This window comes from Meleagris gallopavo, chromosome Z, assembly GCF_905368555.1.
Source record: "Meleagris gallopavo chromosome Z, MGAL_WU_HG_1.1, whole genome shotgun sequence".
Lineage (NCBI taxonomy): Eukaryota > Metazoa > Chordata > Aves > Galliformes > Phasianidae > Meleagris > Meleagris gallopavo.
In genome coordinates this window covers 36,629,235-36,759,892 of record NC_139435.1, presented here as the reverse complement: position 1 = coordinate 36,759,892, position 130,658 = coordinate 36,629,235, and the positions used below count along the sequence as shown (strand labels likewise).

Sequence of the window (130,658 nt, the reverse complement as noted above, 5' to 3'; positions counted from 1 at the left end):
TCCTTCCTTAATTTGCTCAAACCCTAAAGCTGAGGAAGAACCTGTAACTTCCTCCTGCATAGGAAACTTTCTGTTGAATTATTCCAGCTCTACTGTCCTAATGTAATTACCATAACTCTTTTGCAGAATTTTTTACTATAAATATTTGTAAATTAATTATTAATGGAATACTTGTACACTATTACTTTCTAACATTCAAACTGAATTTGGGAAAGGAGCAGAGGGTTGTATTGTTCTTGCTTTCTATTTTTTCCTCTCAGTGCACCCATAGGAATACTGAAAATTTTGCTAATTATTACCACAGATTACATATAACTAGCACAAAACTAATTATTTTTTTTTCTTTTTTTCTCAGTTTATTTAGATGGAACTAAATCCCAAGAAGAGCTTTTATCCTGTGTGTATAATGACATAATACAGGAATTAAAAAGGCTAAGAGACGGAAGTAAGTGATTTTATTGGAAATTGAATTTGCTTATAAAATTCCACGCTAACTAAAGCTTACTACTCTGTATGTAAATGCTGCAAGGATTAGATAGATCTGTTGTCTCCCTGTATAAGCATCTTAAAGGCCTTATATGTATGTGCCTTATACATTTTTACTCTGTCGTAATAGAGTAAGTTATATTTAAGTTCACTGAAATTAGTTTTTGTTAAATAATAGGTGAATTCACTGCTATCTACTAATAAATCTAAAAAAAGAAAAGTAAAATGAGACAAAACATAAATGAAAGATGCATCTTGGTGATGTTAGTTTCAAATATATGGTGATGTCACATGCAAATGCAGAAACGACACAAGTTAAAGGTGTTACTTTTTATTTCAGATCAGCAGGTCACAGCATGATAAAGCAGAATGTCTAAATTTGGTCTGGTACAAATTGAAAGCTCCAGGACTGTGGAACTGGGCAGATGCTTATGTTTATGTCCATAGTTCATACAACCACAAGTGGATTTGTAGCTAAAGTGTTAGCTCTGTAACCCTCAGAGGTTGAGTGCCAACAATGCATTATTCTTTAGAATTCCTTCCATCAGTTGTGCTTTGACTGACCTTTATATGTGATTCAATGTGTATATTCTAAAGAATATTTTTGTACACAATACTAAACTGTGAAGATGCAGTTCTGCTGGATCAGTAAGCATATTTGAAACCTGACCAATGCAATTTGAAATGTTCATAAAATACTTGGGAATTGCAACAATAGAAAACTATTAAATATGTTAGAGGTAATCACTGGAGAACATGGTTAGAGGAACTAGCTATAAGCCGTGACAATAGTAATTATAAGATTCAATGAGCAATCTAACAGCTTATACGATAACTGAATCTGTTACAGGATGTATTGTAACTGAACTTAGAGCTGCTAAAACCTATATAGTATTTCTCAAATAATCTGCATATTTGGACCAGTTCAGAATTTTGAAAAGAAAGATTGTTGGGAAAACGTGGAGGAATAAGATGCCAGAATGCAGATGCATCACCAACAATATTAAGTGCATATAACATGAAAAGATAAAGGATTAGAATGGGGCGAAGTGCAAGACAATAAAAACATGCTTCACGGAAGAGGATGTAAGAAAATATTCCTTGTTAATCTGCCAAACTCAGGATGAAATTTTACTTATGAAATTATCCAGAAAGTGGGTATACTAAATGTATGTTAAAACTTTATTACAGGATTTGTGTTATATACTTAAATGAACTGGGAAAGTAGGAGATCTAATAATCTTCAGTTGCAGGATGAATAAGCCCTTACTTTTTCTGTATGATCTCTTGCAATTTTGTCAGCCGAAATCAAAATCTATCTGCAGACATGAAAAGCAAAGGATGGATTGTGTTACTTATTACAATTTAGCTAATTTGATTGTGGTGATTGAAAGGTATTACTTTACTGTTAGCAGTGTTAAAGCGCCTTAAAAGCCTGAATAAGCAACGCCTTAACGTGAGCAATGTAAATTTGTGTCTAAAGTAAAGAGCTTCCAGATACTACTTGCAATAAAAATACTTCACATTGCTTTTGCTTGAATGCACTGGTGGGCTGTTTGACTTTAAACTGTGCCTCCAAGGTGAGGGAGGGCTGGAGGAGCTCCAGGCGCAGAGCGGCAGCTCTCTGCAGCCTGAAGGAGCTCCACGGAGGAGCAGGCTCTTCCCTGCGGCCCGTGGGAAACACGCAGAGCACATCTCCACATGCAGATACGGAGGAGCCAGCGGTACAGCAGTAGGTGAGGCCTGAAGGAGCCCATCGGTCCAGTGGGGCGAGAGGGCTGGGGGAAGCTGCCGCCCGTACGGAACTGTGCGCTCCTGAAGGATGAAGCCAGGTTGGATCAGCACTCGGAGAGCTGCATCCTGCGAAAGCGCCGCGCGAACGGCTCGGAAGGACGCCGGGCTCCGCCGGCAGCTAAAGCCTCGCGCCCCCGTACGGACGCGGCAGGAGAACGCAGGCACCTGGCAGCGCCGCCGCCTAGTTCCAAGCGCGGAAGCGAGGTGGCGCGAGACACGCCGCGTATGTGCGCCTGCGCTCGCCCGGCCCTGCCTCTCTCCCGCCCGTCCGTCCGTCCGTCCGCGTCTTTGGTGAGGCATGAGCGCGGCTGCGCCCGCCCCTCCCCGGAAGCGGCCGATCGAGCGTGCGTGACTGTTGGCGGCGGCTGCTGGCGCGGGGATGTCGGCCGCGTGCGCCGTTTCCCGTGAGGCGCAGCCAGCGCTGCCGCCCCCGCCCCGCGGCGACAGAGATCCGCCGGCCAAGGCCATGCGCAGGGGACTGCGGCAGGGCCGCGAGGAGGAGCGGGACCCGTGGCCAGCGGAAAGCGGCGGGAGCGGCGATCCGGAGGGGGAGCGGGAGGCCTGGCGGAGCGGCGAGCGAAGGCGGCGGCAGCCGCAGGAGTCGAGGGCGCTGGCGGCGGCGGAGGCCAGGGTGGAGGAGGAAGCGGAGGAGGAGCGGATGGAGAGGGAGCATTTCCGGAGAATCATCAACGCCTTCCGATACTACGGGTAACTGCGATCGCCGCCTCGTGCCGGAGGCCGCCGTCCGCGCGTGCGGCGTTGCCCGCTCCCGGAGCCCCTGGCTCCGTGTGACCGCGCCGTGATGCGGGGCGCCCACCGGGCTCTGTCCTCCCGCCAAGGGAGCACTGCTGCGCGGATAGACGCGCACCGCCCTGTCGGGGTTGGCGGAAATCAATGCGGTGGTGGTAAAGGGCGCTTTGCTAAGGTGGGAAGCTTTCTGACCTCGGTGGAGTATCGGAAACGGTACTGGCGCCTACCAGCCGGGAAGTAAAGAGGGTTGCTTTGGTTACTGTGTTCGGATGAGCTGTTAATAGGCCTTGCGGAGGCCGTTTGTGGTCGTTTTGGCTCTGTGGAAATTTGATGACTCTAGACACGGCGCGGTGCCTTTTTAGGAAAAAGGTAAATAAAGGGGGAAGAAAGGAATTGAATTAATCGATTGAAAGGGCAGTAAGTCCAGTGGAGAAAGGGGGCAGGCTGAAAATGCCCAGCCTGCGGTATTTCAGTAAGCCGTCTCCTGTTACTGTAGACTTGGGAAGTGCATTTGGAATGTACCTGACGCTATCTATTTTATATTTCTCCTCACCTATTATTATGCGCAGAGCCTTTTCTGTCAGCGTAAAACAAGTGTACCCAGTGACTGGATGTGATTCTTCTGTTAAATGGGTGATACCTAAACTTTTCGTTCTGTTTCTTGTTTTTCTGTCTCGGATATTATTTGTATTTTATACAAATACACTTGTTCCTGGGTTTGTTTTGAATCCTTCAATTTCAGTAAACAGGTAATGAGTGAACGTGACTTAAATTTCTAGTATAGAAATTGAAGTAAATTACTTCTGCTTCAGAGTAATGAAGTTTAAGTGGAGTTAATGTATTAATAATTTAAAGTGTTAATAGGAAACACCTATATGAACATGGCAGCGATACATTTTCAGATCATTCCAGATTTAAGGTTGAAGATAAACAGACATAACTTCATATTTCTCTAATTTTGATTTCACTGAATTCTGATTTTTCGAAAAGATTGCAAATCAGCGTCAAAAGGGTATAGCATTACGATTCAAAGAACTTTACTGGCAGAACTTTAAAATATTGATACTGAGCTAAGCAATGATGTCTATAGAGTAGGCACATCCAACCCGTGGGCCACATGCAGCCGTAGATGGATAGTAATGGAGTCTCAAAACATGATAAATTTTTAACATTACTGTGTGATTTTTAGTCATGCTCATGAGTCAACTGCACATAACTTGACCACAGATTGCATAGGTGGCAGTGGAACACTGTAGAGGGGTGAGCAGTGCAATGCTAACATCTCACAAGCTCACCACATGCCATCACTAATTTTTTTGTATATTTATTACTCCATTTGCAGTTGTCATAAATACGTTACCTGAGACTTTTCGAATGGATTGTATAGAATTACAATCAGACTTTCAACTCAAGTAAAAGTGTGATTGTGTCTCTCTACCACACTTTTATAAGCCCTCACTTACCAGAGAGAGAGATCCATTGCTTCACAATCATGCCTTATTTATATTATTGCTTGTGGCGGTACCTTCACTTGCGAACAATTATTTTCAAGGATGAAACACGGGAAGAGTAAAATTTCATCAAAAATCTCTAATGAGTACCTTGAGAGCTCACTGAGCATTGCAGCTACCTCTGTCTGTCTTAATTTCAGCTGGGATGGAATTGCCTTCTTCAGAATGCCTGCTATGAAGCTGTCTTTTGATTCTAGGAGGAAAACAATGTTGGTAACACACAGGTGTTGATGGCTGCCTGCTAAGCACTGTCGTAAAGTGCTGAGGCCATTCTCACAAGGGAATGGAATTAGACAGCTGACTCAAACTGGCCAAAGGACATTCTGTGCCATATAACATCAAGTGGAAGGAGTTTTGAAAGAGGGTGGGAGTACACCTGGCTCTATTCTACTGCTTGGGGGCACTATCTGGGCATCAGTTGGGAGGTGGTGAGTTATTACTTGTCTGACATTAGTTTTGTAACATTTATCTGTGTGTATATATATATATATGTATATAAAATCATAACTATTTTCCTTTTCTCTATCTTAGTAAATAGTTTTATCTCAACCCACAAGTTCTACTTTTTTTTTTTTTTTTTTTTTTTTTTTTTTTTTTTTTTTTTTTTTAATTCTCTCCCCTATTCCATTGGGAAATGAACAACTGTGTGGTACTTAGCCACCTGCCAGGTTGAATCACAACACCATTGAGCCAGGCTAGTGTATTAGTTTCGCAGAAATAAAGCCAAATATCTCACTAGTTTTATCTTTGTTGCTCTTTTTTTCTTTTTGTTTTTTTAAATAAAAATTGTTACTTATGCATTAACTTTACAATATTTTGTGTATGTAGTTCAAGACAATTCCTTTTCACTCAGCATGTTCCAAGCAAGCCAAAAGTTTGGACACCTCATGCTACAGAGGATCAGGATTTTTGTTGTACCATTCTTTAATGCTTCATTCTTCTTAAATATCAGATAAACTCAGTATGTATATTACAATGAACATGCCTTTTTTGATAGTATAGATGTAACACTGGAGATTTTAATAGATCATGTTTCCAGACTGAGGCTGCAATTAAAATTATAGCAGCTGTATCAGTTGTGGACAGCTGAGGCTGGCACAGCTACTTGCTCACGCCCCATGGTGCTTTGAGGAAGATGGTGGGAAAGGTGAAAGTGTGAAAATTCATGGGATGAAGTTTAACAAGTAAAGCAGAAAGTGCACAAGCATATGGAGCAAAACGAATAATTCATTTGTGACTTCTTGTGACTAGACAGATACGTAGCCATTTCCAGGAAAGTAATGATTGATCACAAATGATGGTTGCTGGTGAAGGCAAGCACTGTAACTGTGAATATCTCCCCTTTCTCTTCCTTTCTTCAACTTTTACTGCTGAGCAGAATGTGATCTAGTACAACGTGGCCTTTTGGACAGTTTGGGTCAGCTGCCCTGACTGCATGCCCCCAGTCTGGCTGTCTGGGCAGCATGAGAATGAAAGCCTTGATAGTGCATTAGAAGCAATAGCTAAAACTTTTAGTCAGAAATAAACCATTGTCTAAGCTACAGCAGGGGAGATGAATTCTACCCATTCAAAAGCAGCACAGCACCTTACAAGTTTTCAGCTCTACTACAGTTTGAGGAACAGCAGCGTGGCTTCATGTGAGAAAATAATTTGCTTCTATCCAGAGGGGAAATATCCCTTGCCCTGTCATCACAACCTTTACCTTCTGTGATTGCTATGACTGTGCTCAGTTGGCTTAACTTGCTAAATGGACAAATCAAATAGAACTGTCTTAAGGGGCTCTGTTCAGAGTTAGCAAGTCAAGTCAGTGTTCTGACAGGCTTTGTCAAAAGGTGATGGAACTGTTCATGTGAGGAAAAGGAAAGAACTAAAAAAAAAAAAACCAGCAACAACAACCCTTTGTCTCTTGGCAGTCAGATAACCTTTCTTGTGGAACTTTATTTTTGGTAAAGGGAGGAGTTATGATTAGATTGGTCAATTACATTATCAAATGTGCAGTATTCATACTTGATTAAACATGCTATTGAAATGAAGTAGTTTCGTATCTCAGTTGGAGTGCCTGAACTCCATTGTTTTCTAGCTGCCTTTACTGTTATGGTTCCTTCAGAGGCAATTGATTTTAAGGATCTCTCTTCTTACTCCATATCCTTTTTATGCCAAAAGTTACTACAGCATTTGGTTGCTTCATTCAATGTAAATTGGCTTTGGGAAGCAGTCTGGCTATTTTTGATGAGTTCATATGCTGGTTGCTTATTCAAGTTTGTGGAAGTGCTAAATAACTAACAATTTTACCTAAAAGGTCCTTTTTTTTTTTTCTGGTAAGCGTTTACAACATCTGAAGAGTATTTTTTAAGTTAAAGACATTAATAATTCTGAGTGGTGTAGCCTAGAGGGAATTGCTTGTATGTACTGCAGTTGTTGCTGCTAAGTATCTAAAGATGTTAAACTTCTTCCTTTCTAGAATGAACATGCATGAACGTGTGAACAGAACAGAGAGGCAGTTTAAATCCCTTCCAGCTAATCAACAGAGTCTTCTTCCTCAATTCCTTCCTCACCTTGACAAGATTCGGAAGTGCATTGATCATAATCAAGAAATACTGCAGACCATTGTGAATGACTGCGTTCATATGTTTGAAAACAAAGAATATGGAGAAGATGTATGTTTAAACTGACTTTTTCATCCTCCAGAATCAAATTTCATACGCCTTAGGATTTTTCTATATGTGTTTATTTCCTTTAGGTGTCTGGCTTACTTTTCTTTTGCTCTCTTTTTCTCCTCTACGATTTCTTGTTTGCTTGTGTTTTCTCATTTTCATCTTTCACATCTTGTAGAGCTGACAATTAAACAATGTTAGTCTTTAATGAAAGCTAATTGTGAATCTGGCAAATAACAGTAATTACTTATTTTTAAAAACAAAACAATTAAAAAAACTGCTTGGCTCCAGAGTGGTAGTTTAAAGTTAATATTTCAGTTAACTATATACAGCTCAAATAGCATTGTCTGTCTTTCTGTAGGATTTTATTTTCTTTTTTTTTTGTGGCATCCTGAATCAGTTACAGTTTTAGCTTGGCCAAATATTCTGACTGTTACCATCTGCAAAGCTTTTTCACTGTTGATCTGCTTTTTTGCTGTGACATCTCTATTAAAAAAAAATTGCATTCAAGATTAAAAGTGTGGCAGAGATGAAAACTGAAGTCGTTTTTGATATTTGCAGCTGAGGTATAGTAATAGGCAGTGCTAGTGTGAGCTTCTCAACACTGCCTCATTAGTACATAAAGGGGTCATCTTCTCAGGGTAAACAGTTCACTCTCTGCACTAGTAAAACCCTGGTCCTTTCTTGCATAAGGACTAAAAGTTGAGCTCTGTTTTGTCATACTGCATAGTGCTTTTGGGACATGGAACCTGGGCTCCTAGATGCTGAACTGAGACCACCAAAGTCATATGCTGGCTGAAACTCTCAGTAGGCATTATGGCATGTTATTTGTCTGTTTATGACTTACATTTTGCTACTGAAGACTGAAAATACCTGTGCATTTTTTCATTAATATTTTTATCCTAACTTTAATTAGGGAGGAGGGAAGATTACACCCGCTTCAACGTTTGACATGGATAAATTAAAATCTACTTTGAAGCAATTTGTCAGAGACTGGAGTGAAGAGGGGAAACCTGAGCGAGATTCCTGCTACCAGCCAATAATTAGTGAAATTGTAAAGAACTTTCCAAAAGAAAGATGGTAATGGTGTTTTAAGTCTTACCTCTTGTGTGGGCACATACTGTTGCACAAATCTAGCAAAGTTTTTTATGGATTAATGGAAAGCTTAGATTTAAAAGTATTGAAATTGATGTGGATATGGAATTAATTCAAGAGTTTTAATAGAACGTATTGGAAAAAAAACATAATCTCAAACTTCTTGAATAGTAAGCCAGGATTTTTTTTTTTTCAAGTTGATACAACATGATTTCTTCTAACTTTTGAAATAATAGGCCTGGGGAGACCATTTAAATTCTTTCAGGTGTGCTCAATGAGTTAGTGTTCACAAGTTAATAGGTTTTTGGAGTGTGTATGCTGCAGATAAAAAAAAAACAAAACAAAAAAAACCTTGTGACAGCTTCAGGCATTAATATTTCCCTTAATATTGGAAGGAGAAAGGAAGTAGTCTTGTAACCCCCACTACAATTTTATTACAAATATTTAATTTTAATGTTAGTTTCAGACAGATGTTACAAGGCCTGTGTACAATCAATGAATATACAGATGATATAGTATATCTAGGAGTTTGGCTGATGCAATTATTATACTGGAGTAGGAAAAAAAAGGACACTCATCCTATCCTGGGCTTGCATAATATACTCCAGTGGAGCAGATCTCCAGAAGAAATCCTTCTCTACTGGCAGTCAGCTCTTAAATGGGTCTAGGAGAGGTGGAGCCAGGCTCCACCCTTTCCAGCACCACAGGTGAATTACCTTCACCTGTGCTCCCATGGCTGACTCATTGCTCGCCTCAGGTGATCAATTAGAGGTTCAGGCCATGATTCAGCAGCCCCATACAGCCTGTATTACTAAAAATTGCTTCACATGTCTGGGTAGCTTTGTTACTGCATTGGCTTGTTAAAAAAAACACAAAAATAGTAGTTAGCATAGGTCAATTCTTTTAGGCTGTTGGAATCCTAGAAGAAGTTACTGTTATAGGAAATACACAGTTAATGATTATGCCATGTAGACACAGTAGAAAGTATGTTTCAGTTTACGCTTCATCCTCTTATTTGGAAAAACTGTGAACTCAGTATTCATAAATCTGACTGGCCAGAACTTAGCATTATTATAGATGGCTGTTACAGTGGATTATCCTCTTTCTGAGTGATTGCCAATAATGTACTTATTTCAATTTGTGAATACTTTTCACTGGCCGTTTTTCAGTTTTCACTTAGTGACAGCAGAACGTGGAGCAGAATCTTGTATGGTAAAATGGCAATTTCAGGCAGATTGCTTGGTTTTTCTTTTGCTTTGGGCTAATTTATCTCAATGTAGATGAACCACTGCACATAGTTTATATGAGTGTGAACTTCCTGTAATATGCCTTTGGTGTTAATAGTGTTTTACTTATGAATTAAATATAAGAAGTTACCTTATGTACATTTAGAGCATCTCTATAGGCATAGTCACAGTTCTGAAAGTAATTACTCTAATCTTCAAAATCGCAGGTCACTTTTTTTTCTGTATGTTAGCTTTGCAAGTCAGTTTCTCAGAGTGTGTATGCTGCAGGTAAAAAGCAGTAGAGGTCGCTGTTTTATCAAGTCTTAGGGACTGCAGGTAGAAAGTTTTATCTTGTACCTACTTGACATAAACATAAACAGTCAAGTTGATACTAGGAAACCACATTACTAACAATAAATCTGAAGTTGAATGCTTTTTGTCAAAGAAGTAGGAATTGTGGTGGTGATAGTGGTTGTTGGACATAACTAGTGTGACAGTGCTTCTGTCTTTGTTGTGATAACTCTGAATCCCAGAGTTTTTTTAGAGTGCAGGAATATTGAAATGTCACTGTATAGATGAAGCATGTCTACTGCAAGGTTGAGTTTGAAGTATATTGGATTTAAGAAATTTTATTATGTACATATCTATTTTAAAAGTTTAATTTTGGTGACTTTTGGTGAATTTTGGTGGAGCGGTGGTAGTACTCAGGTAAACAATTAATTGTCCATTTCCCAGTGACCTCAGGCTGTCCTAAGCTGTTATATTCTTTGAGACAAGAAGTAGGGTAGCAAAATTAGCTATTTTTTCCTACGTTACATGGCTTGTAATCTCAACATTGGCAAAAGGTAACTTTCACGGCAGTGCGGGTTGGCTGGAAAGTCTAGCTCATTTTTTTAAAGTTTCGGTGGAGAGCAATTTCAGTTTAAAGAGATGGGTAGAGCCTGAACTGACCATGATGAAATTATACTTACTGTTGTGTTTAGGTTGGATGCATTATATATTTGCTTCTGAGAAGACTGGCTGTGAGTGTTCATGTAGGAAGAGAACCTGTAGATGGAACCTCAAAGTGCAGCTCTGCATTTCTTTGCACTTGCAGTTCCTTTTTACAATGGAGTGTGCTGAAGCGTCCTGAGGTTAGATTCAGTTACTAGAGGAAAAAGTGCATTGTTGGTGCTTGGTAAGGAAGGCAGCTTTGCATCAATGTGTTTTGCATTGAAAAAGATAAAGAAGTACAAGTGTTGTCAGTACAATCCATACTTTATTTTTTAGTAACTTCAACAGAATTGTACATTCAGTTTCTGTTAAGGTCACTTGTATTGAGTACTTGCACTGAAATCATCTGAAAAAGGAATACACTTTTTAAAAACAACCCAAGTATATTTTGTTCCATGCATGCTGGTGTTGTATTGTGGCTGTTATTTGCAAGAGTGACCCTCTCAAGTTCTGCTGATATATGAAGAACAGGAAAGGAAGTAATGAAGTATTCTTTATGCTTGCTGTTCTGGGATGCCGAAGAGATGCAAACAGTGGTTGAAATTAGCTGTAAATTTCAACAAGTGTTTTGTATGAGCCAGTTATCTCATATTTCAGTCTTCTGACAAGACGGTCATGTAAAACTTCAAAAAAGTAAGGTTTTTTTGTGCATATTGCTCCTCTTAAGGAATAATTCCTTGTTTCCACTTAGCACAGAAAATGTTAGTAGGATCAACAAAGCAGTTTGAAGTGAAGTTATGTTAAAGATCTTCCTGAAGAAACAGTAGGCTTCCTGTGTTGATAACTGAATTTTGTAATTTGATTCAGCTTACATAATTGTTCTCCTTTTGATGAAGCTGTCTGAATTTCTTGGACCTGAAAAGAGCCATGATCATTGTTTTCTGTAAGAGAAAACAGTAAAACATTTATTTTTATTTATTGATGGAGTAAGGTTGTTAAAGTTTTTTTTTTAAGGAGAAGCTTAAAGTTGAAAATCTGAGTATACTCCTTTTATTTAATGTGTTCTTTTTGACTGTTACCGTTAGGGACACGAAGATTGAATTTCTTGTTCAAAAGGAACAAGGAAATGATTAACCTTCAAATTAGTTAATGTTATTCCATGGTAAAGAACTATAAGACTTGGTATATATAAGCTTCTGCTCATTAATTTGGCCTTTTGAACCAGCTTTAACTGAAAATTTAAATATATCATTTAGTTCAGCAAATTATTTTCAAGATTCTGTTAGGACATCTGTGTGACAGATGGCAGCAGAGGGGAAGTCAGACAAAACAGCATCTAACACAGAAGTGCATATAAAACAGACGTGTCATTGCATTCCTCCATGCATAAAAAATGGCACCCACTGACATGCACTGACACTTGCTGGATGTTTATGGAGACTAAACTGGATATAAGCACAGTGAGGTGGTAGGTGGTGTGTTTCAACAGCAGCGATAGTGTCATGACAGATGAGTCACATTCTGAATGGCCATGCAGATATTCACAAGTGTGGCATGCACGCTTCTGCTCGTTGCTGATGAATGCATATTTAATACTGTTAACTTTGTTGATAAGCAGTGTTTTGTAAGTCAAAATTTGTTCTATCCAATAGTGTTATTGTGCTTTATTTAAAAAAAAAAAAAAAAAAGTAGAAGCCAATTCCAAGCAATTTAAAGACAGGTGATTTGTCTGTTGGGGGCTTTATCTTGTTCTAGGGTGAATACAGATGCAAACTGTAAACTGAAATTAAACCTTTATAACTAACTCCTTGTAATTAGCTTATTTTTAAGAAAAATGCCTTTTTTGTTTCATTCCTCTCTTTTGCTGTGAAAGTGTCCACGTGATCTAAATATTTTATAGATAATGGTGAACTGTAGGGAACTGAAGACTTAAGGTAGAAGTACATCTCAAGCAATAGTGAACAGATACACCACTAGAAATAACCATCAGGAATGAGAATCTTCTAACTGAATAATCTTTAATTTGAGTTTCTATTTTCAAAAGTTTTGTCTTGAGCATGTAGCTTATCCTTGAATTCATCTCCCTGTTTTTTAAGGAGGAGTTCCTGGCTAGCTTACTTCTGTTTTTCCCTGTAGAAGAGGCAAGGGAAGCTGTTCTTAAGTAATTACAAAGTCGTGACATCCTGTTATTTCAAAATAGCTGTAGGTATAAATGAATGAAAATGACTTTGATTTTCTAGATGGGAGGTTTCAGTAGTTAACATGATTAACCTACAATTCAAATGGCACAGTTAAAACTGCTCTGTCAGTTTGTGTGGCCGTTAGACGAGATAATACTTTTTTCAGTTGTTTGAGTAATAACTTTCTAGAGATGCACTGCTTTTTAGAATTTACATATCTCCCAGGCTCAGCTTCATGATTATGCAGCAGCTTAGTGCCTCTATTGAATCTGTTCTGGCAGTCTGAATTTTTAAGAAGTCAAAGGTTTTGTATTTTGCTTTCCTTCATTGTATACTTGAAAATGCTTAGCGTGGCTTTCTTCATTTGGTTGTATATATGACTTGTTGAAGGTGACATGCAATGAGAGGATGGACTAACATTCTTGATATATGAAATTACAAAGTCTTGTAGAGGGCTGGAAACAGGAAAACTATTTTTTTTTTAATGATGTACCTATTCTGTTTTGTGTGGGAGTGTTTTTCTTTCAGTGAAGGTTCGGTTGCATTGTGATGAAGTATAGCAGTTAAAATGTGTAAATATATATGTATCTTGCCTTGTTGCCTGAAAGAACAGTTCTATTTCTTAGTTGCTCGTCTTGGAATATGAGAGAAGTTGCAAATTTCTCAGTAGCTACACAGTGCTGGTCGTATTCTTATGTTCTTGTGCTGATGTCTAGTTTTGGCAAGTGAAAAGGTAGAGACCTGTGCTGTACTTTGGTTTAGGGAATCCTATGTCACTGAATAGTCACATTTAACACCCACCGTTTGTGAAAGGGTAACTGCTGTAAAGTTTTCACAGTCTGAATTGCTCATTTGCTCATGGAAGTTTGATTTGCTTTGTGTTTCTGATCCCAAAATGCTTGTTTAATTTTCCATGCAGTGTAAGCAAGAAGATTTTTAGAAAATGTAGAAATTATCAGTAGTCATCATTAAAAAAATGGTGAAATATAATCATATTCTTTCTTTCTGAAATTCACTTAAGAAATTATTTTGTTAACTGTAGAAGTTTTCAGAAGAAATGTTTTGTAGTTGTGCACTGTATTCTCAATAAGAGTTTCTTATGTTCTTGCTGATCATTCTCTATGAATTATTTTGACTATCTGGTTAAATGATCTGACCTGAACTGGCTCCATTTGCCTTTAAAAAGTAAAGTCGTATGGGAAATATCTGTAACATCCAAGTATATGGGAAAAAGATTGTTTGGCTGGACCTCTGTAAGCTTTGTTAAGAGGTATCAGATAAACATTTAACTATTATTTTTGTTCTGTTGCAGGGATTTCTCCAAAGTTAATATCCTGGTACCTGGTGCTGGGCTAGGTAGATTGGCGTGGGAAATAGCTATGCTCGGTTATGCTTGCCAAGGAAATGAATGGAGCCTCTTTATGCTCTTTTCTTCTAACTTTGTACTCAACAGGTACATAGCTTATGTTTTACTTCCTGATCAAAACCTACAGGTACAGGGGAGGCGAAGTTATTAATAAAAAAAATTGAATAAATAAAACAGATTTGTAAGTCATAACGCAGCACACAGATAACCATTTGTTAGAATGTTTTGATGCAAATAACGATTGGGATAATTGGGAGAAGCTTATATCTGAGTTTTATGCATTAAGTCATTAAGAATACAGCAGGAAGCATGGGTTTTAAACAATGAAACTTAAAATGCCTAGATTCTATCGCAGATTCCCTATGTAACCTGGAGTAAGTGCTACTGTTTTTATTTTACATCATTTTCTGGAAAAAAAAAAAGGTACACGCCTATTTCACAAGTCATCAAATATGGACTAATTAATTACATGCATGATATTTGATAGTGGTGATAACTGTTAGATTCCATACTGAAATCTTAGGCACAGTTTTTAAATGGAGAATAATACACTGATCCACTTCTTAAGCAAATTTGTCACGAGGTAACATCTAAAATGTTATAGTTTATAGTTCTTCAGTTGCACTAAGGTTATAAATTTGAATGTAACAGATTTCACTGTATAGGCTGCCTTTAAAATGAAATTTTTGTATTTGGTTTTCTTTCACACATAATGGAATTGCTGATTTCATGAAGAACTTTTTAGAGAGGGAAGAAGGCACCAAGTATAACTAACTGTTCTTGTAAAGATTAGGGTGGAAAGATTGGATGTATGAGATTTGGTTTTTGTTGTTTTCATGGTGATTTTGTACCAAGTTCAGAGACTGATTCCCAGTTAACTTCAGATTGAAAAATCAGTTATCTGCCTTTGGTTAAAACACATGAATTATTGACTTGTAATTTGTAGCATTCTGACATTTTTGAGCCCTGATTAGCAACAGTGATTGTCCACAGTGGAGTGTGGTGGTCTTAAATTTGCTTTGGCTTATCTTTCGGAGTAAAAGGGGTGAAAATGCTCTTTCTTTATGGCTGTTGCACGTCTGGCTAAAACAGTAGTGGTAAATGTAATGAAAATAAGAAGTTGCTAGAAATATTTAGTCTTTTTTTACATTATTCTCAAATGACTGTCATCTGACACTGAAGTTGTATCTTACAGTTGAGCTAATGTAATACCTTGCAGCTACTAAAAAGTCGTCACCTTCTCCTTCTCCCTAACTATATAACCTTTCTGTTTCTTAGGTCTTTGGAATTTCTGAAACAATACGAAGTAGCATAAAAGTATTAATTTCCCATTTTGGGAAACATCATTCAGCGGTCATATTGGTTCAAACTTGTGGTGTGTTTTTCACCTTCCTTAAATATGGGATCTTTAAACATTGTTTTCTATTTATAGAAAATATATTTAGCAAAAAGGCATGCATATATTGGTCCTCCTAACTGTATTAGATCTTACACAGTCAAATTGGATATCACTTTGTTTCTGGGAGTTACCAGGTACAGGTTTTGTTATTTGCAGGGAAAAGAATACTGATAACTGCTACACTAACTGAATTCCAGTCATTTCAGCTGATTCCTTTCAGTCAGATCTGATCTTGTCTTGGGTTATCTGTTAGGAAAATTTTATGGAATTTTGAGAATTTTGGTTTTAGTATTAGATGTCTGTTCCTAGTGAGCCTTTGGAAATTTATGTTTACCTTCTCGGCCTTGGAAAAAAAAGCAATGATCAGACTGAACAGAACATAGCAGTTAAGTACAAGTGAAAAGAAAAAAAGAAGTTCAAAAATTTTGCAAGCTAATCTTTGACTTTGGTTTTAATTCATTTCTGGTTTTCATTTGATAAAATTACAAGGATTTTGATGGTGTGTGCTCACAGATTCAATTTGCTTTCTGCCCCTAGCTGACCTTAGTTTATTTTTAGCAGTATAAGGTACTGTCTTGAGTACCAAGTCTACTTCTACAGTGGGCCTATTCTAAAAGTGGCTAAAGTCTTTTGTCTGCAGAGATACCTGCTGATTTTAATGCATGTCAAAAACTTTATTCTTTTAAATTATGACTTTTTTCCACCATGCTTGAAGTTTAATAGTATTATATTTAGAAAATGCATCAAGGCCTAACAACGTTCACTTGTGACTATTAGAAGTAAGGCATAAAATTAAAATGTATTATTGGGAAGTTGTAATCTGAAAATGCACTTGTTCTGGAGTAGTTAAACTCCAGTGGCTTCACGTCTCCTGCTTGATTCTGCTTTTTCTTTTATGTTTAAGGCTCTTACTGCTGGTTTCTTTTGGTTGCATTTAGATGAGTTTAGTCTATAACAGATGACAGAAGTGATCATAGGTGATGAATAGACTCCCTTTTGGTTTTTATTAAGAACAAAGACTGTAAAAAGCATAACCTGTGTCCCTGCTTTTGGAAGGCATCCAAAAGTTCAGGTAAACTAATACAAAATTTTGCACCCAAATGACAACAGAGTGCTTTAAGAAAAGCTTTTAAGTGGAAATAGAGTTCACACTAAATAAAGATTGGCTAATCCTTGGTGTCATGAAAAAATATCTCTGTAGATAAATCTTGACACTTGGTAAAGGCTGCTTAACTCTGCTTATTGCATGTCCATGTGCCTTAGGATGAAAGTAGTTTTTTATTTCTAAATCAGTGGGCAAAAGTAAGATTTGACCTCACCATCTTTTGCAGCACAAGCTTTTCAGACAGACCGTTGTATAGTAAATGTTCTGCCCTTACTTGGAAAGAAATGAAGTGTTTCACAGTTTTAATTGAAGATATAAACTTTATCTAATGTGCTTTTGTCAGAAAGAGGGAAATGTGAAGGTCTGCAGTAGTTTCTTTGCTTGTTTTTTTGTTTGTTTTTTGATTTTTTTTTTTTGAGGGGGGGATGAGGTAAAAACGAAGATTTTTCAAGTGGAACTGTGGACATGGGAATTAGTCTTTTATACTAAATTAATAGTTCCTTCTGAAATTTTTGGGACATCTGTATATAATTTGTGCTGGAAAAAAATACTGAGATGTGTGTCCTCTCTTACAGTTCAGAAAAAAATCTCTTTCTGATCTACTCAGATTTTTTTTTCCTTGCTTTTTTTGAAAATTTCATTCCAGAAAATATTCTTAGTATAGTACAAATCAATTGTGAGCACATGAGAATGCTGAAGTAGTTACCACAAAACATTTGTTGGCAGATTTAGAAACGTTTTGTTTTAAGAAAATGATGCCCCTCTAGTTACAGTTTTTTTTACCGATGTGTTTTCTTTGCTGATTGCACGTATCTGATCATCTCCATACATAATAGATATATAAATAACAGTTAATGTTCTCAGTATACTGCTGCTCATGCAACAGCAGCAGTACTGCAGGGTTTTTTTGTTTTGTTTTGTTTTTACTGATTAAATAACACAGTGAAGGTAAAAATTATTATTTCTAAGGCACTGTTACAGATTTTTTTTTTTAATCTACCAGTGAAGAGTGCATTTTCTATAAGCTGGTGGACTGCCTGCAGTTTACAAGTGTTTCTGTGTGTTCTGTTGGATAGATGTGTCCTCTGTTATCTAAATTTAGTGATGCATGTGTAACATGTCCTTAATAACTGGGCTTCAGTGCAGAGTTCGCTTTTGCTCAGGGGATGAAAACTGCTTCATTTTTTAATTAAATATTGATTTTTCATTTTTTAATCAAATATTGATTTTGCAGGGCTGTGGAAAAAGGTTTTCTTCATATTTTCATGTTGTCTTTATTAGTTTTTAAAATAAGTGTTCTGGTTGGTCATGTTCAGTGCACAAGTTCTGTTTTACGATGACATACTTAGTGTATGCTCATACTTGACATAATTTGAATATTCTAGATGTTGCTAGCTTAAAATGGTATCACAAAACTATTACACTTTGCAAAATTGTTTTTTTTTATTTTATTTAAATGCATCATTTCAGTTAGCATCTGGAAAATGCTTTTATTTTTTTGGGTTTCAAAACCTTACAATTATGGTTCAGAAGCAGGAAAGCCTTGGATGAGAACAGATGAGTCCAAGAAAATTGAAAACAAGAGAATTATTTTTGTAAATAGAAAAAAATGTTGATGCAAAAAGCTTATTTTTACTATGGATACTGAATCACAAATTTCAGTAATTCTGTGCAAGGAATTCTACTCATTGTCAATGGAGAAATCAGAAATAATTGTAAAAAGGAGAAAAAGAGAAAATGAAATGAAGAAAAGGCAGTTACTGTGTGGTTCCAGTTGATGTGTCAGAGTGAATTTGGTAATTTGATCAGCTCATAAATTTTTGGGCATTCTGGATTGTTTTGAGCTAGGTAAGTCCTAAAATAATAACTTTAGCATGAACTTCATTGACAAAAAAAAAATAAATGCATGTTGGAAGTTTGACTCATAGATTTCTAGATAATATGTAAGCAATTAATTGAAACTAAATTGTTCCAATTTCTATATTTTGTAGATGTTCTGAAGTTAACTCATGTAAGCTTTATCCCTGGATTCACCAGTTTAGCAATAATAGAAGATCTGCAGATCAGATACGTCCAATTTATTTTCCTGACGTTGATCCTCACAGTCTTCCTTCTGGTTCAAACTTCTCTATGACGGCAGGGGATTTTCAAGAAATTTACTCTGAGTGCAGTGAGTAAAAGCATCATTTAGACATCCACGTAGTTCAGAGTATTTGTTATGATTGTAATATATAAATATATAAACAGGATAGAACTAATTAAGCAAAAATGTACTACCTGTAGTAAGATTTTGTTTTTCTAAATCAATTTTTAATTTTGATTATTAAGAAGAAAAAAAAAAGATGAGTCCTTTCCTAATGAATATTTGTTACAGTCTTCTGGAATAAGTCAATGTGGAAAAAATAGGGAAAAGTTAACTTGATGGAGAAAAACGATGTTATGAACAACAATAGAAAAAGTCAATTTTCTTAGTTGGTGCAAAAAATACAAATTTGTATTTCTTACTGATTTTAACATCTGTTATTAAAGCAGATGTATATGTGCTTATTGGTCAGTTGTGAGTATTTCAGAGGTGCGGGTGATAAATAACAAGGACTGAGACTTGTGCGAGTATAGAAACCACTATTTTCTCTTGTGATGCTAGGTTAGTTGTGCTGTTTTCTTTGCGACCAAAGTAGTCTATTATGACTAAGTTGAATTAACCTGCAGATGACCGTATTTATCACCTACTCCACCAATTACATGCACAAGACTTGGTCAAAGGCAGCACATACTTCACTTTTATATGTAGTCTAACACCTTAACTCTTCAGAATCTGATAGAGTATGATAAATTAATAAAAAATAAAAAGTAAGCTTATACAGAAGTCACTATTTTATCCTCACACAATATTTGATTATTGCTTGGAATGCCTATTTTTTGTTACAACTCCTGCCCTTTTTTTTTTTTTTTTTTTTTTTTTTTTTGTGCAGCTAGTCTTCCAGGTATTTTTGTTGTGGTTGACTTCCTTACATTTGTTTGCTTTTCTGAAAGTGTTATCTTAAGAGTATCCAGTGCTGGAGATAAATTGAGATTTTTACTTTTTTATTTCAGAAGCTTAAACTTTTACAATTTCAAGGATACATGTTTAGAGACAAACAGGGAGATTCATGCTTTAAAAGGTAGTCCTTGAAAGATCTTGCTTGTTATTTATTGGAGAAATTTTCAGTTACTCTAGAGCTATGAGATTTGTGCGTCCACTTCAGTGTAGAGCATTGTATTCTTCTAGATATTAATGTGTCCGGAGAGGCCCCAAATCACTGGATACTTTTACATCTGTATTTTTAATAGTTTTATAATGAACTTCTACAGCTGAGTGGGTAATGTTATGCTTGGGCCTTCATTTATGTCAAATGGTCTAATGTGTTATACTGTTTTTATTTCACTGTATAGAATGAATTATAAAATGCATAAAAACCAAATGCATATGTACTATATTTTAGAGCTTGTATGTAGACTACAGAAATCCAAACTTAAATCTCTTTAACATAAAGCAAAATGTTCTGCACTTAGTTTCTTGTAAACAACAGTTTACTTTTAAACTAAATGAAATGTTCAGTTGTTACTGTTAGTTAAAGGAAGTACTGAGTGTAAACAAATACTGGTGTTAAATGATGAATTTTTACAGGGGAAAAGAAAAATTAATCTGTACAATTTATTGTTCTTGCACAGATACTTGGGACTGCATAGCAACTTGCTTTTTCATTGATACAGCACATAATGTTATTGATTATATTGATACTATATGGAAAATACTGAAGCCTGGAGGCATATGGATAAATGTAGGCAAGTGTGACCAACTTCCTTCTCGCAATCCCTGACTTCCCTTTGCTCACATAACAGGCATCTGTACTATACAGTACTATAGTATAGTAGAGTGGGGGTGAAGACACCTATACTAAAGACTGTGTGGAGATAAAACACCCATGACTTTAGAATTTTGTGTTCAGCGTTTGTTCAAGTGTTAGTTACAGTCAAGTTATATCACCATGTGATGTGAAATGTTGAAGTGTGTCTTCCCAGTGCTAGGTTCCTTACCCATGTGTTACGCTTCTGTTATTTGACAATTGTAGTGTGCTGTATTCTTGCTGTTAATTAAAGCTCCTAGGTATAAGTTTTGGAAATGAGATTTATGGATATCCTTATACAAAAAAAGGTTTTAAGTCTCCTGTGGGACTGGCAGACAAAACTTTGTCGTTAAACATTTTGTACAGGAGAAACTTATCAGTCTCAGAATGTGAGCATAGGTCTTGAGTAGACCGTGGTTTTTCCTGCATTCTATTCTGTACACACAACAATGATACTAGACTGATAGCATGGAAGAAAGTTTAAGGTACAGCATGGTTTGATGGGAAACAAGACTTCATTCTTGCATAAGCAGTTGAACTACTGTGATTTTGTACAGAATTCTGACTTTCATTCTAAGAACTGTATTTCAGTGATGGCAGTGTGTTCCAGCTTAGTGGGTCTGGATGTTAGCATTCTTCACGTTTTCAGTATGTGGTTTTGATTTTAAAAATGCTTTTGATGGACATATCCATTTTGTGTTTGCACTCCAGGTCCTCTCCTTTACCACTTTGAAAATTTGGCAAATGAACTTTCAATAGAGTTAAGCTATGAGGATATAAAAAACGTTATACTGCAGTATGGCTTCCATATAGAGGTAAGATGATGTAGTTTTGACTGAGCAGCATTGGTAAAGACTGGACAAACTCCTTAATTGAAGTTTATCTTAAAGTTCATTCAAGCTAGCATCATAGACAAATAACTTTCAGGAGAGTAGGTTGTGTTTAATTGTGTCACAGATTTGCTTTCTTCATTTTTTGAAAAGTGTGAGGCTTTGAAATTTATGGACTGTAATTAAGTAACAGTTTCTTTCACTAAGAGAAGTTGAAAATGTTTTGAAAACTTATGCTTTCTTTTCCAGGTGGAGAAAGAATCTGTACTATCAACTTACACTGTGAATGAACTCTCCATGATGAAATACTACTATGAATGTGTGTTGTTTGTGGTGAGAAAGCCAGAATAGAAGTGCTTTGAATAGGTTAATTAGAAAAAAATTTGGCCTGAATGCTAGAATTAAAAATAAGTGGACTGAATGATGTCTGGACACAGCCTCAAATCAGTGGTGCCTTCCTATTCCTAATAAGATTTAGATAGTGTCTATTTTCTTAATATTTCTGTTGCTATCCAGACATGTATTATGCCATACATATTTGTACTATAACTAGTGAAAATGGAAGATAAAATGTTTGCATACACTGTCTTTGTGCTTTGGAATGCAATAAGAACAAAAATGTTTTCTTGGATATAAAAATTGTTTGCCAGAACCAAGCTAATTTTGCAAATGCTGCTTCGTTTTTCTGGGTTTTATAATGATTTCCTTTGTTCTGCTTTCTGATCTTAGGAATGCACAAAGGTACTACTGTACTTACTGCGTCACATCTAAAGAAGTATTTTTAAACATACATTTTTAGTCAATTATGAAGTTTGAAATGATTGAAAATTTATGAAATGATTGAATGATCTCTTACTGAGTTGTGGTAACCTAGCAAGGGGGTTGAAACTAAATGATCATCTTATAGCGTTGAAACTAAAATATTGGATGCGTTGTGGCTTTAAAACATAATGATTTTGAGTCACCTACTTATCACTTAAGCCAAAGTGTTAAATGTATAACTACCAGAAACTTATGATAAACCTTGCACTCACCTCTTTTTTAATGCTAATGACAAAACTGAGTTATCCATGCCACTTGTAAGTAGTGACAGAGAAAAATCCCTCTTTCTTGAGGAATAAAAAAAAATAGATGTAAATAATGTACTGTAACTTAGTGATTTCCCTATCTGAGTCAGCATTGTAGCTTTAGGCACTTTACTACTTAGTGGCTTACTACTTCCTTATCCTACATTTTTTTTCTGGCTAATGAGGTTTAGGTAGAAATTTAAACTGCAAATTCTAGCCGAATCTTCGTAGAAGTAAGGCTGAATCTTCTTTTGCTTAAGTTATATAAGTGAAAAAAATTATGAGCTTAGAGAAGGTATCATGGTAGCCATTTGTCCTCTTAATCTAATGGTTAGGTTCAGTACCACCTTTATTGTTATTCAAAATATAAGAACCTTGTGGTAAGTAATTAAGGGTGTTTTCAGGGTCATAATGGTGCACTGGTCAATAACTTTTTTAAATGTATACGATTGTTTCTGGTCCCTTTTTCAGGGTGATGTCATATTCTCCTATCACATCTTTTTAATATTTCCATTATTAACTTCAGGATTTTTCCTGTTAAGGCTGGACATTTGTGCCTTCATTTCTAAAAAGAAAGTTTGCCTCAAAAAAAACCCCCACAATTCTGTTTATTTTTTGTTTGTTTTTTTGCTTTTTGTTTGTTTGTTTGTTGTTTTTTTTTTTTTTAATAATTTCAACACTGCGTATAGGAAAAGAGTGATTGTGGATGTTTCAGTACTGTGCCCCTTTCTGGTCAGAATTTTTACTGAGAATAAAGGGTTCTGTACTACAGAAGTTTTCAGCTTTACATAAAATACTCTTGTTTGAACTGTACCACCAAGATTCTACTCCATGAATGAACTGCTGAGATTCTGCCTTGGTCCAAGAAAGATTCTTAAAGCACCGCTACTGCAAGGGGATTAAAATAAAAGTCCCTTCACACCTTAAAAAAAAAAAAAAAAAAAAAAAAAAGATAATGATCTTCAGTTACTTTCATACTCTTAGTGTGTTATTTACTTTGGTTACTGGGTGGACTTTGTGTTTCTTCACTTTGTTTTTTCCTTAGATAAAATGAGATTAGTGTTTTGATTTCCAAGTTCCTTGAATTCACACAGAGTTAGCTGAATGTCAGTTGTGTTTCCTACCCTAGCAGTCACTGGTTATATCCGACATGCGATATTTCCTACACATACGAAATTGTACTCTTGTGTTCTGGTTGAACATTGCTATCCTTTGTTCAATTGGGTTTGTTCATTGCTGCCCCATTTTGTCAGAAGTTCCATTTTCAGCACTGGTTATAGGAAGTGGTTCTATTGACTTTAATCATGTATATAGCAATGTGCTTCTATCTCTCATTTGGAAAATGCCCATGGATTTCCTTTTAATGTGTAGCAGCTGCATTAACAGCTGGAAGCAGCGCAGCCTTGTGAATCGGTGGTGTGAGTCAGTGGTGTGGAGCCCTCTGCCCTACCTGCACGTTCCCGAGCTGCTTCATTGCTCTGCTGGGGATACCACGGTGCCACGCTCTGCCTGCTGCACCCGCTGTGAGTGCGCTCCCAGATCCTGGCCTAACAAGTGCTTCTGTCTAGGGAGTACATTTGACAAATGTAAAGCTTCCTGTGTTTTTATTTATATGTAGTGCGCACACAGCACAGTCACAACGATGGGGATTGGAAGCTTCATGTCTCCGCGTGAACTTTCCGCTATTTTTAATGTGTGTAACGAAATGGATTTTTCTCAGACACTAAAGTTTGCTGTACGACATGGCGTACGGTGTGGTTTGTCCTCGGCTTCAGTATGCCTTAAGTCCCGCCTGTTTCTGCTGCGGTTACGCGGCGCTCGGGGCTGCGCTGGGAGGCGCTGAGCCACATGCGGGAGGGCGGGGCCTCGGCGGCGTGGTTTCGTCTTGCCCCGCCCCGCGCGGGCGGCGGGGAACAAGCGGCGCGCATGCGCTTTCGGCGAGCGGTGGTGGTGTGTTCGCCGCTGGGAGCTTTGCGTTACGCGGCGCCTCCGCGTCCGGCCTCCCCCATGGCCAAGCGGCGCGCGGAACCGCTGGTCTGTTACGCGCCTTTCAAGCGGCTCGTGCGGGAGCCGTCGCCTCCCCCCCGCGCCGCCCTGCCCGAACGCCGCCCGCGGAACGAGGCAGCGGGCGCCGGACCCGCCGCAAAGCGGAAGCTGGAGGAGGCCGAGGCGCCGCCGGGAAAGCGTCCCGGGCTGCGGGGCGGCAGTCCTCGAGGGGAGCAGAGCGATGCGGCGGGCAGGCGGCGGCGGCGGGGCGAGCCCACGGCGCCCCAGGAGGGGCGGACGGCGGAGGGACGCGACGGCAGGCGGGGCGAGGAACCGGCAGCCGCCCCGGTAACGGCGCGGAGAGCGGGGCGGGGCGGGGCGGCTCGGGTGTGCTCCGGTACGGCGATGCAGGCCCTGCAGAGCCATGTGCCCGCGGGCGGCCCCTGCAGGCTCTTCGTTCTCCTGTATTGTGTTTTGTGAAAGCGGTGTTTCTGCCCCCTCCGACCTTTCTGCAGTGGAGAGGCTGGGGGGAGAGCTTGACTCGGTTTACTCCGTCATCGGTCACATTCCCGTCAGAAAGCGAGATGGAAGTTCGAAGGTATTGCTTCTTACAAGTCGGGCTTAGGCTGTGTGACAGCCCGGCTGCCCAGTCGGTGTTCGGGTGGGCCCCCATTAGTGGCGGCCCCAGTTGCTGCTGGTGCTGCGATGGCAGAGCGACGGCACACGGTTGGCTTCCAGCGCACCTGACCGCTGCCGAACAATGGAGCAGGACCGCCGCGTTCTGTGCAGTAGCATAGCAGACAACATGCGGTTCTAAGAATGCCTTATTTTCTTAAAAGTAACACCTGCCTAGAGGTCTGCGGCGTGTACACTCGCGTGGACCTTTCACATGAAAGCAAAGAATTGGATCTGGTGGCTTTGTGGGAGCAGGTCTGGTAAACTGAAGTGACATCAGGCCCATTCTCAGGTTGATTCTTCAATTGTGTGGCACCACACCATGACTTGTAAAGACATCTCTTCAGTAGTCTGTGAGAACAGGACAAGGGGAAACGGCCATAACCTGGGGCACAGGAAGTCCTGCACCAATATGTGAAGGAACTTCCTTCACTGTGTGTGTGATGGAGCACTGGAACAGGCTGCCCAGGGAGGTTGTGGGCACCTACATGTTTGGCCTGCTTTGCACTGGGGCTGGGCTCGATGATCTCTAGAGGTCCCTTCCAACCCCTACATTTCAGTGATTTGTGACTTATTTTATCTCAGGCTTTTTGCCTGCTTTTTCTGGCGGATTGTAGAATTGAGGCATGAAGAAATTGAGGGAAAAAATATAGTATACAAGTATGCTATATACTTTGTATACTTTATTTTTTGTATACTTTGCTATATAAAATATTTTTGTTAGGCAATATTTTTTGTTGTGTGTTTCCCTAAGTAAAAGTATTGTACAGACATGTCTGTCTCCCCCTGAACCAAAGCTTGGTCAGTGGCAGACAGGAGGTGTTCCTTCCATATTCTGAACCTTTAACCTGCATGATTTGCATTTTAAACAGCAATGACTATTTCTTGTGATGATTCTTGTACCTTTCTGAAAGTGTAGCTGTAGATTAGCATTGTTCTTTGCTCTTTGGCAGCTTGTTTAGTTTGTGACAGTAGTGACCACGGTCAAAACAGTGTTAATTTCACATTTATTGTTAAATTTGCTTGCAATTATCCTTAAGTTGACCAGAGAAGAAATGATATTTGAGTATACTTACAAGCATACTTGAAAATATTTGCAACTGCATTTTGAGAAATAATTCTTAAACAACTTCATCCAATGAAGATTAACTATTTTTCTCAGCTTGTTTTGGAGATACATAGGTGAAGAGGAGTATTTGATGCACTAATGTTGAATGTTTGCTCCTTTCTAGTGTGCTCCTCTGGCTTGTTTGCTTTCACACAGAATTTTTGTGAAGAATATAAGTAAAGCAGAATACTGCTGCTCTTGAGACTTAAATGCTCATGAGATTAATCCCATTTGTAGTACAAGGCCAAAATCTGAATCTGCATCTTTGTAGTTCTGAGGTTTTGGATTATAATAGTTTAAAAATGCTGTCGATCAGTGAGTGTGCAAAACAGATAGCACAGAGGTATTCTGATGTGAAGAATTGAGCTCTTACGGTATGGGCCGTAACCTATTAGTAAATCATAAAAAAGGGAATTCATTAAATGTATGGAGAGTTGTCAAGAGTAGCTGACATGTTCTGAGTTGGTTTTCAAAGATACTCTCCACCTGCCTTGTACAGTACTGAGTGTGCGACACATCCCTGTGTGGAGTTTGGACTGCAGTATCTTCCCTTTCTCTTTCTCTCTTTGGTTTGTTGTTAATATTATGCTGTATATAAAATTCAGTTTACAAAACTGTATCTCAGATGTCTACAGCTGCTTTCAGGTACTGGGTGTTTAGATAGGTATTCTTTCAGTTTCCATATCCTTCTGTTATTATGGCACCATATCATGCACTGGTTTTGCTCGCTGATCCAATTAATGGGAACTTTGGTTCTGTAATCTTTAGCGAAGGCAGTCATTGTGCAAGTTAATGCATTAGTAGGACTCTACAGGCACACAAACATACTGTTGCTATGAGATGTCTTTACATCTCAAACCTAATATTAGAGGTCTTTAGTAAGGCAGGTTTTGATGGTAGAAAAAGAGATTAACTAATACAAACTGGAGTTCATGGTAGGCTCGTATTGCAATGAATAGAATAGAATGTTTCTTTAGAGGGGAAGTATTGTAAGTTCATACACTTTTTTAAATTTAGTTAAAGAAAAAAAGACATCATTATTCTGGTGGCTGGGGAGGGTTATGGCCAGTGCTTACTGGAATTTATTGAACATTACGTTTTTTTATTAATCAATTACAGAGTCAGCAGACAGAGCATGAATTTGCTCAAGAGCCATATCAAAGCAGTTGTAACAGTTTAGTTGCAAAACTGATTTTTTTTGGCAACTGGTTATGCTGAGACATTTAATATAATGTCTAACAGTTCTAATTGTAAGTTAATAAAAGTATTTATTGTTTTTGAATACCAGAAGAAAATGCATGCTTAAGATGTAAGGAGTGGCTTGAGAATTCCTCTTTTCACTTCTGACATGTGTAACTTCTATGGGCATTTGCAGAGGTTGGCTGCCTAGTCTGTAAATTTTATTCTGTGGTTAAGGACATAAAAACCAACTGTGCTATCCACCAGAGATTTTTAAAAGTTTTTTCAGTAACATGTACATACCAAGTAAGGTAGTAGATGAGTGAATGTTCCTCTCATGTTTTTCTTGTATGGCTTACCAGTCCCTTCTTCTCTTTGGCCCCAAAAGGCATCTTGCTTTTTTTGATACCTACTTGAGAACAAAATGTACATACAGAAATGAAGAAATACAATGTGGTAAAATAGTTGAACGTTTTCTTCTGAATACCAGTTCTAAATGCACATGAAATGTCTGTATTATTGTGAGAAGAAAAGAATGAACAATTTATGTATGTGTGAAGTACAGTAATTGCATAGGTTTTTCAATATTATTCAACTATGTCCCTGAAAACCCAGGATGTGGTTGATTCCCGTATCCATGGAGACTTTCAAGGTGAGGCTGGATAAGGCCCTGGGCAACATGACTTAACTGTCGTGCCCCTGTTCATTGCAGGGGAGTTGGATTAAATGGCCTTCAGAGGTCCCTTGCAACTCTAAGGATTCTATGATTCTGTGATTCTAATGAAAGATTACCAATTGAACAAATTGATGGGGTCTTAGAGATGTTTCCCAGAAGTGATGCAGTAGTTGAGTACTTGACAAAAGTAAATTATTTGCTTATTTGCTGATTAATGTGATATGTATTAATATTTTGTTGCCTTTTTTTATCTTTTCAAAGCAAGATCAGTATAACTCATTCTTGTATTGGAGAGCACCATTGCCTACAATTGATTTATCTGATATTCAGAGCCTGCATGGAGACACTACATCTGCTGATAAAACTCCTTCAAGGACTGATACCATGGAGACTGAGATGGAGACCTGATCAGTTGTTTCATAGTTATACATCTACTTGCAGGAAGGTCGTTTCTGTTTGGATTCAGTTTTTCCTGTGTGGGAGAAAAAACAACGTGCTTCTGTTTTCATGAAGAAACAGTGTTATATCAATCTGAAAAGGCAAGTCAGAGCTGTCAGGTTGGTGGAATCATCACAATTAGGTACTGTTTAGCTGGCTGGAGTTGTGAACTTACTGATTTTGTGTGGAGGAGGCTATGTTTGTTTAGCATGAAGGCTTGAATTCATGGAAGCAAAGTAGAAGAAAACAACAGAAAATTAGTTAACTTCTGGATGTAGTTATAAAAAACAGCTGGATAAGTTACACGTGGAAAGGAAATGGAAAATAGTTTAGCCTGTCCTGAACAAGAAGTGTAACTATTGTACCAAAATATGAAATTCTTCGTCGTAAAGCACAGAAACTAGTACTTTTTAGTGTTATTTTTTTTTTTCAGTGTAATAACCTAAGCCAAAAAATATAAGTCCACCAAAACCAGACAAAACATTCCCTTTTCTATGCAAACCAAAAATGAGTGTGTTGGGGATGGGAAGGGAAAAGGGGATCTAGTCTATAAGCTGCCAGTGTTCTGAATGATCAGTCTTGTGATCACTCAAAGCAGCTGGTTTTTTTTCTATTTTTAATCTATTTTTTAATCTATTCCAAAGTTAATGATTTTCTTACTCTTTGTGAAATTAAACTAGCTGGTAATGTGGAAATAGCAGCTTTGTGCAGGGTCATGAAAGGTTAATGCAGTATGAATTGTGTACCTAGTTGATTGAGTTTTAGTTTTTTGCAGATGTTGTGGATTTTGCAAAAATCTTTTTTTTATAGAAGTTCAATTAGTTCATGTTTTGTTCTTTTTTTTTTGCTGTGAAATATGATTGTAATGCGCTTTTTTGTAATTTATTAACAAGTTAAAATACAATTAGACATATATGTTTTCAGTAATAGGTTGAAATTTAAAGTTGTATTGGCAGACTGTCAGACTTGTGAATGTGACTTGTTTTTAGGTGAGTTTGTTATATTTTTGCTGGAGGCATCTTAAAATAAAATCTTTTTAGTAATGTATTTGTCAATAAAATTTTGTCTGTGCGCATTTGAAAGCCTCGGGACTATTACTGTTTGAAACTCCTGACTCTTCTCAAGATTGTTTTTGTAACTTGGTTGTTTTATTTATTGTCCTTATTTAAAAAGAGGCAACATGTCCGCCTTCTTAGTAAACAGTTCAAAACTTTTTCTCAGCATTTGTACTGTAAAATATTTTTATTGTCAGGGTCCCCTATTGCAGAAGAAAGGAAAAGGCTTACTGAATTGGACATTTTATGATGCTTGCTCAGATATGCTTTTAATTGCTACCACATTGGCAAGATATACATTTAAAACAATATTCATATTAAACATGCATTTTAATGTTAAGTCCAAATCTACTTATCTTAAGAGATGCTTTAAAAATGTCTTTAAAAGCCTACTAGATTTCTGTCAAGAATGCAACCATTATTGTTTAGTATAACCAAAGTAAATGAGAAAGAAAGGAAATACGTTTGTGGTTTTTTTGTTTGTTTTGTTTTGTTTTCAACACTAATATACTGCCTTTCTGTATTTGCAGTCTATCTAATATTTCGCACCATTCAGTATTTCTCAGGATACACTGTTTTATATGCAGGTACATGTAGCTCACCCTGAAAGTAATGCCTCCTATTTATTTCTATGGAAGCAGCTACAGATTACAGCCATGAGCAAGAGTCTTCTGCCATGCTTAGTAGAAATCCACATAGCCATCTGGAATGTGGCTAGTCTTTCATGTTGCTGTCACAACTGCTGAAACACACTGCCCGCCATCTCACTGCACTCACATCCGCTCTTTGGTCTCCATCAGCGTTCAGCAAGTGTCAGTGAATGACAGTGAGCCATTTTTTTTTTTTTTCTGCATGGAAGAATTCAATCACAGAATTGTAGGGGTTGGAAGCTTATTTAGTCCAACCCCCAGCTAAAGCAGGTCCTGTAGGTTGCCCAGGAAAGCATGAGCGAACAACCTCCTGTGAGCACTTTGAATGAAAGGCAAGCCTGACATAGAGATTGCTGCCAATTTGTATTGCACCCAAACCAGAACAGGCAAAAAATGTCTTTAAGTTTCTGAAAGTGTAAATAGAACATATTGTGCACATAGTAAACATGCAACTTTTTATTTTCCCAATGAAAATCATTTTATGATAGAGGAAGGCCCAAGGCTGGTGCCTGAATATGTGCAGCGCTGGGGAGGTCACCAGTCAACAGGTTGTGATGTTAGCGAGAGATGAATGTAACCTTGTTGACCATCACTTTGTAAATTCAGGTGCTCCCCGAGTACAGTGTGGACTAGTATCTGCGTTCTAGTAAAGCAGACTGTGAGACTTGGACCAGTGAACAAGGCTTTAGTCAGGTTATGCTGGCAGCAGTTATTGGTGCCCATCCCATAGCATCAATGACATTTCCCTGGTCCTCGGGCTCAGGCAGCTAGGACCCTGCAGAGTGCACTTGCAGCGGTGGAGGTGAATGGTATGGGGACATGGTCCCCGGGGTGGTTGATATGGAGCAGGAGCTGGGAGTGCTGTTGCTGAGAAATTGGAGTGTCACTGCTGCCTGCTTTGAAGATACGGTGTGACTGCAGCCTATCTTGCAGTTTGTGACAGCTCCTGCCTGTTGCAGCACCAGTGAGGGAGCAGCTTCCTGAGTTCAGCTCTCCACATCCCACTGCACAGCCCAGGACCATGAAGGTGGCATCTAACTGGACCTGTTAGTGGGCATAGTTGGGATGATGTCACCTGCATGATCCCATTTCCAACAGCTTTGCTATGGCTGTGTGTTCTTGTGGGAAAAGAAATTGACTTGTGCTGCATGCTGGCACCAACCAATACTCAATGAGGTGACACAATGATTACTTTTAGTGTCCTGTCCTGCAGCCACAGCATGCTCAGATTCTGGCCTGCAGGATGAGCAGGGGTCTGCAGAGCTGGTGTTTGTTGCTTCTGAGCACAGCTTCACACCTGAGGTTTGGGCTGCCTTTTCCCAACAACATCCAGAAGACCTTGAACTCCTGCTCCAGTGGCTCCAACAAGAGATTGAGAGAATCTGCAGCAACAAATGATAGGAGGTACCTGCAGGACAGTGCAATGTCGGCTTGACCAAACGGCCTTATGGGCACTGCCACCATTCGTCCAAGACCTCATGCTGCCCTTTTTGAAGAGGCTTATCACTGCTGTATAAACCTATATGGCTTAGAGATCTGTGACAGGACTGAGGAGGGTGGGAGGAGCTCCACAGCCACCCTGGACCCTCCACCTTCCATCACAGTCCTTCTGCCCCTGGCCCAGGTCACTGCCAGCCCTACAGGCCCCAGCACTGAGTGGCCCCAGCATCCTATGTGGGCATCCAAAGGCTCACCACCACCACCACCATTGTATCCTCAGAGGAGGAGATGCAGGAAGAGCTGGAGAAGTTGGCAACAGTGGGCCCCTCCATCCAGGGTAGAGACCACTTTGTTTGATGGCCATGGTGCCCATCAAATAGGAAGGCCCACAGCAGCTCCCAGAACTAGCCCTCACCCTGCAAGAGGGCTCAAGGAGCTGGGAGGAGAACATCTGTCTCTCAGTCTGCTTCTAAGAGAAAAAAAAAAAGATAAAGAAAGAAAATGTCTCTGTTATTGACAAGTTAGGACTGGTTTCTCTTCTTGTACTGGTTTCTCTTCTTGTACTCCCTCTTCTGATCCTGAGGGAGGCCATAGAATCACACGTTTATTTCTATGATCAGAAATCAGCAGTCAAAACTGTGCTAAAGAAACAAGAGCAGGCCCCAATAAACAAAAGATGGACCTCGTGTTCTAATAATAATCCAGTCACCAGAATAGGCTCATTTCCTCTCATAGTGCCACTCCAGGCCACAAATAATGAAGTTAATTAGTTTAGTTTAATTTTAGCCAACTGAACTGTGATTTTTTATTTTCGGACTTCAGATGAGTTAGTCTGAAGATAACTGTTGATTACTTTTAGATGAAATAACTCAGATCTGAGCTAGTAACTGAGTCCTACTCAAGATGAATTCCAAAAGGTAAGAGAAGTCTTCCCAGATGAGCTATTGACAACTAACTCGATGCTCCTCTTTCCGTACTCAAACACACTGAAAGTTTCATTTGTCATATTTCTCTACAAAGGTTTCACAGTCAGTATTCACTAGTTGTTTTATATTCACTAGCTGTTTTCTTGACACTTTCACCTTATGCTTTCAGAGCTGTGTGAATTCTGTCTGTCCTTTTTTTGTGATTGAAAATTTACTGCTACTCACGGCTAACAAATCAAATAAAAAGCATTTGCTCACTTTTCAAGCATATCCTTAGCGATTTATTATTTTCCTGCATGCTTCTTTCACCAGATTGAAAAGATTATTTTTTCTTAACAGCTGAAATAATTAACACCTTGGAATCTAGAGTCCAAAACCATCATTGTATTGTTAAGAATGTTAAACATGTTACAAAGAAAGGCGATTGCAAACTTGAAGTCTAAATGCTTCTGCTAGACTGATCACGTCTCATTTTTCCCTTAAATAAAACAGGGCTCATCAGATTAATTACTAGAACAGGCAGGAACAGGAGATTATTTTAAAGCTGAAGAATCAGTTATCTACAGCAGACAAGTCATGGTAACTGAAATTACCCTACCAGATCAGATGCCATTCTGTCAGAGAGCTCCTCTGTTGCCATCTGCCACAAGGCAGCAAAATGTAACAGGATACTGGCAGGAAGGTTCAGCCTCTAATGCCATGCCAACATCCATCTCTGGAGTCATGGATTGACATAATGAAATAGGAGGCATTACGTTTGGAGCAGCCCTTCTATAGTCATTTAGTTTATAATCTGCTGAAACTTCATACACAGTAGATTCATCCTAGTAGTAGATTACATGTTAATGTTAAAATCCATCTCTAATCTGCCCTTATATTTAAAGAACAGAAGAAATTTTATGATTGCCTTTAATGTATATACTTCAGCTCTTGAAAACAAAATAAGTCATTTAAAAAAATGGAGTTTGCTTAATGTTGTAGTCTGTATATTTCCTTAGTTTACAATTATGCTGCAGGCTAGCACTTTCCTCTCATTTTGTTCCATTCCTGGGCTCTGGGTTATGGGGAGGAATATTACTGCTACTTTCAGAGCAGTTGCTGATTCATTTTTTCCATTCATTTGTTTCCAAGTAGCCTTGGAAAAGCTTTTGAAATAAGACTGAGTTAAATACAAGGCTAGGCAAGGTGAGAGTGTGGTCAAATTACATAACCTTTGCATTAGAGTCATCAGAGGGCGCAATCAAGAAGCGTTTTTACCAAACATCTAAATGCCTTCAGATAGCAAGTATCACTGTGGGACACCACAACACTGCTTTTGAATTCTGGCTGTTTTCTTCAAGACAGCTGTAGTTCAAGTGCTGTCCATGAACTGTAAACCTACAGAAAAAAATGTTTTTGTCTAATTAATGAGCACAAAGAAATTCTAAGACAACTCATGAGAAGTATAACACCTACCAGTTGAAAGTCTTTGCTTGATTTGTTCACATTCAGAAGAAAACTGTCTATATTCTCTCAAAGTACTTGGGAGTTTCCTCTAAATTTTTCCTCTCAAAAGTGAAAGGATCTGCTTTCAGAAAAGCAAGAAAATGTATGATGTAATTACAGAGATTATACAGAGATCTCTGTGATACGCTGGATAAGTGTGGCAAGTGAAGCAGGACAATTAGGATATGGGAATACTAATGAGAACCAGGTACAGGTACATTGCTGTTTAGACCTCTGCTAAAGTATTTTTCATTCCACCAAGATCATATTAGCAGCATGTTCACTTATGTAAGTTCTTTGTCTCATTCTAAACTTAAGGCCTCTTTTGAGAGGTTTGCCTTGTGTTTGATGAAGGCTGGCACTTGCTTGTATATGCTGAGGTTTTTATGGGTCCTAAGATAGATAAGCTTCCAGGAGAAGGTTGAAGGTCAGTCCAAATTAGGCAATTACAGAACTACTATGAAGAGTAGAGTAAGAGCAGGCAGGTGGTCAGCAGAGCAATGATATGAAGCACTATTTTCACACTGGTGGCTCCATCTTCAGCATAAAAACATTTACAATAATCTGAACATGGTTATTAATAGTAAATTTATTAGTTTTCTCATTGATTTGTCCGTTAATTGCTTCATGTTTCATGCTTCATGTCTTCTTGTCATGACTAAAAATGTAATGGACTTTAAAGAGTATATGGATAGTTGAAAAACCTTATTGAAGAACGTAAGAGTGCAAATGTATATTTCAAAGTGGCGTGAAAGACAGTGTGTCTAGTATTTGGTGGCTAGTTCTGCTCATGGTAGATTCGCTGTATGGAATTCACTTCAATTTTTCTGAAAATATCTGATAATAGTTGGAGTAAGAGATGTTAGTCTGCATAGACTAAGTGTTATAGCAAAACTTGTGTTCAAAGGTGCATTTCAAAATTGCTTGTATGGTTGGCCAGGCTTAGTTATTTCCATGCCTACCTTCAATTACAACCTTGACTCTAGGTGGCAATAGACATACACAGTAAGCTACAGTGATCTGGAAAATATTTTGGGTTTGCTTTTGTTCTGAACTACTGCTAAGAATTCAAGCAGTGACATCATGAATGCTAATCATTTCCTGACCATGATACATAAATAAAGCACATCAAGCCACAGGTTCCTGATTACAAGGGGACACAAAGTTTTCAGCATAATTAGAGTAAAAATTTTTCAAGAGTTTTTGGTTCATCTCTTGTTTACAGCTTCCTTCTTCCCTCCCACACACCAAAAAACTGACCAATTTAAACACATAGGAGTTTGTTGCCCTTGCTTCTTAACACTGTCTTCATTGGTTGTAACTGGAAAGCAATCTTCTGATTCTGTGTTGGCTCTGTGGGCTGAAGGCTGCTTGAAATGTGTTCATTAAACACGGGGAAGAAGGAGGTAAGTACACTAACTTTGAAGAAACTAACTCGTGGAGTAGTATTTAAAATGTTGGAGTATAGGTAACAGTATGTTGGAAATGCACGGGGAAATATCAGAGAATTTTTCTAACAGTCATATTAGAAAGTTGTTTGCTTAAAATCCTTATTTCAAACTTTACATATAAGAGATTTTGTTTTTGATGCAGCAAACTGTATTTTAACTATTGGTATTTCAAGCAAACTCATTAGTACTTTTTAAATACTCTTGTTCAAAATTTACAGCACCCTTCTGGACCTGTCATGACTTTCTGGTAGTCACTTCTAAGGACTTAAAAATTCTTCTTTTTCTCTTAAAGACATACAGTAATGAAAAATGTATGATTTTAGGGGTAAAAGTTGTTTCCTTGTTGCTGATATGCTATGATTCTCAGATTAAAGTTGTGAAAGGAGGATAGAAAAAAAGTCTTCTTGTTTGTTACTTTGTTTTCCTTTTTAAGAATGACTGTATCCGGATAGAGTCTGGCTATAAAAATACTCTCCTTTTTTCTGCTTTCTTAAAAGAATATGAGGGGTTTATACTTCGTTGGAATATGATGAAAAAGGTGGCTTATCAAATATGAGAGGAAGAGCCAAGTAAAGAAAAATAGTATTGTACTATTTTCAATAAACTTCAAATCAGAGTAAAGAATTTTTATTTATGCTAAAATATGAATGGATATGAGCAACTTCTGCTGTCTGTATTCTTGCACAGGTGAATTTTGTAATCTACTTAATTAGAGCAATGCACCATGCTTTAGTTAAATAGGAACATGATTAATTTCGTAGAATCTATCTGAAGTGTCAATTTTTCTATGCAGTCTGATGCCATAAAAAATGCTTATTTTCTTTCAGTGCTTCAATTTGTAGAAGAGGAAGTATATTTTTATTTTCTTTATGTTCTGCATTCTGACAGCTCTAACACAAAATTCATTTGATCTAAGCTCCATTTTAAACAAATTAATTTTGCTTCTTATTGCATAAAAAGCATCATATATATATATATGAGAACTACTGTGGCAGTAACCTGCCAAAATCCTATGTTTTCATGACTTTCAGTTGCAAACTTCAACATTTTTTGATCAAATAATTACAGAATGTTGCATGTATGCTCCTTAATAGTTACTGTTTTTATGCTTTTATCTGTTAGTAACTAGAGAAACCTGTCCATAAACAGAAAAGTACACTTCAAATATACTTCTGTATTTCCCTATATATACTGTGCAAATTCAGACACAAATGATAGGAGGGAAAAACATTACAGTTTCTCACTGATTAAATGGAAGATACAAAATAATTCTGAAGTCTGATTCCGAACCCTAGGATGATATGAGATGGAAGGGAATGGCTAACAGGCAAAAATGTTTAGACTTTGGATATTAAAAATAAAATCAATAAATATAAAACTGTCTTAATTTCTATGACATGGCAAGGCTCCAAGGTGGAATTAAGATGGTTTCAGTCCCCAGAATATGTGTTTTTTTTTCTTATGAGTCCTTACATGCTGTGTGTGTATGCCCAAAGTGTTTTAAAGAAAACTTGGTTTGCAGTGTTTCTTTGCATCAAACAAGCAGATACTAAGAGTGCTTGTTTTGAGTGGTTTTGTGCCATCAAACTACATAAAAGGCAGAATGGGATCCCCAGCACCCGTCATTGTTTTGAGATGAGAGGAAGATGCTCATCCCTGCATTTCAATGCATTTCTTCCTCCCTCTTTCCTATTGTGCAGATTATTTGTGCATACCCTGGATCTTTCAGTCCTTACTACTCCACTCTCAAACCTTTCTCCATTTTCTGTTTTAACCTTGGTTAGTTGGTCTTGAATTATTCTGAGGCCAGAATTGCTCATTTTTAGGGAGATTTTTAATGATGAGTTCAGCAATCAAAATGCTTTTTCAAGTTTCTGTGATTACTATTGTCTACAATACAACCTGAATGATAAAAGCGCATTATCAGATGCTTTGCTTTAGTAAGAAAAATAAGAGACACTTTTAAAGACATGATTTTGAAGGTCTCAGTATTTCACTGGTGCAACAGGTTAGAACAGTGGATTTATTTTTGAGCTGTATTATTCTAACTTAATGTTCTGCAAATGCAGCACAGCAGTGCTGTAAATGCGTATGATATGATTTCAGGACAACTCACAGGAGTAGGCAATAACTGTTAGAATTTACAAAAGCAGGCCCTTGGTTTTTTTGTTTTTGTTTTGTTTTGTTTTGTTTTGTTTTTTCTTTTTTTCTTTTTTTTTTTTTTATCTTATGTCTCGAACAGTCATGGAAGCAGCAGTATTTTTAATGTGGCTTCTTAAGAAAATCAGAGCTTCTCTGTTCACAGCACGTATGTAAGTAAAAAACGAATTATAAGACCATTCCTCCTAGGCTGCTCACCTTTTCGAAGGAAATTTGAATTTCTTTTTTTTTAACTAACTTTTTAACTTCAAATGCAAAAATACATAAGGTACTTTCATATGAGGTAATCACTTAAAAGAGTGATTTCTCTGACTTTTAAAACTACTATTTAAAAGCAGAATATAATAATTAACCAATACTTTGGTATAAAAATAATGTAAGTGCTAATTGTTTCAGAAAGGGGTGACTATACCAGAGAAGAAATCCTCTCAAATCTTGATAATCTGCTGAATAAAAAAAAGCTTATACTTACTCTGCTTTCCTCTAAGAAATGTTGGTACCTAAAGATGAAACTGTCAAGCAATCAGCAACAGACCAGTTAGTCAGATTGAAAATTGATGATATGCTGTTTTTCTGTTACGTACTTACTAGCTTCTCAAAGCAGCATGAAAGCAGTAATAATCATAACAGAGCCCTGCATAACTGGTACAAATATTTCAGTATTTTTAAGTGGGACTTCTGCCAATTGTTTACTGCTTGCTGCTCCCAGCAGAGTGGTCCAGGCAATGGCCTGCAGACCAGGACCAGTTTCACCAGTTCCAAGCGGTCACTGGCCTCTTGTGCCATGGCCTTGCCATCGTGCTGTGACTGATGGGAACACACTGCCTAGTAAATTGAGTTCCTAAAACACTGCCTCTGAAAATATATACAGCTGCCTATGAAAACCAACAGTGAAGTTGGAATTACTTGCAGAGCAGTCAGCACTTGTGTCTTGAGAGCGCAGTGTCACACGCACTGTGGAGGTGTCCTCAGCTGGCATCTGGCCTCCAGCAATTGCTACTTGCTTGGGATAATACTACTCTCTGTAAATCAGCCCATGACTTTAACTTCTGCTCAGATTATGCCGCTTAAACATACACTCAGGTGCACTCAGAGTGCACCGTGTTTGACTCTTGTCTCCAGCCATGAGTCACTAAAGGACAGAGTTCTTTCTTTGAAGTCGTTATCTGTTACCCCCTGTACACTCATTCTGTTTAACCCTTGATTTTTAAGTAAATAATTTTAGATTACATTAAAATAAAGAGATTGTGTAGACTGGAGTCTTTTTTTTTTTTTTTTTCAGCATGAAGCAGGAAGTTTTTTGTTCTTTCTTCTCTAAAGCTTGAAATATTTGCTTTGATACATCACTGAGTGCCAACACAAATTTCCGTCCTGTCAGCTACCTTCTCTACAAGCCCTGTGAGGTAAATAAATTGATTATATCTAGTAAGAAAAAGATGGAAAATGAGATTTTGAAAACTGTTAGAAGAGGAAAATTTGGAAGTCCTTAGGTCATAGCTGAAGAAAGTCTCACAGAAGAAAACTTATGACTGCATTTGACAGGCAAGGGAGATGACAAGTCAGAATTCCAATTTTCTAGAAGTTCTCGGATAGACGAGATGTTTGAAAAATCTGTTAACTAAGCTGATGGATGCAAGGAACGACAGAGCAAACTGAAGAGAGGAAGTGTCCCAGACCTTTGACTACTCTACAGAAAAGTTGAAATTTCTCATTTTTAGAAGCAGAGATTATGTTAAGGACCAAGAAGGGCTCCTCAGATATGTAGAAAAATTCTAAGGGGTTACTGTTGAGATAAAAATCTTAGGAATCGTCTCATATGAGCTATGGTCAGAGATGGAAGTGGTTATCCTTCGAGATTGTCATGCTTGTCTCCGTGATTGTGGAGAGGTCATTGTGAAAGTAGGATACTTCTAAGATATGAAAACTACTGCCTTCTAAATCTGTAGAAAATAGTCCTACAATGAGACCTCATAGGCCTCTTTGGAAAATTGAGAAAGTGAGACCAATTACATCATCTGAAATGTTATTTTTTAATTCCAGACATGAATATCCTGCCTTAGGAAGCAGAATACTGGTTTCTATGGGGTTACCACTGGAAGCCCAGAAACTTATTATTAGAATGAGAGAATAAATCATGCCATCACATTTTGTTCTTCCTTAGGTTTGCACTGACTTCAAAGGTATTTACAGAATCTTTCTGGGGAGAAGTTGTGGTCAGATAGTTTATACGAGTGACCGTCAAACTGACAAAACATACCTCATTACATTCCTGTCTATTTGCGAATCCTAATAACTTTTTTTTCCCCACATCAAATAAATTCTTTGGACAATCCTACTTACTTTGAATAATTCTTCATTCAAATACAGTGATGTCTGAACTATCATAAAAGAGTTTGAGGCATGCTTAGATACCAGTAACTACTTGTTGCAACCACTTAGTGGTCTGACTGAGAAAACACCATGGACTTCACCAACATATGTTATACTGGTTGTGTATGAGTCAATGTTCAAGATCATTGTCTTTCGTAACTATTACTGAAGAACAAATATCATGTGAACTAACACCTACGGAACATTTATACACCTGCCTGAGTTCTATCATCCTTAATTTAAATGCATGACAAAAACATTTTACTCTTCATGATGGAAACCATGTTCTCCTTCCTGGAAAAGCTTTTGTTGGCAGATCAGTTTCTCTGAATAGAGGCCAATGATGAATAATGTTCCTCAGAAGACTAGAATTGTTTAACATCTTTTAATGAGATAAATAGTGGGATCAAGTACACCCTCAGCAAGTTTGTGGATGGCACCAAGCTAAGCGGTGCAGCTGATATCACAGAAGGGTTGATATCCAAAAGGATCTGGACAAGCTTGATAGGTGAGCACACATGAACATCACAAAGCTTAACAAGACTAAGTGCAAGGTGGTGCTGCTGGGTCTGTGCAATCTTAAACACATATATAGGCTGGGCAGAGACTGGATAGAGAATAGCCCCATGGATATGGTCTTGGGAGTACCAGTAGATGAAAAATTAGGCACGAGCCTGCAGTGCACAATGCCAGCAAAGAAAGCCAACTGTATCCTACACTGCAGATTAGATATTTAGAAGAAAATTTTCACTATAAGTGTGACAAGGCACTAGCATAGGCTGCCCAGAGAAGCTGCAGATGCCCTGTTGCTGAAGCCAGGCTGGATGGAGTGCTATGCAGTCTGATCTACTGGGTGGCTGCCCTGCCCACAGCAGGGGGTTTGGAACTACATGGTCTTTAGTGTCCCTTCCAACTCAAATCATTCTATGTCGATGATTCTAGCACTGGGATACAGTGGCAGCATGAGAGCAATTTTACTACTATCAGACCTGGAATCATCGCTGCATACTTACTCTGAAATAAGCAATAATTCATTATTCTAACTCACTCTGATATGTTGCCTATGCATCCTAGAAGTTGAAGGGTAAGACTAAGACAGGTCATTCTGTTCTGCTGTAGTCCAGAATCTGCCCGATAAAGTTAAATTTTGTGCTATATTGAAAAACAGCCCTGTTTTTGCTGCAGTGCTGCTACACAGCATGATAAAGCAGTAGCTCAGTCATCATCTGATAAATGTGTGCTCGCTGTATCTAGTACCAACCAGAGTGTTGGACTGTCTTATGGGTCTTTTAAATTTATATCAGAAAATAAAATAAATAAGCCTAATAGGAGGCTGATTTGTTAATGAAGAAATAAGAGTACAAGGTAAGAACTCTAGTAACAGTCTTTTGCAGTTTCATACTGTGCTTTTCACTTCACCAGTTCTTGAAGATCTATGAGGATGTTAGGAAAAGATAAAAAAAATGAAAAAAATTCAGGTACTCTCATTAAATTTGATGTTTTCAGTGTGTGTTTGGAAATGATAAAACAGCAAAACTGGGAGTTCCCTCTTAAGTAGGTTGGTACATAAAATGTAGATTAGTTTTGGCTTCTTCATTCAAAAATCTTGATACTTCTTCAGTAGATCCTGCCTGATAAAATACAGTTGATAGAAAAGCTTGTTCATATTTTTGATCAATGGAAAGTATGATCTAATAGAACACACTGAATAGAATGGGCATCTGGATGCTAATCCCTTTGTTCCAGGCACCCCAAGAAAACAAAAGAAATAAGGCCATTCTTGTTTTGGTGAAAGTTTCTATTAAGCACATTATCCTCCTTCAAAATCTGTTTTTGGTAGAAGATTCTTGGACTTTGAATAAAATGGAAGGTTCTGTATGCATTAATGCAGGCATACTTATGCATGCATGTGCTTGCTTACGGCATGAAAAGTGAGAGGTATGAATTTTTGTTCCTAATGGGGATCCGGAATTTTCTGGCCTTATTGCTGGTGCAGTAACAACTTAGACACTGGGAATATATAAGCATATATGAAGAAAGAAGCATAAAGTGTAAACAGGAAAGTTGTCTCTGATCTTAAGGTAAGGCTGTAGAAATAGGACTGGTTGTCTACAATAGGACTGCAGGAGAAAGCATACTAGCAATTCTGATTTTTAGAGATAACAGTAGAAAGGGTACATATTAGATCTGTGGAGTTTGAAATCTCACAGTGTCTGTTATAAAACACATCACAAGTTTTCATATCTGTGAAATGCTAGAGAAATGGGTGTGAGAATTTGCAGCATGAGAATTGGCTTGCATGCCTTGTAGAACAGATTTTTAGATTTTTATATTAATAACAAATGATGAGTCTTGATTCCAAAGAAGACAGAATTTCTGTGCCTGAAAGCATGCTCGCAGCTTAGAATTAAAAACCAGAGATTTGCAATTACGAAAATGCTTGAAGTCAGAGGAATATGAACACCTTATTGTGTTCCAGTTAAAGTCCACAGCATCTGCAGGTGCTGGCATACCCATATCTCAGTTTTCTTACAAGGTTCAGATTGATACAAGGATGGGACATGACAATACTGGCTGATACACTCATCTAATATGTCTATTAAAAGAACACTTTTTAATTCCATTTACAAACATTGGTGAAACTAGGAGAAGGAGCTGGAAGTTTCTATGCTGACTCAGGATGATATGTTTGCAAAAACTGAAAATAACTGAAAAAATGTAGCACAGAAAATGATAGAACATGCTGTTTATCACTTGCTAATATTTCCTGGAATTAAATGCAATGTAAGAAATCTAAAGACAAAACAGAAACAATGTAAGAAGCATAAACGTGTGTCGTGCAGGGGCCTAGAAACACAGTTTTATCCTTGTCTCTGAAAGAACTGTTTATGTGAAACCACCACTAAGTTTAGCAGCAAAGCCCCAGGGCACACTGTGGGGCTCAGCAGGCATTTCTGCTAGGATTTACAGAGCTGCGAAGTGTAGGTACTTGACATGATCTGTGCGCAGGTGCCCTTAGGAAAGGGGACAGCATGGTCTGAAGGCAGAACTGTCCTGCAGGCAGGAGAGGAGGATGAGCTCCATGGCACCAAGGAGGAAGCAGAGATTGCCTGTGCAGGAAAATTGGAAATGGAAAACTGGAAAATAGAAAAGCAGATGGGAAATACAGACAGCATTCAGAGGCAGGTACTGAAGATCACAGTAAATTCAGTGGCACAACTGAAACCAAAAAAAAAAAAAAAAAAGAAAAAGAGGAGAGGCAGAGCACAAAAATCAAAGAATCTAAGAATTCATTGATTATAGCAAGAATTTGATTTGGGGGCAAAAAAAAAGCAATTTAGAGCTCAGAAAAGTGAGGCTTGAGAGGCATGCTGGAAAAAAATATAGGAGAATGGAAACAAATGGAACTCAGAATAAAAGAAGAATAACCATGTCAGATGTGTTAGACCACATTAAGTACAGCCAGCTATAAGAATCAGGCAATCCCTACTGTCAACACTGTGTGGGCGATGAACTAGATGAGAGCACCCTTGCAGTGAAGAACTCAGAGAAACTGGTGAATGAAGAAGAGGAGTGGCCAGCAGAGAGAAGGAAGTCTGGAGGCCTCACCTGGAATGCTGCATTCAGCTCTGGGGCCTGCAACACAAGAGAGATGTGGAGCTGCTGTAGTGGGTCCAGAGGAGGGCCACAAAGATGATCAGAGGGTTGGAGCCTGTGAAAGTAGACTGAGGGAGTGGGGCTTGTTTAGCCTGGAAAAGAGAAGGGGAGACCTTACTGAAGACCTTCAATGCATAAAGAGTGCTTTTAATTAAGATCGAGAGGGACTTATTACAGGGCCTGCAATGATAGAACAAGGTGTAATAGTTTTAAACTAAAAGAGGAGACATTTAGTTTAGATGGTTGGAGGAAATTCTTTACTCAGAGGGCAGTGAGGCACTGGCACAGACTGCTTAGAGAAGCTGAGCAGAGAAGTTCCCCATCCCTAGAGATGTTCAAAGCCAGGTTGGATGGGGCAGCCTGAGCTGGTGGGGAGCAGTCCTCCCTGTGGCAGAGAGGTTGGAACCGGATGGACTTTAAGATCCCTTCAATCCGTACAAAGCTATTCTATGATTGAGATTGCTGTGAGACCTTGTTGTGGTGCAAGAGCCCATGAATTTTGCTGTGTTGAAGGTCTCCAGCCTGTCAGGAGACAGTGGTAACAGTGAAGGTGTGCTGGGGTTTCTGCAATTTTGTTTGCCACTGTAGAAAAAGTGACACAAAGTTTTGTTACAAAACTGAGCATTCAAAAGTTTGGGTTTATATCCAACTGTCATCCCTCTGTGCACAAGCAGCGTTTAACTAACACAGAGATAATGCACTGGTTTTCTTGTACAGTGGTTGAGTTTTCCGAGGTCACGAGCAATAAACTAGGCACTTCTTCACCACTTCCTTTTCAGAGTGCTGATTACATGTGATTTGATTAATCCAAGAGAGAACAACAAGTTTCCACTTTGACTTTTCCATTAGGCTTATGATGAGTGCTATAACTTTATTTCTCACCATGAACTTATTTTCGCACAAAAAGCATCTCCAGCTTCAGGGGGATAACAGAAAAGCGGACGAGCTGGAGCTACGCGAGTGTTGAGTGGGTCGCTCGACGCGACGCGTCGGCCTCACAGAGCCGGCCGGCCTGGGGCTGCGCGCTGAAGGACCTCGCCGGGCGGAGCGAGTGTTCCGTGCCGACCATGCCGGAGGTGAAGGCCGGCGCCCAGGGAGCCGCCGCGCCCCGTAGAGGCGCCGCCCGCCTGCCCGTCTGCCGCGGGACGAGGATCGGCATGGCGTCGTGGCGGGACCTGCTGTTCTCTCAGCTCGACCCCGTCTGCCGCGGCGGCAGAGACTGGCCGGGGGAAGGCTTGCGGCACCCGCGCCGCCGCGGCCAGGCCGAGGGCAGCCGCGAACCCACGGCGTCCGCGCCGCATGAGGTGAGGGGCGGGCGGGCCCGCGTGGGGGATAGGGTGCCTTCCCCGGTGCCGAGCGTTCCGACGTCGGAGCTCATCGGGACGCGATGATGAGAGGGATTTGTTCGACAGCCCGTTAGGAGCGGAGCCCGGGATGGATCCCCGTCAGCTGGGTGCGGGCAAGCCGTGCCCGGCTGCCGCCCCTCCTCTGGTGGCCGCGGGACGATCCCCGTGGGGCTGCACGTTGAGGTGTGAGGTGTGGGAGAGCTGTCCCTGCCTCTGCCAGAGCTGCCGTTCGGTGTATCGCCGGCTGACGGCGTTGTTTGGGACTGGGAACTGTAATGGTTCGGATGCTGAGCTTTTGGGAAGATAGCTCTGCAGCTGTAAATGAAGTTGTCAGATGGGACAGAATTTTATGCTGTAATCCCAAGTGTTCATTTCTAATATGGTGATAGAGGTGCTTCTGCTGTGGAGTTTTCTTTGTGGGTATTCCAGTTTATGGATGTAATTTCTGGAAAATTACACAGTATCTGCCTGTGCACTGAGAAAACAACGTAATCAGGTTTTAAGGTGTGAGCACCTGATATTAAATCACAAGCTCATTTCTTGATACCAAAATAGAGAGATTGGTTTCAGAGATTCACTGTAGGTCGGACACCATGGATAGACAAACCAATAAGGACTGCAGTGCTGAATGCAAGAATGTACCCATACTTGTGTAAGGCTAAAAAGAATTTAAGGAAGCGTCATTTTGTTTTGCAGTTGTGAAATTGCTTTACATGCTCTTTCTTCACACATTTATGTGATGCTGTAACAACCTCGCATAAAGTCATGGCAGTGCTATTAAAAACACGATAAGCAGCAAGTAGATTCAATTATGTTTGAACTTAAGTTTCTTTAATCATCTTTAAGTTTGATGAGGGACAAAGGATGAAGCTTTCTCAGCTGTTACAAGGTCAGAGGCAAAGAAATTGCCCAATAATGAATGTGCTGAAGTATGCTTTCCTAGAAGTAACCAACATCAGGAGGAAATCTTAAGAACTGCAGAACTGTACTAGAGGAAGAATTTTCCCTTTGTGCTCCACCCTAATTTTTTTTTTTTCTTAAATGTTGCATGGACAAGCACAAGATAAGGAAGACATTTGATACCTTTTTTTTTTTTTTTTTTTTTTTTTTCTCCCTTTTCACTTGGGATCACCAAAGTAGAACCTAAAAGTCACCTAGTGGATTTAAAAGAGCAGACTTTAAAATTCTTGCAACTCACAAAATGTCTTTGTAAGTATCTGCATTTATGTAACCATGCTGAGCTCATGGCAGTGCTGCAGGTGACTTATTCAAAGGCACACAAATTGCCTGAATGTGGCCATAGCATGTCACTCCTTTGTCAGAAAGTTGTTGTTTACCTTGTGTAATCACTATGTCAGATGCTCAGGGATAATTGAAAACAAGTTGCAGTCTTCATGGGACCAGCATCATCTTTGTTTTACAGTAAGGTCTTTGAAGTGGGGTTTTGGTACACAGTAGCTTGTCAGGGGAAGGTTGCAAGTGTAGAAGAGAAGGCTGGTACCTTCAGCTTGTTATCAGCGCCACTCTGAATGAGGCTGATGTTATCAAAGGGATGGCAAAGATGATGGAGTACTGCTGTATTCTATCTGCAGTGTCCATCAGCGTATGTCTGGTCTTGGTGACATCTGCTGTACCTGAATGAAAACTTCCCAGGAGGAAAACCTTAAGCAGAAGGGGGAAAAAACCTATGTGCAATATTGTTCCTGTGACTTTTCAATACCACTGGAGAGAGGTTAAGCGCTAGAAACATATGACAAGCAATAGAAAAGAGTAAACTACCTAATCTGTTCTTTCATTTTTAACATTCTTTGGAGGAATGCATGAAGAAACTGATAATTATTTGTCCGCTTTAGCCCAGGCTAAAGTTATGAAGTAGAAGTACTGGGATAAGTACAGGGATAATGTTACAAAGTACTTCAACTCCCCTTAGCATTCACAGCTCCATATACTATGTTCCCAAAGAAATGTTCAGTGGGAGCCTGACTGTTAGTATTTCTTTCTGACTGAGCAGTTTTGAGACTTGAACTGAAATCATTTTGATGAGAACCAGGAATGCAGTTTGGTTGTTTTTCTGCAAGTGGTCAGTTCTGTGACAACACAAAAAAATGCAAATTAATGCTAAATTTTCTAAATATATTTATTACTTTTATTTTCTTGCAGTAATATGAACAGTTACACATAAATCACAAGTATTTTATATCAGACAGCTATCTCCAAGAAATATATTAATTCATTTATCCTGGAGGTGAATTGTATCAGATGAGCATATATTGTGAGGAGGAAAGGTCTGGAATTACAGCAGTAGCTAAATGAGCTAATCTCTTTCAGCTAAACTTGAATACAGATGCTGGCACTAAAGTCTTCCTTGGTCTTGGTCTTGACAGGGGAATTATGTGTCTGGTTCACACTTCAGCTTATATCTCTGAAGGGTTAATCTAATTGGCATAGTCTTCTGGAGTGTCATACAAAGAACCAGGAGTGGAACACTCTGAGGAGGGTTCTCTATGTTCTCCTAAATGATCCTTCCTGCCTTTTTGTGGCTCAGTTAGCCTTAACTTGCAGCACTGTGTCTGCTGAGAAAGTCAGTCCTCACATAACGCCAAGAAGCTGGATCCTAGGCCTTTGGTTCTCTCCAGGAGGGTGGCAGGTCCCAGCTGGGTAATCCAATTTATGGAGAATTGAATTTGGACTTCAGTCAGCTCTCAGTGTATGGGAAGTTGGGGTGCCTGTGATGAAACTTTTTCATTTTTTCTCAGTGTTGTTTTTCAAGAAAACCTCCCTTAACTGTTGTGTAAAGCTCCCCTGATATCACAGAGTGATAAATGAACATGTTTCTGTGTAATGAATACACTAGATGAACTCGTGATCCGCTCTATGCTTTCAATTACCAGTTCTTTTTCTTTGTGTTCTTATCTCTACTATTTTAATTCAGTTATTCAGAGCTAATCAGTTACTGATAGCTGATTCTTCGGTTAGTTCTAAAAGAGACCCCTTGAGAGGGCCATAGCTCTAAGGAAAGTGCTTACACACCAAGAAGGGCAGTATTTATTAAGTTTTTTTCATCATAATGATAGATTTAGTGATATTCTATGATATGATTCAGTGACTCTGCAGTATGATTCTATAGTTGCTTTTCTTCTCCCACAGTGCTGTTTCTTGTACGTGTTCTTCTAACCTGTCTGGTTCTCTCTGTCTATCATGCAGGCATAAAAGGAGGCATCTGAAAATATAGTCTGGGGCTTCTTGCTGCTCTTGTCTTGGGACTGAAGATAGACAAACTGGTAGATGCAATCCAGTAAAAAGGGTTTTTAACATGCATCTCGATGTTGCAAATCTTGCCATCAAGTTGCTATTGGAATGAGTACTTTTGTTTTTCACTAATTAGTAACTGTAAGTGATGAGACTAGAGTTCAGTCCACTTGTGCATTGCTGCTGTTTGTGGCTCCCAATGTAATGGTCTGGAACTGTGCAAACAGCTGGGCTATGCTATGATGCCAGCCTGCAGAGTCAAAAAACGACACATTTCATTACATAAGTGGGTTCCTAGGTGCTGAGTAGCACTGGGGAGTATGCAAAGGGGATTTGGTCACTTCCATGAAGAGTTTGTCACCAACTATGACTTTAACGTCAGTTGGATTACATTGTGCTTGAGGTTTGGTTGTGGATATAAATTTTTTACCAGTCCACTATAAAATGCTGTTTTTTATACTTTATGGCACAATTTAACACCCAAAGAGAGATAGAGGAGCTTGTACCAGCAGACACCAAATAGTTACAAGATATATCTGCCCACCGTCTCACCAGCACTCACCAGAAAGGCTGGGTGCCAGAGCCAGTCCTGTGGATTCAGCTGAGCAGAGAGTGCAGAATGTGCAACTGGAGGATAGGAGGCCAGGCATCTGAGAGCACCTGGACTGTACAGGAGCCCTGCCAGGCCTCCTGCTGCTGCTTGTGCAGCAGCTTGAACAAGGCCTAGTTGCTACTTTTCACTCTCCAAACCCATGAGAAAAGCCCTTTGGCTGCTCTGCCAGCCTCTGGCATGCAGAATGGCTGGCAACACTGGAATTACAGTGGGTCTCTTTGCACATGAGGCTGAGGGATAGGTTTTGACAGACCCGTGAAAAGCCAAAGGGTGTGTTTAGGTGGCCTCTGTGGCAAAGGGGCAGGATGATACTCCTATCTCCATGGCCCCACACATGCAGCTGCTCCCCAACCATGAGTTCATACTAGGATTTGAAATTGAGTGAGATTTATATTTAAAGGCAAGATAGGACCATAAGGGAAACTTTTTCTGGGGGGGGGGGGAAGGAGTACTAGGGTATGCGTAACTGAGGAGAGCAGCAGATACCTGGCTGGAAAATGTAGAGCCATGGCTTCAGCCTTCTTGACGTTCTTGGAGGTTATCAGAGCTGTGTTCCCTCTCTTTGTAAAATGGGATTTTGGCATTGTGAAAAGTAAAGCTCTCTCACAGTGTGTATGAAATTTGCTGTGTACAAGTCCAGCCATAAAATTTTTTTAGAGTGTTGAGACAAGCAGGGGAGCAAAACAAACAGCACTGTCAGGAGTGACTGCAAATGGCCAAGTGGCTTCAAAAGCTAGTAGTCCAGGTAGTTCATGTCCTGCAGACTTTGTAGTATTGTGTCTTAATGTAGGTTGCTGTCAAGCTCACTTCTTGCTTCTTGCAGGTGAGTTCTGCAGTTTGTATTTGTTTTCCTTTCATCAGTAACTTCAGACACTTTGTCTTTGGAGGGTCACCTCTCTATCTAATATTATTCTGCTTTGAAAATAAAAAATAAATGAAAGAAAGCTCTGAATTTACCTGCAGGTGTCAAATGTAACTTCTTTCACTTCCTCTTGTACACCTTCTCTTGGTGAAGAAAAACTTATATCATTAGTCCAAAAGACAAGAGAAATGAGAAAGGAGGAAAATTTTGTATAAATGTGGGCATAAATTACATTTCAGTGTGACTTTATACATAAAGACTAAATTTCTAGGCAGCCATGGAATGCTTTTAGAGGAGCAATTTTAATTGAATGCAAAATGTGCTGTGAATTTTCCTGGGGAAAATAAAAAATTCTTCAAGAAACATGAATGAGGCTTGATGATTGTCAAGAGGAAATCTTTGTCTATTGATCAATGGCATATTTACTGTAAAGCTGTGTTCAGAGTTTTGAGTAAAATGCTTTATAATTTCATCAAGTAAAGTGTGAGCCAGGGGTGATACGTACTCCAAATGATGCGGTAGTTGGTTTGAACAAGGAAGAACTGTGTCTAATTTTGAATCTTTGGTGGATGTAGGTGGTTGAGCATTTTGATCCCTCACTGCCAGGAAGGAGAGACACAATTTCAGATAACACAAGTTGATTTTTCTTGTTTGAATTGTAAACAAAAAAAATGCATTGGCTTCTATTGTTCCCAAGGTGGAAATCTGAGTAAGGCTTGAAGTACTGTATTAATCCTCTGAATAATAATCTGGAAGTAACATTTTCTTACAACTACTTGAGTTTTTACTACTTTAAAATGACTTGAAAAAAAATAATTTCAAAGTGCATGTGTAATTTGCTTGAATTTGTGGGATTTTCTGATGATGCTACATTAGTGAATACAAGAAGACTAATTGCTTTATTTTGTCTGTTTTGCCAATACTACTAAATTCAGAAAGATTGCCAGTGAGTCAGGCAGGACTATTCATTAAGGAGTCCTCTAAAAGAAATGTGGAAAGCAAGGCCATTTTTATATTTTAGGATTTATAATTATTTGAAAATACTCTATTATTTGTTGCTGCTCTTGTCTATCAGAAGTTTTTTTGTCTTTCATAATGTCTGCAATTTTGGATTGTTTTCCATCAATTTAAATCATTATAAGACATCTTTATATATCTTTATATATATGTATTTATATATATATATGTATAGGTGGTTTAATAATCTATGTTTTAGACTGCTTATTGAACTGGCTTTGTAAGAGGAGGTGATGTATAATATCATACTGTGTTCCAGTGCTAGCAAAGTGAGGCAGATGTCAGTGTTTAGCAAGGCAGCTGCTATCTGCTTTAAGCACAGATTCTTTGTTGTCTGTGTAGATTGCAATTATGAAGCATAGCCACATCCAAATTTACTCAAAAACTTTGTTAGCGTTGTGGGTTTTGGATCAGCCTATTTCAGGGAGAAAGCTAAAATACATTCCATGTCACAGAGACTTTTTGTCATTTCCAGTTGGGGAATATGACCAGGAAACCTGTTTTTTTAGAAAAATTATGGATGTGTAATAACAAAATAAGATTTTAAGTAATGCTTTTGGGGCTGGCTTCAAGGACTGTGCTGAGGAAGATTAATTATGGATGTAGATTTCCTGTGTTTAGCCCACTTGCAAGTGACTGCACTATCGACAGAAGTGTTATGATGAAGACTTCCTTGGCCTTCCTCCCAGGTAGCTGGGTGCCACAGGACATGTAGGCAGAGAGGAAGGCTTGCGTAGAGCCTCTCAGTGCAACTGTGCTGAGCTGAAAGTACTTGTAGAGCCGTGTTATTTTATGTATTTTTCCAAAATGTTATGTCTTTGGTGATAGCAGAAGGGCTTGCTTGATTAACTGATAAGCTTAAAATAGTAAGAATTATTGGTCAAAGGCCTAGTCCTTCATTCTGTGGGCTAAGTGTTCCATCAGCTTGCTAGTTCTGTGTTCCAGGGATCAAACTAGAGCTTCTTCAACAGTAACAAGGAGATAATTTTCTGTTTAGTATTTCCTGTGTTTTGTTGCCATGGCCCAACTGGTATTTGCATTCAGAAATGTTCTTGTTGTCTTGTGCGGTCAACTCTGAGATGAGAAGCAGTGTGTTGGAAAGCTCATTACTGTCGAAGGGGTTTTCTTTCATTTGCTGCGTTTGGGACTGCAGTTTTGGAAACATTTTTATGAGCCTTCAATTTAAGACAGCAATCCAGAAAGGCAGTTAGGCATGCATGCTTTACTTTTATGTGCAGTTGGCTAAGTGTGAAGGTAAATGCCGCAGTATGACATTGGTAGAAGACTGAATTTGTGTATTCCTGAGAAGCTGATAGACTCCTTTTGTGCTAGGAAAATCATCTGAAGTCTCTTATCTGCTTGGTTGGAGATTCTTAGCAAGTTCTTTTGCCTCTCCATAACCTGGGTCTATATTTAGCCTACTAGCACAGGTGACTCTTATTTTACTGTACGTAACAACAAAGAATTGGGAATAAACAGCTGATACAGTTAAATGGACTACTAGGAAAAAATCACAGAGCTTCTACTGAAATCGTTCTTTACTTTTAAAAAGAGGAAAAAAAGAATCCATAGCTATGGAGTCCCTGCAAAAGTGGCTTGGGAGTAACTGGCAGTTGTCTTTCATAATTGGATATTTCACTGTTGAATAGTAAGGCATTCTAATAGAGTGTTCTGCACAGTGCTTCTGAGATTCTTCTCAAAATGTAGTGATGACAGTTTTCTTACAAATTCAATTACTTATAATGTAGTATTTTCACAGATGTACAGAGTTTTAAACACTTGAGCAAAGGAGTGAGTAAAAAAAATTGAAAAAGCAAAAGATACTTGTTAGTAACAGATGAACCGATATACTGCAGTGATGAAAGCTGGGAGGAACCACAGCATTTCTGTGTTGTAAAGCCAGGCTTCTGCCTTCCAACAATGTAGCCTGAACAGGAGGAAATTTTAGAATCCTGGGTGTTTGTTGGAAACCTCATGTTTGGTTCATATTGCACACTCTGGTGTTTTACAATGCACTTCTGTCCTATGTCAATCTAAAGTGGCGTTCTTTGTTATGAACAGTTACTTTGTATGAACATTACTTCATACCATAAGTGTGTATGTAATGGAAACTAAGGAGGAGAGTTCCTACCCCGAGACAGTATGTTGAAGTTTGAAATCTTTCATGCTGGCAGTAATTTAGCTGTCACCTTGGGGAGTAGAAATATTGTTTAAGTCCTACATTTCACATAAGAATTATTATGCATGAAATTACAATATCTACAAGACCTCTCTAGATTTTATAGCTCTACAAGCATTCCAGGACACAGTGTTAAAAAAGACATAAATTGGCTGACAGGCTGAGCTCTTGTGAAACAGTTTTGAGTGTTAACTTTCAAGAAGTCTGGCTGCATTTCAGGTACCTGGCGTTCTTGCAAGTGACTTGCTTCATGTCTAGTTAATTTTTAAAAGGGTTTAAAATGTTTTAGGATACTGTGCTGAATGTGGAGGCCGTGTGGAGGCCACTACAGGAGTAGTGGCAATGCTGAGAAGTTCCTCTTTCCTTCTCCTCACTTTGTGTTTGAGTAAAGGCTGGTCACATACTCCCTTAGGTTCATTTCTCTCAGCTTTCACCTGATAATGGTAGCTCCCTCCTTTCTAGGCACCAAAAATCACTCTTAGATCTTTTGGGTCTATTTCTTGACATCAGTAACAGTAATAAAACAGACAGTAATAACTGTTCTTTGCAGCTACTCTGGAGTGTGGGGCAAATGTATCAGCCCCATAATTATCTGTTGCTACTAAATGAGTATTTGCTTTCACCTCATCATTTTAATGATAACAAAACATTTCTTAACTAGAAACAGTGCAGTTATATCTTGTTTTGCAGTGATTCTGCCGTATCTGCTCAGCTTTTTAAAAATATTGATTCTAAGAGTTAAGATCTTTAGGAATACTTTTTGAGCATATGAGCCATTGTGATATGGCTTAGAAAAGTGGTTATACACAGTGGATTCTGTTAGGCTTTGGAGAACTGTTTGCCTTCCTGCTGGTCTGGGATTTTATGTTTTGCCTTCTTGCACCCCCAACCAACAGGAGTTTGAAAGAAATAAGCATTGTGGAGGTTCTCTGAATTTTAGTCTCTTGCTCTCTTTCTTTACTACTGGAAACCTTACCTCTGTGAAACCAAATTTGACCTGAGAGTGTCCCTTTAATACCATATTATGTAAGAATCTCAGACACTAAATATACTGGAGAAGTGATTAAAAGTGGTTTTCTAAAAACTACTCATGTGCCTTAAATTTCAGAGCCAAAGTCTTCCCACTCCATTGACTAAATCAGGCTAGAAATCTCCAAAGCCTCTTCTGTGGCACGGAAGCATAAGCAACAACCCTAATCCTTAGACTGGTAAGAAATGAGAAGGCAAATCTCCCAAATAAGGTTTCAAGATTTTCTAGGAGGAAAATTGCAATATAAACATTGCTTTCAGTCTTCAGTATATCAGAAAATAAATTTCTAAATCATAAACAATAGATAGATCTATTTTTGTGATAGAAAGAGTGCTTGGTGATCGTGACTGAGATATATATATGTACACCTCACTTATAGTGAAGGAAGAAGTTTTAATCTGTTGTTGAAGTTTAACTGAATGATGACACTTCTGAAATGTTTTAAGAGAGAAATATACATATTACAGTGGTGTTTCAAAAAGCTAGGAACCAAGATCAGACAGATCAAACAGCAGATGAGAAGTCTCCTCTTTTCATTCTTACTTGCCCAGTCCTGAATTCACAGGTTGCTGTAGAGAGCATGAAAGTTTAAAACTCTTTTCCTGCTTATTAATTTGGACACTTTAGACTGAGGAATGGATGTTATTTTTATGGTATATATTGTACATCAAGCAAAGATTTCATCTGAATTTTATATAATAATGGTAAATGTGTTGCATCTCACAGTGTTTCAGTTTTGAAACTTGCTCATAACAAGGTGAAATACGCTGGTACAAACTTGTATTTCATTTTTTCCTATGGCTGGATTGGAATTTCAGTTTATTTATTTATTTAAGTAAAACTATCTGAAATTTCAGTAAGACAAAAATGATAGAGAATTTGCAAACTAGACTTTTGGCTATGTTTAGTTGCTTCTCATTTGTTATAGAAATAAATATTTAAGGATCTGAAGTGAAGCTAACTCAGATGAGTGTGAGGCTAGGGGTATCTCAGAGACACTATGTGAGGTGCATCTTTGGTGCATCAAGATTCAAGAATCAAATTAATTGAATCATGGCCTTGTTCATTCAAATTAAATGGGAATTTTATCAATGATCCAAGATTGGATTAATGGTATATCAACCAAAACTTGTCAGAATTAGTAGGATTTTTCCAATGGTTTTTGTATACATCGAGTCCAACCCACTGGGATTAGAGCAGTCTGACATAGCATATATTGGTCACTGCCTCATGAGAAAACATGTGGTATTGGATCAAATTGTAAAATGTCGAACAAAGCATCCAGAATTTTAAGCATTTTTACTTTTGTCTTAACTCCCTAACCTCCCTTTTTAGATTCTCTAGAATCTAAACAAAGTAATGTTTAGAACAAGGTATGTTATTTGAGAAAAAAGCCTAGATGTTCAAAAAACTAATAGTAAAGAAGGCTTTTTATCTCCCATGTTACTTGCTGTAAAACTTCAGCAAACTTTATTGTCATCCCTGAAGACTGTAAATTATATTTTGGTTTTAAATAATCACCTCTCTGCCTGTGGCAGGAGAGTTGGAACTTGGTGATACTTCCTTTCCAACTCAAGCTATTCTGTAATTCTGTGATCTAAAGGAGGTAGCATTCCACATGACCTCTACCCTCTTTAAAATTACTTACTGATGTTGTAAATTGTATAATATAGCTTTTTGCTGAGAAACACTAAATTTTGGAGGAAAAACTTCTGTTGATACCATTTTTCAAATGGAGTCACACTTCTGAGCACGTGTGTGTTGCTCATTTGACAGTATGTTTTGCTGTTGCTGTGTAGGCTTATGCAACATGCCCAGTTGTGCTGGGGGTATATACTTTATATTCTTCATTGCTGGCCCTCACACCTGGAAAGATACTTGATTTCCAGAATACATCATGCTGGAGATAGTATAGCTGAGAGGAAGATTGAATAATGCCAACAGCTTGTTCAAAAGTACTTGAACTGCTAGTGCTGTTACTAATCAAAATGACAGCAATGTGAATGTTCTTCTCTCACAAGGCTGAGCATGTTTCCCTAGCAAGTGCTGTGAGGCTTGCCAACCTCTTGGCAATTCCATTACTCCCTCTTCTGTTAATGAAAAGTTTAGTGAAGTTCATTCTTATCCAAGGCATCCCATAAATAAAAAGATTTCTTGTTCCTTAGTTCCAATTGAAAAGCATTACCAGAAATATTAAAGGATTTTAGAGGATCAGAGTCCCAGGGTATTGTAATAGTAGAAACATTTATCTATTTTGCTTGATAGCTCAGACAACTAGAATAAAGTGATTTGGGAAGTGTGAAACAATAACGATTACTAACAAGACTACTATTGAAAAGTTTTTGAAAGCGCTGCATGCCTGCCCTCAAACAATGAAATTTGCTGTATTGCTTCTCAGATTTTTCCTTGGATTTAATTTTTGTCTGATGTCTTCAATAGGTGTATTTCTGAGATGTTTAATATTTCTATATGCCCATGATCTGTCCAGCCCCGAGGATCTTCCATGCTCTTACTTCTTCCTTCTAAGCTCAACCAGACACAATTAAATTAGTTACTCTTGGAAGAATACACACGCATATCAATAGCTGCAAACTTCTTTTTAATAAACTGTTTCATCTTTGTCAATGGGGGACTGATTCAGACTACTTTCTGTGGACTGCTGTTAGTCCTGATGGGAGCTGGGTCTGAACCTGCACACGAGTTGCTGTTTCACCCATATACCTCTTGGTATTCCATAACAAGGTGATTAGCTATGAGTTAATGCAGGAGTATTTAGGGATGTAAAGCTGAAGTAAAAATCCTCAAACAAACCTTTTTTTATTAAGGATCATAATTCTTTTCAGGAGATAATACAGAAGTATTCTTTTTCATAAGAATTATTGCTGAACTCCAACCATAAAAATGCTCTGAGCGCTGTTCTTAATCACTTGTTATAGGGATTCTCACAAATTGAATTCTTCCCTAATTCATTGTAGGAAGGAGACATTTTTTACACAAGTATCAAGAGAAGTACTTACCACAAGTATTTTTGCAAGTTAGGCATATTGCACAGGAGTAATCAGTTTTCAACTTAGAGAATGAATAAGGAGTCAGTGTTTATTTTTTGATTACCATTTGCCTTTCATGCCTAATGATAAAATGAGTAGTTTGAAGTCTGCTCTCCCCATATCTGGAGCTGTAGTTCTGATGGCAGTTTTCCTCCTATCACCAAAAATTTTAAACTTCTATACTTCATGATCACCAAGAAAGCCACTAATTTCCTCTTCACTCACAAGACCTTCTCTGCTTACAGACACAAAAAATCCAGGAGGGAACCATTCCTAGTTGCATCCCTTTGTGTCTGTACTAAAAAGTTTTCATCAAAATGTTTTAGGAATCTCCTGGATCTCTTTATGTCTGTTTGTATCAGCTGATGTTCCTAGATAACGTCTGGCAAGTTGAAGTCACCCATAAGGACAAAGGCAGCCAATCTAGAGATATCTCTAAGTTCCTTAAAGAATTATTCATAGATGTTGTCACCTTGGCTAGGGGGTCCATAGCAGAAATTGTTTTCGAGAAAGGTGCATCCCACCAGGCATCATCAGTCCTGGTGTTGTTTAGATTACCCCACAATCAAGAAACCTAAAATTCTGCTGGTAATACCAGCTTTGGAGCTACATATTGACTAGCTGGGTCTGCCTGTTCTTTTACTATCAATACTGATACAGGAAGGATAGAAAGGAACACTGCCTGTGCCCTTGCTCCTTTATCCTTAATCACCCCAAAGTCCTGAAGTCCCATTTGATTGACCTTGGAATTCTTTTTGATATCTCATTGTTGCTGACGTGAATAGTGGTTAATAGTCAGGGGGCTGTACCAACCTAGTGAGTTTCCTAGTAACATCTCTTACTTGGGCCCCAGGGAGGCAGCAGACTTCCCTGTAGGTCTTTTCTAGTTGGCATATTAGGTCCTCTGGGACTTGCCTATGATAGAAATGCTTCTTGTCAGAGGTGGTTGTAATATGGATGTTAGGATGCTGGTCTGTCAAGTTCCAGAGCTCCATATCTGTTGTCTGAGAGTGTCTTGAAGGGTGGGGTAGGCAGATTGGAAGTTTTTCTGCTGCCCCAAGCAGAAACCTACTTCCATTCACCTCTGTCCAATAGGTCCCTCTTTCTCCCTCGTGGTGAGAGTGTAGGAGATCCTTTCATTCTTGTGGTCTGATTGGCTAGAATAGAAAGAAGTTCTTTGAAAAAAATCTGTGTACATTGGCGATTCGGTTCAGTTCATTCAGCTACAACAGCTTTCTTTGTGGCAGTATCACAGTGGGGAAACTTCACCTGACACACTCTAAATGCAGTCCAGTCTGTGTTCCCCGTCTTCTGTACTGCAGCATAGTCCTAGTTCAGTAAACATGTAACCAGGATGCGTCAATTCTGAAATCTCTTATAATAATAAAACAGGAAGGAGTAAACAGTGTCTTTCAGGTAAAAATGAAATAATGCCTTTGTGCACAGTATCAGTTTTAGTAATATTGCTATTTGTTAGTCTTCTATCAGAATATGCAGTGCTTTCAGTTACATGTATGTGACCCTCTAAATCATTTTCATGTTTACTACTGAAGAATAGGAATATATTTTAGGATACATATTTCTAAGAAAAAAAAGTTTGGGAGTGAAGGGCTTGTACAATTCAGAGCTACAGTTTCAGCTAATAGCATTTGTTTTTATTTGACATTGTGATGGAAATTATTTGGAATTAGGCATATACAGCAGTCTAAACTTTGTAGAGCAATGTTTTGCTTTGTGTTCTAAAGTTAAGTAATATAATTATGTTTGAAATGTCTTTTCAGACACCCAAATCTTGGATAGAAGAAGTCTTCAGTAAAAGAGAATGTGCAAACATTATTCCCTATTTGAAAGACCCTCACAGGTAAAACAATGACTTCCATTTCTTTCTGTTGAATTTAGAAAGAAACAGAGTTCACTCTTATGGGTGTTTTGTGAAGCTTGGGTGCAATTCTTTCCATCTTTACAATACTACCGTTGGTGATTTTCATAGGTCCTCTCACCAATACATTTTAAATGTTGCTGTTCATTTGAATTAGAAGTTATAAACAGTTAACCTTCCATGCCTTCCTGGACATCATGCTATCGAATAACTAAAACTGTGTTATGTCATCCAAATTAAAGAGAAAAAATGTAGCATGCTTCTGATATTGAACTACTGCTGCACAGAAATCCATAATCCTGTACTACTGTTTTCTCCCATCCTCGAAATATTGCCTACTGTTGATCAAAGTCTTATGAGACACAGGTTTCCACTCAGTTTGACATAGAATGTGAAAAGAGTAAGGAAAAGATCAAACTCTTAAGCAATTCTGTGGGTACTGGTTAAAAAAACACTCCAGACTGTATCTAATGGAAGCTGCTGCCTAAATATGCTCAGCAAGATCATGTCTTGATGTGAACTTGTAATTTGTATTATGTTGTTTTGAACACATGGATTGTGTAGACAATAGAGAACTCATCTTTGAAATGCAGATGGAATATATATTTTCAGATGTAACATGCAAACCAAATCACTGAAGTTATCTAGTAGTTCTGCCAGTGGTTAATACAGAAGAAGACAACCTTTAATTCTGATGGTAAGAATTTTGTCAAAGATGAATTTATATTCTATGATTATTACAGATGTTTTCTTTTGTACATGCATATATTAATTATTTATCTTTATCTCAGATGTCTTGCAGGATGCCAGGTGTGCCAGAATTTAATCAGGTAACTGCAAAAATAATGTACATATGATTTTTGTAATGATCTAAAGCTATCAATGGACATTCCTACTCTAGGAAGAAACAAAACAACAAAATCCTTCCTCTTACTATGTCAGAACACCATTTCTGGGAACCTGGAGGGAAGGTTTACCATAAACCCAGGTAACATAAATTGCACAATAAACTTTAACTTGCTTGCAGTAGAAAATTTTATCCAAATAACTTCTGTGAATGAGTTTATCTTTATGTTCGGCCTGTATCCTGGATGATAAAAGGAGATAAAAGGAAGGCAATGGGAAACAGTAAGAATCAGGAAAGGAGGAGAATCTAAATAAAAAGAGAAGAAAGAGGGCAATGGAAACATCTTTGATGACAGAATTTCTGAAGATTTCACTGGGCATCCACACCTTCAACAAGCAACAAAAATTACATTATTCTGTTACTTTTAACTGGCTTTTATATTTTTTGAGCAGCTAGTCTTTGTAGCTTATATTAACTAGTTGGTTTCCAAACAAAATTCTTTGCTCAGCTGCTATCCCGAAACACCTTTTGATATTGTATGTTTATGGTAATAAATAGTTACTAGAACAAAAATTTAACTTTTCTTTGCATTTGTTTTGTATTAAAGGCTTTTGAAAGCTGAAGCACCAGAAAACAATGGGTGTCCTCCAGTAAATGAGGACTAGGAAACTGGTAAAAATTGGCCATGTCATTTGCATGAACAAGATTATTTGTTTTTTTAATGTTGCATTTAACATTTTTCAGCTGGACTAGATGATCTTTGAAGGTCCTTTCTGATGGAACTAAAGTACTCTATTCTATTCTACTCTATTCTGATGTTTGTTTCACTTCTAAGACTTATATGAAACAAGAATCACATTTTCCAAAAAGCAAATAAATTACTTCTGTGAATCACATTGCTGAAAATGATGAATACACAGAATAACATTGGTCTTAAAACTAAAGCAAATGATCTGTGCAAAAAGAATGGTTGCTTTGAGAAGAAGAAAAGAGATTCTAAGATTTTTTGCAAACTTTTTAGAACTAGAAATGCTGTAAAGATTTTATTGCTTCCTGATAATTTGGTGATACTTTGGCGTGTATGTAAGCTGACGTTAACTTGTGCTTCAAACTGAAGCTAGCTTGTGCTTATACCTTTAGGGCTATGTATGCAAAGTAAAGGAGTACTTAGGGTATAATTACATGGTTTAATCTGATTTAAGTTAATACCACAGCAATCCTGTAGTTCTGTGCCATCTCCCTTACCATGTTGTTAGTTGGCATGAGAAGCTCACTGGTATGAAAACTAACCTGAGGGAAAAAAAAAGAAAAAAAAAAAAAAAGCTTTCATCAAATCAGTCTTCTAATGAAACTGTTCAGTTGCATGAATGCCATTATACTAAGAAAAGAAGGAAAAGAAACTGAAAGTGTGCACCTCATAAAGTGTGTTCATTTTTCTCTTTCAACCTTCTTTGTAGAGAAATTCCATACCTTTGCATTTTTAGTTGTTTCTTTTACTATTTGGTGAACATTTTCCTGTGTATCATGTATGTCCCTCTTTCTACATGTGCAGAATGTATTGGTTGTCTGATGTTTGTTTCAGCCAGCTATTATTTTTGGTTACGGTTCCTCAAATATTAAAAGTTCTTTTCTACCTGTATATCTTAAACTACACTCAGAGCTCTGTTACAGAAGAATTTTCCTATTCTTAACAAGGAGAAGTAATTTTCATCTGAGCATTATAATTGCTTATACTCTACTTATTAGATCAGCTGTGAAGTCAGCTTGAGATCTGCAGTTTTCCACATAGTTCAAAGTTGACGTGAATGAACTTGACACCTATTATAATTTGACCCAATATCATAGTATCATAGGCAATTGAAATCTTTTAGTGGTTTCTTATTTGTAGGAAACTTCTATGGTTTGCAAACTGTTTATGACTGGGTTATGCAAGTATTTGCTAAGTAGAATAATTCTGTTAAGTAGATCCTAATGAAATTTGAGAAACTTACTGCTTCTCTGTTGAAATTACCTCAATTTACTGTTCGTAAGAGTTGATAAATGCATGCCAGACTGAACCTCGACCAGCCTCATTGGTTGAGTATTCAGGAATGCAGTACTTCTAGATCCTTGCACATTTGAGATGGTTTCACAAGTTGTCTCTCTCTGACCTTTAGGGCACGTTTATGCCTAGTCATACTGTGGGCTGCATCAAAAGAAGCATGACCAGCAGATTGAGGGAAGTTATTATCCTGCTCTACTTCTTGCTAGTGAGACCCCACTTAAAGCACTTCATTCAGATCGGGGATCCCAGCATGGACCTGCTGAAGTGAGATATTAGAGATGCCACATGGATGATCAGATGGCTGAGGCACCTATTCTACAAAGAGAGGCTGATGGAGCTGAGGATTTTTAGTCTGGAGAAGAGGAGGCTCCAGAGAGATGTGACTGTTGGCATTAAGTACTTAAGAAGGTCCTACAGAAAAAATGTGGAGAGTTTCTTTTTCTGGAAGTGTAGTGATTGGACTAAGCAGTAATGGTGTTAAAGTGAAAAGGACAGATTTAGATTAGACAGGAGGAAAAAATTCTTCATTATGAGTGTTATGAAGCAGTGGAACAGGTTGCACAGAGAGGCTATGGATCTGTGGAAATGTTCAAGGCCAGGATGAATGGAACTTTGGGAAAACTGATCTAAGTATTAACAAATGTACAAAGGCATCAGCCAGCACCATCAGCACCTTGGGGTGCAGCCCAGCAGGTCTCAGGGATGTGTGTGGCTCCAGTGCTCTGAAGCAATCCCTAGCTTGACCACTATCATTGGTCAGAGCACTATCCAAGTGCAGAGCACAAAAGTTTATGGAAAAGCAAAACAAAGCCAAACAGATGTGTGTAATGTACTTTCTAGTCTCTTGATCTTGGCTTTTGACCTCCCTGTTCAGGGAGGCATTAGCACTTTGTCCATTCCTCCTATTTGACTCAAGAGACTGAGCATGCCAACTTGGGGTGGAGCATGAGCTGTTCAGGAAATACCAGGGTTTTTTAGTTCATACTTCCTGTTATGACTATCTCCAAGATAAAAACAAGTGCACATACTCTGCAGTGCATGTGTGAGGTCCACGTGCAGTTCCTTCGCTGTCTGCAGAGTGTATTTGAACTGTTCTGAGTGCATCTCACCTGTGGGCATATTTGCATTCAAACATTAGATATGCAGTGAAAATACTGCTAATGATGAAAATTGGTCAATGTTCATCAGGCCTGTCAATTTCAAGGTTAGTGCAGTTATTTGTTATGTCAGTTGATTGCTTTCCGTAGGATTTCTGATTTAAAAAGTAAGCTCTTGCTGTTCTAAGGGCCACTGACATGATTGCTCCCTGTACGGAGCAGTAATATGTGGGACATCATCTTGTTTTCTTATTTGATGGTGATTTACTCTGTGAACTGAAATTAATTCAGATTTTAGAAAATGTAATCCACTGCTAATAAGTCTGAATGCTTTTCAGTGCTGTTCTTGCAAGCACTGGCTTGCAATTTGTTGATTCTAATTGTGTAATGTAGTGTACTAGTTAAATAAAGGAAGTTAATGTACTATTTAGATGAGACTGCTTTAGTTTTACTGTATTCCAAAATGACTCTTGGATAAAAGAATTTGTTTCAGTGAGATAGCTGTAGGAGTAGTACACTGGCTACAAGATATTTTCAGGACTAAAAATAATAGGGTTTCCACAGACTTGCTCATCTTTTCTCTAAAGGATATTTTTTTATGGATATTTTGCTGTTACCCTGGAGTCCCCAGAAGAAAAAAAAAAAGAAAAAAAATGAGAAAATGATGGAGCAAGGAGGCTAATTCCTCAGCTGTAAGGAAATTTATCCTCTAAAGACCAATAATTTAATTGAAAATGCCTCTTTTTCTTGTCCTTTAAGTTACATGCAGAGAGCCATGAACAAACATGTGGATAAACTTGGCTTCATGTTTTTTATAGGCAAGTGTTGTCCAAAGCTGCTTTCCTTGTGTTTCCTGCCTTTGCAGCTATGTTGCTCTGAAATGCTTTTTAAAAAGTATGCCTGTATAGCACCTCTGAGTGAAGTCTGAGCCTGCTATTTGACAGCACTTAAAATGTCAGCAATGATCTTCCGTTTGTGTTGAATCCTCAGTTTCCTGTAATAGCTATTTAATTGCATATCTGTAGGAGACTTGGCTTATTTGTTAAGCTCTAGCTTGGATACTTTTGTATAGTTCATAAGTCTTGTCCTGGATTGTCTATGAGAAGGCAAAATTACCATGAATATTGCTTTTGGAATAAGGTTTATAGATGACTAGTTTGTTTCAGCAGTTCCTGTGCCTCTTACGCTATTCCCTGTTTTTATTTTTATTTTTCTTTCTTTCTTTTTTTTCCTGTCACTAACGGTATGTTAGCATCTAAAATGTCTAAAAGAAAACCAGAATGTCAGATATAGCTATAAATATATCAAATTTAATCCTGTAGAACGGATTGGAGCCTGTTGAGGTCCATATGATAGTAATACTGATTGAAATTGGAGTCTGAGTTATTCACCCTCTTGCTAATCTTAAATGTAACTGAGCTTCTGTTATATTCCCCTTAATAATGCATATATTTATTTTGTATATTTGTTTTGCTGGTGTCCTGGAGTTAGTGTAGAGGTCTCTTTAGACCGAGAGCTGCTGCTCTCATTCACAGTCGTGATTGTAGCTCCTAGATCTTTCTTCAGCACCTAGAATAACCTGTTACAATAGCTATAGCAAATTTCAGTGTTCTAAAATATCTTACAGAAGACTCCAGTAAATCTGAGCTGCATAGCTCAGGTCAGAATTAACTTGTGGATAAACTGTCAAACTGGTATCAGTGTTCCCCAGGAGCAGAACAAATGATGTATCCAGCAAAACATTTTTATTATTTTAATTCTATGTCATTTTACCATCACTGAGATTTTTTAGCTGAGTTCACTTTTGTTTTATTTAATGTCAGAATGCTACAATATCCTTCTTTGCAGAATAGAGTTTGGGCTACTCTGGTGGAGATCCTAAATCTTTGCATAAGTGTATGTAATATAAAATTGTTTTTTAATTTTATTTTTAATGTGAGATGTTGCTGTGGAAGGCTGATTGGAGATCACCCAGGAGTACACGGTAGCTGGCCTGTTTGTCAGACTGCTCTGCAGAGAGATGAAGAATGGTCTGTGCAAAAACACACAAAGACAAGCCCAACAGATGCATTTGGTACAATCAATTTTCAAGATGGAGATCACACATACCATGCCAAGGTTTGCCTGTAATTTGATTCCTACTGATTGCTGGGTTTATTTGTCTGCTTTCTTTTTATAATTTCCCTGGAAGAAGGGCAAAGAGTGACACCGGTGACTATAGGCTGGTTTGTTTTAAAAGAGCAGGAGGAACCTGAAAGTAACAGAAGTTGGTGTATGTGCATAATATCTTTATGTTGAACTTCACCACAATTAACAGTAGCTGCTTGTCTTGCTGCCTGTCTTGTTCACTTACGTGCTTCTGTGCAATCACGTTAACAGTATTATAAAAATTCGAATCTAGCACAAAGTCTTTAAGATGCTAGAGCTGAGAACTTGGTAAGATGTTGCAGTTTCTTCTCTTAGAGTATTTCAGTGATGTTTATTTTATCTGTGATTATTTCTTTCAGTACATTAGACTCTCTTATGATAGCAGTTTGGATCAACTGTTGCACCTGATGGTTAATGAATGGCAGATGGAGTTGCCAAAGCTAGTCATCTCTGTTCATGGAGGTACTGAAAATTTCAAACTTCCCTCAAAGGTCAAGCAGGTTTTCAGTAAAGGATTGGTGAAGGCTGCTGAGACTACAGGAGCATGGATCATTACTGAAGGCATCAACAGTGGTAGTGTAATTTTTCTTATTGGTTCAGTCTTCCTCTGGTCTTCTTTCTGTGTGTATGTATATATGAACATATATGTTTGGGGCAAATATAATGAAATTGTTAGTTTTATAATTTGTGGTACTTTTTTACACAGTAAAACATTTTTGTTTTAGGAGCCACGCATCGTTGAAAGACAAACTATGTATGCCTTTGCTATTGACAGGCATTCTGATTTATTTATTTATTATTAAACAGCAATGTATTCCACAAGTAGTAAGAAACATAGTATCAACAATGTAGATAACAAGAGCTTACTTACAGTCAATTTTATATGCTTCATTAAAATATTTAGTTTCTGATGATGTGAGGAGCTTTTCTGAACTTTTGAAATTTTCAAATCTATATTTAACTTTTTTTTTTTTTCACTAGGAGGGTTTTTAATTATGATAATCCGTACAGTGAAACTTATTAGCCTATTATCCTTTCAAAAACTGAGGTGGTTGGTCAGCCACAGAACTGAAATAATTTTACTTCTTTATCTTTTATTCAGCCCAGTGACCCTATGGGGGACCCACCCTGTATGTAAATAATAAAGTTTTTATGATTAGATAGAAAGTATGATTGGCATGTAGAGGGGTATTATTAACTAACAAAATTGAGTTTGAAGCATTGGGTCATTATGTTTGAACCTTACAATTACAGCAGTTCATATCAAGTATACAAACAGGGAGCATGGTTTATTTCTGGTTAAAACATAACCAAAGAATACAATATGTAGGTTGCTCTGAAAGTAATTCATCCTATTTATTTCCATGGAAACTGCAACAGATACAAAGAGTAGAATAACACTTTGATAGAGGAAATTCTCAGCTACAGAACACTGTTTTTCAACACAGTTACTACCATTAGCTATGCATTTTTTGCCTGTGATGAACAAAAGCCTGCATGCCAGACTCATCACAATCTTCACCAATAGAGGTGACCTGCTGTTTCACAGCTGCTATGACAATGTCATAGCTAGGAAAGTGTTGTCTGTGGAGTCCATCTTTCCCAAATAGATGGAAGTCAGAAAGTGCCTAATCCACACTATAACAGAGGTGTGGTAGGACAGCCCAGCCAATATTGGCAATATACTCCACAGTCTACAAACTGGTACGGAGCCTGATATGTTATCATGTTGCAAGAGATGTTGAATTCACAGCTCTGCAGACTGCTGTTTTGACTTGGGCTCATAGTGGTGACATGACATCTCATCACTGGTAATGATGCAATCTGGGAAATGGTTGCCTTCAGCACAGTATTGGTCCAGTAGGTCTTGACAAACTTGTGTACGGTGTTCTTTCTATTCCAGGTGTGAACACCTGGTCAAAACTTTTTAATATTCCATTGTTGCCACCATTATTTTCAATATTTTCAATTATTTTCAATTATTTTCAATGCATTCAGCTCTGTACACAGTTCCCTGATCGTAATCCACTGATTTGTGTGGATGAGCTAATCAAGATGCTCTTCATTCTGTGGTATGAAAACTGTGCATGGCTGTCCATTACATGGCTTGTCTTTCATGCTGCTGTTGGTGCTGCTGATATGCACCACTCACCACCTCTTCGTGCTGACATTCACTTGTTGGTCTCTACAAGCTTTCAGTAAGCATCAACAAATGTCAGTGGATGCCACTTTTTTTCTGCGTGGAGGAATTCAATGCTTTATATGGAGAAATTCAATGGTGTCAGATGCTGTTTTGTAAGACTGCCCCTCTGTTGGCGTCTTTCTCATGGCAACAAAATTGAACAGAGTATTAGTGGAAAGATTCGACCTCTACTGTCCTGCCACTAACATCTGCCTTTTACATTGTAGGCCAACATAACAAAATAAGAGGCATTATTTCAGGGCGGCTGTCAGGCAGGGTACTCCTTCAGTTATTGTCCTGTAGTAAGTCTCAAATGCAAACAAAAAGTTATGGTTAATTATCTGTTTAGGAGTGTCCAGACACGTGGGGGATGCACTGAAAGGACGTGCCTCACCATACTTGAGAAAGATCTGTGCTGTTGGGATCCCCCCATGGGGTATCATTGAGAACCAGAGGGATCTCATTGGGAAAGATGTGAGTTTGATGCATTTTAATAATAAAAACCACGCTTGAGCAATGCTTTAGCTTTCTTTCACTTTATTTTATGCTTGCTTCATTTCACTAGTTTGATATTCTTTCTTAGCAGCAGAGATTTAGGTTTTCCTCAGGGGCAGAATTCTGTGGCATGTTGAGACAGTGCATTCTGTTTTTCTTATGTAAATGGATAGTTCTAAAATATTTTTTCTTATTTTTTTGAAAGATTGCAGTTAAATAGGTAATTTTCTTGTGGATGCAAATTATGCATTTCTATACACATGTGATGTAGGATAAGGAATAAGATTAATTGTATATGCGAAAAGGCTAATAACATGTGATTTTTATTCATACATTAGAATTTTAAGTCAGTGCCAGTGTGAGGATGCAGTCTATGTAACTGTTTAAAGACACTTGACACGAAAGGCAAAATCATTCCTGATGAATGGTAACGTACATGTTTTTATTGAAAATACACTCAGGAGAAAAGTGCCATTGTGTTTTGACTATTGCAGTGAAACGATGTCAGTATCTCTTAATAAGGGCTGCAAGTCTGCCTAATCAGAAATGCATTCTGGCTATAAACACTGTTGCTGTTAAGATCATATTAAATGATCTTGAGTTGTTACTTGAGCAACAAAAAACATGATAGAGACTTTATTTGGACTATGATATGATGGAGAAATACACACAGATGAGGCAACATGCCTGGTGATATTTCACTGGTTTCTGTGAATTACTTTTTATTTTGCTTTTTATAGGTAGTTTGCCTGTACCAAACTCTTGGAAACCCCCTCAGCAAATTAAGTACCCTCAACAACATGCATTCTCATTTTCTAATGGCAGATGATGGGACAGTAGGCAAGTATGGGAATGAAATGATGCTCAGGAGGAATTTGGAGAAGTATTTGTCACATCAAAAAATACACACAAGTAGGTATTGCCATGATCAGCTTTATCACAGAAAATACTGTCTAAAAAGTCATGGAGGTATTTGACATTTCCTGTCATCTTCTCTTGTGTGTAATGCTTAGGGACATGGTTTAATGGTGTAACTGTTAATATTAAACTGATCTTAAAGGCCTTTTCCAATGCGGATGATTCTACAGTTCATTTGTGATGGATTTCACTGTGGTTGAAAATTGCCCAGTGCAAGTTTCTCAAATTCTGAGTATCAGAAAAAATGGAAAGAGTAGTATTCTCATGAAGCTTTATGGATTGGAATTAACACATCTTTTGTCCATAGTATGACCACTGACCATTTGCTCACCATGCACAGTTTTGCATAGTTTCTATCTAAGCACCAGATAGTTTTGCCAGGTGGAACACTGTCATTTCTTACTTTTAACCTCATTAAAATCTATCACTGTGACCTCCCCATGTTCAGAGGCAAAGACTGGTTGCAAAAGGAATACTTAGATCTAGTGTTTCTGTTTCTCAGATTGTGCAAATTTCATTGTTTGCCTATGCAGTAATTGAATTGTAGTATAGAAATTATCAAGGAAATATTTATTATACAGATGAGTATTTCCTTTTAAGGACTAGATTGTATAAGTCATTTGTGGAAATTCATTCTTACACAATGATTTAAATCTTTAAGCATTTTATAAAAACATCAGCTGAATTGTGATATTGAATCTTTGTTTTCCGTATCTGTTTACAGAATAGTATTTAGAGACAACTCACTTTGTAATATTTTGTATTTAGAACTTCTAAATCAATTTCTGACATTTTTTCATGTTAGGAGAAATTCTAAGTTAGAATTACTTTTTTTTTTTTTAAATTTATTTCTATTATACCTTACTTGACATTTATTTTAGATTATTAAGAGGAATACCCGCTGGAGTACAATGAGAAAATCCCTAAAAAAAATACCAAACTACTTTTCTGTTTGTTCAGGTAACAAAAAGGGTATGGGCCACCTTTAAAACATCATTACTGTGTACTGTGAAAATCATTCATAGAAAAATTAGGTCAAACAGGAGATGCTGGACACATGATTTCCTCTCTGTTGAACTACATACTTTCTATGAGACTCCATCATGTATAGTCCATCCGGCAATGATCTTATCTCCTGATGATGTGGTTTTTTTGTGTGCACAACTGAGACCTAGTTGTAACTGGTAGGTGTGTTTTGAAACAGGAATGGGCCAAGGTGTACCCGTAGTTGGGTTGGTGGTGGAAGGAGATGCCAATGTGATTCCAATGGTGTGGGAGTATGTAAGGACCAGCCCACCTGTCCCTGTGGTGGTCTATGAGGGCACTGGCAGAGCTGCTGATATTCTGGCTTTCACCCACAAACACACAGGTGATACAGGGTGAGTAGTGCATGATCTGCCATGCTGGAGGGCTCTAAAAATGCCCAAACAGCAGAGATGATTTCTAATGCTTCTAATACCATTAGAGTGGGTTAGTGAATGTAGGCAGTGAGGACTGAGGTAGAAAGAGGAGTGATGTGCCTTGCGTTTGGCTTTGATTAACCCAGTATTAATCTGTAATTCTTGCTGTGATTGTTTTGTCATCTCCAGTGCAGCCTTGACTGAAGACTCTACATTAAACCTATTTTGATGCCAATTTTGTATCCAAAATGAAAATAAATAAATGTGTGAACTTGTGTAGCAAATTAATTTTTTTTGTGAAAGTCAAAAGGGCTTTTTACATAAAAGTTAATTAAAAAAAAAAAACGAACTGGATTTGTTCATCTTTGTAAAAGATGACAACTTAGTAAACTTCAGTTATTCATTGTATAAATGCATTACTAATTTATTTATTATATTAATATCCTTTTCTGAGCATACTATTTTTCTCTAACATGTTGCAATGAGAACTTTTTTCACTTCATTTCCTTCCATATTTCTTTATCTTTAAAAAGAACTTCTGGTCATTTGAACAGGAGAGAAGAATATGAACAACAATGTTAGCAGAGAGAAATAAGGGGAAAATGAGTGTAGGAAAAAAGAGATGCATTAAGATTAATAAACAAATAGTGAGGAATTGAATTTATTTATAAATTATTATGAAGGAATGAAGATGATTGCTAAAGTTTCAGAGATTGTTTGCTCTATATGCACAGACGGTCCCTGTCTCATTTCTTTTATTTCCAGTATATATTCCAGAGCAAATATCTGTGTGAATATTAACTGATGTTATAGGATATCTTTGCCTTCTTTTATTGGATGAAGAAAGCAGTAAGACAGCAGAGAAGTGTCTCTGCTCAGCACAGTTTCCTCCTCTTCCTTAGGTGTTGTTTGAACTGGGGAGAAGTAGCCAACAATATTTTAGCTTGTGTATCTCTTTTTCAGAGAGCTGTGCCCTCAAATGAAGGAGGAGGTTTTAGTAATGATTCGAAACATGTTTAGTTTGGGACAGAAACAGTCCAGTCATCTATTTCACATTTTGATGGAATGCATGGAGCACAGAAAGTCTGTGAGTGGGATTCATGCTCTGACTTTATAATATATTCATCTGCTGTAATCTTTTTTGCCCTTTTTGTGTTGGATTGACACCACAGTTGTAAACGTAATAATGTTATCCCTAAAATAAAGGTAACACAAAAGAGTCTGTGCTAATTTATATCTTAGGCAGCTCCACAGAGGCTGCTTAGTTAACTTTGGAAGTCTCCGTGGCTGCTTTATTTTCACAAGAAAGATAAAGTAATTTTTACTTTTTAAATATTTAGTAGTGTTTTCTTTGTAATTTGGAACTGTTTATTCTTCCACTCATAACAGTATTGTGTTTGAATTTGTTACAGAGTATAGGGATTTTCAAAATATGCTGGCATGTTTAGTGGCTTGTGAGCTCATTTAGGGCTGCCAAATATTTGTTTTAGGAATAATGACAGAGTACTAAAATGGAAACTATCCAATCTGTTCTTGTTATTATTTGTTTTAATTTGCTAAAGTATCTGGTCTCTACTTGGAAGTTGAGTAGTTATTTATCATATTGCATTTTTATATTTCAGAGCTTTAAAGCTAATTGAAAGGAAATAGACTCATGTTATTATGCAGCAGGTTGATGGCAGTTGGTCTTGGATGCTATTGCATTACAAGCAAAATGGTACATTTCCTTTGCGAAACAAAGGAAAATTAGTCTGGGCTTTGCCAGTGTTTATGTTGAAGTGTGTATGATTTAATCTACCAGAGCCAAGAAGAAATAATCACACCTCAAATAGTGTACTTCTGCAATTCTAACAGATAATTATACTTGATGTGGAGTCTGAAGAACATCAAGACATTGATTTGTCAGTTCTAACTGCACTCCTGAAAGGTACATATTTGAAAATACAGTTCTTGTCTGACATGCAGTCTTGTCAGCTTACCTTTTCAAAGCAAAGGATTATTATTGATTGTGCAAACGGCTGGGTTTTTTTGCTTGTTTCCTAGGTACAAGTATGTCTGCATCGGATCAGCTGGATTTGGCATTGGCTTGGAACCAGCTAGATATTGCCAAGAAACATATATTGGTTTATGGACAACACTGGAAGGTACTTTTATGTTTTATTTTTTTCACAGTGTCTTTACATTTTGTTGTGATGACTGATTTTCCATAATTTGCATTTGTCAGGCTCTAGCTAAGGAGTTTGGCTAAGGAGTAAGCTATGGTGCTTGGCTCTGATTTGGAGAGTCATTGTCCTTAAAACTTCGAAGTGTTCAACTGCAGAGGGCATCACATGAAGAATCAAATGCTGTGTTTACCTAGAAAAGAGTTTCTAAAATTCCTATAGTTTTCACTGCTAGCCTTTTGAAATAGCTTCAGTGATCCATCTGGATGTATATTTTTCAAGCCTGTGTTGACAATACCTGATGGTTATGGGCATTTCTTTGTAATCCAGGTACATTTTTTTTCCTGAAAGACTTAACTATGAAGGAGTGTTGTCTCTGTTTTCCTAGATCTAAGAAATTAGGATCTTCCAGGATCAATATTGAATACTTTATGGTATTGACAGGTAGAAAAAACTGTTGTTAGTATGGCATTGTGGCTCAGCTTTGCAGAAAAAGACCTGGCAGACCAAGGTTAACATGAGTCAGCAGCCCTTGCCATTTAGCAGGCTAAGGCCTAATAGTATTTTTAGCTGTGTTGGGCAGTGCTGCTAGCAGATCCTGAAAGGTGATCGCTCCACTCTACTGAGGCGTTGCTGAGGCTGCACTTGGACTGTGTCCATTTCTGGGCCCCAAGTGCAAGAGAGATATGGACCTACTGGAGGGAGTCCAACATAGGACCACAAAGACGATTAAGAAACTGGAATATCTCTCCTATTAGGAAATACTGAGAGTGCTGGGACTTCCCACTGATTTCAAAAGTAAATATTTTCTGAAAGAAATGACATCTGAAGCTCCCAAAAGTACATTTTAAGTAAGTTTTGCCTCTAAGTATTACAATGTTGATTTTGCTATTCCAAGAACTTTCCAGACTAAATTTGGTATAACGGACAGTGAGTATATGTATTTTGCTAATTGACTAAGTTGATTGCTTAACACAAAAAAAGACTTGAATTTATTGGTCACTAGTCTATACACTTTCAGTGCACTTTATATCACTTTTTATACAACTTCTGTGGTGTACAGAGCTAAATATGTGACTATTATGTTTGAGATGTTTGGGCATCTGTGAATTAAATTTCTTTCCTCTGCGGGCTCAGTTCACTATCCATGAACTGTTGGTGATCATAGAATAATCTTGAGGAAAAAAATAAATGGTAAGAACAGTGTTGAGTGCTCACTGAAAAATAAAGAAGGAATTTTCCCAGTTATTTTTTGGTGTTTGAATAGTGTGCAAATGATAAAGGATGATCCAAGCCTGGAACAATAAGGCTAGATCAAAATGTTGAATAGCTGCCTGCTGAGTGAGCGTCATTCACTGTGTGAACTGAATTAGCTGGTTTCCCCTCTAGGAAAACACTGTATATGACTGTGAGTACAATGAGTAGCTGTACCATTATTCATGGTGATGAATTATTTGATAGCTTTTGAGTGATTGACCACATCACCTTAATAGTATTTCTGCAACAGAGACTTTTGTTTTTATGAGATACAAAAAAAGAAGATATGGAAAAGATTTGTGTATAAACTAGTATGCGTGCATATTTTTGCCTTAATTATTTATTTTTATTTATTTTTATTTTTTTGGAAATATGCTATTATGTTTTGACCCTATAAAGGCAACTGATTTCTTTTCCAGTATCTTCATTCAAGGTCTGTTTTATAACATGTATATTTCTTTATTTGCATTTACTTAGTTGTTTGCTTCTGGCAGTTCTTCAGTCTCACTGTGAGCTGTTGATAAACTTTATCTGCACTATCTGTGTAAGATGTTAAGGAAGAGCAGACAGCATCTATTCTTTCTGTTTTAAAATCTATGCTATTGCAGTTGCTGAAGTATTAAGCTTTTGCCATTTTTATCTCTGAAAATGTATTCTAACAAAGCCTGTGAGTCTGCGTCGTTCATTCATATTTATATATGTGGCAGGTTAAACCTATTTTGACCTGTAAATTAATATAACTGATATAAAAAATTAAGAGGGAAAGCTGAGATCTTAAACTAAGAATGTTAGATGTCAATGGCTGTTTGCTGTGTGATAATTTCATTTGATGCTATCTCTTCTTTGAGATGTGGGGAATAATGAGTATCAGTTTCATAGTCCCTGCATATCAGTAAACTAACCAGTGGTGTACCCACTATTCAAGACGGGGTTCTTCCTTGAGATATTTGGTGAAAAAGAAATATTTTTATATGATTCTGCATTAATTTAAGCATAAATAAATTGAATAGTATTTGTGCACTGAGTATTTTCTGAGGTACTTTCAAGGCTGATATTGTGCAAGTAGATTTTTTTTTTTTTACTTAAGTGCACAGTATTTCATGTTTGCCAATATTAAATTTCATCTCTTTTTTGTTGTTGTTGTTGTTGTTGGTTTGTTGGCCCCATATGGTGAGATTTTTCTGTACTTCTTCACAGTCAGTTTAGCTACTATGAGTATTTTTTGCCAAAGCAGTATTCAATATGTGGGATTTTCTCAATGTCCTTTTTTCTTGCCGCCTGGTTAGCTGTTAGTCAATTAGAAGACTTTCTGCCTTGTGACCACATAATTTATTTAGAACTCTTTTAAGAAAGCCATTGCTAACATAGTTTATGGGGATACAAATATGCTGTGACAATCAGAAAGCCTTATTCTCAATGTCCATGTAAAAATTCTAGTAGTTATGATTTCATTCTATGAAATAACTGTCTTGCTTTCTTTTACTCTATTGTATTTACTCATGTCTCTATTATTGGTTTTTCATAACATATTTTAATTATATTTCTCCTCAGAAAGTTCTGACAGTATTAACATACATAGATTGACAACTTTCTTTTGTCTATTTTAAAAAATTAGCATATTTTTCTACCATTTTCTATTATGCTATTAGTAGGGCTAATTTCAGCTGTTTCTGCTTCCTGAGAGTGGGAATCACCTGGTACTGACAATTTGCTACCATTTTATTGATGACTTCTAAAATCTTTTCTACTGTCAGATTAATTTGACACAGTTCCTTAGATTTATTAGCTCTAAAGAAAACTTTGTTGTAGGAGCTTTCCTACTACATTGTGTAGTTTGGAATGAGGCAGTGAATCAATTTACTGTGTCTGCAATAACCTTATGTCTTTTCATATTTCTTTTACACCTTGATCATCTTCTGGTCTTATGGATTTGCTGGCAATTCTCCTGCTCCCCTCCTCTGTTTCAGATATGTTTAAAAAAAAATCTGTCTGTGTGTTCCTATCTGTTTCAGTACATTCGTTTGGCATCATTTTGAATGAAAAGTCATTGTCAAATAATGAATACGTTCTCCCCTTCAAGTAAGATTTAAAGAACTTGTAATAAACAACTCTTATGTCCAACTCTTGCTTGTCCAACATATTCTTGTAAATTTTCTTCAAATTAAGGAGGAAACAATCTTAAATAACAGTATTTTCTTCATAAATTGTAAAAAGGACAAAACATATATATGCAAGTCTTTCTTGTTTTTTGACCTAGATGCTCACTCAGCCAGTGCAATTGTAAGGATATACAGTTTGTGCACAATTACTGCAGCTGGATGTTGAAATTTTTGAACAGATTTTTAATCATCCATTTAAGCGAGTGACTATTCATGCAGACATAGTATTTTTTTGTGCATTTAAGTGCTTTAAGGAAGTGTGTGACTATGCACGAATTGTGAACATTTTTTTTTAGCACTCTGGTCTTAAAAGTTGAGAAGTAAGGATTATGACCAGCTGTAACAATGTTTCTGCTTAAAGGTAATCTCAGTCTCTAATGGACTTTACAACAAAGAGTGTCATTCTAGGAGTTACTAGATTGCTGTATACCTCAGCAGTCATGCTTTCTGTGCCAGGAGTAACTGCTCCAGGAAATTTGATACAAGAATAAACTGTGAGATATTTCTAAAAGAAACACGAGTAATTCAGGAACACTGCACAAGGCTAGATAGTGATAGGACAAGGGTTTTAAACTGAGACGGGGAGGTTTAGGTTAGATATTAGGAGGAAGTTTTTCACACAGAGGGTGTTGACACACTGGAACAGCCTATCCAAGGAGGCTGTGGATGCCCCATCCCTGGAGGCGTTCAAGGCCAGGCTGGATGTGGCTTTGGGCAGCCTGGTCTGGTTGGTGACCCTGCATATATCAGAGGGGTTGAAACTAGATGATCATTGTGGTCCTTTTCAACCCAGGCCATTCTGTGATTTTATGATATGATTCTATGAAGTTATTTCTTTTCATGTGACACTTTTATAACATTTGGTGGTCATCTTTTACTATCACATCCATGAAACTGAGTACATGCATGGAAGAGAAAGGGGTTTACATTCCAGCTTTGCACCTGTTCTGTTTGGGTGCCATCATTCTCATTCTGCTTACCCCACTGCATTTTCTGTGCATCTAAGCTCTGCAGAAATCTTCTTATGAGTTCCTCATATATCCAGTTCCTTTGCTATTTTGCATGTAGAAATCCCATTAAGCTCTGTGCAGGTAATGTGACTATAATGTTTCACAATTTGAACAGTGTTGTAGGTAGAGCTTTGCTTTGCAGCTTCTTTTAGAGACTTTATCCTAGCCCGGATTCTCTCACATATGTGAAGTCTGCTTTAAAGAACTTCAAATTCTACAGAGAGATCTTGAAATACAGTACCTTGAAGTGGCTTTTGTCATCTGTCATAAAAGAAAGGCTCTCTTTCTGCCTGGAGCATTATCATACATTAGCTTCTAAAGTGAATTAGAGTAGGATAGCATTATCCTACTGCAGAGTACAGTATTACAGAATCACAGAATCACAGAATTACAGACTGGCCAGGGTTGGAAGGGACCTCAAGAATCATGAATCTCCAACCCCTCTGCCACATGCAGGGCCACCATCCTCCCCATTTAATACTAGACCAGGCTGCCCAGGGTCCCATCCAAATCTGGCCTTGAACACCTCTAGGAATGGGGCATCCACAACCTCTCTGGGCAGCTGGGTGTTCCAGCACCTCACCACTCTCTCTTGTAAAGAAATTCCCCCTGACATGCAACTTAAATCTTCCCTCTGTCAGCTTCAAACCATTTCCCCTTGTCCTGCTGTTATCTACCCTTTCAAAAAGTTGATTCCCCTCCTGTTTGTAGGCTCCCTTTAGGTATTGAAAGGCTGCAATGAAGTCATCACCCTGCAACCTTTTCTCCAGGTTGAACAAACCCAGCTCCCTTAGCCTGTCTTTGTAGAGGAGGTGCTCCAGTCCTCTTATCATCTTTGTGTTCGTGTGTATTATCCAAGTTTGGTTGTATAATCTTATGTAAAAATCCTTTTAGACAGTGAGTTTATGGAGACTCTGTTGTACTCCACCTCACTGCTGGATTTTTTTGTGAGGATGCTTCCTCCAGCATATTTTTCCTTCATATTGTGTGCTGGAAGTACACATAAAGATGAATCATTGTGATAAATAGTTCATCAGCAGTTCAGGATTTTTTTTTTCATCTCCAAAATAAGATGGTTTTCCAGGTTTTCCTCTGTCTCTGTCCTTCTCAAGGTTGGTGCATTGGAACAAGCAATGCTGGATGCTTTAGTGATGGACCGGGTGGATTTTGTAAAGCTGTTAATAGAGCATGGAGTGAACGTGCACCGTTTTCTTACCATATCTCGTCTGGAAGAGCTCTACAATACAGTGAGTATTGTAGTGCCTTACAGAAGGCACACTTTGGATAAAATACATAAAAATATGTGGAAAGATTACTGTTCTGCTTAAGAGATTAGCTCACATTTTTTACAAAAAGCTTTGGAAAAAAATTGGAAATTAATGTTTTTCAATTATTATTATTATTATTTTTTAAATGAAGCATGTGTCCCATCTTTTTATTTTTCAGTTCATTGACTTAAACCAGACTAAGTATTCACTTGAAGCTTATGAAAAGTATACTCTGATTTTAATCTTGTATTTGATATATGCTTATCTTGCTGGAAATGGTATGCTGTTTAACCAAAGTTATACTTGCTTCTTTTTAGCATATGTCAAGATTGAAGATTGTGGAACTGCTGCAGACTGATGATGAATTATTTTGAATAGGTTTGTAGGGCAAAATGAATCACAGCGGTGTATTCTGAAGATCTTCAAGCTTCTTTGATTTTCAAATGTTGAGAGACATGTTGGTTTACTTTTTTTTTTCTTTTCACATAACAGAAACAAGGACCATCCAATCTACTTTTGCAGCACCTTATTCGAGATGTGAAACAGGTAATGGATATAGGAGAAACTGAGGAGCTAAAATAGTAACTTAAAAGTTTCAGTGACCAGTGGTACCCTGCTATTAGACAATAGTGGGGAATACAAAATAGTAAAAACTGGATTCATTACTAAAACTCTTTATCTACTAAATAGTTTTATCCTCATCCCACTAATACCCCCAAGCAATTAACTAACTTTCTACTGAATGTTCCCCAGGGTCCAGTACCTTAATTTCAAAGTTCAGCAGTTCATATAGATCAGACTGTCTATTTCTTGAATTACTAAAGTGACATTATGAAGTGGTTGCACAAAAGATTTAGTGAATTATTTAGCGCAATAATTATACTTACTGCTGTCAAGTTTTTCCCCCTAAAGCTAAAAAAAGATTTTCCTTGTTAAGCATTAACAGAAAGATGCTGTGACAAAGTATATCTTAATGTGCTGCAGCATCTTGAAGAACAGAAGGTGGCAGTGGATGACTACTGCACAGAGCTCTGTCTGAATTAGTTCAGTGGAAGCCTTATTATTTAGCTACATTTAATTTATTTTTTATTACCATTATCTATTGCACCTGACAGCTTTGCTTAGTCAGGAAAGGATGAGCTGTTCTTTCTGCATCTAGTCTCCACTGCAGGAGATGCCTAGATCCGAAACTATATTAATTGGCTAATTCTTTCTAAGCTATGAATACTAAGATAAGAAAGAAAAAACAAACAAAAAACAAAAACAAAGAAAGATGACTGCTTGATGAATTCTCTGATTTCATGTACTCGGATTTCTGAGATAAGTTTATTTTTGTAGATGATCTTCATGTTAATGCTACTGGTGCAGCATGTTCTGATTTTTGTGGCAAGCTTTTTTATGTGCTTTCCCATGCTGATGGAAATATTTGAGGTCTAATTTATGTGGTGAAGAGAGAGAGTCACAGTCTTGAAAATATATTCTACCTTTCCACACTAAGAACAGAGATACTTTCTCCATTAATGTGACCAGCTTTGTTGCTGGTGTTTGAATAGAAATACATTGCAGTTTGCCCTACAAGCATAATATATACTTTTTTTTTCATGCGAAGAAGTACCTACAGATACAGATAGTCATAAATACTGGCCTATCCCTTAATGCCAGAGCAGTAAGAGCAAGCCAAGCCCTATCCTGTGAGACATGCCCCAGAGTACTCAATGTGTTTGTTGGTGCTCCTTGTTCTCAGGAATAGATAGCATTAACTGGTTATCTTGAGGGTTGCCAGTGAAGTCTCTTGAAAAAAGCTCAGCCTAATGAAGAAAATGGCTTTTCACAGTCAGAGAGGTTTAGACTGCAGGGAATATATAAAACCTCTTATGCTGTAGAGGCAGGCCCGTTTTTCATATCCAAGAGTTATGGTTTAAGGTTTTGTTGATAATTGTCATCCACATGGCAGATAACCTGTTCTTCAGATAATTTGTCACAAAGCTTGTGTCTCGGAACTACATTTAACGTAAGCAGGCAATCAGTAGTGTTTTAAACACAAGTGGTGACAGACTTGGAAGATACACATAATGAATGTAGAAGTGAAGCTTTTGTCTTAGTTGTCATAGTAGTCTTGAGCCTCTACAAGAGACTCCAGTCTCCTGGAATTACTTTACAATATTAAATATATTCTTCATCCACTACTTCGTTTTTAATGAATTGGTTTAATGAGCAAATTGTACAATACTAGTTGTCTCTTGTTATCAGAAAAAGATTTTTATCAGTGTGTCTGGTTGTCAGTGAGTATTCTGAAGTAAATTACTCTCACCATTGAATACAGCTGGTCTTGTGAATACTACAGTGTATGTCCCTCTGTGACATGTATGCAGTGTGCAGCACATGTCACACTTCTTAGGCTAAAAATGTCAGTGTGCCTGTTTTCTCCTTCCCAGAGAAATTCCATATGCCTAGAGAATGTGTACTCTTTCTGACAGATGCCAAAGCTGTCAGTTGCACCTTCTGCCAGAATTCCCTCATAGTAACAGGTCTTGAATGTTGCATATAATAACATCATGAAATTCTTGATGTTTCAGAGCACGCTTCCCTCAGATTATAGGATATCCTTGATCGATATTGGGCTGGTGATAGAGTATCTCCTTGGTGAAGCTTATCGGAGCAGCTACACAAGGAAACACTTTCGAGTTCTGTACAATAATCTCTACAGAAAGCACAAGGTAAATTCTGTGAAATGCTTACCACAGGGTGCCAAGAAAAGCCATAGCATGACACCTGAAAACAGCTCAGGATGTCATTGTGGTTTGTTTGAGGACCATAAGTGTATTCTATGCTTGACAGGTCTGTAAATTTGTCAGCTGAGGAGAGATTGGAAATGGACCAGGCAAATGCACCTGATATCTAGACAGAATGCTAGGTATGCTATCATTTGCATGAAATGGTCAGCAAAAAGTTCAGGGAACTTTTTTGTCTTTTAAAGAACTTGTGGTACCTTTCATAAGGACAGGCATTTGGAAAAGTATCCAGTTTGGGTGATTCAATTGTAGCAAAAGCTCTGCGTAAATGACTGTGTGCTATTGAGGAAATATGTATATTGTCTTTCAGAGAATACTAGAGATATATGTATAATTTAAATTTCAAAATTAAATGTCAAACAGGCCATTTTTATCTTGACAGTATATGCTCCTACTATAGTTAGAATGGTGGCTGATTCAAGTAGTCTCCGAATAACTCAGAGGCACCATCAAAACCAGCATTAAATACAGGAAAACTTCATCCCTGATTTGATTTTTGCGTGTGTGTGTTTTGTGGTCTGCATTTGCATCTAGAGAGTGCTCTCCAGCTTTTCGCAGAACCTATCTCATTCCCTTCATCAGAGCAATCAGATGGATAGCAGAATGGAATCTCCTGAAAATACCCTGCATTCTCAGTTCTTCAGAACAGCACAGCCTTACAAATGCAAGGTAATGTAATTGTTCTGAACTGTTCTTAGAACTAATTAGTCTACTAATCAGTTTTCTGAAAGATTTGTTGAAGAAATATACTTGCAGGCTGTTACTTTGTTATTAGTTTTTATTGCCCATTGTTCATAAAGTAATGAACTCCTCCCATGATACTTTGTGACTTTAATCCACTTCTGGATAAGGGCTTTTTTTCACTAACGTAAATAAAATCTGTGGCATTCAGTTGTGGCTGAAAGTCTTCATATTTGGAAATAGCAGTAGGAGTTTTCTGATTTTCCCTGTGTTTTCTCAGGATTGCTTATTAAAGTAACTGCACTAAGAAGAGATACAGTTCTGATATCTTGAAAATGGCAACAATATTTTCTATCAAGGAAAGAATGTTAAAAGAGCGAAGGTCAACAAATAGGTATTATATCTCAGATATGTAACCATGAAGTTGAATGAGTTCAATTCGCTTTATTAGAACTTGTCTGAGCCAAAATGAACTCACTTTAGCAAGACTTTTTTTTTGCCTTTAGCAGAGAATACCCAGATAGGAATGTGTAGAAAATCTATACTATATGTGTGGTAGACAGTAAAAAGTACCTTTAACTATTTTAAGTCCTTTGTGTACATTTAATTCTCCTCTTGCTTTTTCTCTCGTCATGACGCAAGTACAAGAGAGTGAAAGTAGTATCTTGGTGTTTCAGGGACTGGAGAAAAGGGATGGCAGTAAATAGCAAGGGTACAGAGCAAGGAGTGTTTTTCCTCTGCAGGTGTTATCCCTTCTTAGCACTAGTAATCTGACTGTAACATTAGCTCTGGTTTATGACTTAGATATATGTGAAAACCAAACACTTTGCTATTTGCTATTTGGGTTTGCATTTAGTTTTCTTTACATGAGCCTCAATTATTCACAGATATATATATATATTTTAAACAAATTTATAGGAAAAATCAACTGGTTCCCATAAGTCTAAGAAGAAATCAAAAGAAAATATAAAATTTGCAGAAAACTATGAGTCATCTGGTTTTATCTACCCTTATAATGACCTCCTGGTTTGGGCAGTGTTAATGAGAAGGCAGAAGATGGCGATGTTCTTCTGGCAGCATGGAGAGGAAGCCATGGTCAAAGCAGTTGTAGCTTGTAAACTCTACAGGGCAATGGCACGTGAAGCTAAACAGAGCAACATGGTGGATGACACTTCAGAAGAACTTAAGAAGTACTCAAAGTATGAGTTCTCCCTTTTTCTTAATCCACTAGGAGTAAGTAAGATCCACTAGGAGTAAGTAAGTGGATGCTGCAGACTGGGGAGTGTAAAATACCTTCAGCTGTGCATTGTTTATAACATACAATGGAGCTTTGTATTAGTGCACAGTCTAATCAAGTGTTAGTGCACAGTCTAATCAAGTGTTAAGGGAAATCTACTAGTATGTAATCTAGTTGCACAGTTGAAAATGGAAATATAGGTGAGAAATACATGTCTCACTGTCTCTAAGTAGTTAAATGGAAAGCTGAAATTTCCTTTGTAGCTTCCCTTATCAGCTTTACTTGTCAAAAAGCCATTATGATACAACTGTATTAAACTTTTCAAAAAAGCGCTAATAGTTGGTAATGAGCAAAGTAAAACCAGTTCTTAAGTCCTGCTTTGTGTAAGACCTAAAGAGAAGTATTTTTCTGAAATATCTGAGTAAATGAAAAATGAAGTAGTCCAAGAATTTTCTTCAAATTTGTTATATCATTTCAGGGTTTCCTATGGTTTTGTAACTATAATTCCTCAAATTCAGAGTACAGTAAATTGTGCTGGCTTGTTATGTGTAAGTCCAAAGTTTAATTTAAAAGAAGGTATATCTTCTGGCAGAGTCTCTTCAACAAAAACGTTGTAGGAGCTACTGTAATAGAAGAGGTTTTTTCAACTATCTGCTTTGCTTCCTCACAGTGATGAGTTGCTGAAGGAAATGCACAGCATTTTATAGGATCCATTTTGATCACTGAATGAGGTTAGGAACAAAACAAATAATAAGAAAATAGAAAACAAAATGTCACAAAAGCCTATGAGTAGGACTAAGTAAATTACATTTACCCCCCAAATTATTTTTTACTCTATATATCAATAAAGCAATATGAACAGGGGGAGAAGACATAGTGTGATTTTTCACTGAACTGTAGTTAATGGAACTCTTTGCAGTAGTGATTCTGAGTTTTGACAGGTCCCTGTTATTGTGACTGTTAATTCTTTTCTGTTCTAGGGAATTTGGGCAGCTTGCTTTAGATATATTGGAGAAAGCATTCAAACAAAATGAACAAATGGCCATGAAGTTGCTGACCTATGAACTGAAAAACTGGAGCAATTCAACGTGCTTAAAATTAGCAGTGTCTGTGGGCCTTCGGCCTTTTGTGTCTCATACCTGTACACAGATGCTGCTGACTGATATGTGGATGGGACGTCTGAAGATGCGGAAGAACTCCTGGCTTAAGGTAACATCACTCACTTTAACTTTCCGAGCATTTAGATGCTGTTCAAATGCTTTGTACATGTCTGTGTGGTTATGAACTAGTCCAGTGTAGATATGCTTGAGCGTGGATTGGACCATGCACATCTGGGAAAGAAAAGAAAGACAAGGGAAAGGAGGACAGTGTTTGCTTTGGCTTTACTTCTTGCAAAAGCAAGCTGGGGAGTAGTAGGTGAATGCATATTCTGAGTTTTCTCTGTTCCCATTTCCTCTTCATCCTCTAATCCCTCCCTATCTCCTCTCACTGCACTGCATTGTGGTTCTCTAATAATCTAGAGCAGTATAGTTCTTCACAAACAGTAGGAGTGTGATGTGGCAGTTCCTGCTGCAGTGACTCCTTCCCAGGCCATGGAGTAGCTCTGCTTTTTTGCTGTCACTGGGCATGGCAATCTTTGGCCTCAGGACTATGCTATCACTGCTAAATTAATTTCCTGAATCTCATGTTCCTCTTTTAGGTCATTATAAGTATTCTCCTACCTCCCACTATCTTGATGCTGGAGTTTAAAAGCAAGGCAGAAATGTCTCATGTGCCTCAGTCTCAAGACTTCCATCAGTTCACATGGTACCATGGTGATCAGAGCCCAGCCAGCACGAAAGATGTCTTGTCTCTGGTTAGTCTGTGATAAGCAGTCATTTGTGTCTGTTTGTTGAGTGAAGGAGGAGCGTTCAGATGGAAACAATGGGACCAGATTCTCAAGTAGGGCTTTGAGTCCTGGTTTGGGTAGAACCTGAATGGACTTTTGGCAAGTCACTTAATCTATCCTGCATTTATCATATTGAGGAAATCATTCCCAGACTCACAGGAATACACAAGTTACAACTGTCAGTCAATTATGCTATTATTTTAGGGTATAAACTCTCTACTCTCCTTATTCAAGGGTATCTCTACTTCTCAGTCTCTTGAGTCTAATAGAGATATTATTTAAAGCATAATGTGCTTTTGGTTTAGTCACATGAACTTTGTACTGAAACACTCTACGGGGTCTTGTATTTGTAAAGTCCTTGGATTTGAATGTAGAGAGTCTTTAGTGTAGGTGAAAACTTCTCCCGTTAAGATCTGAATTCCTCCAGACTTCCGCTAAGCAGTGTTGTTTGTCCTTTTTCTCATTCTTCACAATTCCTTGAATTAAAATTATCTAGAATTTTTCAGCGTGAGGCAGATATCAGACACAGAGAACTTCCTACACATCAATGTTGATAAAGCATTGACAGTGAAAACATGATCGTCAAGTGAAATGTGTCAGGCAGTCTTGCTCTTCCTACAGCAGATATGGTATAGGTTGCCTTGGACCTTCTCAGTTGACTTTCAATTTGTACAAAATAAGAGTGGATTACTGTCTAGGGCTTTTGCTGCAGAATGGCAGGCCTGTTAATACCACACCTGTGTTTTTTATCTCTGATGCGGAAAACTGCTCAAATCTCTTACCCCATGCAGTGCCTGTCTAATATAGTCATCTCAGAAATAGGTTTCTATGGGGTTAGATAGCAGCTATGATACAGACAAAAGGTGAGTTTTAATTACTTGCTTTAGGGACCCCCTGCAGTCCGATAGAAGGCAATGCAGCACTTTTTTCACCTGCCCTACAAAATCTGCTTCCCTTCTAAACTAGCAATAGGCTTAACTTCTTATCTAATACAGACAGTTGTTTGAAACAAAAGTCTGACCTAGTTTTCTTAAATACTCTAATATGAAATATAGTAGAAAAAAGTATAAATCATTTCATCAGTATACCTGTGACACATAGAACATTTTTTTACACATAGTTATAAATTCCACTTTCTTGGATATTGAAGTCTTTCATGGGACAAATTCTCTTTTACCCTAGAGTGAGAGTATGTCAGGATGATTCAGTATATCAATTTCTCTGTTTTATTACTTTTCTGAATCAAAGATGATGGGAAAAAAAATCAGTTTTCTGCCCATAATTCAAGGAGGAATTGTGTAATGGACACAGATCTCCATGTACTGAAAATGCTATGCTGCAGATGTCTTAGCATCAATCTTAGCATATTAAGTCTTAGCATCAATATTAGCCAAGACAGTTTGCTAACGCTAAAACAAAATAAAATGAAATAGTTTGGTTTCTCTAATCCTGATCAGCTATTATCTCTCTATAGTTTCATAAGGGTACTCTACTTCATCTCTTCAAACTTCTTTCAAAGTCTTCTAGTTACTTGTTTGTTTGTTTGTTTGTTTGTTTGTTTTCAGCTGTCTGCTGCTGTGGGTCTGCAGCAACTCAAATTCTTGTGTCACTCATACAAGAGTCAAACTGTGAATGTAGAATCATTTATTTTTTCCTTTATTTTAATTTGCTGAGGAAGAAATTATATTTTTTTTTTCTAAGCAGATTTTGGGACAGAATGCTTATTTTGTCTTCATCTTCTAATGAGGCATATGATACATCAAAAATAGCAACTGGATTTTGTATTTATTAGTTCATTGTCCTGACATTTTATGTGCAAATATATTTTGATTGTGTACAATGGACTGAACTAGGGTACTTATTCCTTTGTTTCATAATGCCACACAGATGCGAGTGGATTTCTAGACAACACACTTAAGTCAAACTGAAGTTGCTACTTGTCTGTATTTTAGAGATAGAGAGGGATAAATGACTTGCTGAAAAGAGAAACGTGTGTCAAAAACAGTACCAAGTTTAGGTCTGCTGATCTCTACTTGTCAATCATAAGAGCAAATACTAAAAGATATTTATAGTAGAAAAGTGGTGATGCTAATGAATGGTCGTAACAAGATAAAAACAAGCTGGAGTAATTTTTTACAGATTCTAACAAAGCTTAAACGTTTTCTGCTAACAGCACAACCTTTGCTGTCATAGGCTATGGTTTCTTACTTTTAAAATGCTCTTTCCTTTTAAAGAAAGATTGTGATGTGGAGAAGGTAGCTCAGACGTCTGATGAAAGTCAAGTAGACGACGCACAAGGAAACCTGACTGGCACTAGAAAAATCTATGAGTTCTACAATGCACCGATTGTCAAATTCTGGTTTCACACGGTTTGTCATTGCACAAGAACTTAGATTTCCAAAATTCTCCTTGATTTCTCAAATACAACTTGATGCCACTTGTTCTTGTTCTTTGCCCAGCATGGATTTACAATCATTAAGTGGTGGGGAGGAGTGGGAAAATATGTGAATATTTCTCTTGCAATCTTACAATTGCATGAAAATCTTTTCAGCTAAAATCACATAGCTGATTGAAAAAAGAAACAGCACATCCATACAAGAAAAAAAAAAAGAAAAAAAAGAAAAAAAAAGAACAAGCAAAAAAGCTCAGCAAAAAACCCACAAAACAGTGGTGAGGAACTAAAGAAAAACCTAAACAGAGCTTTTTTTTTTTACAGTGTATAATTGCCAACACAGAGAAAAATTTGAAAATGACTTCAAATGCATAGATTATCACATATATTTATACCTCTATATTTAGGGACTCTTTCTTGAAGCAGTGAAAATTAATCTAGAAACAATAATTTGCTATGGAGCGTTTACTGAATAAATTTTCATTTTATGGTACATATATTGATTAAATCAATTTGAGTAACTCACCCTTTATCAGTAGAACTTAGGATATTTGAGATCAAGCTGCCTCTGAGGTCAGACTACTGTTTACATAAACTGTTAATTCTTTAGCAATCAACTACTTTATACTTTTTTAACCTCAGATATATTTATTGCATGATTTGGTACCTTTAAAATATGTTTGCCATTGATTTTGTTCTTTTTGTGTTTTGGAAGGCACTTATAAACCACTTGTGATTCATGTAGCTTTGAGAATGGTTTCTTGGTCAGGATAATAGTGTAGCACTATTATCTGCACAACTAACAGTGTGCAGATAATAATATCTAGACAGAAAGATAGGTAGATAATGAGAAAGATGGATAATAGTCTATTTCATATTGTGTGATTGGGGCCTAAGTGAATATGCACTGCAGTAGTTCATCTTCTGCTTCCATCTTTTGAACACCAAAGCACAAGTTTGCTGATGTTTAAGTTTCCTCAAAAAATACTTTGAAGAGCTGGGCTCAAAAATTTTAAAGTGTTCCAGTTGTTTGAATATATTATATTCAAAGAGTATTTGGTTATACTCAGGGTAGTCATTTGTTATTCTGTCTACAGAAATTTTTTGGAGGTTTTTCATGCATTCTGGATTATATATTATCTGTTTTGTAGATGGCATACATGGCTTTTCTCATGCTCTTTACATACACTGTGTTGGTGAAGATGGAACCAAGACCAAGTATGCAGGAGTGGCTTGTTATTATTTATATTTTCAGCACTGCCATTGAAAAAATCAGAGAGGTAAGCTTTTCCTTTCACACTTCCCTTATATAAAAAATATATTATAAACAACAAAATAAAACTGACTAGAGAATGCCAAACCTCGAATTTTCCAGTGGAGGGAATTTAGTGAAAGAAAGAATTGCATAGGGCATTTTATTTCTGCGATTTTTTTAAATATGAAGAACATTACTTGGGCTTGCAAAATAAATCTTAAAAGTCGTCCTTAAATCTCTTTTTTTTTGCTGGGTAAGCCGCTGTTATTGTACAGCTTTTTTGAAAATAATTGTGCAAAATTGGGATTTTGAGCCCCAGTAGAGAACTAAGCCATTAGATTTCCTATAATGAATATGAAATTTGTCTAAAGACATCACTTTGAATGTGTTATCAATGTAATATGTAGATTAATCTAAGGCTTTCCACCAAGTCCAACTGATTTGCATCAATATAGGTTTGGGGCTGATATGCTGGAAAGGAGCTCTGTGGAGAAGGACCTAGGTAGAAAACAGGTTGTCCAGGAGGCCTGTGTCCCTTGTGACCAAAAAGACCAGTGGTATCCTGGGGTCCATTATGAAAAGTGTGGCCAGTCAATTGAGGGAGGTTATCCACCTCTTATACTCTGCCGTGTTGAGGCCACATCTGGAGTACTGAGTCCAGGCTCCCTAGTTGAGGAAAGACAGGGAACTACTGGAGAGAGTCCAGTGGGGCGATGTAAAGATATTTAGCGGCCTGGAGCATCTCCTATATGAGAAAAGGATAAGGGACGTAGGACTGTTTAGCTTGAAGAAGAGACTGAGAGGGAATCTTATCAAGAGGATGGGGCCATGCTCTTTGTGATGGTGCCCAGCAACAGGACAAGAGGCAATGGGCACAGACTGGAACACAGGAAGTTTCATCTGAAGATGAGAAAGAACTTCTTTACTTTCTGGATGACAGAGCACTGAAACAAGCTTCTCAGAGAGGTTGTGGAGTCTTTTTCTTTGGGGATATTCAAAAACTTTCCTATGCAGGTTCTAGAGAACTTGCATTAGCCAGGGAGTTGTACTAGATGATCTGTAACTCCTATCTTCTGTGATTCTATGACCATTCAGAAACAAAACTGAAAGAACCAGCAAATTCTAACGCTGGATTGATTGGGCATGAAAAAATAATGCAGCAAAAATTAGTCATTTTTTATTTCAGATGTCTATATCTGAGTTTCTTAACAAACCTTGCACCCCAGACCAAAGGACAAATGCAGCTATATAGTTCTTCAGCTTTTTTTTATATGCTCAGACATATCTTCAGTGTAGAACTGACTTGGGCATAATCAACAGTGCTATAAGGTGTCCTTTATGTGGCTTTCTGAATTCTTTACTTTTAGAAGGAAAAAAACTGGAACAAAGTGCTCACTGTTCTAAATGAAGGATTTGTTACAACAGGTAACTCAGAAAATTGTGACATCAGTGTGAAAGATGTGAAGAATTTCAAGCCTAAGCAGAAATACTATGAGTATATTTAAGTATGGGAAGAGCATAGAATTTTTATGGCTGCATGAGAGAAAATTGAAAAAAACTGTACAGGGATTGTACAACTGGAAAAAAAAAAGAGAATATGAACTGTCAAGAACTTTGAAGATCACTGTTGTGTTGTTGCACTGTGCTGATAGTGGGACAGTGGAAACACCAGCTTTTCTTTTTTGCATTAACATTCATTGAAGACTTTGGAATTCATTCTTTCCTGATTTCCTTTGTCCATGTACTAGTTCTGGCCAACTGTCAAAGACTTTGTAGGATGATGTGTCTAACATCCATCTAATTAACTGCTGAGGGTCTGATTAGATGTAATTACAGGCCTCTATTTCTCTAGTTTGTGTCAAATAATGGCTAAAACCTTAAATCCTGATTCTTCAACTAGTTTCTCATGTGAATTTCTCCGGCTGAATTGAGTAGGATGGCTTTCTTACGTGAATGTTCAAATGCATAAATTATGGCAGGATAAGGGCATAATGTTTAAAAATCTTTCCTTCACTTGGCACTTATCAGTATGATCTTACATAGCACTACATTATGGTCTCATTCATGCAATGTGCAGAGATTTTATTTACAGCCTCCCAAAGATTCCACTTCACACATTTGCTCAATGAAGCTTAAAATCCCTTTGGGGCACCTCACAGTTCAAGGAGCAAACATTTCATTCTTTACCTTGCTAGTTCCAGCTCTGTTTTTTTTTAGTGTGTCCTTGGTGTAATGCAAGGATCTTGCTTTGTATTTTTGGTCTGAAAAAAGAGGACTTAATTGTTTTTCCATTGAGGTTAGGTTGATACTTTTCCATGATTATGGGCTTTTGAAAGGTCTTTTTCAGGTCATAACCATTCCTCAAGAAAATACTAATTAATTTATAATGATAAATATGCATAACTGTTCTCTACTATTTACTGTTTTCTACTGAGGAACATGCTCTTCAGTGTCTGGGTACAGGATTAGAACTTGCTATTCCAAGAATACCTATCTTATTTGTCTTGTCATATTTGAGTGATATGATACTACAGATGAAATCTACACCTCAGTGAAGATTGAATTACAGTATGTTGTATGTGGGCCTGCAAAAAAATAGAGAAAAGTTGGGGAAAAAAAGATAGATTTTCAAACATCATGAAACAGTTCAGAGAAAGTTAAAGAATGTGATTTTCATGGTTTTCTTTTCTACACATTCTACCACATTCTATTCAGGTGTTTATCTCAGAACCTGGAAAATTCCGCCAGAAAGTGAAGGTGTGGATTTATGAATACTGGAATTTTACTGATTCTTTAGCTATCATCCTGTTTATGATTGGTTTTGGCTTGCGCTGGTCTGAGCCCCCTGTTCAAACAGCAGGGCGTCTACTTTACTGCTTGGATATAATATTTTGGTATGCCCGGCTCCTTGATCTTTTTGCTGTGAATCAGCATGCTGGCCCATATCTGACAATGATTGGGAAAATGGTAAGTATTATACTATGGAACGATTTTCTTGTACTCATGACATCTATTGAGATACCTGTGAAGGTCAGCAGTGACAGAAAAGAGCAATGGTCAAAGGAGATGTTACCTAATAACTCACAGTGAATGCATTACCTGAAACTACCATGATTTTTTTCTGTTTGTGACTTGACAATCAGATTTCAATTTATTCACAGAAGCCTTTTTCACTTAGTTCCTTAGAAAAGGGTTGTATTTGAGTTGAGTTTCTGATCCAGCCTGATAGTAGGAGGAAGAAAAATCACCATGTCTTGCAGATAGGCTCATTACTATAGATAATTCCCCTGGCTCTTGGAAATTGCCTCATTATTATTTTACATTTTGATTCAAATAATTATACTCCATTTTTAGTTGGAAGAATTTCTCTGAGATCAAAATTAATTTTTTTTCTCTTTTGGTAGCTGAACTGCTGCTGAACTGTTGACTAGTCTTGAGGGGCATATGCAGATTCCCACTGTAATTTCCCTCGGATCTTAGGAACTATCTTATTAATACTTTTATATTCTGTATTGCATAGTAATTCTGATTCCGTGTTAGAAGGCAAAATCATTTTAACTGCTATTCCTTACTGTCAATTTGGAAAAAGATACCACGGATGAAAAGCAGCGTCACAAGGCCTCTGCATTTTTCAAATCTTATGTAAGATCTTAAGAAAGATTTGAGCAGCAAGTAGAACCTGTGGCCTTTTTAGTCCAGAATGATTTTAACCTCTGGAAAATGTTTTTATTTCCTCCAGTGAATTAGATTGTTGACCTTGTTTTTGTATTCCTATTTGTAAAAGCAGTAACTGATTATCTTCCTTAAAAGATATTTGCGTATATATGTATATAAAATTACATCTAATTAACACAGTTAATTCTTCAATGCCTAGACAGCAAACATGTTCTATATTGTGATTATGATGGCCATAGTTCTGCTGAGTTTTGGCGTCTCACGAAAGGCAATCCTTTCACCAGAAGAACCTCCTTCTTGGTCTCTGGCACGAGATATTGTATTTCAGCCCTACTGGATGATGTTTGGTGAGGTCTATGCTGGAGAAATAGATGGTAGGTAGTTTAAATGTTCACTTTGGACTGATAGTTTTGACCTCATATTGGATCTGTTCGTTTTCAAACAGTTTTGATTCCAAGATACATATAGCCTTAATTTGTACAATTGCATGATTAAAAATGAGAATATTTGTTTATTTGTATAAAATGAAGATTAAACTTTAAAACTTTCAAACTTAACTTTTGAAATGAAGCATATTACAAGGCTCAGAGCAGAGCACTTAAGGACTAATAATAAGCTAAATCTTGAGAGTATTTGACAGTTATATGAGCTTGTGACAGAACAGTCAAAAGCTGGTGATCTTTTAGAGGAAAGATAGCAAAGTTGCCTTAAAGGGAGGTAGAATAAAGGGGAAAGAAAAAAGGAAAGAGAATAATGGAAAATGTTTTTTCACCATCGTGAGTTACCTGGCATCCTTCTTAAGCAGATCAACCAGTTAAGCATAAAAATAAATAGATTAAATGAATAGGAAAGATGTTACATTCTTGATTATGACATTGACCTTGATTCAATAAGGCAGGAGAACCAGTCACTCCAGTAGATTTTTCAGTATAATAGATAGAAAGCACTCTGATGCTACTACTAAGTCTTTGAAATAAAAAAGAAAGTATGCAGATAGAAATAGATATTTAGGATATATAGTTCAACTTAGGCCTATTTCTTTTAAATAATTAAGGATGTAACATCTGTTATCATTGTGGAAATAGTCACATGACAGATATGTGTCTTGGTTGTATAAGTCAGAATACTTTTAATAAAAGTATACCACTAATTTTCACTATTTAATTCATTTAATCACTTTGTAATGCTATGCTTTTTGAAGTTTGAAATTTCAGAGATAATTTTTCTAATGAACCTGTATGTTGTGAAGTATCTCCTGAGTTTAGAGCTGCTGTGTTATAAACGTGTTTTTAAACTTTGTCAGAGGTTAATTTGATTAAAACATTCTAAACATTGAAAAACTTTTATTTTGACAGTTTGAAAGAAAAATCAGGAGGGATCTCTTAGTTTCTGTAATATATCAAAAATATCCATAGCCACGTGTACGTTTGCACAGAATTAATTTGGTCTTACTGAGGCTGTAAAGGATTAATACTTCAGTAATGATAAAGCAGTCTTGCAGCTGTATTTTTTCCACACAGTCAGTGAAAGCTTTGTGACTTGCTTTAAAGACTAGTTATTTTAAGGGTCAGTTTCAGTTTACATGTTTACCATCTCTCAAATATACTGCAGTTATACTATCTTCCCCCTTATCAAAAGGTCGTGGTGTCTGGTATAATAACTGGTATTTATGAAATGGCGTCTAGAGCTTCTAAATTACAGCATAAGCTATGATGCAGTAGGATCATGAAGAGGTCTCCTATCTTCCTTATGTGGAGGTAGACTTTTAACAATGTATATTTATGGAAGTTACCAAGGACAAACTGTTTTTTGCTGAGGCAAATGAGCGGCATATGTCTCTGCTGTGCTCTGCTTTGATTTCCTTGCTAATGCTGTATGTCCTTCCCTTTCAGTCTGCGAAACCAATCAAGACTGTCCTCCTGGCTCCTTCCTCACACCGTTCCTTCAAGCTGTCTACCTCTTTGTGCAGTACATCATCATGGTCAACTTACTGATTGCTTTCTTTAAGTAGGTACCCTGCTATATTACTGAAAACACAAAACAAAACAAAAAACAACAAAAGACCAACCAAAAAATCCCACCCGAACCAAACAAAGACAAATAATAGACTTCTGCCAACATTTCTGTGTTGACTGTTTTATCGTTTGAACAGAATCTGACAGTGGACAACTCTACTTGGCAAATAAGCAACTTTAATTCAGGTCTGAAATAATTTGTCCTTTGTTCTTAGAAATTGTATTTGTTGCACTGACAGCCTATATAATGTTTATCACAAGGTAGCACAAGATGTAAATTAGCAGATAACAAGGGAAGGGAGTAACAACCTTGGAGGAGCACGCTCTTCCTTTAAGAAGTTTGAAAATTCCTGTTCCATGCAATTTTCTGTGGTCTAGAACTGAAATCTAACTATAGTGTATTGAACTGTTTTTTAATATCTGCTGCCAGATTAGGAGGCTTTTATTAATGTCTTTATAGTGATTCTAACCTTTTGAGTTTTAGCAAGGAAACCATTGAAGTGGTTCAAGTTCTGTGTCAATATTAATAAAGAACACTGTAACCCAAGTAGTTAATTTTTTCTTTTCTAGAATTATAGCATTTTTGGGGAAGTCAGCTGTAGGTTGAAAAAATTTCTAAACTAGAAATGTAGTGATTAATATTCAGGAAAACTGAATGATCAGAACTAATTCTATTCCCACTTCCAATTAGAAATCCCTTTCTTGAAATTGTGGCAAGGCATTAATTTTTTTCTTTAATACACTGATGTGGAATTGTAATTTGAATTATTTCTAGATTTAAACCGTTAGCAATGATGATATTTTAAACCTTCTGCTTAGTGATTTGATTGTTCCAGAAGTGGGACCAAAAATGAGTATGAGCAATATATTTAATTATGCTCCCAAAAGCAAAGCTGATGTTTTTGTGAAAACATGTTGAGTGTTTAGTTTGACTGTGCAACTGAAATTGAAGTGCCAGAGGCCATGAAGTTGTTTTCCTTTACTTGGATCAGTCATAGTGCAGAGAATGCTTTGTGCAACAGAAGAGCCATATTTAGTAATATCATGACTCCAAAGAGTACCCCACAGAAGAATTGCTTATGTAGCTGCCTCTAAAAGCACATATTTTGCTGTAGGAGTAGTGCCCCGAAAAGGCAGCGGAAATGTTGTTAACACTTTTCCCTTAGCTTGATTCATGTACTTAATCCAGTCCAAGGAGGCAGACAATGTTGTATTCCCATAATGGCTATGTATTACAGTTTAAATAATCTGGTTGAGATTTGAAAGACACTTTAGGGATATTTTTTTGCCCAGTTACTATTAATGTAAATGGGAATTGGATCTCCCAGTTTGTTAGGCAGATTTGAAGATCTCATTCTCTGTGCTGTAGCTGCAGGCACATGCTGCTGCTTTGTTAAATGAAAGTTGTTAAGCTGATTTACTTCACTGGAGGAATGGGACTTTTCTTTTGTGTCACGTCAGATCTTTAGACAGGCATCTTGTGCTGTATTCAGAAGAGTCCTCACAGGAATGTTTTACCTTCCTTACCCCTTTATGTCTTCTCAGTAATGTTTATTATGATTTGAAATCCATATCGAACAAGCTCTGGAAGTACAACCGGTACCGCTACATTATGACCTATCATGAGAAGCCCTGGCTGCCTCCACCTTTCATTCTCCTGAGCCACGTTGGACTTCTGATAAACCGCATCTTCCGCCATCAACCCTCGAATGAGTTTGATCAAGAGGAAGGTGATGTTGGACTGAGTAAGCAGAGCTAATCAAAGGGCCAGCAGAAATAGCTTATTAAGAATATTTGCCAGCCTCACATCACTTCATAGCTCAGTTTTTCAAGAAAGAGATTTTCCAGGCCAGCAGCTGTTTTCATTTGCAAACCAGAATTTAGTGTACCTGTGAGAGGGCTTATAGAAAAAAAAATGACTAGGGGAATTTGTTGCTTTTTATTTGGCTTTTGCTTTGCTCACTTATAGTGCATCGGTTAAGATGTAATATAGATAGTAACAGTGAAGAACTTAGTCAGCTCTGACTGTCAGTTTTAACCTTCATTGTGCTCAGTCTATTTTCATTGCAACTGGCCTATAACTGGCAAGAAGATATTGTAGATGTATCCTTCTGGAACGACACAGATATATCACAACTTAGAGGTGACATGATGCTGACTTTTTCAGTAGTATAGAATGATGCCATTTTTAAGAAACAATACTGGAAGCCTACATTTTTGCACATTTATTCTAAAAAGACTATCAATTCCTTTTTAACTGCCCAAAGTTACAAATACTTTTGATTATCTTGTATTTATTCTTCTGATAACATTCAATGACTTCTTCCCCATGTATCCTCCATATACTGTTAAGTTTTTACACTTTCTTTTTTGGAGCTTAGGTAGCTGGGGCTTGTGGTTCATAAAGTAAAGTTTAAGTGAAATGCCACCGAGTGGGATGAGACTCCTGCTCTCAATTCCTTTTGTAATGAGAATCACGTATTTAAGTTAGTTCAGAGTATTTTGAAGTGAGAGGTGCTAGCAGCTCATAAAAGATGCTTCAGCAAGTGACTCGTGTCCTTGACTTCTTATGGAGTACATTGCATATATGCAGAATCCGTTCTTGACTTCCATGGCAGCAACTGGGGATGTGATACCTGACATTTGAGGACATATTTCTGTATCGTGTAACAAAACTTATTGTTACACTTACTGCAAAAGTAAAGGAGAAATAAGGGAAAAATCCTTCTAGATTATTTGAGTCTTTGGATAAACAGGGTTAATAGATGAAACTTCAGCTTGCTAGATCTTCAATCATGCACAATAATATAATTATGCTACGTTATATTTATGTTATGTTTCAGCCTGGTTGTTAGTGTGTCAATATCAGTTTATAGCAGTGGATAGCAACACGAAGAATAATGTCCAGGACAAGAACCCGTGCAGTACTTCACAGTTTTTGCCTCCTATGGTAGGAAATGGAGAGTTAATATGGAATCTGAGAAAGTTGCTGAGCCTGAGGACAGAGGATGTTGGGAGACAGCGCAGAATTGTTCGATCTCCTCACTACCTTCCAGTCTCTTTGTGCATTGGCTCACCACTGCACCTTGTCTCCTTCATCTTTCCCAACCTGGACTTCTCTTAACCAGGTCCTTCCTAAAGCCTCCTGATGGCAAAGTTGGCTCCTTTTGTCCCACTGTATCTAGAAGCTCTGCCAGGAGCAGACATAGTCATCAAGGAAAGAGATTACAGAGTGTCAACATGGGAAACAAGTATTCAGCAGTGGGGCTTGATGAATGGATGGACAAGCGAGGGAATGAGAAGGTGGAGAAGGTGGCAGCTGTAATCAAATTTAAAAAAAAAAAAAAAAAAAGAGAATGTTTGTGCATATACACAGCTTTGCACTTTATGCTGCAGAGAACATTCTTGATACCTAATAAATGATCTGTTCATACCCTTTTTGGGCCTGATTTTCTCTACTGAGCATGAAACTCTCATTGTATCTGCCACACACAGATTTCAAAATTTACAGCTTTACAGGTTTCAAAAATGACCTTAACTAATCAATGCTGAAGCAGCTTTACTGCTGCTCCTAGGCTCAGCTTCTTCTTCATGGATAAATGCATCAGCTTGCCTTTTAAGTATCACTGCTCTTTTTATATGCATGTGTAGTGTAAGTTACTCTCAGAGCACAGCAAGTTTCTTGCTTGCAAGGTACATTAGGCATCAGGAAAACTCTAAGACTGCTTAGCACATTCAAAAGTCCTGAGATAGAAGAGAGTTCATACGTTGCCTACACTTTTCTAAGAAAGTGTTTTTTTTCCCCATTTATATGCTCTTGTGTTCCTTTTCTATATGCCCGTATATTGAGAAGTTTCTTGTACTTAAATTTTTGGTGTGATTAAACAATTGCTTTTAGCAATGAGGATCCAGTGCCACCCTGTGGAAAATCAATGAAAATTCCACATAGAGAAAGTGAAATCTTTGAAGCAAGGTTACAAAGATGTCTGAGGCAAAAGGAGCTTAGCAGATGATTCAGTGTCACTCAGACATGGTGTGGTGCTCCCCTGGGATGCTGTTTGTTACAGCTGTATGCACCTGTTAGAAACACAGTCATGTTGCTTGGCATAGATAATTTCTTGCAAGCACAGTGGGAACTCTGGTGTTTAAAAAGAAAAGTAAAAAGAAACTTGGAATATGTGGAATTTGTATCAGAGAAGTAGCTTTCTTTCATATGCATTTCTTCATACGGACTTATAATTCTCTCAGAAATCTTACTTGGTGTCTATATAAGATTTCTGAGAGAAAGTGAATAATAGCATTATGAGCAGTCTAAACTGTGGAGTTTAAAACTTTTGAATGTGTTTTTTTTTTCTGTCAGTGGTCTTGCTTGATATTTTATGCCTATGAAAATGTAAAGCAATTAAGTGAAAAAAGCCTTCATAGCTTTGACTAAATATCTGAAAAGTACCTTGTCAAAGGTACTCTGCTTAATGAGTGTCTGGACCAAATTGCAGTAATATCTTCATAGGTCTTATATACAAACTCTATATAAGTTTTGTGAGTCTGGGAGAAAGTAAATGTTTGTGAACAGTCAGTATGTAATGGTGAGTCTTTAAAAGGCAATACAGTGGAATTCTTGTCAGTGGGGTTTTGTTCCCTGCCTAAGAGAAGATGAAAACCACATTTTTGTGTATTTGGCATGTTTGAACTTTTTTACATAATCCCAAATTTCATGGAATTAGGTCTGTTGACAAAGGAGGAGAAGGAAACCTATTTTGACAGTTTTCTTATTCTCGTGGACACTTATAAACAGTTGCATTTGTCAGCACACTTCTTACCAACTTCTACTTCTTTATTTAGAGCTGTACCTGAGTGATGATGAGTTGAAGAAACTCCATGACTTTGAGGAACAATGTGTGGAAAAGTACTTTCATGAGAAGCATGAAAGCTTGAGTTCCAGTGACAGTGAAAAGATCCGTGTGACGACAGAGAGGTATGTTTTGCTATACATTTGTGCTCTTTGTATGCATTTGTTCTATAAAAAGACCTCTAATGCTTTTTTAGTAGTTATGGCCATTATTAAATAAGAGGCATGTGTAGGTCCTGCTAATTTGATAGAAATGTAACTTTTCTATTTCAACCAAATGGCGGGCCTGGCTGCGAAGCCTTGCTGGCAGAATTGTATCTCTGAATATCTGTAGAGTGTGCAGGTGCTTTAAGAGACTTGGGTGGTTTCATACTGACTGGCAGCTGAACACCACACCTCTCTCTAACCACTTCCCCTCCTCAAAGGAATGAGGGGAGAAAGCACGATAAAAAAGGGCTCGTGATAAGGACAGAGAGATTGCACACAAGTTACCATTATGGGCAAAACAGACTCAGCGTAGAGTGATTAATATAATTTATTGCCTATTACTAACAGACTAAAGCAGAGAGAAACTAAAATCAAACTAAAAATATCTCCTCCCACATCCACTATCTTCTACTTCCTTTTCCACACAGAGAAGGGGTATAGAGGCTGTTGTGATTCCATAGCAGTTCTTCATCTACCACTCCCTCATAGTCATTCCCTTCCCCTGCTCTGTGTGGGTCTCTCCCACTAGATGCTGTCTTCCAGATCGGCTTCCCACAGGCTACAGCTCTCTGAGCACTGCTCCAGCATGGCTCTGTACTGTGGGACCTATCGTTTAGGAGTGGATTGCTCCAGCACAGGAAGTGGCTGTTTCCCCAGCCCTCCTGCTCCACATGTGCTGCAGCTCTGCCTGGGGCTGCTGCTGAGGGGGCTCCCCTTCCTTCAAGCCTCTCCCACTTCTGCATGTGGACTCTTCCATGGCTGCACGTGGAGATCTGCTCCACATGGTACCCCTGGGCTGCAGAGGGACAGCCTGCTCCTCTATGGGCCTCTCCTAGGCTGTAGGGAGCATCTGCTCTGGGATCTGGAGTACTTCCTACCCTCCTGCACTAATCTTGGCAGCTGCAGGGATGTTTCTCACTCGTGACCACTGTGACATAGCAGTTTTTCCCTTTCTTCACTCTGCTCTCGGAGCCAAAGCAGGCTCTGATCTGACATGGGGCTGCTCTGGTCTCTGCTCACAGGCCATTATTGCAGCCCCTCTGCTATCAAAACCTGGAAATCATAGAATCATAGAATTACTCAGGTTGGAAGGGACCTCGAGGATCATCAAGTCCAACCGCAGCCTAACCATAGTATCGTAACTCTAACAACCCTCTGCTAAATCATATCTCTGAGCACCACATCCAAACGGCTCTTAAACACGTCCAGGGACGGTGACTCAACCCCCTCCCTGGGGAGCCTATTCCAATGTTTAACCACCCTTTCTGTAAAGAAGTGTTTCCTAACGTCCAACCTAAACTTACCTTGGCGCAATTTGAGGCCATTTCCCCTCGTCTTGTCACCTGTCAGCAGTGAGAGGAGACCTACCCCACTCTCACTGTAAGCACCTTTCAGGTACTGGAAGAGAGAAATAAAGTCTCCCTTCAGCCACCTCTTGCCCAGACTAAACAGCCCCAGCTCCCTCAGCCTCTCCTCATTGGGCTGATTTTCCAAGCCCTTCACTAGCCTCGTTGCTCTTCTCTGGACCTGCTCCAGTACCTCCACATCCTTTCTGTACTGAGGTGCCCAAAACTGAACATAGTACTTGAGGTGAGGCCTCACCAATGCCGAGTAGAGGGGCATAATGACTTCCCTAATCCTGCTCACCACACCATTCCTGATACAAGCCAGGATGCCATTGGCCTTCTTGGCCACTAGCACACTGCTGGCTCGTGTTCAGCCGACTGTCCATCAGAACATCAAGGTTCCTTTCTATCAGGCAGCTTTCCAGCCGCACCTCCCCAAGCTTGTAGGGTTGCCTGTAGGGTTGTTGTGACCAAAATGCAGGACCCAACACTTGGCCCTACTGAAACTCATGCCGTTAACCTTGGCCCATCGATCCAGTCTGTCCAGGTCCCTCTGCAGTGCCCTTCTCCCCTCTGGCAGATCAACACTCCCTCCCAGCTTGGTGTCATCTGCAAACTTACTGAGGGTGCACTCAATCCCCTCATCAAGATCATCAATGAAGATGTTAAACAGAAGCGGGCCCGGTATTGAGCCTTGGGGGACACCGCTCATGATCAGCCGCCAACTAGATCCAACTCCACTGACCACGACCCTTTGGGCCCGGCCATCCAGCCAGTGCTTCACCCAGCAGAGCGTACACCCATTCAGGCCATGGGCAGCCAGCTTCTCCACGAGAATGTTAGGGGGGACAGTGTCAAAGGCCTTACTGAAGTTCAGGTAGACCACATCGACAGCCTGACCCTCATCCACTAAGCGGGTCACCTTGTCATAGAATGAAATCAGGTTTGTCAGACAGAATCTACCATTCGTAAACCCATGCTGACTGGGCCTGATCCCCTGGTTGACCTTAAAGATAAGCAAGGGTGCAGTATGGTGTTATGCATTTCCACTTTTGCAGGCAATGTGACATGACGAGGTTGTAGCAGAATATGATATGCAATACATATTTTTATTTAAAGCCTTAATAGTATAAGAATGTTGTGAGAGTATTGTTTTCAATTAAATATAACTTCTGTTTACAGAAATAAAATAAAATCACTGTATCATTATCAGCAATTTACCGTCTTTGTAAAATATCAATATGCAACTATCAATAGGATTTCAAAACTCCCAGTATGGGTCTAATTTAGCTTTCTACTGAAATCAATGGTACAGCTTACAATAAGTTTAATGGGAAGAAATAAGCAAACTGGCAATATGGAAAGTCTTACTGAATGACAATACAGATCTGATGTAATAAATTTGTCTTGCCTAGAGAAAGATAGCTCCTTAATGTTTACCTGTTCAAGATTTTATTTTTTGCATACCAAGATAAAGCATGTCCAAAAAATGAATGTGCCCTGTAAAAGAAATAAAATACTTTTGTTCAAAAGCTGCAGAATCAATTATAGCAAGATTTCTTTTAGTGGATAACTATAATGGGATTTTTTTTAATGCCAGGTTAAAACATATTTCATAACATTGCATAATTTTTATACAGGAAATTCATATAAGCCAGTGAAACATTTTGAAAATTTGGTAATAAATTTTATTCAGCTTTTGGTTGAATACTGCATCTCCTAGTTATTCAGTGACAAAGAAAAACTCCTTTTGCTTATTGCCCGGAGCTGGTTCGTCGCCGTCTTAATGACAGAGTACCAGAGAGAGTATTTTTAACATATGTAAAGATAATGAATGGTTAAAAAGATACTGTTTCAGGCCAAGAAGTTCTTATTTGGTTCACTGGAAATCTGAAGACCATTAAAAAGGCTTTGCTTCTTTTTCAGCTGACTTTTTCATTAAGATAAGTGATATAATCAAATGTACAAAATATGTTCCAAAAGGCTGTACAAGTTGTTGAGAAGACCATTTTCCTAGCAGTTTACAGTATTTGAGAAATGGAACAGTACCTGTATAGTATCCGTAGCATGAAGCTTTATCCTTCTCATGTTTGCACAGGAGTGTAGAAAGATAACTGACTGACAAGAAATACTGTACTGATTTTATATTTATTTTTGCAGCATTTACACTTACAATGCAGCATTTCTAAAGCTTTGACCTCTTGTCCATGACTTAGTGGTTCTGTATCATGAAATGGAGATTAGTAGAAAAGTGATATTTTTTAATAGATACTTCCTGAGCAAAAAGCTTACTTTCTTAACAGTCACTGAGTTTTGGCTCAGTAAACTGAATGGCATGTTTCAAGCCTCTAGTGGGTTGCCAAATACACATCTTCATGGGAATTGAAGTCACTGTAAAAAATACTAAAGACTGTTTTAAATACCGATTTTTAAAAATGTGTTAATGTGCTAATCATCTGGTAACCTGAAGTTAAGATATTTTAAGTATCATTTCTTTTTCCATCTAGGGTGGAGGAGATGTTTCTGCAATTAAAAGAAGTGTATGAGAAGGTATTTTATATCAAGGAATCTTTGCTCTCCTTGGACAGTCAGCTGGGACATTTGCAAGACCTGTCTGCTTTGACAGTAGACATCCTGAAAGTGCTTTCAGCTGTAGACACACTGCAGGTGGAAGAAGCGTTACTGGCTGACAAAAAACATAGGTCCTGTAGAAAGCTGCCGCACAGTTGGAACAATGTGCTCTATTCCAAGACCCTGAGCAGTCTAGAATGTTTGTATGACAAGAAGTATCACTACTACAGCATGCCACCCTCACTCTTACGGAGTTTGGTGAGGAGTCAGTGGCCATCAGAATGTACAGACCACATACTGAGGACTGAGAGTGACAAGCTGGTAGAAGACAGTTCTCAGAAGATAGAAATAGAAAGCGATGACACATTTACTTCAGGTGTGTCCTCTGAGGCTAAGTCATCCCCCAGATATGGACAATTTTTGCTAGTTCCTCCTGATCACCAGCGGGCACCTTTTTCTGACACCATCACCTTAAACTTGTCCTTTTCGAGCACTCCTACCAAGTACAGGGAAGACATATTCGATGATGGACTGCAAAGCAGCATTGCTGTGCAGCAAAACCTGCAGAGCATCAGCCTTGTTGAAAAGGAGCCAGAAGATTATCAATGGAGTCAGAGAGACTTTATTATTCACCTGCCTTCAAAAAAGACTAATGCCACAGATGCTGATCATTCTCTCAGTGTCCAGAAATCACTTGAAGTCAGAGAAAATGCAGCACCCTACTGTGATGACATGGAAGAAACTGAAGGTGGTTATGTGAACTGGGGATTCTCTGAAGGTGATGAAAAAGGGATTTTCAGCTCAAGGGAGAAACAGAAGAAGGACCTGTGCATACATTCCACTTTTAACTGTGACTGTAGTTGTACAAATAGACCTCCCACACACATACAGATAAAAGAATCCAAGTCTTTCTCCTGTAACTCCAACAGCTCACGGCACAGCATTGTCGTCTCTGAGAATAAACTGAAACACAGCACCTCCTGGATCAGCCCACTCTGGAGGCAATGGAGTTTCTGCAAGAGCTTACCATCCCCTAAAAAAGAGAGGAGAGTGAAAACCTGCAAGGCCATAGGTGGTAATAATAAAATGCTGTACCTCTACAGTATCTTTTGTTGAGAAACTCAAGACATTATTAAAAAGTGTCTCTTTGGCACGTCAGCACAGCTGAGGGTAGTAAGCAGACAGTTACTGCTTCACTTACTTTGTGCTGGGAATCACTGCTGTGGGGGAGTTCTAAATTGTGCCTGGTATCTGAGCTGGGCAACATCATGGTGTCAGCCACAAAACAGTCCCACCCAGATTCTTTGCATCTCACAGCTTTGGCTACTCAGTTGCAGTGTCAGAGGATCTGTACTGGCTCTAGGGTAGTTTCCTGCCCTGGTGAAGCAATCTAAGAATTACAGAAAACAAAAGAAATTACAGAATCCATTAGAGATGTGTTGACATCGTAAGTCATAAGGTTTTCTTGAGAATGAATTTTCTTACAGCAGGTTTAAAATCCTCCCTGTCCACAGCCAAGTTTTCTTACTAACAGCTTAGATATAGCAGATTTCTAAGTATAAACACTATGAGGTTATAGACAACATTTGCTGTTTTCTGTCTTATGATGGTGACCGTCTTTGCACCGAACTGCATAAATTTTGTGGGTATTATCTTAGGGTGTCACAAGTCTTTCTCAGCTTGCTTTGGAGATCTGCCAACTCTCAGTCTTATCAGATCGTCTCTTTGTAAACAAAAGCTCTGTAGCTTAATGTTTTTTTGATTCTTTCCCACAGAGTCTTTACCATCTTGTGAGCTACACCACAGTGAGGAAACAAAAGCAAAACAACAAAACAGAGACAGAAAGTCTGGGAGAGAAAAGAAGGATCAAAAACCCCTTCAGGTGCCGGTATGTGTAGATGGAAGAGAAGCACATATCTCATAATTGTCTTTTTCACTCAGTAACAGCAGTTCTGTAATGTAGGACTAAATATAGGTGAACTGAAAATGTTTTGGTGTAATGTATGGTGGAAATGCTGCACAGAAAGTGGGAATTCCTTTTTTTTTTTTTTTGGTCTGGTGTTGATTTAATCTCCCTTTTGTTAGAATGTGTGGAATTTCAGTTTTAAAAGTGATTAAACTTGTAGATTTTGCCAATAGTGGATCAAGAGTTTTTTCACACAGAGAGGAATTATCCTTTGCACTCTAGCTGACGGAATCACTTGGGGAGGATTCCCATGATCTAGAGCAGACTGAAGAAGTGGTGTCTGTATTCTACTGACCTGCAATTGTTCTCAGTTGTGTATAAAGGTCCTACAGTGTTTTCTCTGAATCCATCAACCATATAGCACATAGTAGATTGCAAATTGACTGTGTCGTAGTTATGGGACAACCTTCATAACTGTATGTATATTTAGATTAAAAGTATAATCTGAAAAGAGTTATTCCTATTTAAGGAAACAAAAGATGAAGACTGATTTGTTCACATGAGATGCTCAAATGAGCAACCGATCTGAGACTTGAACTTTGAGACCTAATTGTCTCTTAAGGTGTTCTGAGGGACTTTGTTTTAAAAACCTACAATACAACTAATATTTACTCAACAAAAGCAATGTAACTTCTGCAGCTTCTAACAAATATGGGAAAACTTTTGTCAGTTGGGAGCCAGTTCAGTCACTGGCATTTCAGTAATGCTGTGAAAGTCTGTGTCATAGCACAACTATCAGAAGGAAGGCAGAGGTGATAGTCGTTCTATAAATCAAATTTTGTTTTGTCTGTGTCTTGCCAGGTGATTAGAGTGGATGGTTGTTCCCAGAACACCCAAGTAAGCTCAGAGCCTACAGAGATTGGTCTCTGGGATGGAGAAGAAAAACACAGGAAGAACTGGCTCACTGTGTCTAATTTCAGTCAGCTAAGTATGTGATGCTTGTAGACAGTAAAATTCACGACAGCATTGAAAAAGAAGCAGTAAATAAAAATTCACAAACTCGAAGTGTTATCCTCTGCATTTATCTCCTAGCATGATTTTTACAGAATTAGAAATAGATTTCAGAATGCATGACTTGTTATTTATTATGCAATGTCAGAGAAAAAAGGGATGAAAGGTCAGCTGTGTCTTTCTTGGGATGTTACCTTTCCTGTGTGGGAAATAGTAAAGTACTAATGTAATTCCCAGGAATAAGTGGGAAGCAGGGAGAATGATATCCTTGTCTCCTTTCCTGTAGTGTCTTCTGAAATGGCATTCTGGTTTACGGTGAAAATAAACTCTGGTGAATTTTTCAGGGCATATACACTCACAAGCAGTTCTGTGATACTGTATCTGTTGGCAGATTCTCTGGATGCATTATTCATTACTTATTGCTCTGAAACACATCCTCTAAAGTGAATAAATGAATTCTTCATCATTTCTACTGAAATGAAAAGGGAATGGCATTCTTCTTCTTTTAGAGTTCTCCAGCTCTTTCATTCAAAGAAATCCTTGCATAGACTATTTTATCTTTAAGCTTTGCAGTGTGCAGCTCTCTAGTTCTATCCTGCAGGCTGCTGGGAGAGACATAAGGGAATGCTGTGACTCAGCACAGCATGGCCTGAGAAGGGCTGCACTCTTCTGAAGTCTAAGAGAGAATGGAAACACCCTATGAAATTCTACTATTGCTTTTATAGGTGCTAGGGCAATATGGTATGTAGGTGTTTATTTTATAGCACTGCATATGTTTGTAGCTTTAGAGCTATTCATTCACACTCTGGAAATAGCTGATACCTGCTTTTTCGGCTAGGTTTGGAATATCTCAGTTACATGCACCAGAAAATGAAAAATCAAGACATCCATAGGGATACCATACCATTCTGTGATTACCTGAGGCATTCTCGAGAGGTAAGACCTAAGATTATACATCCTAGTCCATAGCTGTTTTCTGTTTAGAGCCTAGGGTAGTAGTACAGACCTCCAAGGGCTTGCCACTGTAGGTCCTTTGTCATGAAATGCATCTTTAGACATGAGAAACTTTCTTGTATGTTGGCACAGTGCATATGTGCAAGGAAATAAATAATTTGAGAGCTGCAGACAGTCTGTTGAATATTATTGAAGTAGGATATTAAATTATTGAATCAAAGAGTGGTTTGAGTATGAAGAAAGTGGTCAGAAATGAAGTGTGTGTTGGTGTCTCACTAGGCAGTGAATGAGTACAGAACTTGGTCTTGAACCTGTGAGTGGAATTGGTCAGTACAATGAAATGATTTCTGGAAAGTTAGCTACATTGCTCTTTATCATATGAAGAAAGCTGTTTCTTGAAAACTGAGTTAAATATTTATAATAATTGCAAAGGTTGGATTATATATAACCTGTGGCTTATAAACATTGTATCTCATATTTTATCAGAATTAATTTGCAATTCTGTAACATAACTAACTTCTGTCTATGTAAATCAACAAATGTCCACTGACTTTAGTCAAGCTAGAACAATTTTCATGTCTAGTCAGGTAGCTGGATTATAGGAATTTGTATCTGTTTTTAAAAGGTGTGGCTAATGGAAGAAAATTTATCTTTTACTATGTTGTGCAGGGTTATCTCAAAGGTATGAAAGGAATTTAATAAGAAATAATTGAGAAAAAGAACTGTGAAGTAGTCTTTTCCTCTTCCTTTTCAACAGCATCCATTCACGCCTGTTTTACTTACAGTACTCAGTTATTAAAACAATTATATCTAAAAGTTTAGCTTATTTTTCACTGTAAGTAGTGTGAATTGCCTTTTTAAAATGAGAATGGGAATAATTTCAGATCTGATATTCTGAGTGGTATAAAATTTGAATCCCAAATTCCTGGGAATAGAGCTTGAATCATAATTAAAAAATAAATAAACAAACAAACAGCAGTTCCTTGTGTATGAGTTAGAGATAAAAGTAGAAATAAATTTGCTGATTGTGTATTCTGTAAAACTTGAGTTTGGAGACTAAATCAATAAATCTTTAGAATGTGAAACAGAGAATCAGACAAGCAAAATAAAGGTACAGTCAGGGAAACTGTGAAGGGACATTGTTATCTAATGCTTCGAAATTTGTATTATGCTTTCTTGGGTAAAATTCAAGGGTGGGATTTTTAAAGCCCTCAGAAAAAATTTCATTGGTTACAGTGGGATCAGAATTAGGCTGGAACTAGTCACTTCAAGAACATTAATTTCAAATTATTTATTCACTTAAGGCACAGTCTCCAATGCTGCTTCATCTCTGTGCCTCCTCTTACGTACTTTCTGGGTTATGAGATTATATATGTACGTCACTGAGATGTTATGATATTGCTGCATCTATCTCTTCATTTTGGGTTAAGATATATTTTTAATTAATTAATTTTCCTTAAAGTGATTCCTCTCAACTTTACTCATTAAATTGTTGTTGTTCACAAATCCTTCCTGATGGGTAGTAGGAAGCAAAGCAGAGGTGTGTGTGTGAATTTTTCTGTTTTTTAAAAGATTTTTTCATCTGCAAACAATCTGCAAGGTATATCAGTGTATATGTGACAGTGATGTACTGATTTTACCAGTAAAAATATCTTTCTTCTTTATAGGATTTGTGTAACAGCATGTCTGGAAGCATCCATAGAAATAATCTGAGCAGGAACTCCTTGTACGTATTACTAATATATTAAGATATTTATCACATATTTAGAAAGAGAATTCTGTACTCTTGTACAGACTTCCACTCATACTTAAGATGAGAAACTGATGTGAAATGAAGAGTTAAGGCAATTCAATCTGTTTTAGTTTCTTTAAGTGAAGGCTTGTTAATGAAGGTAAAGAAATCCATTCAAAGAAAGAGTATAGTTTTAGATGGAATGGACATACCTTTGTATTCTAGAAACAATAAATTTTCTCATTCAGTCTCTGAGATTACTGTAGTGTCTTTAACTAGCCAATCTAGTAAGCATGAAAAATTGCACGTGATATTGCTATGAAAATTGCATGTTTATTTGTCAATAATTTAAATCCTAGCAGCTCCTGAAATCTCTTCGTTCATGATTAATCTCTCTTTTATTGAGCCTGCATATTTACAAAATATTTAGCTTGATTTTATGAGTTTTCAGTAGTTAATAAGCTTCAGTTATATTTATTAAAATTATACTGTTTTTCTAAGTATTTTGAATGTTTTTAGGAATTGTTTTTTGTTCGATAGATTCTATGTCTTTGTTTTTTTCTTTTAAGCCAGTCATTCATGGGCAGTAGCCAAACCATATACTTACCAGCAGGATTTACAGACTTTTGAGTAGCCTGATTCTGTTGCTTTGTCTGTTGTCTTCATTGGTGTGTTACACAAATCACATCCACAGTGTTCTGTAACAAAGATTGCAGCCTTGCTAATCCAAAGGACCATCAGTTAAAAAAGTCTGTTTTTCTGCAAGCAATGGCAATGGCATATGTTGCTCTGAGTACATCTCAGCATTGATTCACATCGTTCGAAAAATTTTGTATGTGATTGAAGGTGATCAGATGCTAATGTTGATCCTACATTGTAAATTACATGAACTTTTTGTTTTCATATAAATCATCTTTCTTTATATGTAGCAGTATTAGTTCAAAGACAGGAACTTTGATATAAAATATCAAATGTTTACTTTTACACAGGTTGAGAGATGCAGAGGGAACTGACAGTAAGTTTTTGGTTACTTGCCATTCATTTCAATTCCTCTTTGCAAATCCTACTTTGACAGCTGTTAAATATGGAAAAAGAAAATCAATTTACTCTATTTGGATAGCTATAAGAAATGTTTAACAATTGTTTCGTATGTTGTTTCCTGATTTTATCTTAAAGTGCAATCTTTTATCTAAGGTAGTAGTGAAATCTTGAAAGAAAAAACTTACTTTTATTTAAGTCTGTCCCATAATACTATCCTTTCCTGGAGGAGTAATCTCTTTACAAGATTTTATCCTTTTAATTCTTGTTTGGGAGAAGTCCTCAGTTAGAATTGGGTCTGCATCTGAGAATAGATTATGATATACAATTTGTAATGTATGCTTGATTTTTCAAATGCTTGTTTGGTGTAATTCCTCTGTTTGTGTGGCTTCATTGAAATTAGAAAGATGGTGAAACATTGAACTCATTATGGAAGCCTATGAAGAAATTCGGGATCATAATGAGGGCTGACTTTGTTCCACAGCAGTAGAGTGGTAGTTAACCTCACTTGTATTTGTTGCATTTTAGTCTGTCTTCCATTTTTCCTGACATACCACTTAGCCATAACAAGTTGTGCATCTGGATTTGCATCTCATTGAAGATAGCTGTGATGCAGAAATTAGGTGCTCTTTGACTTATTTAATTTCCATGTATGATCTTGCTGGATCACTCCATGCATGAAATGAGGCTTTAGTGAAGCACATTGCTGCGAGAATGAGATGTTTTAGGTTTTTCTCCAGAATGCACCATTTCTTTAATTGCCACTCGAAAAAGGAATTAGTTGGCCTGCACTCCCCTTTTCATGCTTGTTGTTTGACAGTGTATGAAATACAACAGAGCTAGTTGCGTCTTTCAAGAATGAGATCGAAAGGGACCAGGGGGACTTATTGGAAATGCAATCATCTTGCAATTTGTTTATGTTCTTCATTTAAAATCTCTTCTTAGGGATGAGAAGCTGACTAGATAAAGTATACAAACAAAAAGAGGGTAATGTTCACATAGTTTGATGAAGACTCAGTTCTGATTAACTCATTTTTCAGAATTGAAAGTATTACAGCAAAAATGTTCTGGGTTGTTTTTTTTTTTTTGTTTGTTACTTTTTTAAACTTAGCATTTTAAAGGATTATATTCCGATAGAATGAAGTAATTTCATCTAATTAATGGAAATGTGCTTATTAATCTTGGTTTTATTAAAAAGATGCTTTCTAAAACAAAAGTTTTCAGACTAAATCTTATGTGGCTATGCCTATTATGCATGCAACCACAGAAATTGCTGTGTGTTTGTACCTTAAGAGCATTTAAGATTGTGGATTAATGAGCCAGTATTGTTATAACTTTCTTGTAATAGTATAGTTAATGGAATGCTTAATGACTGAATATGGAGTTGGAAAAATTGTGCCTTTGGGAGACTGTGAAGCATGATGGACAGCAAAATGCTTTTAATATCCCAGAGGTATAATTGGCTCAGAGAAGCTGCATGTCCTTGAGGTTAATATCACTAGTTTCCCACCATTTCCCTGAATAAATAAGTTGTCTGGCTATATTACATTGGTGACTGAAATCTGTCAATATACTGTACGTTATCACAGTTTAAGCCAATTAGTAATTCTCCTCTTTAGAATGCTAAGACAGTAATTTTGATTAATCTGTTTCATGACAAACACTGGGACAGAAGAAATAAACAATCATGCATTTATCTGTTATAATAATTAACATAATGATCCTTTAAACATTATTTCAGATATGTTTGGCTGCTTGAAAACATCTCAAGATCTGCACTGTCATTACTCAGGTAAGCAGGAGGCACCAGAATGATAGCTGAGTAATTTATCAAATTAGAAAGAACATTAGTTCATCCCTTGTCATTCTCTGTGATTTTCATTTGGAAGGTTTGCACGACCGACCACTGCTAAGAAGGTTCTGCATTAATTCATGCCTAATAAGCAGAGAGGAAGTTATGAATTATTTTCCTGCTGATTGCTCCATTCCAGTTATTTGTGGTGAATCCAGTGCAAAATGTAGATAATTGCTTTCAAAATATCAGTGGAAACAATGATTCCTCTGATTCCTGGGGAGGCCAGGAGAGACATTCATTTTTTTATAGGTATTATATCCCCTCACACCTCCCACATCCTCCTTTGTACTTACTGGAATTGTTTTCTTCAGTTAATTGGTATTGTACTGCCTAATCCGTGTTTATATACCTATGAACTCATGGAAATCTGGCAGGAAATAAATCATTGGGATGCTAATTGCCCACAGTCCTCTCTCTTCCTGAACTGAATATGCAAAGATTTTTCCACAAGGCTTGGATTTCATTTTTTCCCCAGAGGAGAACTGTGCAGAGCTTGCCAGTAGATGTCTCTGTTGCCTTCATGGCTTTAGCTCCTTTCAAGGGCGGCATAGGATAAACTGAAAGCATTAACAGCCTTCTGAAGTTTGAAAAACGATGTGGTTTTCATTGGGAATAACAACTCCTGGTTTGTAATCAGTGTACAGGAGTAATTTCTCTGTCATCGTGGCATTGTTACAGTGATTAATTTGGCTCTCATCATGCATGCCATTTGAAATTGGATAGGACTTTGTAGTGCAGATGACAATCTCGTTTATATTACAAGATGACAAAGATCCAGAATAGGTGTACAGATGTTCTTTTATCAGGAAGATTGGGCTAGAAATTAGTCAATAAAACCTAGACTGAGATGTGGTGGATGTCCCATCCCTGGTGACTTTTCAGGCTGGATCACGCTGTAGATTACCTGATCTAGCTATGCATATCCCTGTTCCTGGCAGGGGAGTTGGACTATCATAGAATCATAGAACTGCTCAGGTTGGAAAAGACCTTAAAGATAATCAAGTCCAACAGTAACTTAATCATACTACCCTAACAACCCTCTGCTAAATCATGTCCCTGAGCACTATTTGCATTGTCCAATCCTTTTTAAAAATTCTGTTAGACTTACACCACTGAAGATGTTTGTACATCTAGACTAGATGGCCTTTAAAGGACCCTTCCAACTCTAAGGATTCTGTGATTCTATGATTCCAAAATCCTGTACCTTATACTGATAATGGTTTGTTTTGCTATCATGTTTTACAGTCAAATACAGTTTTGCTTCTCTGCACATTCAAAAGAGCTTGAGTTTTCCTCCAGGTTTAGCAGCTGGTGCAAAGTGACTTCACAGTGCTTCTCAGGGCTCTGAAGTGGACACTAACAGAGTCTGACAGACAGCACAGTTGTGACACCTGTCTTATTTACATCCTTTTTCCGGGTATGCAGTAGTTTAGTAACCAGAGTATATTTATAGTGGTGCATTAAGGCAGAATCTTGACTTTCAGTCTGTTCTTCAAAAACTGCATTATCCAGTGCCTGTTAGTCTTGCAATATGTAGGCAAGCCTTTTAGTAAAGTCTGAAAGACAGATCTTTGATATGAGAACCGTACTTTCATGAACTGTCATGCCATGGGTCTCCTTTCCTCTCTCCTTCTGGGCTAATTAATCTCTAATTAATTAAGAGAAGGATAAAAAAAAGTGCACAGTGTCTAAGCTCCAGAAATCATCCGTAAGGAGTTTGTGGGTGCTGCTAGAAAAACACAGCTAAGGTAGTAAGTATGTGGTTTGCATTCTTCTAGTCTCTTAAGAGACATTTTTTTTCTAGTCTTTCTTAGTCTTCTTCTTAAGCCTTCTTGAGACTTACTCTACAGCTCTCTTCCATTTCCCAATAACTGAGTCATTGTGAGAACAAGTCCATAAATATTTAGTTGGCATTCTGACTTTTGAAGGTGTTTGGCTGAGAAAAGAGCCCCCAGTTAAGGGGGTATAATAAAATTAATTATTTTGTTTGGCATGGAGCCCAGATAATGATGCTATGCTCTGTAGGGCAAGCTTGGATTTCCCTGTACTGCCTTGCTAAAACCCCAGGTACTTGTGAGCCTGGCAGAAACAGTATGTGAGGGCAGCTGAGGCCAACACATCTCATTGGCATAGTGCACTGCACTGGAACTGGCAGGAGGAGAAAGTAGCAGCTGCTATTGGAAAAAGGGTGAAAAGCAGAAGCAGTCCTACTAGCCACAGTGCAAGGCTCTTTTCCCTCAGACTGTTTTCTTATAAGAAGGGAAGCAGTGACCAGTGAAAAGAATGGAGGTTGATGCTTGTGATATATGTCAGCGTGCAAAGGAGAGCTGGTGGCTGGATAGAACCTCACAAATGGCAATCAGAAGATCTGACTCAGGACCACACTGCAGCCTACTTGGCTTCATTCACTAAAGAGTTGTCAGATTTTTTTGAAAGTCAGTTGGCTTGTTATTTATTCAATATGGAAGTAAAATTTGTCTTATTTGCAGCTGTCGAAAGAAACAACTTAATGAGACTTGCTCAAACCATACCATTTACACCAGTCCAACTCTTCGGTGAGTACCAATTTCCTGGTTATGTTTTGTTATTATAGGAATGTTCCATGCATTATTTTTAAAGGACAGACTTGAGATGTTGCCTTGAATTAATTTCAGTATTTCTTTTTTTCTAAAAGAAGTGAACTAATATAGAATTGCATTCATGCAGTAATTTACAGACTTCTGATGTTTGCCTGGTCCAACTTCCTGGGTGACCAATTCTGATCAGCTTGCTGAGGGTCTATCCATTTGTCTTTTGAATATAAACAGAGCTTCCATAGCCTCTCTGGACAACTTGTTTCAGTGTTTTACTGCTTCACTGTAACACTTTTTAAAAATTATTTCATGCAGTATCTTTGGCTGCAGCTTGTGTCTGTTGACATTCATGTGATTACTGTGAACCTCATAGAGGAGTCTAACTTTTTTTTCTCTATAACTTCTCATTAGGTAGATGAAGATAGAAATGAGATTCCCCTAATGTTTATAAATGCATTCTCACCACTATACCACTTTATCTCAATATATATGTCAGGACATCTGGTCAAAAAGACAAGAAAATCAGGCATTTGTTGGAAGGACACTACCAAGGGAAAAAAGATATGTACTGTAACTAAAGAGTGGAAGAGAAGGATATACAAGACTGTTTGATAGAGTTTCAAAGTTAGTGTGCTGTATTAGTTTACAGCAGCAGAAGCTCCACCTCTAGACATGATCTAGGTATGTTTTCTTCAATGAATAGAATATTTTCTCTCACAGCAACTAATTGCTGATACTTGCAACATCATAAGATTTCTTGGGACCAGACTGCTGCAGATAATTAATACGGCTATGAGCATATTGAACATTCTAATCTTTGAGACTTTCAGGAGACACCTTTAAAGGTATTAAATTGTCAAAAGATAATAAAATGAAGAATTAATATAAGTTTAAGAAAGAAATGTGCATAGTTACAGTACCCTTACTCAAGTGTCTTACTTATGTGTAATACACTGACTTTTCCATTGCTTAATTTTAAATCAAAACATTTGCACGGGGCACTCAGTAGCATCTGCATCAATTCTGACTGATGAAGATATGCGCAGGGCCAGGAATGAAATATTTCTCTCTGAATTCAGTCTGTCCTCTGTTATGTCATTGTTTGCTATTTGCAGATGTAGTTACTTCATCCTACTTAGCAGTTAAGATCTGTTTGTAATGAATTCACATGGCAAGTAGAGTGAATCGAGTCCACTTTTGTGTTAATTTACACAAAAGAAACAGAAGTGAATAGAAACAAAAGTGTATCTTGCTTGCACCATGAGAGATGAATGCTCTAAGAACTAAGAGAGCTGCTCCAAAAGTAATGTCTCCTATTTTATTACATTGGCCCACTGTCAGAGGCAGATGTTAGTGGTGTGGCTGAAGAGGTATAATCTTCCCACCAGTGTTCTGTTACATGTTGTTGCCATGTGACAGATGGCAACAGAGGGGCAGTCTGTTAGAACAGCATCTGACATGGATATGCATATGAAAGAAAAGGTGTGTCCTTGAATTCCTCCCTACAGAAAAAATAGCGCTCATTGATGATCATTGATACTTACAGAGCATTTATTGAAGCTAAATGGTGGATGTGAGCACAGGTAGGCAGTGGACACTGCGTTTCAGCAGTGCCAACAGTGATGCGAAAGACAACACTGTAACACTAGGCTCTCTACCAATTTGAAGACGACCAAGTTCATTGCCTATTTTGGCTAGAGTGTCTTACCACACCCACTGTATAGTCTGGATCTGACACATTCTGATTTCCATCTGTTCTGGACAATTAAAAATGCTTGCATGGACAGTGTTGCATGGACAATGTTCTAGCAACAACATTGTCATAGCACCTGTGAAACGGTGGGTCACCTTCACTGAAGCAAATTTTTACAAGCATGGCATGCAGGCTCTTGTTCAGTACTAGCAAAAATGCATAGCTAATAGTAGAGACTATGCTGAAAAATAGTGTTTTGTAACTGAGAATTTCCTCTATGAAACAGTGTTATTGTGCTCTTTGTATCTGTTGTAGTTTTCTTGAAAATAAGCAGGAGACATTACTTTTGGTGCAACCTATGTGTATAGGAAAACCGCAGATTTATTCTGTTTTGATTTATTCTGAAATATTGTTATTAACAAGAGCAGAACTGAAATTTAATGCAATACAAAAAACATGGGAACTTCTAGAAAAAAGGTAACTCTTAATTTAAAATGCCAGAATTGTAGACTTCCTTTCTACTTTCTTTAGCTTCTTCTTCTAGGACTCTTTTCTCTGAGGAAGGACCATTTCCTTTTCAATCTAATTTTCCTGGTTTATCATGGCCAATTCATTATTCATTACTTCTAAGAAACTCAGTTCTCTTCCTCCAAAGGTGACAATCTCTAGTCCTTTATTTTTGTAGTCATTAACTATTACAAGCTGTGTTTGTGTGTTTGTTTTGTCTAATGTTTGTTTTGTTAAGCCCAGTTTAAAGGAAAATATTATGAGTATGGTCTAGGACTTGATTAGCTTAAAAAAAGTTTCACTAAAAATCCTATTTCCACATGGTGCATAAACACAGGGAGCCATGCTTAAAGTTTGTGCTGAAGATGATAACTGTTCAAAAATATACATCTTTTAAGTTCAACTATTTTTAAGTACTTAAAAGTTGTGGCAAAAGAGAGTGTTTTATATAGACCAGGCTATCAATGAGCTTTGTTTCTATGAAAGAATGCATGAAATCTTAAATTCATCTCTGCAGGTTTGACACATTTGGGTCATTTATGTTATCACAAAAGATCCGTAGTAATAGATAATATAATCTTAGATAGGGCAAGTTTTCACACAAATGGCTTGCAAAGGTATGTAAAGTAGTGTGTTATTTTAAGATACTGAATGAAAATGCAGTTCTACTGACAAAACTAAGTTTTTCTACTGACAAAACTTTCTTTCATTGAAGCTGGAGAGGAAGTGACTGTCTATCGACTGGAAGAGAGTTCACCTATGAACCTTAGTAAAAGCATGTCTTCTTGGTCCCAGCATGGTATGGCTGCAATGATCCAAGTCTTGTCACAAGAGGAGATGGATGGGGGTCTGCGGAGGGCCATGAAGGTCATTTGTACTTGGTCTGAGAATGATGTGTTAAAGTTGGGACAAGTATTTATTGTGAAGTCTTTTTTGCCAGAGGTGGTTCAGACTTGGCAAAAGATCTTTCATGATGGTACAGTGTTACATCTCTGCCTGAGGGTGAGTACAGACCTGAAGGGACACCGACTGGTATAGTCTGACATGTCTTAAATGTTCTACCTCTTATATGTGAATGTCTAGTATGGTTGATGTGTGCTTTGATGTTACCTTTTGGAAAGGAAAATGGTTTGGAGGAAGATGCATCGCCCACTTTTAAGCAATATTCAATAGCTGGTTCTTGTTTGTTTGTTTGTTTGTTTGTTTTTCAATCAATGCTGCCTTTTTTTCATGATACCAAATTAAAGTGGTGCTTAATAACATGTTTTTCTTCAGGAGATCCAACAGCAAAGGGCTGCCCAAAAGTTAATCTATACCTTCAATCAAGTGAAGCCTCATACTATTCCTTATACTCCAAGGTAAAATCATTGTCTTTAAGGATTAAATGTCAAAAGTTTCTTTTCTCAGCTGTGTCTCAGGTCTAATGTAGACTCTTTTTCCATAGAGGAAATTGCTGCTGCTTTAAAGACAGTATATATATCTTAAATACTTAATTAAAAGAAATAAGTACATCAATATGTAAAAATAAATTAGGGTAGAAGATAAAAGGATAACAGTGACGTAAAGAAGAGGGTGTTACCGAAAGGAAATTAAGCCATGACAATGAGCATGCCAAGAAACATCAGGCCTTCAGCTCATAAGAGTTTGGCAAAGCAAAAGATCTTTCCCCAGAAGAGCTTTGTCATATTTTTAGGATAGATAGGCAGGTCTGACCTAGAAAGTGCTAAGAGACACTATTTATAACCTCTATTGGAGTTTTTACCTTCTAGTCACCTTTTCTCCACACTTCGATTGATTGTTTCTAGAATTGCTTCTTTTTAAATCTGCACTTCTGAAATGATACAGCTCCTTATTAAAACTGACTTTCCCTTATCTTGGTGGGTACAGATTTGCCAACAGGTTAGCAGAGAAAGGGGTGCCCTATTTAAGACCACTGCAGGGAAAAAAAAAAAAGCAAGCTGAACTGAGCTGTTTTTCTCTGGTAGCAGTTCTTTGACCAGTGAACAGCCGCATAATCTATGCTTAATGTGCAGCACATGATGTCTGATGAGAATCTTATGGAAGGTGAGATGGGGAGATAAAATAGTGATTGCAGCACAACAATCCTCAGTTCCAGTGAGTTTTTACTCTGTCTTTCAGAGATGCTACTTCTGTGGTCTTTTCTTCCTTGAAAGAAATGGTATGGATAGGTTTGGCACTTCCTGTTTTCAGCATAGAAGTTACTTCAATGGGTACAGTGAGATGAGTTTTAATAAGTGATTGTGATTGATTTATTTCCAAGAATCCTTGTTTACTCCTCTCCTCCCACTTTAGTGGAACCTACAACTTGCAGGATAGGAGCAAGGTAGAGTTTCCGTGTCATCACTATGGGCAGAAGTTTGATTATTTCTGTCTACGGAAGATGGGAAATTGGAGACAAATGACAGAGTCCCTGACTGCTCTTTGGTGTGACCATTCTGTAGCGTAATCTCCAAAGTATATAACGGTTTGAGTAAATTGTCATCATCTCTGCCGAATAATTTCCCTCTAAAAGTAAAGTTATTTGCCAAAAAAACCCCACACCACCTTTAAAACATTTTAAAAGGTAAGGCAGGTATCATTGTACTTTACCTGTATAGCTAGATGTGATAGCAAAATAAGCTTCTTCATGATCCTTAGACAAGAATTACCTTTAATGCAGTTAACATAAGAAAAATTAATAAAGCTTATTACAGTTGTCTGGAGTTAAATCAGATGTTGTGGTTCAACCCAGCACGCAGCTGAGCACCACATAGCTGTTTGCTCGCTCCCCCTTACTGAGATGGAAGAGAGAATCAGAAAAAAACTCACTGGTTAAGATAAAGACAGTTTAATAGGACAGAAAAGGAAGGGAAAATAATGATAGAAGATAAATGAAGTATTGTTTGTTGCGCAATGCAGTTGTTCACCATCTGCTGACCAGTGCCCGGGCATCCTCCCTAGTCAGTTCCCCTAATTTTATTGTTCAACATGATGCCATGTGGTACAAGATATTCCCTTTGCTAGTTTGGGTCTTTCTCCTCCCAGAATTTTGTACATCTCCAGCTTCTTGATGGCAGAGCAGCATGAAAAGCAGGAAAGTCCTTGATTCTGCACAGTACTACTCTGCAACAGCTAAAATGTTCTCATACTGAATCCAAAACACAGACAACAGAACTCCTGCTATTTGGAAGAAAACTAGTTCTATCTCAGTCAAAACCAGGACATCGGATTATGTTACCAGGACATCAGATTATGTTGTTTGTCTATAAACTATATTTTTTGATGAAATACATTGTTTTGTTATATACCAAACTGAGAAAGCCGTTGTGCTGTCTAAGGTTTGGTTACCTCTTGCTGTTGAAAATAATCCACCTAGTGAAGACATGTCGTCCTTTTTGGCATATTTGTTTGGCATTATGCTATATAATGACTGTGGAGGTATTTGTTACCCTTACATACTCCTTTATATTCACAGGTTCCTGGAAGTTTTTCTCATTTACTGCCATTCTGCAAACCAGTGGCTGACCATTGAGAAGTACATGACGGGTGAATTTCGGAAATACAATAACAACAACGGAGATGAGATCACACCTAGCAGCTTGCTTGAAGAACTGTTGCTGGCCTTCTCTCACTGGACCTATGTGTATACTCGTGGGGAGCTCCTTGTCCTGGATTTGCAAGGTGACTGCTAGCATGGGATTATTAGCTTTAACCCAAGTGAAAAGCAATTATTTCAAAAGAGAATTTAATGCTGAGAAACAAGCCAAATTCTCTTCTTTTCTGTACCTGGAAAAACTCATGTAGCCTCTGGATATCTATTGTGAGGTCCTGTTAATTGAGCATCAACAGAAATACTTTGGATTAATGTAGGTGTTATATGTAGGTGTTATAGGACAGTAATTTGGTTTCAAGTACATCTAGGATGAATGGGGAAACAGCAGGTAGTTAAAGTGTATGGGAACATTTCAGCCAGCTCCAGAAAAACACTTCACAGTTCAGATATTTTAATTTTTATTAAGCAATATAAATAATACAGAGATTCAAGTATACTCATGTATATATACATACTTAATGTGTGTATATCTGTCTGGAGAGCTTGAACTGCTGTCTGTGTATTTTCATTTTTCCTTTTAATAAATCTGTAAGCAGTTTAGATAAGCTGTAAACCTGAGTGCTATCCACAAAGTTTGGTGGTTCCTTCAAAGAGCATTTGATCACTTTGCTGTACATGTATAAGTAGGAACATGGCACATTTTAAAGAGATAAAACAGTTGACAATGTTCACAAGATGAACAGCACCCATCAAATGGTATAAACACCATTGTTTGTCATTTCTGTCAAAGGAAATGTGTATGGGTAGGCAGAGACTTAACATATTTATATTCTACAGCATCCAGAAGCTGTGAATTACAAAAAGATATGCTTAGTATGCAAAGTAAGCCTATAATTCCATCCTTGCCTTCATTTGGTTTTAGCATCATATGAAAAAAATATAGAAAGTGTGACTTCAACCATAGCCTACTAGAATTTGTCTTAGGTTTGCTTGAGTTTATTATACAACTCTTGACAGTTCCAGTCCAACTGTGTTGGCTCAAATGTGGAGAATTTAAAACATCTATGCAAATCTCATCAAGACTGGAGGAACTTCAGTTTCTATCTCAAAGGAGGAAATGGAGACTAAAATCTGCTCTAGTTTTGGTCTCATGTTTATTTTTTATTTCTCTTATCTGGTGTTTAGGAAGAGTGCAAGGTTGCTCCCCATGGTGTTCTGATTAGTTTTAATTCTGTCACATATTATATAATACTGGTGCCATCTCCACATACATATACACTGCATTTTTGTGTAATTTATGTCAATTCAAATGACTTTCATTGAAGAGTACTGCAATTGAGGGTATTCCAGTTACAAAACGGTCTTTCTGTAGTCTTTATTGGTGTTAGTAGCAGAATATAAACTCGTCACTAGTGGCCTACTGAAATAAAAATTATTGCATATTATATTCTTATAGAATCTCTTCTTTGCCAGTACTTAACACGGCATTCTCTTTTTGGCTCATGATCATTTTAATTGTGACACCTTATGATCTAAAGTGAAAAAGGGTAACTACTTTTTTCTTAAGTGTCATGTTATGAAATCATGATCATCTTCTGTTGTAACACACTCTGTTCATTTTATTGTAGGTGTTGGAGAAAACCTTACAGATCCATCTGTGATTAAACCTGAAGACAAAAAGTAGGTTTCTTTATGATGAAATTATCGTTCAGTTCAAACATTCTAGTGGCAGTCTGTGTATACTTAGCGGATTTTTATGTTATTTATGTGACTTAATTATTTATTGCATGGTGTTTGGGTAAATGAAGCTGTGATGGCAATGACAAGGCCTTGGTAGACTCTGGACTTGGGGGTCTGTAGTAATCCAGTTCCCTACATATGCTATGCAGTGTATGAAAAGTGGGGGAGTCTTCGTAGGAGCTTTCAGTTAGAGCATGAGAATTGGAGCCTCAAGACCATGTAAGTTTTTTAGCAGGTTTATCAGTAACTTAAATATTATACTATGGTTTCCCCTGCCTAGTGAGGCACTGTTTCTTTGAGTAAATAGGCCACATGGCTCAAGGAGAGGGACTCTGAATATCTGATCTTTCCAACAGGTCCTAATAGTGTATTTATGCATTCTTTCCAAATCCATAGTTGTTATGCTGAGATCATAAATCTTATGTTGGAGGTTCCAAAAAAATTAGTACAAGAATCTGCCTTTATCCATCAGGTTGCAGAAACTGAGAAATGAAAATGGGGATATTTTGAAAGCAGGTTCTTAGTTCTATAACTATTATTTTGATTTCGTTAATAGAATTAGTTATAAATTACTATATTAATGTTTGAATGCTAAATTATGGTTGCAGTTGTGCTGTCGATATAGTATTTATTTTGAAGGGAACGTCATAAATAATATGAACACCACAGTGATAAAATTTTCATAGAATCGTAGAATTCTAGGTTGAAATGGATCTTAATGATCATCTATTTCCAGTTCCTCTGCCTTTGGCAAGGTTGCCACCCACTAGATCAGGCTGCCCAGTGCCCCATCCAGCCTAGCCTTGAATACCTCCAGGTATGGGAAACCCACAGCTTCTCTGTTGCAATGCCTCACCACCCTGATGGCTAATATAAGCCTACCCTCTTTTGGTTTAAAATCATTAACCCATGTCTTATCGCTACAACACCTGATAAAGAGTCCCTCCCCATCTTTTCTGCAGACCACCTTTAAGCAGTGAGAAAATACACCCATCAAGTCTGTCGTGATCCCTCTGGATGGCATCCCTTCCCTTCAATGTGTTGACTGTGCTACTCAGCTTAGTAGTCCACCTTGCAGAGGATGCTCTTAATCCCACTGTCCATGTCACCAACAAAGATGTTTTTGCTGTGTATGGGTTAAGGGATCATGACAGTAATACAAGGATAGCTGAGCAGAGAAGTTATTTATATAGCTGTTCATTGCACAGATTTAGCAAACATTTTAAAAGTATTGCTACAGATTTGTAAAGACATGTTTTGCTGCTTCTCAAGTGGATTCTTTTGTATCAGTGGAAGCAGATGTAGAACTTAAACTATAGTATTTATTTCTAGAGATCATTAGACCACAATACTGGATGTGGCATCTCAGCTTATCCTCTTTAAAATAGGGATAATATCTACCTGCATTATCTCGAAGTGTATTTTTTTTTACAATACTTCTGTTCTTTTTCTGTCACAGTTTGTCACAGTTACTAAAATTTGATCACACATTTTATTTTCAGAGCTTTTTTTTCTATCATTTACAAAACAGTTAAGTCCTAATTAAAGAGCAAGCATTGATTAATTAATCAAAACCATCTTGACTTTCTTATGTCCTGGGAATTCTTTGGTACAGCATGTTGTGAAGCTGTATTGTTTGGATTCAGGTACCTGAAAGAATAAGGCAGTGAAATCATAGATATATTCAGTAAGCAACTAACAGATACTTTCTAAAATAATAATGTAAAAGCACTACTAGCTTTAAGCTTTATTTGTTCACAGGGTAAACATTTCTGTCTCTGTCAAGATCTAAATCCTCATTTGTAAATAAGATACTTAATCAAAATCTGTGCACTACATACAAGTTGTTTTGGGCACACATTCTTTTAGGTGCTTGAGAGAAAACAGTTGGCATGTGACAGATGATGCTGTTACAGATTTTATCACTACTTACATTATTTATTATTGTTTCTTTAATTCTGTTACTTTAGTGGCTTATGCCAATATCTTGCAATAAATCTTTCATGTATCCTGCATGCTGATTTGAAATGGACTTTTAAATAGCAAAATGTGATCTCTAGCTCTCTGTTAGTGTGCCATATCATTTTTGAGTTGTATACAATACTAAGATAAAAAATAATAGATCCATTTGGAAGTATGTGTGATACTGTGGAAACTCTGGCAGATCCTGAACTTATGTACACAGTTGTAACTTCATGGATATTCAGCATCAGTTGAAGATCTGGCCATGTGCACAGCTTAGGATGTGTGAGGTATTAAAATTATGCAGGTATAATGTTAATGAAAAGATTTCCTTTAAAGACAGAAATATTTCAGGTACAGCAGCAGGTCTGTGACACAGTGCTATCCCTGCAGGCTCCTATACCAACCAAACATTGGAAGAATCACATTACAAGTAGTACTCTGAATACTCTTTCAGAGTGTACCACTTACCAAGTTTGTAATGAAGTTCGTCCTCTTAAAGCTTTCACTGACACTGGGTGCAGAGTGAAGAGCAGATTCAGAGTTGTGGAAAATAGTTGGCTGAGTTTCAGATTGAAAAGAATTGATGCATTAGGTCTGATGAGGGAGGTATCACTTCCACTAAATAGAAATGATAATGTAGCACCATGTCATCTAAAGTGTATATATGACACTTACATAGTATTCTACTTCCTACATGTTTTCTTGTACTAATCTTCAGTAAAAGCTGAATAGACCAGTCCTTCAAATGATCCAGAAAACAGATAATCATCACTATCTGCCAGAAATTATACAGATACTAGTTTTGACTATTCATTGCTCTTTTCCATCATGGAATGGGAATGTCATATTTGAAAACAGCTTTCCTTAGAATATTTTACATTAGTGTGAATCACAGATAGATTTCAGAGAGTTAAAATCTTTTTCTGTAGCTTCTCAAAGCTTTAATTTATTTCATATATTAAAATGTAATGTTTCTACCCTGCATATTGTTAAAATAAAGCACTTGCATTCATAAAGTTTCTTTAGAAATATTTCTTGTGTGCTCTGCTCTGTGATGTCTGGAATGTCAATTAAATTCTTGAGAATAATAGTGGAACAATGTTAAAATTAATGAACGCTGATCTTTCAGACTACATTACAGATCTGATGTAATTATGTGGTACTTCTAAAACGTGTGTCTATAGCTTGCTTCTATTTGTAATTGTGTCAGCTTCGTTCAGAATATGCATTACACTTCCATAAATGGATCCCCTAGTAATGTTGCTAAATTGGCCAGAGTGCAGACACATGGAAATGAGCACAGAAAGAAGCCAATAAATTTTAAAGCCTTGCCTGCTAGCAGTATACTAAGTCTTTATTCAGTGTTGCATATTGATATGACTGGGACTTTCAATTTTCAGTTCTTAAATAAGGTATAAGTAAGTCTTTGCTGCTTCTGGTTTATTCCCAGGTGCCCAACATTGAAACAAAACCAAAAACATTTTCTTAATGAGAATGAACAGTGATTGTAACAGAATTAGGTTCAGGCATACAATGCCTTAATGTCATTGTGCCCAAATTTTCTTTTTGAGCATTTTAGTAGGAACTGCTAGGTCTGTCCTGTCTCCCTTCAGAGCATGTCACAGCTGCACTCCATCTCTGCATTGCTGCAGGAAGCAAAAGTAGATGTGGATTATATGTAAGCTAATTCTTTACCAGAATTGGCAGTTTTTTGGTCTCAGAGCTAGGAAACTGGAGATGTACACTGTTTGTTTGTTTGCTTGCTTTTAACAAGTGGTTAACTTACCTCTAATTCAATGAATGGAAATTATAAACCTTTCTCTTCTCTACAATTGCATTATTTTGAGCTTGTTTATTATTCAGTGTTATTCCTTTTAGGTCTGGAAAGACGGTATTTGGACCAGCAAATCTAGGGGAAGACGCAATAAGAAATTTCATCGCAAAGCATCATTGTAACTCTTGCTGCAAAAAGCTGAAACTTCCTGGTATTCAAAGATTAACTAAAGATTAAAGTTTAACCTATGTCTTGCTTTCTAAGTGTGTGGTAGTATAGGCTTAAGTGTGCTGCAACATCTAGTTCAGAAATTCTACAGAGCTGAGAGTTTATAGCTAGCATACTATCTGTGGGTGAAGGCAAATAAGAGAACATTGATCTACCTTTCTCTTTTGCCTAGGAACCATCTTAACATTCAGCATGAAAGCTTCTACCCATTGAATTGTTTCCTTTAGTATGCAAATTGATCATTTTTTTGGGGTGATCTCTATAGATAACATCCGCAATAATTTTTAAAAAGAAAAACAATCTAAAAATTAGCAAAGCATTACTCAGGAAAAAATCACTAGATCTTTCCAGATCTTTGAATTGGTTACTCTGCACTGCAACTCTTCCTGCTTAGCTGGATTGCCAGTTGTGATAGAATGAACTTGTCTTCATTGTGAAGCAGATTTAAAAGTCTCAAAGCCAAAATAGATTGCTACTATGCATGAATTTTCACCTATACATTTTTTTTTCCAGAGAAAGCTTCTTTGTGCCTACACAGAGTAATAATCACTGTTTGATTTGGAAATGGCAACTGCAGTGTTACTGTTTTGGATAATTTGTGTCTGTGGGATCAGAGATAATAAAGGGGAAAGTCAGCTGAATAGACATAGTAAGGGAGGCTCATTCATACCAGCTCACACCATTATTGGCTTCTCTGAGGCTCTCTTTCCCCTTTCTCTGATTTGCCCTGCTCAGATTTTCTTCATCTTGGAAGTTGGTAGCAGACTGCTGGCCATCAGTTGTAGGTCTGGATACTCACAGGAGGAATGTGCTCTTCAAACATTTGCTTGGTTGAATCACTGAGTTAGTTTTCTTGCCATAGATTTGAGAAGAAATGTCTGCACAACGGAAAGACTCTGTCCAGCCTACAAAAAAGAAATAGAGACAAGTGCCAGAGGAATTGATGACGAAAAAGAGACTGTGGAGTATGACACACGGCTGTGAAGCAATGACTGCAAGCAGAGTGCACAATTGGAAGCTTGAAAACCTGTTCCTTGTCATTGCCATGGGTCAGGCCAAAAGAACAAAACATAGATATCTGAATGTTGTGTCAGTTCTGCTCACTTGATAAATGCAGTAGGCAAGAAACAACAAAAAAAATCTTTTTATTTACTCCCTTTCCATGGCCTTCTGGTGGTCCATTTTTCTACTCGTTAAATTGCCAGGAGCAGGTCAGGTCACTCAGTAGCTGGATGAACTGTTGCATTTGTGCCTTTTTCTGGAAATGTGGTTAATAGTTCCAAATGTGCTTGCTTAGGATAATAACTGTGAAAAAATATTTACAGGGAGAAGTGATTTGATATGATTTCTCTCTCTGCTCTTCAATAAATAAGTGTATACGCATGTAAATCACTCATTTTCAGATGTGGAGGCCACTCAAAAACATCCTCACTTTTGCCCTGCGTATAGGAGACTTTCCAAGGCATTGCTGAAATATTGTTTTGTCTTGTTTGCTGACTTTGATCCAGAGACAGACCTAGAAGACACAAGTAACACATTAGTGGTTAAACAGTAGTTGCTGATATAACAAGTGTAATGCAGAATTTTATGGGAGCTTCAATCCTTTTCACATACCAAAATTAAAACAAACAACGAAGAGTTAATTTATTGGCCCCAAAAGTATCATTTATCTTTCCAATCTGTGTTGATAAATTCAATAGATTCATGATCTTTAGTACAAACATAAAGAATAACCTTGATTGTGGTTTAAATTTTAACAGGATCTACTTTCCTTTATGTTACCTTCAGAGTGTTGTTAAGTCATTAGGTGGTTAATTGCAAAACATTTTAAAAGTCATAGAAAGTAATGTGTTCCATTTGGTATTTAGCTTTTTATTGTCATTGCCAGGCTGTACAAAGGATTATTTTCTATCGATGTGGTACCAGTATGCTTTTACAACATATTGATATGTGTTTCTGTTGATTCAGTAGAAGTTCATAAAAATGAAAATCAGTTCTGTGCAATATGTTTTTTGTAGAATAAGAATTAAAATGGATGCTCAGCATAAATATCTAATACAATGTATGTTGTATTAAAGATCACTTCTATCATTTAAACATCTTCGTAATTTTGTATTAAGAGTAGAAATACTTAAAGTAGACATGCAAATCAACAGAAAACTTAATACTTGAATAAGAAACAAAATCATATTTCTGCTACAATGTAAATTTTAATGTTTAAAGGATCTACTTGTTATACTTACCATTAATTTTGTATATTTAGAAAGTTTTTATGTACACATAGGAATTAGAAACATGGAATCACAGAATGGTTTGAGTTGGAGGAGATTTTAAAGATCATCGAGCTCCCTGCCATGGGCAGGCTTGCCAGCTATTAGAAGAGGTTGTCCAGGACACCTCCTAATAGATTAGGTTGCTCAAAGCCTCATCCATCCTGGCCTTGAACACTTGCAGGGATAGGGTGTCCACAATTTCTCTGTTCCAACATCTCACCACCCTTTGAGTAAAGAATTTCTTCCTAATATCTAATCTAAATCTAGTCTCTTTCAGTTCAAAGCCATATACCTTAATTGCTAAACTCCCTCGTGAAGAGTGATGCCCTGTCTTTCTTGCAGACCCTCTTTGAGTACTGAGAAGTTGTTGTAGAGTCTCCCCAGACGCTCTAGGCTAAATAATCCCAATATTCTCAGCCTTTCTAACACTGTAGAGGTGCTCCAACCCTTTTATCACTCTTGAGGCTCTCCTCTGGACCCGTTTTAATAAGTTCACATCTTTCTTATGCTGAGGATTCCAGAGCTGAATGTGGCACACCAGGTGGTGTCTTACAAGAGTGGAGTAGAAAGGAAGAATTTCAATTCCTTCAACCTGTTGCTCATACTGCTTTTGATGCAAACCAGGATATGGGTGGCCTTCTGCAGAAGTTATATGTTCCCAGTTATATGTTCCCAGTTTCTGTATTGATTATGATATTGATTATGACATTGTCATAACCACCAACAGTACATTCAGCTAAGACAGCTGTCTTCAGTTCTTGAGACCACCCTAAAGTGATTCTTCTTGCTTTTTATCTTTTTGTACAAAAATCCCATCACCTTTCTTCCTATTACATTTTACTATCCATGTTTTTTTTTTTTTTTTTTTTTTTTAAATCAATTCAGCATATCGGAAAATTTACACATTTTCATTTCTATAAAAGAGGTTACCTTTCTTTCACAGGTGACATTTTACTGCTTACTAGTGAGGTTGTTTAATTTTGTTTTTACAGAATGACAATGGATTTTCATCACATTGCTGATACAGTAGTAGTTCTGCTTCAAGTGGCTGTTGTCTTAAAATAGGGCTGTAGGGATGTGTATGCTTACACACATACACAGGTTCTTTAAAGACTGAACTTTTTCTAAAGAATCTCTGTTAATATGTCCTTACATTTGGCCAAGTTAAATGACACTTAATACATCTTGGAGTCGAAGATTGTTTTAAATACTGCCCTAATAGTGCTGTTTTCCCCAGTTGTTACCATAAATTCTTCTATTCAGGGTGCGAAAATTATGAACACTTTCGTATTAAACACAAAAATAACCTCCATGAGCTAGGCTGGGCCTGATTACCTTTAGTTACTTTTTAAGTTTTGGATATATTCCCTGAATTCATACTTGAGATTTTCCTCTCTTGACAGCTTTTCTGTTGCCTTTCGAAGAGAGTTACTTCTGCATTCAGAGCAATATTTGTGAGACTAGGCAGAGCACATATCCATGTAGATTCATTTTATTCCTTTTTATTATTTATCCATCCAGATATGTACTACTTCCCCCTCAAGCACATTTAGGATTTTTTTTTTAACACTCCTAGTGGGGCTGCCTAGGCCCCATCCAACTTGGCCTTCAGTGTCTCCAGAGATGGGGCACCCACAGCTTTTCTAGGCAGTCTGTGTCAGTGCCTCACTGCCCTCTGAGTTAAGAATTTCTGCCTAAATCTCCACACTTGCCCTATCTCTGTCATGTATAATGTAAAAAGTCAGTCTTTCTCCTGTCTATAAGCTCTCCTCAAGTTACTGGAAGGCCACAACAAGGTCTCTGATCATCATGACCTCCTCTGGACCTATTCCAACAGTGAGATCTTAAAGGAAACTTATTCAGGAATTCAATTGAATCAAAGCCAGATGTGTATTTGGCAGCTTCTGCATTGGAAACACAGCTTCAACTTATGAAAAATGTCTAGAAGTTGCAAAGCTCATTCTCAGGAATTTTTTTTTGTTTTGTTTTGTTTTGTTTTTTTCCATTTATTTTATTCACAGTTAGTGTATTTGTGATTCTTTCTCTATTGCTAAGAATAAAGAACAGAGGGGATAATACATCTATCTTTCCTAGAAATTGAGTTGTACATGTTGTAGTTTTGTCAATTTATTTCATACTGTTTCAATAGAATAAAAAACAAAAAATTTCTGAATGCTTCTATTTTTTGATGGGTGTGAAATGAAATGTTGAAATAGTAAGGTGAAAGATGCATACAGAAAATGGCATGGTTATTTTTATTTTTAATTTTGATATAATAAATGCATACTAACTCTTTATCTACCGTGTGGTTTCCAGCTCTCCTTTTGTTTTGATTGTTGAGTAGCATTAGTTTCTACATGCTTGCAGCAAAAATATTTATACTCCCCTCCCATAAGTAATTTATTTTTCACAAAAGCAGAAATTAGATGCTTTACTAGATGTTTTATTTATGCATTAGATCATAGGTGCTCAATAACCTTTGGATTTTTCTGAATTGATATGCTTGCTTGATACTTGTTAATTGTAAATAAAATCATGTACAGGTTTAGGAAAAAAATATAATTGGCAGGAGAACCTTATTTTTTGCTGCAGATGGGATTGGAGCTATGATTTGAAAAACCACTGCAGCCACTGATATACTGATAAGGAGCAGATATAAATTAATGGTGATCTATTGACTTAGCTGTCAAATGTGCTCTTTCAGCTACTTTTTATCTCTCTTAAGATGCTGATGTTGATTGCATTTTTAGTTAAGAAGAAATAAAGAATAGGCTGTCTGCAGTGACACTGGCCTTCACATCAGTTGTGAGCACATTGGAGTTGTCAGCCCTTACCAGGTAAGGTTGCTAGACCTTTTGTGAGATCAGCTATTGTTTTTCAGCTTCTCTTCATGTTTTTGTTATATCTTAATGATTTCAGAAGGGAATTTGATCTCCTTCCTTAGGTAGCTAGTACTGCAAAAAAAGCACCCTAAACTAAAACCAAACATATTTTTCTATTTGATATTGAAGAATGTGTAAGCTACTGCAGCGCTCTCTTCCTTCGCCTGTATGGCATTTCTTGTATTTACAGAGATGCAGTAAATAAAGAAGTGCTTTAAAATAATGAAGACCCATTTAGATTTTGATATCCAGTTGTGATGAAATGCTGCAGATTAAACAGAAATCAGAACAAAGTCATGTAGGAAATCAGTAATTTTG

General features: G+C 37.6%; 4 protein-coding genes across 25 annotated transcripts in view; all 4 read left to right on the top strand.

Moving 5' to 3' along the window:
* NMRK1 (nicotinamide riboside kinase 1) overlaps positions 1 to 2,026 on the top strand; it is a 10,069-nt gene extending 8,043 nt beyond the window's left edge. For all 9 annotated transcript variants that reach the window (XM_085214300.1, XM_085214299.1, XM_085214295.1 and 6 more), the window contains 2 exons: positions 356 to 445; positions 827 to 2,026. In XM_085214300.1, the coding sequence (XP_085070426.1) occupies positions 356 to 445; positions 827 to 846 (110 nt within the window). In that variant the 3' untranslated portion in view covers positions 847 to 2,026. The remainder of the gene's footprint in view (positions 1 to 355; positions 446 to 826) is intronic.
* A 480-nt stretch (positions 2,027 to 2,506) lies between these two features.
* Positions 2,507 to 24,024, top strand: CARNMT1 (carnosine N-methyltransferase 1). Of its 2 annotated transcripts, XM_085214285.1 has the most exons (8): positions 2,509 to 2,988; positions 7,003 to 7,198; positions 8,112 to 8,275; positions 13,942 to 14,082; positions 18,491 to 18,669; positions 20,211 to 20,324; positions 21,098 to 21,201; positions 21,466 to 24,024. In XM_085214285.1, exons 1-8 carry the CDS (start codon positions 2,660 to 2,662, stop codon positions 21,565 to 21,567), a joined length of 1,329 nt encoding a protein of 442 aa, XP_085070411.1. In that variant the 5' UTR covers positions 2,509 to 2,659; the 3' UTR covers positions 21,568 to 24,024. The 2 variants fall into 2 exon arrangements, with proteins under 2 accessions (XP_085070412.1, XP_085070411.1); XM_085214286.1 differs by lacking the exon at positions 20,211 to 20,324 and having other exon boundaries at positions 2,507 to 2,988.
* A 1-nt stretch (position 24,025) lies between these two features.
* On the top strand, positions 24,026 to 29,392 carry CZH9orf40 (chromosome Z C9orf40 homolog). Of its 3 annotated transcripts, none has more exons than XM_085214288.1 (2): positions 24,026 to 24,617; positions 28,173 to 29,392. In XM_085214288.1, the coding sequence occupies exons 1-2, from the start codon at positions 24,026 to 24,028 to the stop codon at positions 28,313 to 28,315; spliced, it is 735 nt and encodes a 244-aa protein (XP_085070414.1). In that variant the 3' UTR covers positions 28,316 to 29,392. The 3 variants fall into 3 exon arrangements, with proteins under 3 accessions (XP_085070414.1, XP_085070413.1, XP_085070415.1); XM_085214287.1 differs by having other exon boundaries at positions 24,026 to 24,867; positions 28,169 to 29,392; XM_085214289.1 differs by having other exon boundaries at positions 24,102 to 24,617; positions 28,169 to 29,392.
* A 5,599-nt stretch (positions 29,393 to 34,991) lies between these two features.
* On the top strand, positions 34,992 to 129,759 carry TRPM6 (transient receptor potential cation channel subfamily M member 6). 11 transcript variants are annotated; one of them, XM_085213008.1, is made up of 39 exons: positions 34,992 to 35,307; positions 58,664 to 58,743; positions 59,553 to 59,591; positions 64,690 to 64,867; positions 65,257 to 65,470; positions 67,429 to 67,553; positions 68,315 to 68,486; positions 69,697 to 69,871; positions 70,856 to 70,979; positions 71,747 to 71,819; positions 71,936 to 72,036; positions 77,593 to 77,727; positions 78,241 to 78,294; positions 80,325 to 80,465; positions 81,075 to 81,209; positions 82,140 to 82,420; positions 83,439 to 83,667; positions 84,158 to 84,313; positions 86,581 to 86,715; positions 87,890 to 88,018; positions 90,709 to 90,960; positions 91,868 to 92,042; positions 93,561 to 93,675; positions 95,229 to 95,428; positions 98,526 to 98,658; positions 102,593 to 103,731; positions 104,432 to 104,544; positions 105,424 to 105,550; positions 106,412 to 106,509; positions 108,195 to 108,253; positions 109,249 to 109,274; positions 111,039 to 111,089; positions 113,642 to 113,707; positions 116,641 to 116,927; positions 117,201 to 117,283; positions 119,401 to 119,606; positions 121,107 to 121,158; positions 125,062 to 125,168; positions 126,048 to 129,759. In XM_085213008.1, the coding sequence occupies exons 1-39, from the start codon at positions 35,278 to 35,280 to the stop codon at positions 126,167 to 126,169; spliced, it is 6,117 nt and encodes a 2,038-aa protein (XP_085069134.1). In that variant the 5' UTR covers positions 34,992 to 35,277; the 3' UTR covers positions 126,170 to 129,759. The 11 variants fall into 11 exon arrangements, 10 of the variants coding, with proteins under 10 accessions (XP_085069134.1, XP_085069133.1, XP_085069129.1 ...); XM_085213007.1 differs by lacking the exons at positions 34,992 to 35,307; positions 126,048 to 129,759 and adding exons at positions 44,457 to 44,843; positions 121,955 to 122,035 and having other exon boundaries at positions 125,062 to 125,141; XM_085213003.1 differs by lacking the exon at positions 34,992 to 35,307 and adding an exon at positions 44,463 to 44,843 and having other exon boundaries at positions 95,229 to 95,413.
* The last annotated feature ends 899 nt before the right edge of the window (positions 129,760 to 130,658 follow it).

What these genes read in the sequence shown, in the direction of transcription:
- TRPM6 (XM_085213001.1), top strand. Translation starts at nt 44,607, where the DNA reads ATGCCGGAGGTGAAGGCCGGCGCCCAGGGAGCCGCCGCGCCCCGTAGA. An exon ending in TATTTGAAAGACCCTCACAG is followed by an intron (nt 58,744 to 59,552) that starts GTAAAACAATGA and finishes TCTTTATCTCAG; the next exon opens with ATGTCTTGCAGGATGCCAGG. An exon ending in TGGAAGAGCTCTACAATACA is followed by an intron (nt 77,728 to 78,240) that starts GTGAGTATTGTA and finishes TTCACATAACAG; the next exon opens with AAACAAGGACCATCCAATCT.
- CZH9orf40 (XM_085214287.1), top strand. Translation starts at nt 24,026, where the DNA reads ATGGCGTACGGTGTGGTTTGTCCTCGGCTTCAGTATGCCTTAAGTCCC. An exon ending in AGCGAGATGGAAGTTCGAAG is followed by an intron (nt 24,868 to 28,168) that starts GTATTGCTTCTT and finishes ATCTTTTCAAAG; the next exon opens with CAAGATCAGTATAACTCATT.
- CARNMT1 (XM_085214285.1), top strand. Translation starts at nt 2,660, where the DNA reads ATGTCGGCCGCGTGCGCCGTTTCCCGTGAGGCGCAGCCAGCGCTGCCG. An exon ending in ACAAAGAATATGGAGAAGAT is followed by an intron (nt 7,199 to 8,111) that starts GTATGTTTAAAC and finishes AACTTTAATTAG; the next exon opens with GGAGGAGGGAAGATTACACC. An exon ending in AGAAATTTACTCTGAGTGCA is followed by an intron (nt 18,670 to 20,210) that starts GTGAGTAAAAGC and finishes GTTCTTGCACAG; the next exon opens with ATACTTGGGACTGCATAGCA.